We start from the raw sequence: 144179 nt of genomic DNA on the forward strand, positions 1-144179 counted from the left end.
TCGAGTTTCTCTTTGCTAGCCTTATTTCTGTGGAATCTGAGAACAGATATTTCGGATCGCTTTGAAGACTATGGGGCCAAAGGAAATATCCTCCGATAACAAAGAGAAAGAAGCTTTCTGAGAAACTTCTTCGTGTTCTGTGAAATCATCTCACAGAGTTACAGCTTTCCCCTCAGGAAGCCTTTCGCTGAGACTGTTCTTGTGGAATTGGCAAAGTGATATTAGGAAGCCCTTAGAGGGCTATGGTGAAAAAGGAAATATCCTCAGATGAAATCTGGAAAGAAGCTTTCTGAGAAACTGCTTAGTGTTCTGTTCATTCATCTCACAGAGTTATATCTGTATTTCGTGGATCTCTTTGCTAGCCTTATTTCTGTGGAATCTGAGAACAGATATTTCGGATCCCTTTTGAAGACTATAGGGCCAAAGGAAATATTCTCCGACAACAAAGAGAAAGAAGCTTTCTGAGAAACTTCTTTGTGTTCTGTGAAATCATCTCACAGAGTTACAGCTTTCCCTTCAAGAAGCCTTTCGCTAAGACAGTTCTTGTGGAATTGGCAAAGTGATATTTGGAAGCCCTTAGAGGGCTATGGTGAAAAAGGAAATATCCTCAGATGAAATCTGGAAGGAAGCTTTCTGAGAAACTGCTTAGTGTTCTGTTAATTCATCTCAGAGAGTTACATCTGTATTTCGTGGATCTCTTTGCTAGCCTTATTTCTGTGGAATCTGAGAACAGATATTTCGGATCCCTTTGAAGACTATAGGGCCAAAGGAAATATCCTCCGATAACAAAGAGAAAGAAGCTTTCTGAGAAACTTCCTTGTGTTCTGTGAAATCATCTCACAGAGTTACAGCTGTTCCCTCAAGAAGCCTTTCGCTAACACAGTTCTTGTGGAATTGGCAAAGTGATATTTGGAAGCCCATAGAGGGCTATGGTGAAAAAGGAAATATCCTCAGATGAAATCTGGAAAGAAGCTTTCTGAGAAACTGCTTAGTGTTCTGTTAATTCATCTCACACAGTTACATCTTTATTTCGTGGATCTCTTTGCTAGCCTTATTTCTGTGGAATCTGAGAACAGATATTTCGGATCCCTTTGAAGACTATAGGGCCAAAGGAAATATCCTCCGATAACAAAGAGAAAGAAGCTTTCTGAGAAACTTCTTTGTGTTCTGTGAAATCATCTCACAGAGTTACATCTTTCCCGTCAGGAAGCCTTTCGCTAAGACAGTTCTTATGGAATTGGCAAAGTGATATTTGGAAGCCCTTAAAGGGCTATGGTGAAAAAGGAAATATCCTCAGATGAAATCTGGAAAGAAGCTTTCTGAGAAACTGCTCACTGTTCTGTTAATTCATCTCACAGAGTTACATCTTTATTTCGTGGATCTCTTTGCTAGCCTTATTTCTGTTGTATCTGAGAACAGATACTTCGGATCCCTTTGAACACTATAGGGCCAAAGGAAATATCCTCCGATAACAAAGAGAAAGAAGCTTTCTGAGAAACTTCTTTGTGTTCTGTGAAATCATCTCACTGAGTTACAGCTTTCCCCTCAAGAAGCCTTTCGCTAAGACAGTTCTTGTGGAATTGGCAAAGTGATACTTGGAAGCCCATAGAGGGCTATGGTGAAAAAGGAAATATCCTCAGATGAAATCTGGAAAGAAGCTTTCTGAGAAACTGGTTAGTGTTCTGTTAATTCATCTCTCAGAGTTACAACTGTATTTCGTGGATCTCTTTGCTAGCCTTATTTCTGTGGAATCTGAGAACAGATATTTCGGATCCCTTTGAACACTATAGGGCCAAAGGAAATATCCTCCGAAAACAAAGAGAAAGAAGCTTTCTGTGAAACTGCTTTGTGTTCTGTGAAATCATCTCACAGAGGTACAGCTTTCCCCTCAAGAAGCCTTTCGCTAAGACAGTTCTTGTAGAATTGGCAAAGTGATACTTGGAAGCCCATAGAGGGCTATGGTGAAAAAGGAAATATCCTCAGATGAAATCTGGAAAGAAGCTTTCTGAGAAACTGCTCAGTGTTCTGTTAATTCATCTCACAGAGTTACATCTGTATTTCGTGGATCTCTTTGCTAGCCTTATTTCTGTGGAATCTGAGAACAGATATTTCGGATCCCTTTGAAGACTATAGGGCCAAAGGAAATATCCTCCGATAACAAAGAGAAAGAAGCTTTCTGAGAAACTTCTTTGTGTTCTGTGAAATCATCTCACAGAGTTACAGCTTTCCCCTCAAGAAGCCTTTCGCTATGACAGTTCTTGTGGAATTGGCAAAGTGATATTTGGAAGCCCATAGAGGGCTATGGTGAAAAAGGAAATATCCTCAGATGAAATCTGGAAAGAAGCTTTCTGAGAAACTGGTTAGTGTTCCATTAATTCATCTCTCAGAGTTACATCTGTATTTCGAGGATGTCTTTGCTAGCCTTATTTCTGTGTAATCTGAGAGCAGATATTTCGGATCGCTTTGAAGACTATAGGGCCAAAGGAAATATCCTCCGATAACAAAGAGAAAGAAGCTTTCTGAGAAACTTCTTTGTGTTCTGTGAAATCATCTCACAGAGTTACAGCTTTCCCCTCAGGAAGGCTTTCGCTAAGACAGTTCTTGTGCAAAAGGCAAAGTGATATTTGGAAGCCCATAGAGGGCTATGGTGAAAAAGGAAATATCCTCAGATGAAATCTGGAAAGAAGCTTTCTGAGAAACTGCTTAGTGTTCTGTTCATTCATCTCACAGAGTTACATCTGTATTTCGAGGATCTCTTTGCTAGCCTTATTTCTGTGGAATCTGAGAACAGATATTTCGGATCCCTTTGAAGACTATAGGGACAAAGGAAATATCCTCCGATAACAAAGAGAAAGAAGCTTTCTGAGAAACTTCTTTGTGTTCTGTGAAATCATCTCACAGAGTTACAGCTTTCCCCTCAGGAAGCCTTTCGCTAAGACAGTTCTTGTGCCAATGGCAAAGTGATATTTGAAAGCCCATAGAGGGGTATGGTGAAAAAGGAAATATCCTCAGATGAAATCTGGAAAGAAGCTTTTTGAGAAACTGCTTAGTGTTCTGCTAATTCATCTCACAGATTTACATCTGTATTTCGTGGATCTCTTTGCTAGCCTTATTTCTGTGGAATCTGAGAACAGATATTTCGGATCCCTTTGAAGACTATAGGGCCAAAGGAAATATCCTCCGATAACAAAGAGAAAGAAGCTTTCTGAAAACTTCTTTGTTTTCTGTGAAATCATCTCACAGAGTTACAGCTTTCCCTTCAAGAAGCCTTTCCCTAAGACAGTGCTTGTGGAATTGGCAAAGTGATATTTGGAAGCAAATAGAGGGCTATGGTGAAAAAGGAAATATCCTCAGATGAAATCTGGAAAGAAGATTTCTGAGAAACTGCTCAGTGTTCTGTTAATTCATCTCACAGAGTTACATCTGTATTTCGTGGATCTCTTTGCTAGCCTTATTTCTGTGCAATCTGAGAACAGATATTTCGGATCCCTTTGAAGACTATAGGTCCAAAGGAAATATCCTCCGATAACAAAGAGAAAGAAGCTTTCTGAGAAACTTCTTTGTGTTCTGTGAAATCATCTCACAGAGTTACAGCTTTCCCCTCAAGAAGCATTTCGCTAAGACACTTCTTGTGGAATTTGCAAAGTGATATTTGGAAGCCCATAGAGGGCTATGGGGAAAAAGGAAATATCCTCAGATGAAATCTGGAAAGAAGCTTTCTGAGAAACTGCTCAGTGTTCTTTTAATTCATCTCACAGAGTTACATCTGTACTTCGTGGATCTCTTTGCTAGCCTTATTTCTGTGGAATCTGAGAACAGATATTTCGGATCCCTTTGAAGACTAAAGGGCCAAAGGAAATATCCTCCGATAACAAAGAGAAAGAAGCTTTATGAGAAACTTCTTTGTGTTCTGTGAAATCATCTCACAGAGTTACAGCTTTCCCCTCAAGAAGCCTTTCGCTAACACAGTTCTTGTGGAATTGGCAAAGTGATATTTGGAAGCCCATAGTGGGCTATGGTGAAAAAGGAAATATCCTCAGATGAAATCTGGAAAGAAGCTTTCTGAGAAACTGCTTAGTGTTCTGTTAATTCATCTCACAGAGGTACATCTTTATTTCGAGGATCTCTTTGCTAGCCTTATTTCTGTGGAATCTGAGAACAGATATTTCGGATCCCTTTGAAGACTATAGGGCCAAGGGAAATATCCTCCGATAACAAAGAGAAAGAAGCTTTCTGAGAAACTTCTTTGTGTTCTGTGAAATCATCTCACAGAGTTACAGCTTTCCCCTCAAGAAGCCTTTCGCTAAGACAGTTCTTGTGGAATTGGAAAAGTGATATTTGGAAGCCCATAGAGGGCTATGGTGAAAAAGGAAATATCCTCAGATGAAATCTGGAAAGAAACTTTCTGAGAAACTGGTTAGTGTTTTGTTAATTCATCTCACGGAGTTACATCTGTATTTCGTGGATCTCTTTGCTAGCCTTATTTCTGTGGAATCTGAGAACGATATTTCGGATCCCTTTGAAGACTATAGGGCCAAAGGAAATATCCTCCGATAACAAAGAGAAAGAAGCTTTCTGAGAAACTTCTTTGTGTTCTGTGAAATCATCTCACAAAGTTACAGCTTTCCCTTCAAGAAGCCTTTCGCTATGACAGTTCTTGTGGAATTGGCAAAGTGATATTTGGAAGCCCATAGAGGGCTATGGTGAAAAAGGAAATATCCTCAGATGAAATCTGGAAAGAAGCTTTCTGAGAAACTGGTTAGTGTTCCGTTAATTCATCTCTCAGAGTTACATCTGTATTTCGAGGATGTCTTTGCTAGCCTTATTTCTGTGTAATCTGAGAACAGATATTTCGGATCGCTTTGAAGACTATAGGGCCAAAGGAAATATCCTCCGATAACAAAGGGAAAGAGGCTTTCTGAGAAACTTCTTTGTGTTCTGTGAAATCATCTCACAGAGTTATAGCTTTCCCCTCAGGAAGGCTTTCGCTAAGACAGTTCTTGTGCAAATGGCAAAGTGATATTTAGAAGCCCATAGAGGGCTACGGTGAAAAAGGAAATATCCTCAGATGAAATCTGGAAAGAAGCTTTCTGAGAAACTGCTTAGTGTTCTGTTCATTCATCTCACAGAGTTACATCTGTATTTCGAGGATCTCTTTGCTAGCCTTATTTCTGTGGAATCTGAGAACAGATATTTCGGATCGATTTGAAGACTATAGGGCCAAAGGAAATATCCTCCGATAACAAAGAGAAAGAAGCTTTCTGAGAAACTTCTTTGTGTTCTGTGAAATCATCTCACAGAGTTACAGCTTTCCCCTCAGGAAGCCTTTCGCTAAGACAGTTCTTGTGCAAATGGCAAAGTGATATTTGAAAGCCCATAGAGGGGTATGGAGAAAAAGGAAATATCCTCAGATGAAATCTGGAAAGAAGCTTTTTGAGAAACTGCTTAGTGTTCTGCTAATTCATCTCACGGATTTACATCTGTATTTCGTGGATCTCTTTGCTAGCCTTATTTCTGTGGAATCTGAGAATAGATATTTCGGATCCCTTTGAAGACTATAGGGCCAAAGGAAATATCCTCCGATAACAAAGAGAAAGAAGCTTTCTGAAAACTTCTTTGTGTTCTGTGAAATCATCTCACAGAGTTACAGCTTTCCCTTCAAGAAGCCTTTCGCTAAGACAGTGCTTGTGGAATTGGCAAAGTGATATTTGGAAGCAAATAGAGGGCTATGGTGAAAAAGGAAATATCCTCAGATGAAATCTGGAAAGAAGATTTCTGAGAAACTGCTCAGTGTTCTGTTAATTCATCTCACAGAGTTACATCTGTATTTCGTGGATCTCTTTGCTAGCCTTATTTCTGTGGAATCTGAGAACAGATATTTCGGATCCCTTTGAAGACTATAGGTCCAAAGGAAATATCCTCCGATAACAAAGAGAAAGAAGCTTTCTGAGAAACTTCTTTGTGTTCTGTGAAATCATCTCGCAGAGTTACAGCTTTCCCCTCAAGAAGCATTTCGCTAAGACAGTTCTTGTGGAATTTGCAAAGTGATATTTGGAAGCCCATAGTGGGCTATGGTGAAAAAGGAAATATCCTCAGATGAAATCTGGAAAGAAGCTTTCTGAGAAACTGCTCAGTGTTCTTTTAATTCATCTCACAGTGTTACATCTGTATTTCGTGGATCTCTTTGCTAGCCTTATTTCTGTGGAATCTGAGAACAGATATTTCGGATCCCTTTGAAGACTAAAGGGCCAAAGGAAATGTTCTCCGATAACAAAGAGAAAGAAGCTTTCTGAGAAACTTCTTTGTGTTCTGTGAAATCATCTCACAGAGTTACAGCTTTCCCCTCAAGAAGCCTTTTGCTAGGACAGTTCTTGTGGAATTGGCAAAGTGATATTTGGAAGCCCATAGAGGGCTATGGTGAAAAAGGAAATATCCTCAGATGAAATCTGGAAAGAAGCTTTCTGAGAAACTGCTTAGTGTTCTGTTAATTCATCTCACAGAGGTACATCTTTATTTCGAGGATCTCTTTGCTAGCCTTATTTCTCTGGAATCTGAGAACAGATATTTCGGATCCCTTTGAACACTATAGGGCCAAAGGAAATATCCTCCGATTACAAAGAGAAAGAAGCTTTCTGAGAAACTTCTTTGTGTTCTGGGAAATCATCTCACAGAGTTACAGCTTTCCCCTCAAGAAGCCTTTCGTTAACAAAGTTCTTGTGGAATTGGCAAAGTGATATTTGGAAGCCCATAGAGGGCTACGGTGAAAAAGGAAATATCCTCAGATGAAATCTGGAAAGAAGCTTTCTTAGAAACTGCTTAGTGTTCTGTTAATTCATCTCACAGAGTTACATCTTTATTTCAAGGATCTCTTTGCTAGCCTTATTTCTGTGGAATCTGAGAACAGATATTTCGGATCCCTTTGAAGACTATAGGGCCAAAGGAAATATCCTCCGATAACAAAGAGAAAGAAGCTTTCTGAGAAACTTCTTTGTGTTCTGTGAAATCATCTCACAGAGTAACAGCTTTCCCCTCAGGAAGCCTTTCGCCTAGACAATTCTTGTGGAATTGGAAAAGTGATATTTGGAAGCCCTTAAAGGGCTATGGTGAAAAAGGAAATATCCTCAGATGAAATCTGGAAAGAAGCTTTCTGAGAAACTGCTCACTGTTCTGTTAATTCATCTCACAGAGTTACATCTGTATTTCGACGATGTCTTTGCTAGCCTTATTTCTGTGTAATCTGAGAACAGATATTTCGGATCGCTTTGAAGACTATAGGGCCAAAGGAAATATCCTCCGATAACAAAGAGAAAGAAGCTTTCTGAGAAACTTCTTTGTGTTCTGTGAAATCATCTCACAGAGTTACAGCTTTCCCCTCAGGAAGCCTTTCGCCTAGACAATTCTTGTGGAATTGGCAAAGTGATATTTGGAAGCCTATAGAGGGCTATGGTGAAAAAGGAAATATCCTCAGATGAAATCTGGAAAGAAGATTTCTGAGAAACTGCTTAGTGTTCCGTTAATTCATCTCACAGAGTTACATCTGTATTTCGAGGATGTCTTTGCTAGCCTTATTTCTGTGTAATCTGAGAACAGAGATTTCGGATCGCTTTGAAGACGATAGGGCCAAAGGAAATATCCTCCGATAACAAAGAGAAAGAAGCTTTCTGAGAAACTTCTTTTTGTTCTGTGAAATCATCTCACAGAGTTACAGCTTTCCCCTCAGGAAGCCTTTAGCTAAGAAAGTTCTTGTGGAATTGGCAAAGTGATATTTGGAAGCCCATAGAGGGCTATGGTGAAAAAGGAAATATCCTCAGATGAAATCTGGAAAGAAGCTTTCTGAGAAACTGCTTAGTGTTCTGTTCATTCATCTCACAGAGTTACATCTGTATTTCGAGGATCTCTTTGCTAGCCTTATTTCTGAGGAATCTGAGAACAGATATTTCGGATCGCTTTGAAGACTATAGGGCCAAAGGAAATATCCTCTGATAACAAAGAGAAAGAAGCTTTCTGAGAAACTTCTTTGTGTTCTGTGAAATCATCTCACAGAGTTACAGCTTTCCCCTCAGGAAGCCTTTCGCTAAGACAGTTCTTTTGCAAATGGCAAAGTGATATTTGAAAGCCCATAGAGGGCTAAGGTGAAAAAGGAAATATCCTCAAATGAAATCTGGAAAGAAGCTTTTTGAGAAACTGCTTAGTGTTCTGCTAATTCATCTCACAGATTTACATCTGTATGTCGTGGATCTCTTTGCTAGCCTTATTTCTGTGGAATCTGAGAACAGATATTTCGGATCCCTTTGAAGACTATAGGGCCAAAGGAAATATCCTCCGATAACAAAGAGAAAGAAGCTTTCTGAAAACTTCTTTGTGTTCTGTGAAATCATTTCACAGAGTTACAGCTTTCCCTTCAAGAAGCCTTTCGCTAAGACAGTGCTTGTGGAATTGGCAAAGTGATATTTGGAAGCAAATAGAGGGCTATGGTGAAAAAGGAAATATCCTCAGATGAAATCTGGAAAGAAGATTTCTGAGAAACTGTTCAGTGTTCTGTTAATTCATCTCACAGAGTTACATCTGTATTTCGTGGATCTCTTTGCTAGCCTTATTTCTGTGGAATCTGAGAACAGATATTTCGGATCCCTTTGAAGACTATAGGGCCAAAGGAAATATCCTCCGATAACAAAGAGAAAGAAGCTTTCTGAGAAACTTCTTTGTGTTCTGTGAAATCATCTCACAGAGTTACAGCTTTCCCCTCAAGAAGCATTTCGCTAAGACAGTTCTTGTGGAATTTGCAAAGTGATATTTGGAAGCCCAAGGAGGGCTATGGTGAAAAAGGAAATATCCTCAGATGAAATCTGGAAAGAAGCTTTCTGAGAAACTGCTCAGTGTTCTTTTAATTCATCTCACAGAGTTACATCTGTATTTCGTGGATCTCTTTGCTAGCCTTATTTCTGTGGAATCAGAGAACAGATACTTCGGATCCCTTTGAAGACTAAAGGGCCAAAGGAAATATCCTCCGATAACAAAGAGAAAGAAGCTTTCTGAGAAACTTCTTTGTGTTCTGTGAAATCATCTCACAGAGTTACAGCTATCCCCTCAAGAAGCCTTTCGCTAACACAGTTCTTGTGGAATTGGCAAAGTGATATTTGGAAGCCCATAGATGGCTATGGTGAAAAAGGAAATATCCTCAGATGAAATCTGGAAAGAAGCTTTCTGAGAAACTGCTTAGTGTTCTGTTATTTCATCTCACAGAGGTACATCTTTATTTCGAGGATCTCTTTGCTAGCCTTATTTCTGTGGAATCTGAGAACAGATATTTCGGATCCCTTTGAAGACTATAGGGCCAAGGGAAATATCCTCCGATAACAAAGAGAAAGAAGATTTCTGAGAAACTTCTTTGTGTTCTGTGAAATCATCTCACAGAGTAACAGCTTTCCCCTCAAGAAGCCTTTCGCTAAGACAGTTCTTGTGGAATTGGAAAAGTGATATTTGGAAGCCCATTGAGGGCTATGGTGAAAAAGGAAATATCCTCAGATGAAATCTGGAAAGAAACTTTCTGAGAAACTGGTTAGTGTTTTGTTAATTCATCTCACAGAGTTACATCTGTATTTCGTGGATCTCTTTGCTAGCCTTATTTCTGTGGAATCTGAGAACGATATTTCGGATCCCTTTTGAAGACTATAGGGCCAAAGGAAATATCCTCCGATAACAAAGAGAAAGAAGGTTTCTGAGAAACTTCTTTGTGTTCTGTGAAATCATCTCACAGCGTTACAGCTTTCCCTTCAAGAAGCCTTTCGCTAAGGCAGTTCTTGTGGAATTGGCAAAGTGATATTTGGAAGCCCTTAGAGGGCTATGGTGAAAAAGGAAATATCCTCAGATGAAATCTGGAAAGAAGCTTTCTGAGAAACTGCTTAGTGTTCTGTTAATTCATCTCACAGAGTTACATCTGTATTTCGTGGATCTCATTGCTAGCCTTATTTCTGTGGAATCTGAGAACAGATATTTCGGATCCCTTTGAACACTATAGGGCCAAAGGAAATATCCTCCGATTACAAAGAGAAAGAAGCTTTCTGAGAAACTTCTTTGTGTTCAGGGAAATCATCTCACAGAGTTACAGCTTTCCCCTCAAGAAGCCTTTCGTTAACACAGTTCTTGTGGAATTGGCAAAGTGATATTTGGAAGCCCATAGAGGGCTACGGTGAAAAAGGAAATATCCTCAGATGAAATCTGGAAAGAAGCTTTCTTAGAAACTGCTTAGTGTTCTGTTAATTCATCTCACAGAGTTACATCTTTATTTCGAGGATCTCTTTGCTAGCCTTATTTCTGTGTAATCTGAGAACAGATATTTCGGATCCCTTTGAAGACTATAGGGCCAAAGGAAATATCCTCCGATAACAAAGAGAAAGAAGCTTTCTGAGAAACTTCTTTGTGTTCTGTGAAATCATCTCACAGAGTTGCAGCTTTCCCCTCAGGAAGCCTTTCGCCTAGACAATTCTTGTGGAATTGGCAAAGTGATATTTGGAAGCCCTTAAAGGGCTATGGTGAAAAAGGAAATATCCTCAGATGAAATCTGGAAAGAAGCTTTCTGAGAAACTGCTCACTGTTCTGTTAATTCATCTCACAGAGTTACATCATTATTTCGTGGATCTCTTTGCTAGCCTTACTTCTGTGGAATCTGAGAACAGATATTTCGGATCCCTTTGAACACTATAAGGCCAAAGGAAATATCCTCCGATAACAAAGAGAAAGAAGGTTTCTGAGAAACTTCTTTGTGTTCTGTGAAATCATCTCACAGAGTTGGAGCTTTCCCATCAGGAAGCCTTTCGCTGAGACGGTTCTTGTGGAATTGGCAAAGTGATATTTGGAAGCCCTTAGAGGGCTATGGTGAAAAAGGAAATATCCTCAGATGAAGTCTAGAAAGAAGCTTTCTGAGAAACTGCTCACTCTTCGGTTAATTCATCTCACAGAGTTACATCTGTATTTCGTGGATCTCTTTGCTAGCCTTATTTCTGTGGAATCTGAGAAGAGATATTTCGGATCCCTTTGAACACTATAGGGCCAAAGGAAATATTCTCCGATAACAAAGAGAAAAAGCTTTCTGAGAAACTTCTTTGTGTTCTGTGAAATCATCTCACAGAATTACAGCTTTCCCCCAAGAAGCCTTCCGCTAACACAGTTCTTGTGGAATTGGCAAAGTGATATTTGGAAGCCCATAGAGGGCTATGGTGAAAAAGGAAATGTCCTCAGATGAAATCTGGAAAGAAGCTTTCTGAGAAACTGCTTAGTGTTCTGTTAATTCATCTCACAGAGTTACAGCTGTATTTCGAGGATCTCTTTGCTGGCCTTATTTCTGTGGAAACTGAGAACAGATATTTCGGATCGCTTTGAAGACTATAGGGCCAAAGGAAATATCCTCCGATAACAAAGAGAAGGAAGCTTTCTGAAAAACTTCTTTGTGTTCTGTGAAATCATCTCACAGAGTTACAGCTTTCCCCTCAGGAAGACTTTCCCTAAGACAGTTCTTGTGGAATTGGCAAAGTGATATTTGGAAGCCCATAGAGGGTTATGGTGAAAAAGGAAATATCCTAAAATGAAATCTGGAAAGAAGCTTTCTGAGAAACTGCTTAGTGTTCTGTTAATTCATCTCACAGATTTACATCTGTGTTTCGAGGATCTCTTTGCTAGCCTTATTTCTGTGGAATCTGAGAACAGGTATTTCGGATCCCTTTGAAGACTATAGGGCCAAAGGAAACATCCTCCGATAAGAAAGAGAAAGAAGCTTTCTGAGAAACTTCTTTGTGTTCTGTGAAATCATCTCACAGAGTTACAGCTTTCCCCTCCGGAAGCCTTTCTCTAAGACAATTGTTGTGGAATTGGCAAAGTGATATTTGGAAGCCCTTAGAGGGCTTTGGTGAAAAAGGAAATATCCTCAGATGAAATCTGGAAAGAAGCTTTCTGAGAAACTGCTTAGTGTTCTGTTAATTCATCTCACAGAGGTACATCTTTATTTCGAGGATCTCTTTGCTAGCCTTATTTCTGTGGAATCTGAGAACAGATATTTCGGATCATTTTGAAGACTATATGGCCAAGGGAAATATCCTCCGATAACAAAGAGAAAGAAGCTTTCTGAGAAACTTCTTTGTGTTCTCTGAAATCATCTCACAGAGTTACAGCTTTCCCCTCAAGAAGCGTTTCGCTAACACAGTTCTTGTGGAAATGGCAAAGTGATATTTGGAAGCCCATAGAGGGCTATGGTGAAAAAGGAAATATCCTCAGATGAAATCTGGAAAGAAGCTTTCTGAGAAACTGCTTAGTGTTCTGTTAATTCATCTCACAGAGTTACATCTGTATTTAGAGGATGTCTTTTCTAGCCTTATTTCTGTGGAATCTGAGAACAGATATTTCGGATCCCTTTGAAGACTATAGGGCCAAAGGAAATATCCTCCGATAACAAAGAGAAAGAAGCTTTCTGAGAAACTTCTTTGTGTTCTGTGAAATCATCTCACAGAGTTACAGCTTTCCCCTCAGGAAGCCTTTCGCCTAGACAATTCTTGTGGAATTGGCAAAGTGATATTTGGAAGCCCATAGAGGGCTATGGTGAAAAAGGAAATATCCTCAGATGAAATCTGGAAAGAAGATTTCTGAGAAACTGCTGAGTGTTTCGTTAATTCATCTCACAGAGTTACATCTGTATTTCGAGGATGTTTTTGCTAGCCTTATTTCTGTGTAATCTGAGAACAGATATTTCGGATCGCTTTGAAGACTATAGGGCCAAAGGAAATATCCTCCGATAACAAAGAGAAAGAAGCTTTCTGAGAAACTTCTTTTTGTTGTGTGAAATCATCTCACAGAGTTACAGCTTTCCCCTCAGGAAGCCTTTAGCTAAGAAAGCTCTTGTGGAATTGAAAAGTGATATTTGGAAGCCCGTAGAGGGCTATGGTGAAAAAGGAAATATCCTCAGATGAAATCTGGAAAGATGCTTTCTGAGAAACTGCTTAGTGTTCTGTTAATTCATCTCACCGAGTTACATCTTTATTTCGAGGATCTCTTTGCTAGCCTTATTTCTGTGGAATCTGAGAACAGATATTTCGGATCAGTTTGAAGACTATAGGGCCAAAGGAAATATCCTCCGATAACAAAGAGAAAGAACCTTTCTGAGAAACTTCTTTGTGTTCTGTGAAATCATCTCACAGAGTTACAGCTTTCCCTTCAAGAAGCCTTTCGCTAAGACAGTTCTTGTGGAATTGGCAAAGTGATATTTGGAAGCCAATAGAGGGCGATGGTGAAAAAGGAAATATCCTCAGATGAAATCTGGAAAGAAGCTTTCTGAGAAAATGCTTAGTGTTCTGTTAATTCATCTCACAGAGTTACATCTGTATTTCGTGGATCTCTTTGCTAGCCTTATTTCTGTGGAATCTGAGAACAGATATTTCGGATCCCTTTGAACACTATAGGGCCAAAGGAAATATCCTCCGATTACAAAGAGAAAGAAGCTTTCTGAGAAACTTCTTTGTGTTCTGTGAAATCATCTCACAGAGTTACAGCTTTAACCTCAAGAAGCCTTTCGCTAACACAGTTCTTGTGGAATTGGCAAAGTGATATTTGGAAGCCCATAGAGGGCTATGGTGAAAAAGGAAATATCCTCAGATGAAATCTGGAAAGAAGCTTTCTGAGAAACTGCTTAGTGTTCTGTTAATTCATCTCACAGAGTTACATCTTTATTTCGAGGATCTCTTTGCTAGCCTTATTTCTGTGGAATCTGAGAACAGATATTTCGGATCCCTTTGAAGACTATGGGGCCAAAGGAAATATCCTCCCATAACAAAGAGAAAGAAGCTTTCTGAGAAACTTCTTTGTGTTCTGTGAAATCATCTCACAGAGTTGGAGCTTTCCCATCAGGAAGCCTTTCGCTGAGACAGTTCTTGTGGAATTGGCAAAGTGATATTTGGAAGCCCTTAGAGGGCTATGGTGAAAAAGGAAATATCCTCAGATGAAATCTGGAAAGAAGCTTTCTCAGAAACTGCTCACTGTTCGGTTAATTCATCTCACAGAGTTACATGTGTATTTCGTGGAACTCTTTGCCAGCCTTATTTCTGTGGAATCTGAGAAGAGATTTTTCGGATCCCTTTGAACACTATAGGGCCAAAGGAAATATCCTCCGATAACAAAGAGAAAGAAGCTTTCTGAGAAACTTCTTTGTGTTCTGGGAAATCATCTCACAGAGTTACAGCTTTCCCCTCAAGAAGCCTTTCGCTAAGACAGTTCTTGTAAAATTGGCAAAGTGATACTTGGAAGCCCATAGAGGGCTATGGTGAAAAAGGAAATATCCTCAGATGAAATCTGGAAAGAAGCTTTCTGAGAAACTGCTCTCTGTTCTGTTAATTCATCTCACAGAGTTACATCTTTATTTCGTGGATCTCTTTGCTAGCCTTACTTCTGTGGAATCTGAGAACAGATATTTCGTATCCCTTTGAACACTATAGGGCCAAAGGAAATATCCTCCGATAACAAAGAGAAAGAAGATTTCTGAGAAACTTCTTTGTGTTCTGTGAAATCATCTCACAGAGTTGGAGCTTTCCCATCAGGAAGCCTTTCGCTGAGACAGTTCTTGTGGAATTGGCAAAGTGATATTTGGAAGCCCTTAGAGGGCTATGGTGAAAAAGGAAATATCCTCAGTTGAAATTTCCGAAGAAGCTTTCTGAGAAACTGCTCACTCTTCGGTTAATTCATCTCACAGAGTTACATCTGTATTTCGTGGATCTCTTTGCCAGCCTTATTTCTGTGGAATCTGAGAAGAGATATTTCGGATCCCTTTGAGGACTAGAGGGCCAAAGGAAATATCCTCCGATAACAAAGAGAAAGAAGCTTTCTGAGAGACTTCTTTGTGTTCTGTGAAATCATCTCACAGAGTTACAGCTTTCCCCTCAAGAAGCCTTTCGCTAAGACAGTTCTTGTGGAATTGGCAAAGTGATATTTCTAATCCCATAGAGGGCTATGGTGAAAAGGGAAATATCCTCAGATGAAATCTGGAAAGAAGATTTCTGAGAAACTGCTTAGTGTTCTGTTATTTCATCTCACAGAGTTACAGCTGTATTTCGTGGATCTCTTTGCTAGCCTTATTTCTGTGGAATCTGAGAACAGATATTTCGGATCCCTTTGAAGACTACAGGGACAAAGGAAATATCCTCCGATAACAAAGAGAAAGAAGCTTTCTGAGAAACTTCTTTGTGTTCTGTGAAATCATCTCACAGAGTTACAGCTTTCCCTTCAAGAAGCATTTCGCTAAGACAGTTCTTGTGGAATTTGCAAAGTGATATTTGGAAGCCCTTAGAGGGCTATGGTGAAAAAGGAAATATCCTCAGATGAAATCTGGAAAGAAGCTTTCTTAGAAACTGCTTAGTGTTCTCTTATTTCATCTCACAGAGTTACATCTGTATTTCGTGGATCTCTTTGCTAGCCTTATTTCTGTGGAATCTGAGAACAGATATTTCGGATCCCTTTGAAGACTATATGGACAAAGGAAATATCCTCCGATAACAAAGAGAAAGAAGCTTTCTGAGAAACTTCTTTGTGTTCTGTGAAATCATCTCACAGAGAGAGTTACAGCTTTCCCCTCAAGAAGCATTTCGCTAAGACAGTTCTTGTGGAATTTGCAAAGTGATATTTGGAAGCCCTTAGAGGGCTATGGTGAAAAAGGAAATATCCTCAGATGAAATCTGGAAAGAAGCTTTCTGAGAAACTGCTTAGTGTTCTGTTAATTCATCTCACAGAGTTACATCTGTATTTCGTGGATCTCGTTGCTAGCCTTATTTCTGTGTAATCCTAGAACAGATATTTCGGATCCCTTTGAACACTATAGGGCCAAAGGAAATATCCTCCGATTACAAAGAGAAAGAAGCTTTCTGAGAAACTTCTTTGTGTTCTGGGAAATCATCTCACAGAGTTACAGCTTTCCCCTCTAGAAGACTTTCGCTAACACAGTTCTTGTGGAATTGTCAAAGTGATATTTGGAAGCCCATAGAGGGCTACGGTGAAAAAGGAAATATCCTCAGATGAAATCTGGTAAGAAGCTTTCTTAGAAACTGCTTAGTGTTCTGTTAATTCATCTCACAGAGTTACATCTGTATTTCGCGTATCTCTTTGCTAGCCTTATTTCTGTGGAATCTGAGAACAGATATTTCGGATCCCTTTGAAGACTATAGGGCCAAAGGAAATATCCTCCCATAACAAAGAGAAAGAAGCTTTCTGAGAAACTTCTTTGTGTTCTGTGAAATCATCTCACAGAGTTGGAGCTTTCCTATCAGGAAGCCTTTCGCTGAGACAGTTCTTGTGGAATTGGCAAAGTGATATTTGGAAGCGCTTAGAGGGCTATGGTGAAAAAGGAAATATCCTCAGATGAAATCTGGAAAGAAGCTTTCTCAGAAACTGCTCACTGTTCTGTTAATTCATCTCACAGAGTTACATCTGTATTTCGTGGAACTCTTTGCCAGCCTTATTTCTGTGGAATCTGAGAAGAGATTTTTCGGATCCCTTTGAACACTATAGGGCCAAAGGAAATATCCTCCGATAAGAAAGAGAAAGAAGCTTTCTGAGAAACTTCTTTGTGTTCTGGGAAATCATCTCACAGAGTTACAGCTTTCCCTTCAAGAAGCCTTTCGCTAAGACAGTTCTTGTAAAATTGGCAAAGTGATACTTGGAAGCCCATAGAGGGCTATGGTGAAAAAGGAAATATCCTCAGATGAAATCTGGAAATAAGCTTTCTGAGAAACTGCTCAGTGTTCTGTTAATTCATCTCACAGAGTTACATCTGTATTTCGTGGATCTCTTTGCTAGCCTTATTTCTGTGGAATCTGAGAACAGATATTTCGGATCCCTTTGAAGACTATAGGGCCAAAGGAAATATCCTCCGATAACAAAGAGAAAGAAGCTTTCTGAGAAACTTCTTTGTGTTCTGTGAAATCATCTCACAGAGTTACAGCTTTCCCCTCAAGAAGCCTTTCGCTATGACAGTTCTTGTGGAATTGGCAAAGCGATATTTGGAAGCCCATAGAGGGCTATGGTGAAAAAGGAAATATCCTCAGATGAAATCTGGAAAGAAGCATTCTGAGAAACTGGTTAGTGTTCCGTTAATTCATCTCTCAGAGTTACATCTGTATTTCGAGGATGTCTTTGCTAGCCTTATTTCTGTGTAATCTGACAACAGATATTTCGGATCGCTTTGAAGACTATAGGGCCAAAGGAAATATCCTCCGATAACAAAGAGAAAGAAGCTTTCTGGGAAACTTCTTTGTGTTCTGTGAAATCATCTCACAGAGTTACAGCTTTCCCCTCAGGAAGCCTTTCGCTAAGACAGTTCTTGTGCAAATGGCAAAGTGATATTTGGAAGCCCATAGAGGGCTATGGTGAAAAAGGAAATATCCTCAGTTGAAATCTGGAAAGAAGCTTTCTGAGAAACTGCTTAGTGTTCTGTTCATTCATCTCACAGAGTTACATCTGCATTTCGAGGATCTCTTTGCTAGCCTTATTTCTGTGGAATCTGAGAACAGATATTTCGGATCGCTTTGAAGACTATAGGGCCAAAGGAAATATCCTCCGATAACAAAGAGAAAGAAGCTTTCTGAGAAACTTCTTTGTGTTCTGTGAAATCATCTCACAGAGTTACAGCTCTCCCCGCAAGAAGCCTTTCGCTAAGACAGTTCTTGTGGAATTGGCAAAGTGATATTTGGAAGCCCATAGAGGGCTATGGTGAAAAAGGAAATATCCTCAGATGAAATCTGTAAAGAAGATTTCTGAGAAACTGCTTAGTGTTCCGTTACTTCATCTCACAGAGTTACATCTGTATTTCGAGGATGTCTTTGCTAGCCTTATTTCTGTGTAATGTGAGAACAGATATTTCGGATCGCTTTGAAGACTATAGGGCCAAAGGAAATATCCTCCGATAACAAAGAGAAAGAAGCTTTCTGAGAAACTTCTTTGTGTTCTGTGAAATCATCTCACAGAGTTACAGCTTTCCCCTCAGGAAGCCTTTCGCTAAGACAGTTCTTGTGCAAATGGCAAAGTGATATTTGAAAGCCCATAGAGGGCTATGGTGAAAAAGGAAATATCCTCAGATGAAATCTGGAAAGAAGCTTTCTGAGAAACTGCTTAGTGTTCTGTTAATTCATCTCACAGATTTACATCTGTATTTCGTGGATCTCTTTGCTAGCCTTATTTCTGTGGAATCTGAGAACAGATATTTCGGATCCCTTTGAAGACTATAGGGCCAAAGGAAATATCCTCCGATAACAAAGAGAAAGAAGCTTTCTGAGAAACTTCTTTGTGTTCTGTGAAATCATCTCACAGAGTTACAGCTTTCCCCTCAAGAAGCCTTTCGCTATGACAGTTCTGGTGGAATTGGCAAAGTGATATTTGGAAGCCCTTAGACTGCTATGGTGAAAAATGAAATATCCTCAGATGAAATCTGGAAAGAAGCTTTCTGAGAAACTGGTTAGTGTTCCGTTAATTCATCTCTCAGAGTTACGTCTGTATTTCGAGGATGTCTTTGCTAGCCTTATTTCTGTGTAATCTGAGAACAGATATTTCGGATCGCTTTGAAGACTATAGGGCCAAAGGAAATATCCTCCGATAACAAAGAGAAAGAAGCTTTCTGAGAAACTTCTTTGTGTTCTGTGAAATCATCTCACAGAGTTACAGCTTTCCCTTCAAGAAGCCTTTCGCTAAGACAGTGCTTGTGGAATTGGCAAAGAGATATTTGGAAGCCCTTAAAGGGCTATGATGAAAAAGGAAATATCCTCAGATGAAATCTGGAAAGAAGCTTTCTGAGAAACTGCTCTCTGTTCTGTTAATTCATCTCACAGAGTTACATCTTTATTTCGTGGATCTCTTTGCTAGCCTTACTTCTGTGGAATCTGAGAACAGATATTTCGGATCCCTTTGAACACTATAGGGCCAAAGGAAATATCCTCCGATAACAAAGAGAAAGAAGCTTTCTGAGAAACTTCTTTGTGTTCTGTGAAATCATCTCACAGAGTTGGAGCTTTCCCATCAGGAAGCCTTTCGCTGAGACAGTTCTTGTGGAATTGGCAAAGTGATATTTGGAAGCCCTTAGAGGGCTATGGTGAAAAAGGAAATATCCTCAGATGAAATCTGGAAAGAAGCTTTCTGAGAAACTGCTCACTCTTCGGTTAATTCATCTCACAGACTTACATCTGTATTTCGTGGATCTCTTTGCCAGCCTTATTTCTGTGGAATCTGAGAAGAGATATTTCGGATCCCTTTGAACACTATAGGGCCAAAGGAAATATCCTCCGATAACAAAGAGAAAGAAGCTTTCTGAGAAATTTCTTTGTGTTCTGTGAAATCATCTCACAGAATTACAGCTTTCCCCTCAAGAAGCCTTCCGCTAACACAGTTCTTGTGGAATTGGCAAAGTGATATTTGGAAGCCCTGAGAGGGCTATGGTGAAAAAGGAAATATCCTCAGATCCAATCTGGAAAGAAGGTTTCTGAGAAACTGCTTAGTGTTCTGTTAATTCATCTCACAGAGTTACATCTGTATTTCGAGGATCTCTTTGCTAGCCTTACTTCTGTGGAATCTGAGAAGAGATATTTCGGATCGCTTTGAAGACGATAGGGCCAAAGGAAATATCCTCCGATAACAAAGAGAAAGAAGCTTTCTGAGAAACTTCTTTGCGTTCTGTGAAATCATCTCACAGAGTTGGAGCTTTCCCATCAGGAAGCCTTTCGCTGAGACAGTTCTTGTGAAATTGGCAAAGTGATATTTGGAAGCCCTTAGAGGGCTATGGTGAAAAAGGAAATATCCTCGGATGAAATCTGGAAAGAAACTTTCTGAGAAACTGCTCACTGTTCGGTTAATTCATCTCACAGAGTTACATCGGTATTTCGTGGAACTCTTTGCCAGCCTTATTTCTGTGGAATCTGAGAAGAGATATTTCGGATCCCTTTGAACACTATAGGGCCAAAGGAAATATCCTCCGATAACAAAGAGAAAGAAGGTTTCTGAGAAACTTCTTTGTGCTCTGTGAAATCATCTCACAGAGTGACAGCTTTCCCCTCAAGAAGCCTTTCGCTAAGACAGTTCTTGTGGAATTGGCAAAGTGATATTTGGAAGCCCAGAGAGGGCTATGGTGAAAAAGGAAATATCCTCAGATGAAATCTGGAAAGAAGCTTTCTGAGAAACTGCTTAGTGTTCTGTTAATTCATCTCACAGAGTTACATCTGTATTTCGTGGATCTCGTTGCTAGCCTTATTTCTGTGTAATCCTAGAACAGATATTTCGGATCCCTTTGAACACTATAGGGCCAAAGGAAATATCCTCCGATTACAAAGAGAAAGAAGCTTTCTGAGAAACTTCTTTGTGTTCTGGGAAATCATCTCACAGAGTTACAGCTTTCCCCTCTAGAAGACTTTCGCTAACACAGTTCTTGTGGAATTGTCAAAGTGATATTTGGAAGCCCATAGAGGGCTACGGTGAAAAAGGAAATATCCTCAGATGAAATCTGGTAAGAAGCTTTCTTAGAAACTGCTTAGTGTTCTGTTAATTCATCTCACAGAGTTACATCTGTATTTCGCGTATCTCTTTGCTAGCCTTATTTCTGTGGAATCTGAGAACAGATATTTCGGATCCCTTTGAAGACTATAGGGCCAAAGGAAATATCCTCCCATAACAAAGAGAAAGAAGCTTTCTGAGAAACTTCTTTGTGTTCTGTGAAATCATCTCACAGAGTTGGAGCTTTCCTATCAGGAAGCCTTTCGCTGAGACAGTTCTTGTGGAATTGGCAAAGTGATATTTGGAAGCGCTTAGAGGGCTATGGTGAAAAAGGAAATATCCTCAGATGAAATCTGGAAAGAAGCTTTCTCAGAAACTGCTCACTGTTCTGTTAATTCATCTCACAGAGTTACATCTGTATTTCGTGGAACTCTTTGCCAGCCTTATTTCTGTGGAATCTGAGAAGAGATTTTTCGGATCCCTTTGAACACTATAGGGCCAAAGGAAATATCCTCCGATAAGAAAGAGAAAGAAGCTTTCTGAGAAACTTCTTTGTGTTCTGGGAAATCATCTCACAGAGTTACAGCTTTCCCTTCAAGAAGCCTTTCGCTAAGACAGTTCTTGTAAAATTGGCAAAGTGATACTTGGAAGCCCATAGAGGGCTATGGTGAAAAAGGAAATATCCTCAGATGAAATCTGGAAATAAGCTTTCTGAGAAACTGCTCAGTGTTCTGTTAATTCATCTCACAGAGTTACATCTGTATTTCGTGGATCTCTTTGCTAGCCTTATTTCTGTGGAATCTGAGAACAGATATTTCGGATCCCTTTGAAGACTATAGGGCCAAAGGAAATATCCTCCGATAACAAAGAGAAAGAAGCTTTCTGAGAAACTTCTTTGTGTTCTGGGAAATCATCTCACAGAGTTACAGCTTTCCCCTCAAGAAGCCTTTCGCTATGACAGTTCTTGTGGAATTGGCAAAGCGATATTTGGAAGCCCATAGAGGGCTATGGTGAAAAAGGAAATATCCTCAGATGAAATCTGGAAAGAAGCATTCTGAGAAACTGGTTAGTGTTCCGTTAATTCATCTCTCAGAGTTACATCTGTATTTCGAGGATGTCTTTGCTAGCCTTATTTCTGTGTAATCTGACAACAGATATTTCGGATCGCTTTGAAGACTATAGGGCCAAAGGAAATATCCTCCGATACCAAAGAGAAAGAAGCTTTCTGTGAAACTTCTTTGTGTTCTGTGAAATCATCTCACAGAGTTACAGCTTTCCCCTCAGGAAGCCTTTCGCTAAGACAGTTCTTGTGCAAATGGCAAAGTGATATTTGGAAGCCCATAGAGGGCTATGGTGAAAAAGGAAATATCCTCAGTTGAAATCTGGAAAGAAGCTTTCTGAGAAACTGCTTAGTGTTCTGTTCATTCATCTCACAGAGTTACATCTGCATTTCGAGGATCTCTTTGCTAGCCTTATTTCTGTGGAATCTGAGAACAGATATTTCGGATCGCTTTGAAGACTATAGGGCCAAAGGAAATATCCTCCGATAACAAAGAGAAAGAAGCTTTCTGAGAAACTTCTTTGTGTTCTGTGAAATCATCTCACAGAGTTACAGCTCTCCCCGCAAGAAGCCTTTCGCTAACACAGTTCTTGTGGAATTGGCAAAGTGATATTTGGAAGCCCATAGAGGGCTATGGTGAAAAAGGAAATATCCTCAGATGAAATCTGTAAAGAAGATTTCTGAGAAACTGCTTAGTGTTCCGTTACTTCATCTCACAGAGTTACATCTGTATTTCGAGGATGTCTTTGCTAGCCTTATTTCTGTGTAATGTGAGAACAGATATTTCGGATCGCTTTGAAGACTATAGGGCCAAAGGAAATATCCTCCGATAACAAAGAGAAAGAAGCTTTCTGAGAAACTTCTTTGTGTTCTGTGAAATCATCTCACAGAGTTACAGCTTTCCCCTCAGGAAGCCTTTCGCTAAGACAGTTCTTGTGCAAATGGCAAAGTGATATTTGAAAGCCCATAGAGGGCTATGGTGAAAAAGGAAATATCCTCAGATGAAATCTGGAAAGAAGCTTTCTGAGAAACTGCTTAGTGTTCTGTTAATTCATCTCACAGATTTACATCTGTATTTCGTGGATCTCTTTGCTAGCCTTATTTCTGTGGAATCTGAGAACAGATATTTCGGATCCCTTTGAAGACTATAGGGCCAAAGGAAATATCCTCCGATAACAAAGAGAAAGAAGCTTTCTGAGAAACTTCTTTGTGTTCTGTGAAATCATCTCACAGAGTTACAGCTTTCCCTTCAAGAAGCCTTTCGCTAAGACAGTGCTTGTGGAATTGGCAAAGTGATATTTGGAAGCAAATAGAGGGCTATGGTGAAAAAGGAAATATCCTCAGATGAAATCTGGAAAGAAGATTTCTGAGAAACTGCTCAGTGTTCTGTTAATTCATCTCACAGAGTTACATCTGTATTTCGTGGATCTCTTTGCTAGCCTTATTTCTGTGGATTCTGAGAACAGATATTTCGGATCCCTTTGAAGACTATAGGGCCAAAGGAAATATCCTCCGATAACAAAGAGAAAGAAGCTTTCTGAGAAACTTCTTTGTGTTCTGTGAAATCATCTCACAGAGTTACAGCTTTCCCCTCAAGAAGCCTTTCGCTATGACAGTTCTGGTGGAATTGGCAAAGTGATATTTGGAAGCCCTTAGACTGCTATGGTGAAAAATGAAATATCCTCAGATGAAATCTGGAAAGAAGCTTTCTGAGAAACTGGTTAGTGTTCCGTTAATTCATCTCTCAGAGTTACGTCTGTATTTCGAGGATGTCTTTGCTAGCCTTATTTCTGTGTAATCTGAGAACAGATATTTCGGATCGCTTTGAAGACTATAGGGCCAAAGGAAATATCCTCCGATAACAAAGAGAAAGAAGCTTTCTGAGAAACTTCTTTGTGTTCTGTGAAATCATCTCACAGAGTTACAGCTTTCCCTTCAAGAAGCCTTTCGCTAAGACAGTGCTTGTGGAATTGGCAAAGAGATATTTGGAAGCCCTTAAAGGGCTATGATGAAAAAGGAAATATCCTCAGATGAAATCTGGAAAGAAGCTTTCTGAGAAACTGCTCTCTGTTCTGTTAATTCATCTCACAGAGTTACATCTTTATTTCGTGGATCTCTTTGCTAGCCTTACTTCTGTGGAATCTGAGAACAGATATTTCGGATCCCTTTGAACACTATAGGGCCAAAGGAAATATCCTCCGATAACAAAGAGAAAGAAGCTTTCTGAGAAACTTCTTTGTGTTCTGTGAAATCATCTCACAGAGTTGGAGCTTTCCCATCAGGAAGCCTTTCGCTGAGACAGTTCTTGTGGAATTGGCAAAGTGATATTTGGAAGCCCTTAGAGGGCTATGGTGAAAAAGGAAATATCCTCAGATGAAATCTGGAAAGAAGCTTTCTGAGAAACTGCTCACTCTTCGGTTAATTCATCTCACAGAGTTACATCTGTATTTCGTGGATCTCTTTGCCAGCCTTATTTCTGTGGAATCTGAGAAGAGATATTTCGGATCCCTTTGAACACTATAGGGCCAAAGGAAATATCCTCCGATAACAAAGAGAAAGAAGCTTTCTGAGAAATTTCTTTGTGTTCTGTGAAATCATCTCACAGAATTACAGCTTTCCCCTCAAGAAGCCTTCCGCTAACACAGTTCTTGTGGAATTGGCAAAGTGATATTTGGAAGCCCTGAGAGGGCTATGGTGAAAAAGGAAATATCCTCAGATCCAATCTGGAAAGAAGGTTTCTGAGAAACTGCTTAGTGTTCTGTTAATTCATCTCACAGAGTTACATCTGTATTTCGAGGATCTCTTTGCTAGCCTTACTTCTGTGGAATCTGAGAAGAGATATTTCGGATCGCTTTGAAGACGATAGGGCCAAAGGAAATATCCTCCGATAACAAAGAGAAAGAAGCTTTCTGAGAAACTTCTTTGCGTTCTGTGAAATCATCTCACAGAGTTGGAGCTTTCCCATCAGGAAGCCTTTCGCTGAGACAGTTCTTGTGAAATTGGCAAAGTGATATTTGGAAGCCCTTAGAGGGCTATGGTGAAAAAGGAAATATCCTCGGATGAAATCTGGAAAGAAACTTTCTGAGAAACTGCTCACTGTTCGGTTAATTCATCTCACAGAGTTACATCGGTATTTCGTGGAACTCTTTGCCAGCCTTATTTCTGTGGAATCTGAGAAGAGATATTTCGGATCCCTTTGAACACTATAGGGCCAAAGGAAATATCCTCCGATAACAAAGAGAAAGAAGGTTTCTGAGAAACTTCTTTGTGCTCTGTGAAATCATCTCACAGAGTGACAGCTTTCCCCTCAAGAAGCCTTTCGCTAAGACAGTTCTTGTGGAATTGGCAAAGTGATATTTGGAAGCCCAGAGAGGGCTATGGTGAAAAAGGAAATATCCTCAGATCCAATCTGGAAAGAAGGTTTCTGAGAAACTGCTTAGTGTTCTGTTAATTCATCTCACAGAGTTACATCTGTATTTCGAGGATCTCTTTGCTAGCCTTACTTCTGTGGAATCTGAGAAGAGATATTTCGGATCGCTTTGAAGACGATAGGGCCAAAGGAAATATCCTCCGATAACAAAGAGAAAGAAGCTTTCTGAGAAACTTCTTTGTGTTCTGTGAAATCATCTCACAGAGTTACAGCTTTCCCCTCAGGAAGCCTTTCGCCTAGACAATTCTTGTGGAATTGACAAAGTGATATTTGAAAGCCCTTAAAGGGCTATAGTGAAAAAGGAAATATCCTAAGATGAAATCTGGAGAGAAGCTTTCTGAGAAACTGCTCACTGTTCTGTTAATTCATCTCACAGAGTTACATCTTTATTTCTTGGATCTCTTTGCTAGCCTTACTTCTGTGGAATCTGAGAACAGATATTTCGGATCCCTTTGAACACTATAGGGCCAAAGGAAATATCCTCCGATAACAAAGAGAAAGTAGCTTTCTGAGAAACTTCTTTGTGTTCTGTGAAATCATCTCACAGAGTTGGAGCTTTCCCATCAGGAAGCCTTTCGCTGAGACAGTTTTTGTGGAATTGGCAAAGTGATATTTGGAAGCCCTTAGAGGGCTATGGTGAAAAAGGAAATATCCTCAGATGAAATCTGGAAAGAAGCTTTCTGAGAAACTGCTCACTCTTCGGTTAATTCATCTCACAGAGTTACATCTGTATTTCGTGGATCTCTTTGCCAGCCTTATTTCTGTGGAATCTGAGAAGAGATATTTCGGATCCCTTTGAACACTATAGGGCCAAAGGAAATATCCTCCGATAACAAAGAGAAAGAAGCTTTCTGAGAAATTTCTTTGTGTTCTGTGAAATCATCTCACAGAATTACAGCTTTCCCCTCAAGAAGCCTTCCGCTAACACAGTTCTTGTGGAATTGGCAAAGTGATATTTGGAAGCCCAGAGAGGGCTATGGTGAAAAAGGAAATATCCTCAGATCCAATCTGGAAAGAAGGTTTCTGAGAAACTGCTTAGTGTTCTGTTAATTCATCTCACAGAGTTACATCTGTATTTCGAGGATCTCTTTGCTAGCCTTACTTCTGTGGAATCTGAGAAGAGATATTTCGGATCGCTTTGAAGACGATAGGGCCAAAGGAAATATCCTCCGATAACAAAGAGAAAGAAGCTTTCTGAGAAACTTCTTTGCGTTCTGTGAAATCATCTCACAGAGTTGGAGCTTTCCCATCAGGAAGCCTTTCGCTGAGACAGTTCTTGTGAAATTGGCAAAGTGATATTTGGAAGCCCTTAGAGGGCTATGGTGAAAAAGGAAATATCCTCGGATGAAATCTGGAAAGAAACTTTCTGAGAAACTGCTCACTGTTCGGTTAATTCATCTCACAGAGTTACATCGGTATTTCGTGGAACTCTTTGCCAGCCTTATTTCTGTGGAATCTGAGAAGAGATATTTCGGATCCCTTTGAACACTATAGGGCCAAAGGAAATATCCTCCGATAACAAAGAGAAAGAAGGTTTCTGAGAAACTTCTTTGTGCTCTGTGAAATCATCTCACAGAGTGACAGCTTTCCCCTCAAGAAGCCTTTCGCTAAGACAGTTCTTGTGGAATTGGCAAAGTGATATTTGGAAGCCCAGAGAGGGCTATGGTGAAAAAGGAAATATCCTCAGATCCAATCTGGAAAGAAGGTTTCTGAGAAACTGCTTAGTGTTCTGTTAATTCATCTCACAGAGTTACATCTGTATTTCGAGGATCTCTTTGCTAGCCTTACTTCTGTGGAATCTGAGAAGAGATATTTCGGATCGCTTTGAAGACGATAGGGCCAAAGGAAATATCCTCCGATAACAAAGAGAAAGAAGCTTTCAGAGAAACTTCTTTGTGTTCTGTGAAATCATCTCACAGAGTTACAGCTTTCCCCTCAGGAAGCCTTTTGCCAAGACAGTTCTTGTGGAATTGGCAAAGTGATATTTGGGAGCCCTTAGAGGGCTATGGTGAAAAAGGAAATATCCTCAGATGAAATCTGGAAAGAAGCTTTCTGGGAAACTGCTCACTGTTCTGTAAATTCATCTCACAGAGTTACATCTGTATTTCGTGGATCTCTTTGCTAGCCTTATTTCTGTGGAATCTGAGAACAGATATATCGGATCGCTATGAAGACCATAGGGCCAAAGGAAATATCCTCCGATAACAAAGAGAAAGAAGCTTTCTGAGAAATTTCTTTGTGTTCTGTGAAATCATCTCACGGAGTTACAGCTTTCCCCTCAAGAAGCCTTTCGCTAAGGCAGTTTTTGTGGAATTATCAAAGTGATATTTGGAAGCCCATAGAGGGCTACGGTGAAAAAGGAAGTATCCTCAGATGAAATCTGGAAAGAAGCTTTCTGAGAAACTGGTTAGTGTTCTGTTAATTCATCTCACAGAGTTACATCTGTATTTCGTGGATCTCTTTGCTAGCCTTATTTCTGTGGAATCTGAGAACAGATATTTCGGATCCCTTTGAAGACTATCGGGCGGAAGGAAATGTCCTCCGATACAAAAGAGAAAGAAGCTTTCTGAGAAACTTCTTTGTGTTCTCTGAAATCATCTCACAGAATTACGGCTTTCCCCTCAAGAAGCCTTTCGCTAACACAGTTCCTGTGGAATTTGCAAAGTGATATTTGGAAGCCCATAGAGGGCTATGGTGAAAAAGGAAATATCCTCAGATGAAATCTGGAAAGAAGCTTTCTGAGAAACTGCTTAGTGTTCTGTTAATTCATCTCACAGAGTTACAGCTGTATTTCGATGATCTCTTTGCTAGCCTTATTTCTGTGGAATCTGAGAACAGATATTTTGGATCGCTTTGAAGACTATAGGGCCAAAGGAAATATCCTCCGATATCAAAGAGAAAGAAGCTTTCTGAGAGACTTCTTTGTGTTCTGTGAAATCATCTCACAGAGTTACAGCTTTCCTCTCAAGAAGCCTTTCGCTAAGACAGTTTTTGTGGAATTGGCAAAGTGATATTTGGAAGCCCATAGAGGGCTATGGTGAAAAAGGAAATATCCTCAGATGAAATCTGAAAAGAAGCTTTCTGAGAAACTGCTTAGTGTTCTGTTAATTCATCTCACAGAGTTACAGCTGTATTTCGATGATCTCTTTGCTAGCCTTATTTCTGTGGAATCTGAGAACAGATATTTCTTATCCCTTTGAACACTATAGGGCCAAAGGAAATATCCTCCGATAACAAAGAGAAAGAAGCTTTCTGAGAAAATTCTTTGTGTTCTGTGAACCCATCTCATAGAGTTACAGCTTTCCCCTCAAGAAGCCTTTCGCTAAGACAGTTCTTGTGGAATTGGCATAGTGATATATGGAAGCCCATAGAGGGCTATGGTGAAAAAGGAAATATAATCAGTTGAAATTTCGAAAGAAGCTTTCTGAGAAACTGCTTAGTGTTCTGTTAATTCATCTCACAGAGTTACATCTGTATTTCGTGGATCTCTTTGCTCGCCTCATTTCTGTGGAATCTGAGAACAGATATTTCGCATCCCTTTGAAGACTATAGGGTCAAAGGAAATATCCTCCGATAACAAAGAGAAAGAAGATTTCTGTGAAACTGCGTTGTGTTCTGTGAAATCATCTCACAGAGTTACAGCTTTCCTCTCAAGAAGCCTTTCGCTAAGACAGTTCTTGTGGAATTGGCAAAGTGATATTTGGAAGTCCATAGAGGGCTATGGTGAAAAAGGAAATATCCTCAGATGAAATCTGGAAAGAAGCTTTCTGAGAAACTGCTTAGTGTTCTGTTCATTCAACTCACAGAGGTACATCTGTAATACGTGGATCTCTTTACTAGCCTTATTTCTGTGCAATCTGAGAAGAGATATTTCGGATCCCTTTGATGACAATAGGGCCATAGGAAACATCCTCCGATAACAAAGAGAAAGAAGCTTTCTGAGAAACTTCTTTGTGTTCTGTGAAATCATCTCACAGAGTTACAGCTTTCCCCTCAAGAAGCCTTTCGCTAAGACAGTTCCTGTGGAGTTGGCAAAGTGATATTTGTAAGCCCATAGAGGGCTACGGTGAAAAAGGAAATATCCTCAGATGAAATCTGGAAAGAAGCTTTCTGTGAAAATGCTCAGTGTTCTTTTAATTCATCTCTCAGAGTTACATCTGTATTTCCTGGATCTCTTTGCTAGCCTTATTTCTGTGGAATCTGAGAACAGATATTTCGGATCCCTTTGAAGACTATGGGGCGAAAGGAAGTATCCTCCTATAACAAAGAGAAAGAAGCTTTCTGTGAAACTGCTTTGTGTTCTATGAAATCATCTCACAGAGTTACAGCTTTCCCCTCAGGAAGCCTTTCGCTAAGACAGTTCTTGTGGAATTGGCAAAGTGATATTTGGAAGCCCATAGAGGGCTATGGTGAAAAAGGAAATATCCTCAGATGAAATCTGGAAGGAGGCTTTCTGAGAAACTGCTTAGTGTTCTGTTACTTCATCTCACAGAGTTACATCTGTATTTCGTGTATCTCATTGCTAGCCTTATTTCTGTGGAATCTGAGAACAGATATTTCCGATCCCTTTGAAGAGTATAGGGCCAAAGGAAATATCCTCCGATAACAAAGAGAAAGAAGCTTTCTGAGAAACTTCCTTGTGTTCTGTGAAATCATCTCACAGAGTTACAGTTTTCGCCTCAAGAAGCCTTTCGTTAACACAGTTCTTCTGGAATTGGCAGAGTGATATTTGGAAGCCCAAGGAGGGATATGGTGAAACAGGAAATATCCTCAGATGAAATCTGGAAATAGGCTTTCTGAGAAACTGCTTAGTGTTCTGTTAATTCATCTCACAGAGTTACATCTGTATTTCGTGGATCTCTTTGCTAGCCTTATTGCTGTGGAATCTGAGAACAGATATTTAGGATCGCTTTGAAGACTATATGGCCCAAGGAAATATCCTCCGATAACAAAGAGAAAGAAGCTTTCTGGGAGACTTCTTTGTGTTCTGTGAAATCATCTCACAGAGTTACACCTTTCCCCTCAAGAAGCCTTTCGCTAAGACAGTTTTTGTGGAATTGGCAGAGTGATATTTGGAAGCCCATGGAGGGCTATGGTGAAAAAGGAAATATCCTCAGATGAAATCTGGAAAGAAGCTTTCTGAGAAATTACTCAGTGTTGTTGTAATTCATCTCTCAGAGTTACATCTGTATTTCGTGGATCTCTTTGCTAGCCTTATTTCTGTTTAATCTGAGAAGAGATATTTCGGATCCCTTTGAACACTATAGGGCCAAAGGAAATATCCTCCGATAACAAAGAGAAAGAAGCTTTCTGAGAAACTTCTTTGTGTTCTGTGAAATCATCTCACAGATTTACAGCTTTCCCCTCTAGAAGCCTTTCGCTAAGAGAGTTCTTGTGGAATTGGCATAGTGATATATGGAAGCCCATAGAAGGCTATGGTGAAAAAGGAAATATCCTCAGTTGAAATTTCGAAAGAAGCTTTCTGAGAAACTGCTTAGTGTTCTGTTAATTCATCTTACAGAGTTACATATGTATTTCGTGGATCTCTTTGCTCGCCTCATTTCTGTGGAATCTGAGAACAGATATTTCGGATCCCTTTGAAGACTATAGGGCCAAAGGAAGTATCCTCCGATAACAAAGAGAAAGAAGCTTTCTGTGAAACTGCGTTTTGTTCTGTGAAATCACCTCACAGAGTTACAGCTTTCCTCTCAAGAAGCCTTTCGCTAAGACAGTTCTTGTGGAATTGGCAAAGTGATATTTGGAAGCCCATAGAGGGCTATGGTGAAAAAGGAAATATCCTCAGATGAAATCTGGAAAGAAGCTTTCTGATAAACTGCTCACTGTTCTGTTAATTCATCTCACAGAGTTACATCTGTATTTCGTGGATCTCTTTGCTAGCCTTATTTCTGTGGAATCTGAGAACAGATATTTCGGATCGCTATGAAGACTATAGGGCCAAAGGAAATATCCTCCGATAACAAAGAGAAAGAAGCTTTCTGAGAAACTTCTTTGTGTTCTGTGAAATCATCTCACGGAGTAACAGCTTTCCCCTCAAGAAGCCTTTCGCTAAGACAGTTCTTGTGGAATTATCAAAGTGATATTTGGAAGCCCATAGAGGGCTATGGTGAAAAAGGAAGTATCCTCAGATGAAATCTGGAAAGAAGCTTTCTGAGAAACTGGTTAGTGTTCTGTTAATTCATCTCACAGCGTTACATCTGTATTTCGTGGATCTCTTTGCTAGCCTTATTTCTGTGGAATCTGAGAGGAGATATTTCGGAACCCTTTGAAGACTATCGGGCCGAAGGAAATATCCTCCGATAACAAAGAGAAAGAAGCTTTCTGAGAAACTTCTTTGTGTTCTGTGAAATCATCTCACAGAATTACAGCTTTCCCCTCAAGAAGCCTTTCGCTAACACAGTTCTTGTGGAATTTGCAAAGTGATATTTGGAAGCCCATAGAGGGCTATGGTGAAAAAGGAAATATCCTCAGATGAAATCTGGAAAGAAGCTTTCTGAGAAACTGCTTAGTGTTCTGTTAACTCATCTCATTACAGCTGTATTTCGACGATCTCTTTGCTAGCCTTATTTCTGTGGAATCTGAGAACAGATATTTTGGATCGCTTTGAAGACTATAGGGCCAAAGGAAATATCCTCCGATAACAAAGAGAAAGAAGCTTTCTGAGAGACTTCTTTGTGTTCTGTGAAATCATCTCACAGAGTTACAGCTTTCCCCTCAAGAAGCCTTTCGCTAAGACAGTTTTTGTGGAATTGGCAAAGTGATATTTGGAAGCCCATAGAGGGCTATGGTAAAAAAGGAAGTATCCTCAGATGAAATCTGGAAAGAAGCTTTCTGAGAAACTGCTCAGTGTTCTTTTAATTCATCGCACAGAGTTACATCTGTATTTCGTGGATATCTTTGCTAGTTTTATTTCTGTGGAATCTGAGAACAGATATTTCGGATCCCTTTGAAGACTATAGGGCCAAAGGAAATATCCTCCGATAACAAAGAGAAAGAAGCTTTCTGAGAAACTTCTTTGTGTTCTGTGAAATCATCTCACAGAGTTACAGCTTTCCCCTTAAGAAGCCTTTCGCTAAGACAGTTTTTGTGGAATTGGCAAAGTGATATTTGGAAGCCCTTAGAGGGCTATGGTGAACAAGGATATATCTTCAGATCAAATTTAGAAAGAAGCTATCTGAGAAACTGCTTAGTGTTCCGTAAATTCATCTCACAGAGTTACATCTGTATTTCGTGGATCTCTTTGCTAGCCTTATTTCTGTCGAATCTGAGAACAGATATTACGGATCCCTTAGAAGACTATAGGGCCAAAGGAAATATCCTCCGATAACAAAGAGAAAGAAGCTTTCTGTGAAACTCCTTCGTATTCTGTGAAATCATCTCACAGAGATACAGCTTTCCCCTCAAGAAGCCTTTCGCTAAGACAGTTCTTGTAGTATTGGCAAAGTGATATTTGGAAGCCCATAGAGGGCTATGGTGAAAAAGGAAATATCCTCAGATGAAATCTGGAAAGAAGCTTTCTGAGAAACTGCTCAGTGTTCTTTTATTTCATCTCACAGAGTTACATCTGTATTTCGTGGATCTCTTTGCTAGCCTTATTTCTGTGGAATCTGAGAACAGATATTTCGGATCCCTTTGAAGACTATAGGGCCAAAGGATATATCTTCCGATAACAAAGAGAAAGAAGCTTTCTAAGAGACTTCTTTGTGTTCTGTGAAATCATCTCACAGAGTTACAGCTTTCCCCTGAAGAAGCCTTTCGCTAAGACACTTCTTGTGGAATTGGCAAAGTGATATTAGGAAGCCCATAGAGGGCTATGGTGAAAAAGGAAATATCCTCAGATGAAATCTGGAAAGAAGCTTTCTGAGAAACTGCTTAGTGTTCTGTTAATTCATCTCACAGAGTTACATCTGTATTTCGTGGATCTCTTTGCTAGCCTTATTTCTGTGGAATCTGAGAACAGATATTTCGCATCGCTTTGAAGACTATCGGGCCAAAGGAAATATCCTCCGATAACAAAGAGAAAGAAGCTTTCTGAGAAACTTCTTTGTGTTCTGTGAAATCATCTCACTGAGTTACAGCTTTCCCCTCAAGAAGCCTTTCGCTAACACAGTTCTTGTGGAATTGGCAAAGTGATATTTCGAAGCCCTTAGAGGGCTATGGTGAACAAGGATATATCTTCAGATCAAATTTCGAAAGAAGCTTTCTGAGAAACTGCTTAGTGTTCCGTAAATTCATCTCACAGAGTTACATCTGTATTTCGTGGATCTCTTTGCTAGCCTTATTTCTGTCGAATCTGAGAACAGATATTACGGATCCCTTAGAAGACTATAGGGCCAAAGGAAATATCCTCCGATAACAAAGAGAAAGAAGCTTTCTGTGAAACTCCTTCGTATTCTGTGAAATCATCTCACAGAGATACAGCTTTCCCCTCAAGAAGCCTTTCCCTAAGACAGTTCTTGTAGTATTGGCAAAGTGATATTTGGAAGCCCATAGAGGGCTATGGTGAAAAAGGAAATATCCTCAGATGAAATGTGGAAAGAAGCTTTCTGAGAAACTGCTTAGTGTTCTGTTAATTCATCTCACAGAGTTACATCTGTATTTCGAGGATCTCTTTGCTAACCCTATTTTTGTGGAATCTGAGAACAGATATTTCGGATCCCTTTGAAGACGATAGGGCCAAAGGAAATATCCTCCGATAACAAAGAGAAAGAAGCTTTCTGAGAAACTTCTTTGTGTTCTGTGAAATCATCTCACAGAGTTACAGCTTTCCCCTCAAGAAGCCTTTCGGTAATACAGTTCTTGTGGAATTGGCAAAGTGATATTTGGAAGCCTATAGAGGGTTATGGTGAAAAAGGAAATATCCTGAGTTGAAATTTCCAAAGAAGCTTTCTGAGAAACTGCTTAGTGTTCTGTTAATTCACCTCATAGAGTTACATCTGTATTTCATGGATCTCTTTGCTAGCCTTATTTCTGTGGAATCTGAGAACAGATATTTCGGATCCCTTTGAACACTATAGGGCCAAAGGAAATATCCTCCGATAACAAAGAGAAAGAAGCTTTCTGTGAAACTCCTTTGTGTTATGTCAAATCATCTCACAGAGTTACAGCTTTCCCTTCAAGAAGCCTTTCGCTAAGACAGTTCTTGTGGAATTGGCAAAGTGATAATTGGAAGCCCATAGAGGGCTATGGTGAAAAAGGAAATATCCTCAGATGAAATCTGGAAAGAAGCTTTCTGAGAAACTGCTTAGTGTTCTGTTAATTCATCTCACAGAGTTACATCTGTATTTCATCGATCTCTTTGCTAGCCTTATTTCTGTGGAATCTGAGAACAGATATTTCGGATCCCTTTGAACACTATAGGGCCAAAGGAAATATCCTCCGATAAAAAAGGGAAAGAAGCTTTCTGAGAAACTTCTTTGTGTTCTGTGAAATCATCTCACAGAGTTGGAGCTTTCCCATCAGGAAGCCTTTCGCTGAGACGGTTCTTGTGGAATTGGCAAAGTGATATTTGGAAGCCCATAGTGGGCTATGGTGAAAAAGGAAATATCCTCAGATGAAATCTGGAAAGAAGCTTTCTGAGAAACTGCTTAGTGTTCTGTTAATTCATCTCACAGAGTTACATCTGTATTTTTGGATCTCTTTGCTAGGCTTATTTCTGTGGAATCTGAAACAGATATTCCGGATCCCTTTGAAGAGTATAGGGCCAAAGGAAATATCCTCCGATAACAAAGTGAAAGAAGCTATCTGAGAGACTTCTTTGTGTTCTGTGAAATCATCTCACAAAGTTACAGCTTTCCTCTAAAGAAGCCTTTCCCTAAGAGAGTTCTTGTGGAATTCGCAAAGTGATATTTGGAAGCCCATAGAGGACTAATGCTGAAAAAGGAAATATCCTCAGTTGAAATTTCGGAAGAAGCTTTCTGAGAAACTGCTTAGTGTTTTATTAATTCATCTCACAGAGTTACATCTGTATTTCGTGGATCTCTTTGCTAGCCTTATTTCTGTGGAATCTGAGAACAGATATTTCGGATCCCTTTGAAGACTATAGGGCCAAAGGAAATATCCTCCGATAACAAAGAGAAAGAAGCTTTCTGAGAAACTTCTTTGTGTTCTGTGAAATCATCTCACAGAGTTACAGCTTTCCCCTCAAGAAGCCTTTCGCTAAGACAGTTCTTGTGGAATTGGCAAAGTGATATTTGGAAGCCTATAGAGGGCTATGGTGAAAAAGGAAATATCCTCAGATGAAATCTGGAAAGAAGCTTTCTGAGAAACTGCTTAGTGTTCTGTTAATTCATCTCACAGAGTTACATCTGTATTTCGTGGATCTCTTTGCTAGCCTTATTTCTGTGGAATCTGAGAACAGATATTTCGGATCACTTTGAAGACTATAGGGCCAAAGGAAATATCCTCCGATAACAAAGGGAAAGAAGCTTTCTGAGAAACTTCTTTGTGTTCTGTGAAATCATCTCACAGAGTTACAGCTTTCCCCTCAGGAAGCCTTTCGCTAAGACAGTTCTTGTGGAATTGGCAAAGTGATATTTGGAAGCCCATAGAGGGCTATGGTGAAAAAGGAAATATCCTCAGATGAAATCTGGAAAGAAGCTTTCTGAGAAACTGCTCGGTGTTCTTTTAATTCATCTCACAGAGTTACATCTGTATTTCGTGGATCTCTTTGCTAGCTTTATTTCTGTGGAATCTGAGAACAGATATTTCGGATCCCTATGAAGACTATAGGGCCAAAGAAAATATCCTCCGATAACAAAGAGAAAGAAGCTTTCTGAGAAACTTCTTTGTGTTCTGTGAAATCATCTCAGAGTTACAGCTTTCCCCTCAAGAAGCCTTTCGCTAAGACAGTTTTTGTGGATTTGGCAAAGTGATATTTGGAAGCCCATAGAGGGCTATGGTGAAAAAGGAAATATCCTGAGTTGAAATTTTGAAAGAAGCTTTCTGAGAAACTGCTTAGTGTTCTGTTAATTCATCTCACAGAGTTACATCTGTGTTTCGTGGATCTCTTTGCTAGCCTTATTTCTGTGGAATCTGAGAACAGATATTTCGGATCCCTTTGAACAGTATAGGGCCAAAGGAAATATCCTCCGATAACAAAGAGAAAGAAGCTTTCTGTGAAACTCCTTTGTGTTCTGTGAAATCATCTCACAGAGTTACAGCTTTCCCTTCAAGAAGCCTTTCGCTAAGACAGTTCTTGTGGAATTGGCAAAGTGATATTTTGAAGCCCATAGAGGGCTTTGTGAAAAAGGAAATATCCTCAGATGAAATCTGGAAAGAAGCTTTCTGAGAAACTGCTTAGTGTTCTGTTGATTCATCTCACAGAGTTACATCTGTATTTCGTGGATTTCTTTGCTAGTCTTATTTCTGTGGAATCTGAGAACAGATATTTCGGATCCCTTTGAAGACTATAGGGCCAAAGGAAATATCCTCCGATAACAAAGAGAAAGAAGCTTTCTGAGAAACTTCTTTGTGTTCTGTGAAATCATCTCACAGAGTTACAGCTTTCCCCTCATGAAGCCTTTCGCTAAGACAGTTCTTGTGGAATTGGCAAAGTAATATTTGGAAACCCATAGAGGGTTATGGTGAAAAAGGAAATATCCTCAGATGAAATCTGGAAAGAAGCTTTCTGAGAAACTGCTCAGTGCTCTTTTAATTCATCTCACAGAGTTACATCTTTATTTCGTGGATCTCTTTGCTAGTCTTATTTCTGTGGAATCTGAGAACAGATATTTCAGATCCCTTTGAAGACTATAGGACCAAAGGAAATATCCTCCGATAACAAAGAGAAAGAAGCTTTCTGAGAAACTTCTTTGTGTTCTGTGAAATCATCTCACAGAGTTACTGCTTTCCCTTCAAGAAGCCTTTCGCTAAGACAGTTCTTGTGGAATTGGCAAAGTGATATTTGGAAGCCCATAGAGGGCTATGGTGTGAAAGGAAATATCCTCAGATGAAATCTGGAAAGAAGCTTTCTGAGAAACTGGTTAGTGTTCTGTTAATTCATCTCACAGAGTTACATCTGTATTTCGTGGATCTCTTTGCTAGCCTTATTTCTGTGGAATCTGAGAACAGATATTTCGGATCCCTTTGAACTCTATAGCGCCAAAGGAAATCTCCTCCGATAACAAAGAGAAAGAAGCTTTCTGAGAAACTTCTTTGTGTTCTGCGAAATCATCTCACAGAGTTACAGCTTTCGCCTCAAGAAGCCTTTCGCTAACACAGTTCTTGTGGAATTGGCAAAGTGATATTTGGAAGCCCATAGAGGGCGAAGGAGAAAAAGGAAATATCCTCAGATGAAATCTGGAAAGAAGCTTTCTGAGAAACTGCTTAGTGTTCTGTTAATTCATCTCACAGAGTTACATCTGTATTTCGTGGATCTCTTTGCTAGCCTTATTTCTGTGGAATCTGAGAACAGATATTTCGGATCCCTTTGAAGACTATAGGGCCAAAGGAAATATCCTCCGATAACAAAGAGAAAGAAGTTTTCTGAGAAACTTCTTTGTGTTCTGTGAAATCACCTCACAGAGTTACAGCTTTCCCCTCAAGAAGCCTTTCGCTAAGACAGTTCTTGTGGAATTGGCAAAGTGATATTTGGAAACCCCTAGAGGGCTATGGTGAAAAAGGAAATATCCTCAGATGAAATCTGGAAAGAAGCTTTCTGAGAAACTGCTCAGTGTTCTTTTATTTCATCTCACAGAGTTACATCTGTATTTCGGGGATCTCTTTGCTAGCCTTATTTCTGTGGAATCTGAGAACAGATATTTCGGATCCCTTTGAAGACTATAGGGCCAAAGGAAATATTTTCCGATAACAAAGAGAAAGAAGCTTTCTAAGAGACTTCTTTGTGTTCTGTGAAATCATCTCACAGAGTTACAGCTTTCCCCTGAAGAAGCCTTTCGCTAAGACACTTCTTGTGGAATTGGCAAAGTGATATTAGGAAGCCCATAGAGGGCTATGGTGAAAAAGGAAATATCCTCAGATGAAATGTGGAAAGAAGCTTTCTGAGAAACTGCTTAGTGTTCTGTTAATTCATCTCACAGAGTTACATCTGTATTTCGAGTATCTCTTTGCTAGCCTTATTTCTGTGGAATCTGAGAACAGATATTTCGGATCCCTTTGAAGACTATAGGGCCAAAGGAAATATCCTCCGATAACAAAGAGAAAGAAGCTTTCTGAGAAACTTCTTTGTGTTCTGTGAAATCATCTCACTGAGTTACAGCTTTCCCCTCAAGAAGCCTTTTGCTAACACAGTTCTTGTGGAATTGGCAAAGTGATATTTGGAAGCCCATAGAGAGCTATGGTGAAAAAGGAAATATCCTCAGATGAAATCTGGAAAGAAGCTTTCTGAGAAACTGCTCAGTGTTCTTTTAATTCATCGCACAGAGTTACATCTGCATTTCGTGGATATCTTTGCTAGCCTTATTTCTGTGGAATCTGAGAACAGATATTTCGGATCCCTTTGAAGACTATAGGGCCAAAGGAAATATCCTCCGATAACAAAGAGAAAGAAGCATTCTGAGAAACTTCTTTGTGTTATGTGAAATCATCTCACAGAGTTACAGCTTTCCCGTTAAGAAGCCTTTCGCTAAGACAGTTTTTTTGGAATTGGCAAAGTGATATTTGGAAGCCCTTTGAGGGCTATGGTGAACAAGGATATATCTTCAGATCAAATTTCGAAAGAAGCTCTCTGAGAAACTGCTTAGTGTTCTGTTAATTCATCTCACAGAGTTACATCTGTATTTCGTGGATCTCTCTGCTAGCCTTATTTCTGTGGAATCTGAGAACAGATATTTCGGATCGCTTTGAAGACTATAGGGACAAAGGAAATATCCTCCGATAACAAAGAGAAAGAAGCTTTCTGAGAAACTTCTTTGTGTTATGTGAAATCATCCCACAGAGTTACAGCTTTCCCCTCAAGAAGCCTTTCGCTAAGACAGTTCTTGTGGAATTGGCAAAGTGATAATTGGACGCCCATAGTGGGCTATGGTGAAAAAGGAAATATCCTCAGATGAAATCTGGAAAGAAGCTTTCTGAGAAACTGCTTAGTGTTCTGTTAATTCATCTCACAGAGTTACGTCTGTATTTCGTGGATCTCTTTGCTAGCCTTATTTCTGTGGAATCTGAGAACAGATATTTCGGATCCCTTTGAACACTATAGGGCCAAAGGAAATATCCTCCGATAACAAAGGGAAAGAAGCTTTCTGAGAAACTTCTTTGTGTTCTGTGAAATCATCTCACAGAGTTACAGCTTTCCCCTCAGGAAGCCTTTCGATAAGACAGTTCTTGTGGATTTGACAAAGTGATATTTGGAAGCCCGTAGAGGGCTATGGTGAAAAAGGAAATATCCTCAGATGAAATCTGGAAAGAAGCTTTCCGAGAAACTGCTTAGTGTTCTGTTAATTCATCTCACAGAGTTACATCTGTATTTCGTGGATCTCTTTGCAAGCCTTATTTCTGTGGAATCTGAGAAACAGATATTTCGGATCCCTTTGAACACTATAGGGCCAAAGGAAATATCCTCCGACAACTAAGAGAAAGAAGCTTTCTGAGAAACTTCTTTGTGTTCTGTGAAATCATCTCACAGAGTTACAGCTTTCCCCTCAAGAAGCCTTTCGCTAAGACAGTTCTTGTGGAATTGGCAAAGTGATATTTGGAAGCCCATAGAGGGCTATGGTGAAAAAGGAAATATCCTCAGATGAAATCTGGAAAGAAGCTTTCAGAGAAACTGCTCAGTGTTCTTTTAATTCATCTCACAGAGTTACATCTTTATTTCGTGGATCTGTTTGCTAGCCTTATTTCTGTGGAACCTGAGAACAGATATTTCGTATCCCTTTAAAGACTATAGGGCCAAAGGAAATATCCTCCGATAACAAAGAAAAAGAAGCTTTCTGAGAAACTTCTTTGTGTTCTGTGAAATCATCTCACAGAGTTACAGCTTTCCCCTCAAGAAGCCTTTCGGTAACACAGTTCTTGTGGAATTGGCAAAGTGATATTTGGAAGCCTATAGAGGGCTATGGTGAAAAAGGAAATATCCTGAGTTGAAATTTCGAAAGAAGCTTTCTGAGAAACTGCTTAGTGTTCTGTTAATTCATCTCACAGAGTTTTCTGTATTTCGTGGATCTCTTTGCTAGCCTTATTTCTGTGGAATCTGAGAACAGATATTTCGGATCCCTTTGAACACTATAGGGCCAAAGGAAATATCCTCCGATAACAAAGAGAAAGAAGCTTTCTGTGAAACTCCTTTGTGTTCTGTGAAATCATCTCACAGAGTTACAGCTTTCCCTTCAAGAAGCCTTTCGCTAAGACAGTTCTTGTGGAATTGGCAAAGTGATAATTGGAAGCCCATAGAGGGCTATGGTGAAAAAGGAAATATCCTCAGATGAAGTCTGGAAAGAAGCTTTCTGAGAAACTGCTTAGTGTTCTGTTAATTCATCTCACAGAGTTACATCTGTATTTCGTGGATCTCTTTGCTAGCCTTATTTCTGTGGAATCTGAGAACAGATATTTCGGATCCCTTTGAAGAGTATAGGGCCAAAGGAAATATCCTCCGATAACAAAGAGAAAGAAGCTATCTGAGAGACTTCTTTGTGTTCTGTGAAATCATCTCACAAAGTTACAGCTTTCCTCTAAAGAAGCCTTTCCCTAAGACAGTTCTTGTGGAATTGGCAAAGTGATATTTGGAAGCCCATAGAGGACTAATGCTGAAAAAGGAAATATCCTCAGTTGAAATTTCGGAAGAAGCTTTCTGAGAAACTGCTTAGTTTTTTATTAATTCATCTCACAGAGTTACATCTGTATTTCGTGGATCTCTTTGCTAGCCTTATTTCTGTGGAATCTGAGAACAGATATTTCGGATCCCTTTGAACACTATAGGGCCAAAGGAAATATCCTCCGATAACAAAGAGAAAGAAGCTTTCTGAGAAACTTCCTTGTGTTCTGTGAAATCATCTCACAGAGTTACATCTTTCCCTTCTAGAAGCCTTTCGCTAAGACAGTTCTTGTGGAATTGGCAAAGTGATATTTGGAAGCCCATAGAGGGCTATGGTGAAAAAGGAATAATCCTCAGATGAAATGTGGAAAGAAGCTTTCTGAGAAACTGCTCAGTGTTCTTTTAATTCATCTCACAGAGTTACATCTGTATTTCGTGGATCTCTTTGCTAGCCTTATTTCTGTGGAATCTGAGAACAGATATTTCGTAACCCTTTGAAGACTATAGGTCCAAAGGAAATATCCTCCGATAACAAAGAGAAAGAAGCTTTCTGAGAAACTACTTTGTGTTCTGTGAAATCATCTCACAGAGTTACAGCTTTCCCCTCAAGAAGCCTTTCGCTAAGACAGTTCTTCTGGAATTGGCAAAGTGATATTTGAAAGCCCATAGAGGGCTAAGGTGAAAAAGGAAATATCCTGAGTTGAAATTTCGAAAGAAGCTTTCTGAGAAACTGCTTAGTGTTCTGTTAATTCATCTCACAGAGTTACATCTGTATTTCGTGGATCTCTTTGCTAGCCTTATTTCTGTGGAATCTGAGAACAGATATTTCGGATCCCTTTGAAGACTATATGGCGAAAGGAAATATCCTCTGATAACAAAGAGAAAGAATCTTTCTGAGAGACTTCTTTGTGTTCTGTGAAATCATCTCACAAAGTTACAGCTTTCCCCTCAATAAGCCTTTCGCTAAGACAGTTCTTGTGGAATTGGCAAAGTGATATTTGGAAGCCCATAGAGGGTTATGGTGAAAAAGGAAATATCCTCAGATGAAATCTGGAAAGAAGCTTTCTGAGAAACTGCTCAGTGTTCTTTTAATTCATCTCACAGAGTTACATCTTTATTTCGTGGATCTCTTTGCTAGCCTTATTTCTGTGGAATCTGAGAACAGATATTTCGGATCCCTTTGAAGACTATAGGACCAAAGTAAATATCCTCCGATAACAAAGAGAAAGAAGCTTTCTGAGAAACTTCTTTGTGTTCTGTGAAATCATCTCACAGAGTTACAGCTTTCCCTTCAAGAAGCCTTTCGCTAAGACAGTTCTTGTGGAATTGGCAAAGTGATATTTGGAAGCCCATAGAGGGCTATGGTGTGAAAGGAAATATCCTCAGATGAAATCTGGAAAGAAGCTTTCTGAGAAACTGGTTAGTGTTCTGTTAATTCATCTCACAGAGTTACATCTGTATTTCGTGGATCTCTTTGCTAGCCTTATTTCTGTGGAATCTGAGAACAGATATTTCGGATCCCTTTGAACTCTATAGCGCCAAAGGAAATATCCTCCGATAACAAAGAGAAAGAAGCTTTCTGAGAAACTTCTTTGTGTTCTTTGAAATCATCTCACAGAGTTACAGCTTTCGCCTCAAGAAGCCTTTCGCTAACATAGTTCTTGTGGAATTGGCAAAGTGATATTTGGAAGCCCATAGAGGGCGAAGGTGAAAAAGGAAATATCCTCAGATGAAATCTGGAAAGAAGCTTTCTGAGAAACTGCTTAGTGTTCTGTTAATTCATCTCACAGAGTTACATCTGTATTTCGTGGATCTCTTTGCTAGCCTTATTTCTGTGGAATCTGAGAACAGATATTTCGGATCCCTTTGAAGACTATAGGGCCAAAGGAAATATCCTCCGATAACAAAGAGAAAGAAGTTTTCTGAGAAACTTCTTTGTGTTCTGTGAAATCATCTCACAGAGTTACAGCTTTCCCCTCAAGAAGCCTTTCGCTAAGACAGTTCTTGTGGAATTGGCAAAGTGATATTTGGAAGCCCCTAGAGGGCTATGGTGAAAAAGGAAATATCCTCAGATGAAATCTGGAAAGAAGCTTTCTGAGAAACTGCTCAGTGTTCTTTTATTTCATCTCACAGAGTTACATCTGTATTTCGTGGATCTCTTTGCTAGCCTTATTTCTGTGGAATCTGAGAACAGATATTTCGGATCCCTTTGAAGACTATAGGGCCAAAGGAAATATTTTCCGATAACAAAGAGAAAGAAGCTTTCTAAGAGACTTCTTTGTGTTCTGTGAAATCATCTCACAGAGTTACAGCTTTCCCCTGAAGAAGCCTTTCGCTAAGACACTTCTTGTGGAATTGGCAAAGTGATATTTGGAAGCCCATAGAGGGCTATGGTGAAAAAGGAAATATCCTCAGATGAAATCTGGAAAGAAGCTTTCTGAGAAAATGCTTAGTGTTCTGTTAATTCATCTCACAGAGTTACATCTGTATTTCGAGTATCTCTTTGCTAGCCTTATTTCTGTGGAATCTGAGAACAGATATTTCGCATCGCTTTGAAGACTATCGGGCCAAAGGAAATATCCTCCGATAACAAAGAGAAAGAAGCTTTCTGAGAAATTTCTTTGTGTTCTGTGAAATCATCTCACTGAGTTACAGCTTTCCGCTCAAGAAGCCTTTCGCTAAGACAGTTCTTCTGGAATAGGAAATGTGATATTTCGAAGCCCTTAGAGTGCTATGGTGAAAAAGGAAATATCCTCAGATGAAATCTGGAAAGAATCTTTCTGAGAAACTGCTCACTGTTCTGTTAATTCATCTCACAGAGTTACATCTGTATTTCGTGGATCTCTTTGCTAGCCTTATTTCTGTGGAATCTGAGAATAGATATTTCGGATCCCTTTGAACTCTATAGCGCTAAAGGAAATATCCTCCGATAACAAAGAGAAAGAAGCTTTCTGAGAAACTTCTTTGTGTTCTTTGAAATCATCTCACAGAGTTACACCTTTCGCCTCAAGAAGCCTTTCGCTAACACAGTTCTTGTGGAATTGGCAAAGTGATATTTGGAAGCCCATAGAGGGCGAAGGTGAAAAAGGAAATATCCTCAGATGAAATCTGGAAAGAAGCTTTCTGAGAAACTGCTTAGTGTTCTGTTAATTCATCTCACAGAGTTACATCTGTATTTCGTGGATCTCTTTGCTAGCCTTATTTCTGTGGAATCTGAGAACAGATATTTCGGATCCCTTTGAAGACTATAGGGCCAAAGGAAATATCCTCCGATAACAAAGAGAAAGAAGTTTTCTGAGAAACTTCTTTGTGTTCTGTGAAATCATCTCACAGAGTTACAGCTTTCCCCTCAAGAAGCCTTTCGCTAAGACAGTTCTTGTGGAATTGGCAAAGTGATATTTGGAAGCCCCTAGAGGGCTATGGTGAAAAAGGAAATATCCTCAGATGAAATCTGGAAAGAAGCTTTCTGAGAAACTGCTCAGTGTTCTTTTATTTCATCTCACAGAGTTACATCTGTATTTCGTGGATCTCTTTGCTAGCCTTATTTCTGTGGAATCTGAGAAACAGATATTTCGGATCCCTTTGAACACTATAGGGCCAAAGGAAATATCCTCCGACAACTAAGAGAAAGAAGCTTTCTGAGAAACTTCTTTGTGTTCTGTGAAATCAACTCACAGAGTTACAGCTTTCCCCTCAAGAAGCCTTTCGCTAAGACAGTTCTTGTGGAATTGGCAAAGTGATATTTGGAAGCCCATAGAGGGCTATGGTGAAAAAGGAAATATCCTCAGATGAAATCTGGAAAGAAGCTTTCAGAGAAACTGCTCAGTGTTCTTTTAATTCATCTCACAGAGTTACATCTTTATTTCGTGGATCTGTTTGCTAGCCTTATTTCTGTGGAATCTGAGAACAGATATTTCGTATCCCTTTAAAGACTATAGGGCCAAAGGAAATATCCTCCGATAACAAAGAAAAAGAAGCTTTCTGAGAAACTTCTTTGTGTTCTGTGAAATCATCTCACAGAGTTACAGCTTTCCCCTCAAGAAGCCTTTCGGTAACACAGTTCTTGTGGAATTGGCAAAGTGATATTTGGAAGCCTATAGAGGGCTATGGTGAAAAAGGAAATATCCTGAGTTGAAATTTCGAAAGAAGCTTTCTGAGAAACTGCTTAGTGTTCTGTTAATTCATCTCACAGAGTTTTCTGTATTTCGTGGATCTCTTTGCTAGCCTTATTTCTGTGGAATCTGAGAACAGATATTTCGGATCCCTTTGAACACTATAGGGCCAAAGGAAATATCCTCCGATAACAAAGAGAAAGAAGCTTTCTGTGAAACTCCTTTGTGTTCTGTGAAATCATCTCACAGAGTTACAGCTTTCCCTTCAAGAAGCCTTTCGCTAAGACAGTTCTTGTGGAATTGGCAAAGTGATAATTGGAAGCCCATAGAGGGCTATGGTGAAAAAGGAAATATCCTCAGATGAAGTCTGGAAAGAAGCTTTCTGAGAAACTGCTTAGTGTTCTGTTAATTCATCTCACAGAGTTACATCTGTATTTCGTGGATCTCTTTGCTAGCCTTATTTCTGTGGAATCTGAAACAGATATTTCGGATCCCTTTGAAGAGTATAGGGCCAAAGGAAATATCCTCCGATAACAAAGAGAAAGAAGCTATCTGAGAGACTTCTTTGTGTTCTGTGAAATCATCTCACAAAGTTACAGCTTTCCTCTAAAGAAGCCTTTCCCTAAGACAGTTCTTGTGGAATTGGCAAAGTGATATTTGGAAGCCCATAGAGGACTAATGCTGAAAAAGGAAATATCCTCAGTTGAAATTTCGGAAGAAGCTTTCTGAGAAACTGCTTAGTTTTTTATTAATTCATCTCACAGAGTTACATCTGTATTTCGTGGATCTCTTTGCTAGCCTTATTTCTGTGGAATCTGAGAACAGATATTTCGGATCCCTTTGAACACTATAGGGCCAAAGGAAATATCCTCCGATAACAAAGAGAAAGAAGCTTTCTGAGAAACTTCCTTGTGTTCTGTGAAATCATCTCACAGAGTTACATCTTTCCCTTCTAGAAGCCTTTCGCTAAGACAGTTCTTGTGGAATTGGCAAAGTGATATTTGGAAGCCCATAGAGGGCTATGGTGAAAAAGGAATAATCCTCAGATGAAATGTGGAAAGAAGCTTTCTGAGAAACTGCTCAGTGTTCTTTTAATTCATCTCACAGAGTTACATCTGTATTTCGTGGATCTCTTTGCTAGCCTTATTTCTGTGGAATCTGAGAACAGATATTTCGTAACCCTTTGAAGACTATAGGTCCAAAGGAAATATCCTCCGATAACAAAGAGAAAGAAGCTTTCTGAGAAACTACTTTGTGTTCTGTGAAATCATCTCACAGAGTTACAGCTTTCCCCTCAAGAAGCCTTTCGCTAAGACAGTTCTTGTGGAATTGGCAAAGTGATATTTGAAAGCCCATAGAGGGCTAAGGTGAAAAAGGAAATATCCTGAGTTGAAATTTCGAAAGAAGCTTTCTGAGAAACTGCTTAGTGTTCTGTTAATTCATCTCACAGAGTTACATCTGTATTTCGTGGATCTCTTTGCTAGCCTTATTTCTGTGGAATCTGAGAACAGATATTTCGGATCCCTTTGAAGACTATATGGCGAAAGGAAATATCCTCTGATAACAAAGAGAAAGAATCTTTCTGAGAGACTTCTTTGTGTTCTGTGAAATCATCTCACAAAGTTACAGCTTTCCCCTCAATAAGCCTTTCGCTAAGACAGTTCTTGTGGAATTGGCAAAGTGATATTTGGAAGCCCATAGAGGGCTATGGTGAAAAAGGAAATATCCTCAGATGAAATCTGGAAAGAAGCTTTCTGAGAAACTGCTCGGTGTTCTTTTAATTCATCTCACAGAGTTACATCTGTATTTCGTGGATCTCTTTGCTAGCTTTATTTCTGTGGAATCTGAGAACAGATATTTCGGATGCCTATGAAGACTATAGGGCCAAAGAAAATATCCTCCGATAACAAAGAGAAAGAAGCTTTCTGAGAAACTTCTTTGTGTTCTGTGAAATCATCTCAGAGTTACAGCTTTCCCCTCAAGAAGCCTTTCGCTAAGACAGTTTTTGTGGATTTGGCAAAGTGATATTTGGAAGCCCATAGAGGACTATGGTGAAAAAGGAAATATCCTGAGTTGAAATTTTGAAAGAAGCTTTCTGAGAAACTGCTTAGTGTTCTGTTAATTCATCTCACAGAGTTACATCTGTGTTTCGTGGATCTCTTTGCTAGCCTTATTTCTGTGGAATCTGAGAACAGATATTTCGGATCCCTTTGAACAGTATAGGGCCAAAGGAAATATCCTCCGATAACAAAGAGAAAGAAGCTTTCTGTGAAACTCCTTTGTGTTCTGTGAAATCATCTCACAGAGTTACAGCTTTCCCTTCAAGAAGCCTTTCGCTAAGACAGTTCTTGTGGAATTGGCAAAGTGATATTTTGAAGCCCATAGAGGGCTATGTGAAAAAGGAAATATCCTCAGATGAAATCTGGAAAGAAGCTTTCTGAGAAACTGCTTAGTGTTCTGTTGATTCATCTCACAGAGTTACATCTGTATTTCGTGGATTTCTTTGCTAGTCTTATTTCTGTGGAATCTGAGAACAGATATTTCGGATCCCTTTGAAGACTATAGGGCCAAAGGAAATATCCTCCGATAACAAAGAGAAAGAAGCTTTCTGAGAAACTTCTTTGTGTTCTGTGAAATCATCTCACAGAGTTACAGCTTTCCCCTCATGAAGTCTTTCGCTAAGACAGTTCTTGTGGAATTGGCAAAGTGATATTTGGAAGCCCATAGAGGGTTATGGTGAAAAAGGAAATATCCTCAGATGAAATCTGGAAAGAAGCTTTCTGAGAAACTGCTCAGTGTTCTTTTAATTCATCTCACAGAGTTACATCTTTATTTCGTGGATCTCTTTGCTAGCCTTATTTCTGTGGAATCTGAGAACAGATATTTCGGATCCCTTTGAAGACTATAGGACCAAAGTAAATATCCTCCGATAACAAAGAGAAAGAAGCTTTCTGAGAAACTTCTTTGTGTTCTGTGAAATCATCTCACAGAGTTACAGCTTTCCCTTCAAGAAGCCTTTCGCTAAGACAGTTCTTGTGGAATTGGCAAAGTGATATTTGGAAGCCCATAGAGGGCTATGGTGTGAAAGGAAATATCCTCAGATGAAATCTGGAAAGAAGCTTTCTGAGAAACTGGTTAGTGTTCTGTTAATTCATCTCACAGAGTTACATCTGTATTTCGTGGATCTCTTTGCTAGCCTTATTTCTGTGGAATCTGAGAACAGATATTTCGGATCCCTTTGAACTCTATAGCGCCAAAGGAAATATCCTCCGATAACAAAGAGAAAGAAGCTTTCTGAGAAACTTCTTTGTGTTCTTTGAAATCATCTCACAGAGTTACAGCTTTCGCCTCAAGAAGCCTTTCGCTAACATAGTTCTTGTGGAATTGGCAAAGTGATATTTGGAAGCCCATAGAGGGCGAAGGTGAAAAAGGAAATATCCTCAGATGAAATCTGGAAAGAAGCTTTCTGAGAAACTGCTTAGTGTTCTGTTAATTCATCTCACAGAGTTACATCTGTATTTCGTGGATCTCTTTGCTAGCCTTATTTCTGTGGAATCTGAGAACAGATATTTCGGATCCCTTTGAAGACTATAGGGCCAAAGGAAATATCCTCCGATAACAAAGAGAAAGAAGTTTTCTGAGAAACTTCTTTGTGTTCTGTGAAATCATCTCACAGAGTTACAGCTTTCCCCTCAAGAAGCCTTTCGCTAAGACAGTTCTTGTGGAATTGGCAAAGTGATATTTGGAAGCCCCTAGAGGGCTATGGTGAAAAAGGAAATATCCTCAGATGAAATCTGGAAAGAAGCTTTCTGAGAAACTGCTCAGTGTTCTTTTATTTCATCTCACAGAGTTACATCTGTATTTCGTGGATCTCTTTGCTAGCCTTATTTCTGTGGAATCTGAGAACAGATATTTCGGATCCCTTTGAAGACTATAGGGCCAAAGGAAATATTTTCCGATAACAAAGAGAAAGAAGCTTTCTAAGAGACTTCTTTGTGTTCTGTGAAATCATCTCACAGAGTTACAGCTTTCCCCTGAAGAAGCCTTTCGCTAAGACACTTCTTGTGGAATTGGCAAAGTGATATTTGGAAGCCCATAGAGGGCTATGGTGAAAAAGGAAATATCCTCAGATGAAATCTGGAAAGAAGCTTTCTGAGAAACTGCTTAGTGTTCTGTTAATTCATCTCACAGAGTTACATCTGTATTTCGAGTATCTCTTTGCTAGCCTTATTTCTGTGGAATCTGAGAACAGATATTTCGCATCGCTTTGAAGACTATCGGGCCAAAGGAAATATCCTCTGATAACAAAGAGAAAGAAGCTTTCTGAGAAATTTCTTTGTGTTCTGTGAAATCATCTCACTGAGTTACAGCTTTCCGCTCAAGAAGCCTTTCGCTAAGACAGTTCTTCTGGAATAGGAAATGTGATATTTCGAAGCCCTTAGAGGGCTATGGTGAAAAAGGAAATATCCTCAGATGAAATCTGGAAAGAATCTTTCTGAGAAACTGCTCACTGTTCTGTTAATTCATCTCACAGAGTTACATCTGTATTTCGTGGATCTCTTTGCTAGCCTTATTTCTGTGGAATCTGAGAATAGATATTTCGGATCCCTTTGAACTCTATAGCGCTAAAGGAAATATCCTCCGATAACAAAGAGAAAGAAGCTTTCTGAGAAACTTCTTTGTGTTCTTTGAAATCATCTCACAGAGTTACACCTTTCGCCTCAAGAAGCCTTTCGCTAACACAGTTCTTGTGGAATTGGCAAAGTGATATTTGGAAGCCCATAGAGGGCGAAGGTGAAAAAGGAAATATCCTCAGATGAAATCTGGAAAGAAGCTTTCTGAGAAACTGCTTAGTGTTCTGTTAATTCATCTCACAGAGTTACATCTGTATTTCGTGGATCTCTTTGCTAGCCTTATTTCTGTGGAATCTGAGAACAGATATTTCGGATCCCTTTGAAGACTATAGGGCCAAAGGAAATATCCTCCGATAACAAAGAGAAAGAAGTTTTCTGAGAAACTTCTTTGTGTTCTGTGAAATCATCTCACAGAGTTACAGCTTTCCCCTCAAGAAGCCTTTCGCTAAGACAGTTCTTGTGGAATTGGCAAAGTGATATTTGGAAGCCCCTAGAGGGCTATGTTGAAAAAGGAAATATCCTCAGATGAAATCTGGAAAGAAGCTTTCTGAGAAACTGCTCAGTGTTCTTTTATTTCATCTCACAGAGTTACATCTGTATTTCGTGGATCTCTTTGCTAGCCTTATTTCTGTGGAATCTGAGAACAGATATTTCGGATCCCTTTGAAGACTATAGGGCCAAAGGAAATATTTTCCGATAACAAAGAGAAAGAAGCTTTCTAAGAGACTTCTTTGTGTTCTGTGAAATCATCTCACAGAGTTACAGCTTTCCCCTGAAGAAGCCTTTCGCTAAGGCACTTCTTGTGGAATTGGCAAAGTGATATTTGGAAGCCCTTAGAGGGCTATGCTGAAAAAGGAAATATCCTCAGATGAAATCAGGAAAGAAGCATTCTGAGAAACTGCTTAGTGTTCTGTTAATTCATCTCACAGAGTTACATCTGTATTTCGAGTATCTCTTTGCTAGCCTTATTTCTGTGGAATCTGAGAACAGATATTTCGCATCGCTTTGAAGACTATCGGGCCAAAGGAAATATCCTCCGATAACAAAGAGAAAGAAGCTTTCTGAGAAATTTCTTTGTGTTCTGTGAAATCATCTCACTGAGTTACAGCTTTCCGCTCAAGAAGCCTTTCGCTAAGACAGTTCTTGTGGAATTGGAAATGTGATATTTCGAAGCCCTTAGAGGGCTATGGTGAAAAAGGAAATATCCTCAGATGAAATCTGGAAAGAAGCTCTCTGAGAAACTGCTTAGTGTTCTGTTAATTCATCTCACAGAGTTACATCTGTTCGTGGATCTCTTTGCTAGCGTTATTTCTGTTGAATCTGAGAACAGATATTTCGGATCCCTTTGAAGACTATAGGGCCAAAGGAAATATCCTCCGATAACAAAGAGAAAGAAGCTTTCTGAGAAACTTCTTTGTGTTCTGTGAAATCATCTCATTGAGTTACAGCTTTCCCCTCAAGAAGCCTTTCGCTAACACAGTTCTTGTGGAATTGGCAAAGTGATATTTGGAAGCCCATAGAGAGCTATGGTGAAAAAGGAAATATCCTCAGATGAAATCTGGAAAGAAGCTTTCTGAGAAACTGCTCAGTGTTCTTTTAATTCATCGCAGAGAGTTACATCTGCATTTCGTGGATATCTTTGCTAGCCTTATTTCTGTGGAATCTGAGAACAGATATTTCGGATCCCTTTGAAGACTATAGGGCCAAAGGAAATATCCTCCGATAACAAAGAGAAAGAAGCATTCTGAGAAACTTCTTTGTGTTATGTGAAATCATCTCACAGAGTTACAGCTTTCCCGTTAAGAAGCCTTTCGCTAAGACAGTTTTTTTGGAATTGGCAAAGTGATATTTGGAAGCCCTTTGAGGGCTATGGTGAACAAGGATATATCTTCAGATCAAATTTCGAAAGAAGCTCTCTGAGAAACTGCTTAGTGTTCTGTTAATTCATCTCACAGAGTTACATCTGTATTTCGTGGATCTCTCTGCTAGCCTTATTTCTGTGGAATCTGAGAACAGATATTTCGGATCCCTTTGAAGACTATAGGGCCAAAGGAAATATCCTCCGATAACAAAGAGAAAGAAGCTTTCTGAGAAACTTCTTTGTGTTATGTGAAATCATCCCACAGAGTTACAGCTTTCCCCTCAAGAAGCCTTTCGCTAAGACAGTTCTTGTGGAATTGGCAAAGTGATAATTGGACGCCCATAGTGGGCTATGGTGAAAAAGGAAATATCCTCAGATGAAATCTGGAAAGAAGCTTTCTGAGAAACTGCTTAGTGTTCTGTTAATTCATCTCACAGAGTTACATCTGTATTTCGTGGATCTCTTTGCTAGCCTTATTTCTGTGGAATCTGAGAACAGATATTTCGGATCCCTTTGAACACTATAGGGCCAAAGGAAATATCCTCCGATAACAAAGGGAAAGAAGCTTTCTGAGAAACTTCTTTGTGTTCTGTGAAATCATCTCACAGAGTTACAGCTTTCCCCTCAGGAAGCCTTTCGATAAGACAGTTCTTGTGGATTTGACAAAGTGATATTTGGAAGCCCGTAGAGGGCTATGGTGAAAAAGGAAATATCCTCAGATGAAATCTGGAAAGAAGCTTTCCGAGAAACTGCTCAGTGTTCTGTTAATTCATCTCACAGAGTTACATCTGTATTTCGTGGATCTCTTTGCAAGCCTTATTTCTGTGGAATCTGAGAAACAGATATTTCGGATCCCTTTGAACACTATAGGGCCAAAGGAAATATCCTCCGACAACTAAGAGAAAGAAGCTTTCTGAGAAACTTCTTTGTGTTCTCTGAAATCATCTCACAGAGTTACAGCTTTCCCCTCAAGAAGCCTTTCGCTAAGACAGTTCTTGTGGAATTGGCAAAGTGATATTTGGAAGCCCATAGAGGGCTATGGTGAAAAAGGAAATATCCTCAGATGAAATCTGGAAAGAAGCTTTCAGAGAAACTGCTCAGTGTTCTTTTAATTCATCTCACAGAGTTACATCTGTATTTCGTGGATCTGTTTGCTAGCCTTATTTCTGTGAAATCTGAGAACAGATATTTCGGATCCCTTTGAAGACTATAGGGCCAAAGGAAATATCCTCCGATAACAAAGAAAAAGAAGCTTTCTGAGAAACTTCTTTGTGTTCTGTGAAATCATCTCACAGAGTTACAGCTTTCCCCTCAAAAAGCCTATCGGTAAGACAGTTCTTGTGGAATTGGCAAAGTGATATTTGGAAGCCTGTAGATGGCTATGGTGAAAAAGGAAATATCCTGAGTTGAAATTTCCAAAGAAGCTTTCTGAGAAACTGCTTAGTGTTCTGTTAATTCATCTCACAGAGTTACATCTGTATTTCTTGGATCTCTTTGCTAGCCTTATTTCTGTGGAATCTGAGAACAGATATTTCGGATCCCTTTGAACACTATAGGGCCAAAGGAAATATCCTCCGATAACAAAGAGAAAGAAGCTTTCTGTGAAACTCCTTTGTGTTCTGTGAAATCATCTCACAGAGTTACAGCTTTCCCTTCAAGAAGCCTTTCGCTAAGACAGTTCTTGTGGAATTGGCAAAGTGATAATTGGAAGCCCATAGAGGGCTATGGTGAAAAAGGAAATATCCTCAGATGAAATCTGGAAAGAAGCTTTCTGAGAAACTGCTTAGTGTTCTGTTAATTCATCTCACAGAGTTACATCTGTATTTCGTGGATCTCTTTGCTAGCCTTATTTCTGTGGAATCTGAAACAGATATTTCGGATCCCTTTGAAGACTATAGGGCCAAAGGAAATATCCTCCGATAACAAAGAGAAAGAAGCTATCTGAGAGACTTCTTTGTGTTCTGTGAAATCATCTCACAAAGTTACAGCTTTCCTATAAAGAAGCCTTTCCCTAAGACAGTTCTTGTGGAATTGGCAAAGTGATATTTGGAAGCACATAGAGGACTAATGCTGAAAAAGGAAATATCCTCAGTTGAAATTTCGGAAGAAGCTTTCTGAGGAACTGCTTAGTGTTTTGTTAATTCATCTCACAGAGTTACATCTGTATTTCGTGGATCTCTTTGCTAGCCTTATTTCTGTGGAATATGAGAACAGATATTTCGGATCCCTTTGAACACTATAGGGCCAAAGAAATTATCCTCCGATAACAAAGAGAAAGAAGCTTTCTGAGAAACTTCTTTGTGTTCTGTGAAATCATCTCACAGAGTTACAGCTTTCCCTTCTAGAAGCCTTTCACGAAGACAGTTCTTGTGGAATTGGCAAAGTGATATTTGGAAGCCCATAGAGGGCTATGGTGAAAAAGGAATTATCCTCAGATGAAATGTGGAAAGAAGCTTTCTGAGAAACTGCTCAGTGTTCTTTTAATTCATCTCACAGAGTTACATCTGTATTTCGTGGATCTCTTTGCTAGCCTTATTTCTGTGGAATCTGAGAAAAGATATTTCGTAACCCTTTGAAGACTATAGGGCCAAAGAAAACATCCTCCGATAACAAAGAGAAAGAAGCTTTCTGAGAAACTTCTTTGTGTTCTGTGAAATCATCTCAGAGTTACAGCTTTCCCCTCAGGAAGCCTTTCGCTAGGACAGTTTTTGTGGAATTGGCAAAGTGATATTTGGAAGCCCTTAGAGGGCTATGGTGAAAAAGGAAATATCCTGAGTTGAAATTTCGAAAGAAGCTTTCTGAGAAACTGCTTAGTGTTCTGTTAATTCATCTCACAGAGTTACATCTGTGTTTCGTGGATCTCTTTGCTAGCCTTATTTCTGTGGAATCTGAGAACAGATATTTCGGATCCCTTTGAACAGTATAGGGCCAAAGGAAATATCCTGCGATAACAAAGAGAAAGAAGCTTTCTGTGAAACTCCTTTGTGTTCTGTGAAATCATCTCACAGAGTTACAGCTTTCCCTTCAAGAAGCCTTTCGCTAAGACAGTTCTTGTGGAATTGGCAAAGTGATATTTTGAAGCCCATAGAGGGCTATGTGAAAAAGGAAATATCCTCAGACGAAATCTGGGAAGAAGCTTTCTGAGAAACTGCTTAGTGTTCTGTTGATTCATCTCACAGAGTTACATCTGTATTTCGTGGATCTCTTTGCTAGCCTTCTTTCTGTGGAATCTGAGACCAGATAATTCGGATCCCTTTGAACACTAAAGGGCCAAAGGAAATATCCTCCGATAACAAAGAGAAAGAAGCTTTCTGTGAAACTCCTTTGTGTTCTGTGAAATCATCTCACAGATTTACAGCTTTCCCTTCAAGAAGCCTTTCGCTAAGACAGTTCTTGTGGAATTGGCAAAGTGATATTTGGAGGCCCATAGAGGACTATGGTGAAAAAGGAAATATCCTCAGATGAAATCTGGAAAGAAGCTTTCTGAGAAACTGCTTAGTGTTCTGTTAATTCATCTCACAGAGTTACATCTGTATTTCGTGGATCTCTTTGCTAGCCTTATTTCTGTGGAATCTGAGAAGAGATATTTCGGATCCCTTTGAAGACTATAGGGCCAAAGGAAATATCCTCCGCTAACAAAGAGAAAGAAGCTTTCTGAGAAACTTCTTTGTGTTCTGTGAAATCATCTCACAGAGTTACAGATTTCTCCTCAAGAAGCCTTTCACTAAGACAGTTATTGTGGAATTGGCAAAGTGATATTTGGAAGCCCATAGAGGGCTATGGTGAAAAAGGAAATATTCTTAGATGAAATGTGGATAGAAGCTTTCTGAGAAACTGCTCTGTGATGTGTGACTTCCACTCACAGAGTTACATCTGTATTTCGTGGATCTCTTTGCTAGCCTTTTTTCTGTGGAATCTGAGAAATGATATTTCGAATCGCTTTGAACACTATAGGGCCAAAGGAAATATCCTCCGATACCAAAGAGAAAGAAGCTATCTGTGAAACTCCTTTGTGTTCTGTGAAATCATCTCACAGAGTTACAACTTTCCCCTCAAGAAGCCTTTCGCTAAGATAGTTCTTGTGGAATTGGCAGAGTGATATTTGGAAGCCCATAGAGGGCTATGGTGAAAAAGGAAATATCCTCAGATAAAATCTGGAAAGAAGCTTTCTGAGAAACTGCTTAGTGTTCTGTTAATTCATCTCACAGAGTTACATCTGTATTTGGTGGATCTCTTTGCTAGCCTTATTTCTGTGGAATCTGAGAACAGATATTTCGGATCCCTTTGAAGACTATAGGGCCAAAGGAAATATCCTCCGATAACAAAGAGAAAGAAGCTTTCTGAGAAACTTCTTTGTGTTCTGTGAAGTCATCTCATAGAGTTACATCTTTCCCCTCAGGAAGACTTTCGCTAAGACAGTTCTTGTGGAATTGGCAAAGTGATATTTGGAAGCCCATAGAGGGCTATGCTAAAAAGGAAATATCCTCAGATGAAATATGGAAAGAAGCTTTCTGAGAAACTGCCTAGTGTTCTGTTAATTCATCTCACAGAGTTACATCTGTATTTCGTGGATCTCTTTGCTAGCCTTATTTCTGTGGAATCTGAAAAGAGATATTTCGGATCTCTTTGAACCATATAGGGACAAAGGAAATATCCTCCGATAACAAAGAGAAAGAAGCTTTCTGAGAAAGTTCTTTGTGTTCTGTGAAATCATCTCACAGAGTTTCAGCGTTCCCCTCAAGAAGCCTTTCGCTAAGACACTTCTTGTGGAATTGGCAAAGTGATATTTGGAAGCCCTTAGAGGGCTATGGTGAAAAAGGAAATATCCTCAGATGAAATCTGGAAAGAAGCTTTCTGAGAAACTGCTTAGTGTTCTGTTAATTCATCTCACAGAGTTACATCTGTATTTCGTGGATCTCTTTGCTAGCCATATTTCTGTGGAATCTGAGAACAGATATTTCGGATCCCTTTGAACACTATAGGGCCAAGGGAAATATCCTCCGATAACAAAGAGAAAGAAGCTTTCTGTGAAACTCCTTTGTGTTCTGTGAAATCATCTCACAGAGTTACAGCATTCCCCTCCAGAAGCCTTTCGCTAAGACAGTTCTTGTGGAATTGGCAAAGTGATATATGGAAGCCCATAAAGGGCTATGGTGAAAAAGGAAATATCCTCAGATGAAATCTGGAAAGAAGCTTTCTGAGAAACTGCTTAGTGTTCTGTTAATTCATCTCACAGAGTTACATCTGTATTTCGTGGATCTCTTTGCTAGCCTTATTTCTGTGGAATCTGAGAACAGATATTTCGGATCCCTTGGAAGACTATAGGGCCAAAGGAAATATCCTCCGATAACAAAGAGAAAGAAGCTTTCTGAGAAACTTCTTTGTGTTCTGTGAAATCAACTCACAGAGCTACAGCTTTCCGCTCAAGAAGCCTTTCGCTAAGACACTTCTTGTGCAATTGGCAAAGTGATATTTGGAAGCCCTTAGAGGGCTATGGTGAAAAAGGAAAAAACCTCCGATAACAAAGAGAAAGAAGCTTCCTGAGAAACTGCTTAGTGTTCTGTTAATTCATCTCACAGAGTTACATCTGTATTTCGTGGATCTCTTTCCTAGCCTTATATCTGTGGAATCTGAGAACAGATATTTCGGATCCCTTTGAAGACTATAGGGCCAAAGGAAATATCCTCCGATAACAAAGAGAAAGAAGCTTTCTGAGAAACTTCTTTGTGTTCTGTGAAGTCATCTCACAGAGTTACAGCTTTCCCTTCAAGAAGCCTTTCGCTAAGACAGTTCTTGTGGTATTGGCAAAGTGATATTTGGAAGCCCATAGAGGGCTATGGTGAAAAAGGAAATATCCTCAGATGAAATCTGGAAAGAAGCTTTCTGAGAAACTGCTTAGTGTTCTGTTAATTCATCTCACAGCGTTACATCTGTATTTCGTGGATCTCTTTGCTCGCCTTATTTCTGTGGAATCTGAGAACAGATATTTCGGATCCCTTTGAAGACTATAGGGCCAAAGCAAATATCCTCCGATAACAAAGAGAAAGAAGCTTTCTGAGAAACTTCTTTGGTTCTGTGAAATCATCTCACAGAGTTACAGCTTTCCCTTCAATAAGCCTTTCGCTAAGACAGTTCTTGTGGAATTGGCAAAGTGATATTTGGAAGCCCATGGAGGGCTACGGTGAAAAAGGAAATATCCTCAGATGAAATCTGGAAAGAAGCTTTCTGAGAAACTGCTTAGTGTTCTGTTAATTCATCTCACAGAGTTACATCTGTATTTCGTGGATCTCTTTGCTAGCCTTATTTCTGTGGAATCTGAGAACAGATACTTCGGATACCTTTGAACACTATAGGGCCCAAGGAAATATCCTCCGATAAGAAAGAGAAAGAAGCTTTCTGAGAAACTTCTTTGTGTTCTGTGAAATCATCTCACAGAGTTACATCTTTCGCCTCAAGAAGCCTTTCGCTAAGACAGTTCTTGTGGAATTGGCAAAGTGATATTTGGAAGCCCAAAGAGGGCAATGGTGAAAAAGGAAATATCCTCAGATGAAATCTGGAAAGAAGCTTTCTGAGAAACTGCCTAGTGTTCTGTTAATTCATCTCACAGAGTTACATCTGTATTTCGTGGATCTCTTTGCTAGCCTTATTTCTGTGGAATCTGAGAACAGATATTTCAAATCGCTTTGAAGACTATAGGGCCAAAGGAAATATCCTCCGATAACAAAGAGAAAGACGACTTCTGAGAAACTTCTTTGTGTTCTGTGAAATCATCTCACACAGTTACAGCTTTCCCCTCAGGAAGCCTTTCGCTAAGACAGTTCTTGTGGAATTGACAAAGTGATATTTGGAAGCCCTTAGAGGGCTATGGTGAAAAAGGAAATATCCTCAAATGAAATCTGGAAAGAATCTTTCTTATAAACCACTCACTGTTCTGTTAATTCATCTCCCAGAGTTACATCGGTATTTCGTGGATCTCTTTGCTAGCCTTATTTCTGTGGAATCTGAGAACAGATATTTCGGATCGCTTTGAAGACAATAGGGCTAAAGGAAATATCCTCCGATAACAAAGAGAAAGAACCTTTCTGAGAAACTTCTTTGTGTTCTGTGAAATCATCTCAGAGAGTTACAGCTTTCCCCTCAAGAAGCCTTTCGCTAACACAGTTCTTGTGGAATTGGCAAAGTGATATTTGGAAGCCCATAGAGGGCTATGGTGAAAAAGGAAATATCCTCAGATGAAATCTGGAAAGAAGCTCTCTGAGAAACTGCTTAGTGTTCTGTTAATTCAACTCACACTGTTACATCTTTTTTTCGAGGATCTCTTTGCTAGCCTTACTTCTGTGGAATCTGAGAACAGATATTTCGGATCGCTTTGAAGACTATAGGGCCAAAGGAAATATCCTCCGATAACAAAGAGAAAGAAGCTTTCTGAGAAACTTCTTTGTGTTCTGTGAAATCATCTCACTGAGTTACAGCTTTTCCCTCAAGAAGCCTTTCGCTAAGACAGTTCTTGTGGAATTGGTAATGTGATATTAGGAAGCCCATAGAGGTCCAATGTGAAAAAGGAAATATCCTCAGATGAAATCTGGAAAGAAGCTTTCTGAGAAACTGCTTAGTGTTCTGCTAATTCATCTCACAGAGTTACATCTGTATTTCGAGGATCTCTTTGCTAGCCTTATTTCTGTGGAATCTGAGAACAGATATTTCGGATCCCTTTGAAGACTATAGGGCCAAAGGAAATATCCTCCGATAACAAAGAGAAAGAAGCTTTCTGAGAAACTTCTTTGTGTTCTGTGAAATCATCTCACAGAGTTACAGCTTTCCCCTCTAGAAGCCTTTCGCTAAGACAGTTCTTGTGGAATTGGCAAAGTGATATTTGGAAGCCCATAGGGGGGTATAGTGAAAAAGGAAATATCCTCAGATGAAATCTGGAAAGAAGGTTTCTGAGAAACTGCTTAGTGTTCTGTTAATTCATCTAACAGAGTTACATGTGTATTTCGTGGATCTCTTTGCTAGCCTTATTTCTGTGGAATCTGAGAACAGATATTTCGGATCCCTTTGAAGACTATAGGGCCAAAGGAAATATCCTCCGATAACAAAGAGAAAGAAGCTTTCTGAGAAACTTCTTTGTGTTCTGTGAAATCATCTCACAGAGTTACAGCATTCCCCTCAAGAAGCCTTTCGCTAACACAGTTCTTGTGGAATTGGCAAAGTGATATTTGGAAGCCCATAGAGGGGTATGGTGAAAAAGGAAATATCCTCAGATGAAATCTGGAAAGAAGCTTTCTGAGAAACTGCTTAGTGTTCTGTTAATTCATCTAACAGAGTTACATCTGTATTTCGTGGATCTCTTTGCTAGCCTTATTTCTGTGGAATCTCAGAACAGATATTTCGGATCCCTTTGAGGACTATAGGGCCAAAGGAAATATCCTCCGATAACAAAGAGAAAGAAGCTTTCTGAGAAACTTCTTTGTGTTCTGTGAAATCATCTCACAGAGTTACAGCGTTCCCCTCAAGAAGCCTTTCGCTAACACAGTTCTTGTGGAATTGGCAAAGTGATATTTGGAAGCCCATAGAGGGCTATGGTGAAAAAGGAAATATCCTCAGTTGAAATTTCGAAAGAAGCTTTCTGAGAAACTGCTTAGTGTTCTGTTAATTCATCTCACAGTGTTACATCTATATTTCGAGGATCTCTTTGCTAGCCTTATTTCTGTGGAATCTGAGAACAGGTATTTCGGATCGCTTTGAAGACTATAGGGCCAATGGTAATATCTTCCGATAACAAAGAGAAAGAAGCTTTCTGAGAAACTTCTTTGTGTTCTGTGAAATCATCTCACAGAGTTACAGCTTTCCCCTCAAGAAGCCTTTCGCTAACACAGTTCTTGTGGAATTGGCAAAGTGATATTTGGAAGCCCTTAGAGGGCTATGGTGAAAAAGGAAATATCCTCAGATGAAATCTGGAAAGAAGCTTTCTGAGAAACTGCTTAGTGTTCTGTTAATTCATCTGACAGAGTTACATCTGTATTTCGTTCATCTCTTTGCTAGCCTTATTTCTGTGGAATCTGAGAAGAGATGTTTCGGATCCCTTTGAAGACTATAGGGCCAAAGGAAATATCCTCCGAAAACAAAGAGAAAGAAGCTTTCTGAGAAACTTCTTTGTGTTCTGTGAAATCATCTCACAAAGTTACAGCTTTCCCCTCAAGGAGCCTTTCGCTAAGACAGTTCTTGTGGACTTGGCAAAGTGATATTTGGAAGCCCATAGAGGGCTATGCTGAAAAAGGAAATATCCTCAGATGAAATCTGGAAAGAAGCTTTCTGAGAAACTGCTTAGTGTTCTGTGAATTCATCTCACAGAGTTACATCTGTATTTCGTGGATCTCTTTGCTAGCCTTATTTCTGTGGAATCTGAGAAGAGATATTTCGGATCCCTTTGAAGACTATAGGGCCAAAGGAAATATAATCCGATAACAAAGAGAAAGAAGCTTTCTGAGAAACTTCTTTGTGTTCTGTGAAGTCATCTCATAGAGTTACATCTTTCCCCTCAGGAAGACTTTCGCTAAGACAGTTCTTGTGGAATTGGCAAAGTGATATTTGGAAGCCCATAGAGGGCTATGCTAAAAAGGAAATATCCTCAGATGAAATCTGGAAAGAAGCTTTCTGAGAAACTGCCTAGTGTTCTGTTAATTCATCTCACAGAGTTACATCTGTATTTCGTGGATCTCTTTGCTAGCCTTATTTCTGTGGAATCTGAAAAGAGATATTTCGGATCCCTTTGAACCATATAGGGACAAAGGAAATATCCTCCGATAACAAAGAGAAAGAAGCTTTCTGAGAAGCTTCTTTGTGTTCTGTGAAATCATCTCACAGAGTTTCAGCGTTCCCCTCAAGAAGCCTTTCGCTAAGACACTTCTTGTGGAATTGGCAAAGTGATATTTGGAAGCCCTTAGAGGGCTATGGTGAAAAAGGAAATATCCTCAGATGAAATCTGGAAAGAAGCTTTCTGAGAAACTGCTTAGTGTTCTGTTAATTCATCTCACAGAGTTACATCTGTATTTCGTGGATCTCTTTGCTAGCCTTATTTCTGTGGAATCTGAGAACAGATATTTCGGATCCCTTTGAAGACTATAGGGCCAAAGGAAATATCCTCCGATAACAAAGAGAAAGAAGCTTTCTGAGAAACTTCTTTGTGTTCTGTGAAATCGTCTCACAGAGTTACAGCTTTCCCTTCAAGAAGCCTTTCGCTAAGACAGTTCTTGTGGAATTGGCAAAGTGATATTTGGAAGCCCATAGAGGGCTATGGTGAAAAAGGAAATATCCTCAGATGAAATCTGGAAAGAAGCTTTCTGAGAAACTGCTTAGTGTTCTGTTAATGCGTCTCACAGAGTTACATCTGTATTTCGTGGATCTCTTTGCTAGCCTTATTTCTGTGGAATCTGAGAAGAGATATTTCGGAACCCTTTGAAGACTATAGGGCCAAAGGAAATATCCTCCGATAACAAGGAGAAAGAAGCTTTCTGAGAAACTTCTTTGTGTTCTGTGAAATCATCTCACAGAGTTACAGCTTTCCCCTCAAGAAGCCTTTAGCTAAGACACTTCTTGTGGAATTTGCAAACTGATATTTGGAAGCCCTTAGAGGGCTATGGTGAAAAAGGAAATATCCTCCGATAACAAAGAGAAAGAAGCTTTCTGAGAAACTGCTTAGTGTTCTGTTAATTCATCTCACAGAGTTACATCTGTATTTCGTGGATCTCTTTGCTAGCCTTATTTCTGTGGAATCTGAGAACAGATATTTCGGATCCCTTTGAACAATATAGGGCCAAAGTAAATATCCTCCGATAACAAAGAGAAAGAAGCTTTCTGTGAAACTCCTTTGTGTTCTGTGAAATCATGTCACAGAGTTACAGCATTCCCCTCAAGAAGCCTTTCGTTAAGACAGTTCTTGTGGAATTGGCAAAGTGATATATGGAAGCCCATAGAGGGCTATGGTGAAAAAGGAAATATCCTCAGATGAAATCTGGAAAGAAGCTTTCTGAGAAACTTCTTAGTGTTCTGTTAATTCATCTCACAGAGTTACATCTGTATTTCGTGGATCTCTTTGCTAGCCTTATTTCTGTGGAATCTGAGAACAGATATTTCGGATCAATTTGAAGACTATAGGGCCAAAGGAAATATCCTCCGATAACAAAGAGAAAGAAGCTTTCTGAGAAACCTCTTTGTGTTCTGTGAAATCATCTCACAGAGTTACAGCTTTCCCCTCAAGAAGCCTTTCGCTAAGGCAGTTCTTGTGGAATTGGCAAAGTGATATTTGGAAGCCCATAGAGGGCTGTGTTAAAAAAGGAAATATCCTCAGATGAAATCTGGAAAGAGGCTTCTGAGAAACTGCTTAGTGTTCTGTTAATTCATCTCACAGAGTTACATCTGTATTTCGTGGATCTCTTTGCTAGCCTTATTTCTGTGGAATCTGAGAACAGATATTTCGGATCCCTTTGAAGACTATAGGGCCAAAGGATATATCCTCCGATAACAAAGAGAAAGAAGCTTTCTGAGAAATTTCTTTGTGTTCTGTGAAATCATCTCACAGAGTTACAGCTTTGCTCTCAAAAAGCGTTTCGCTAAGACAGTTCTTGTGGAATTGGCAAAGTGATATTTGGAAGCCCATAGAGGGCTATGGTGAAAAAGGAAATATCCTCAGATGAAATCTGGAAAGAAGCTTTCTGAGAAACTGCTCAGTGTTCTTTTAATTCATCTCACAGCGTTACATCTGTATTTCGTGGATCTCTTTGCTAGCCTTATTTCTGTGGAATCTGATAACAGATATTTCGGATGCCTTTGAAGACTATAGGTCCAAAGGAAATATCCTCCGATAACAAAGAGAAAGAAGCTTTCTGAGAAACTTCTTTGTGTTCTGTGAAATCATCTCACAGAGTTACAGCTTTCCCCTCTAGAAGCCTTTTGCTAAGACAGTTCTTGTGGAATTGGCAAAGTGATAAATGGAAGCCCATAGAGGGCTATGGTGAAAAAGGAAATATCCTCAGATGAAATCTGGAAAGAAGATTTCTGAGAAACTGCTTAGTGTTCTGTGTATTCATCACACAGAGTTACAACTGTATTTCGTGGATCTCTTTGCTAGCCTTATTTCTGTGGAATCTGAGAACAGATATTTCAGATCCCTTTGAAGACTATATGGCGAAAGGAAATATCCTCCGATAACAAAGAGAAAGAAGCTTTCTGAGAAACTTCTTTGTGTTCTGTGAAATCATCTCACAGAGTTACAGCTTTCCCCTCAAGAAGCCTTTCGCTAAGACAGTTCTTGTGGAATTGGCAAAGTGATATTTGGAAGCCCATAGAGGGCTATGGTGAAAAAGGAAATATCCTCAGTTGAAATTTCGAAAGAAGCTTTCTGAGAAACTGCTTAGTGTTCTGTTAATTCATCTCACAGTGTTACATCTTTATTTCGAGGATCTCTTTGCTAGCCTTATTTCTGTGGAATCTGAGAACAGATATTTCGGATCGCTTTGAAGACTATAGGTCCAAAGGAAATATCCTCCGATAACAAAGAGAAAGAAGCTTTCTGAGAAACTCCTTTGTGTTCTGTGAAATCATGTCACAGAGTTACAGCTTTCCCTTCAAGAAGCCTTTCGCTAAGACACTTCTTGTGGAATTGGCAAAGTGATATTTGGAAGCCCATAGAGGGCTATGGTGAAAAAGGAAATATCCTCCGATAACAAAGAGAAAGAAGGTTTCTGAGAAACTGCTTAGTGTTCTGTTAATTCATCTCACAGAGTTACATCTGTATTTCGTGGATCTCTTTGCTAGCCTTATTTCTGTGGAATCTGAGAACATATATTTCGGATCCCTTTGAACATTATAGGGCCAAAGGAAATATCCTCCGATAACAAAGAGAAAGAAGCTTTCTGTGAAACTCCTTTGTGTTCTGTGAAATCATGTCACAGAGTTACAGCATTCCCCTCAAGAAGCCTTTCGCTAAGACTGTTCTTGTGGAATTGGCAAAGTGATATATGGAAGCCCATAGAGGGCTATGGTGAAAAAGGAAATATCCTCAGATGAAATCTGGAAAGAAGCTTTCTGAGAAACTGCTTAGTGTTCTGTTAATTCATCTCACAGCGTTACATCTGTATTTAGTGGATCTCTTTGCTAGCCTTATTTCTGTGGAATCTGAGAACAGATATTTCGGATCCCTTTGAACACTATAGGGCCAAAGGAAATATCCTCCGATAACAAAGAGAAAGAAGCTTTCTGAGAAACTTCTTTGTGTTCTGTGAAATCATCTCACAGAGTTACAGCTTTCCCCTCTAGAAGCCTTTCGCTAAGACAGTTCTTGTGGAATTGGCAAAGTGATATTTGGAAGCCCATAGAGGGCTATGGTGAAAAAGGAAATATCCTCAGATGAAATCTGGAAAGAAGCTTTCTGAGAAACTGCTTAGTGTTCTGTTTATTCATCTCACAGAGTTACATCTGTATTTCGTGGATCTCTTTGCTAGCCTTATTTCTGTGGAATCTGAGAACAGATATTTCGGATCCCTTTGAAGACTATAGGGCCAAAGGAAATATCCTCCGATAATAAAGAGAAAGAAGCTTTCTGAGAAACTTCTTTGTGTTCTGTGAAATCATCTCACAGAGTTACAGCTTTCCCTTCAAGAAGCCTTTCGCTAAGACAGTTCTTGTGGAATTGGCAAAGTGATATTTGGAAGCCCATAGAGGGCTATGGTGAAAAAGGAAATATCCTCAGATGAAATCTGGAAAGAAGCTTTCTGAGAAACTGCTTAGTGTTCTGTTAATTCATCTCACATAGTTACATCTGTATTTCGTGGATCTCTTTGCTAACCTTATTTCTGTGGAATCTGAGAAGAGATATTTCGGATCCCTTTGAACACTATAGGGCCAAAGGAAAAATCCTCCGATAACAAAGAGAAAGAAGCTTTCTGAGAAACTTCTTTGTGTTCTGTGAAATCATCTTACAGAGTTTCAGCTTTCCCCTCAAGAAGCCTTTCGCTAAGACACTTCTTGTGGAATTGGCATAGTGATATTTGGAAGCCCTTAGAGGGCTATGGTGAAAAAGGAAATATCCTCCGATAACAAAGAGAAAGAAGCTTTCTGAGAAACTGCTCACTGTTCTGTTAATTCATCTCACAGAGTTGCATCTGTAGTTCGTGGATCTCTTTGCTAGCCTTATTTCTGTGGAATCTGAGAACAGATATTTCGGATCCCTTTGAAGACTATAGGGCCAAAGGAAATATCCTCCGATAACAAAGAGAAAGAAGCTTTCTGAGAAACTTCTTTGTGTTCTGTGAAATCATCCCACAGAGTTACAGCTTTCCCTTCAAGAAGCATTTCACTAAGACAGTTCTTTTGGAATTGGCAAAGTGATATTTGGAAGCCCATAGATGGCTTGGGTGAAAAAGGAAATATCCTCAGATGAAATCTGGAAAGAAGCTTTCTGAGAAACTGCTTAGTGTTCTGTTAATTCATCTCACAGAGTTACATCTGTATTTCGTGGATCTCTTTGCTAGCCTTATTTCTGTGGAATCTGAGAACAGATATTTCGGATCCCTTTGAAGACTATAGGGCCAAAGGAAATATCCTCCGATAACAAAGAGAAAGAAGCTTTCTGAGAAACTTCTTTGTGTTCTGTGAAATCATCTCGCAGAGTTACATCTTTCTTCTCAGGAAGCCTTTCGCTAAGACAGTTCTTGTGGAATTGGCAAAGTGATATTTGGAAGCCCATAGAGGGCTATGCTGACAAGGGAAATATCCTCAGATGAAATCTGGAAAGAAGCTTTCTGAGAAACTGCCTAGTGTTCTGTTAATTCATCTCACAGAGTTACATCTGTATTTCGTGGATCTCTTTGCTAGCCTTATTTCTGTGGAATCTGAGAAGAGATATTTCGGAACCCTTTGAAGACTATAGGGCCAAAGGAAATATCCTCCGATAACAAGGAGAAAGAAGCTTTCTGAGAAACTTCTTTGTGTTCTGTGAAATCATCTCACAGAGTTACAGCTTTCCCCTCAAGAAGCCTTTCGCTAAGACACTTCTTGTGGAATTTGCAAACTGATATTTGGAAGCCCTTAGAGGGCTATGGTGAAAAAGGAAATATCCTCCGATAACAAAGAGAAAGAAGCTTTCTGAGAAACTGCTTAGTGTTCTTTTAATTCATCTCACAGAGTTACATCTGTATTTCGTGGATCTCTTTGCTAGCCTTATTTCTGTGGAATCTGAGAACAGATATTTCGGATCCCTTTGAACAATATAGGGCCAAAGTAAATATCCTCCGATAACAAAGAGAAAGAAGCTTTCTGTGAAACTCCTTTGTGTTCTGTGAAATCATGTCACAGAGTTACAGCATTCCCCTCAAGAAGCCTTTCGTTAAGACAGTTCTTGTGGAATTGGCAAAGTGATATATGGAAGCCCATAGAGGGCTATGGTGAAAAAGGAAATATCCTCAGATGAAATCTGGAAAGAAGCTTTCTGAGAAACTTCTTAGTGTTCTGTTAATTCATCTCACAGAGTTACATCTGTATTTCGTGGATCTCTTTGCTAGCCTTATTTCTGTGGAATCTGAGAACAGATATTTCGGATCCCTTTGAAGACTATAGGGCCAAAGGAAATATCCTCCGATAACAAAGAGAAAGAAGCTTTCTGAGAAACCTCTTTGTGTTCTGTGAAATCATCTCACAGAGTTACAGCTTTCCCCTCAAGAAGCCTTTCGCTAAGGCAGTTCTTGTGGAATTGGCAAAGTGATATTTGGAAGCCCATAGAGGGCTGTGTTAAAAAAGGAAATATCCTCAGATGAAATCTGGAAAGAGGCTTCTGAGAAACTGCTTAGTGTTCTGTTAATTCATCTCACAGAGTTACATCTGTATTTCGTGGATCTCTTTGCTAGCCTTATTTCTGTGGAATCTGAGAACAGATATTTCGGATCCCTTTGAAGACTATAGGGCCAAAGGATATATCCTCCGATAACAAAGAGAAAGAAGCTTTCTGAGAAATTTCTTTGTGTTCTGTGAAATCATCTCACAGAGTTACAGCTTTGCTCTCAAAAAGCGTTTCGCTATGACAGTTCTTGTGGAATTGGCAAAGTGATATTTGGAAGCCCATAGAGGGCTATGGTGAAAAAGGAAATATCCTCAGATGAAATCTGGAAAGAAGCTTTCTGAGAAACTGCTCAGTGTTCTTTTAATTCATCTCACAGCGTTACATCTGTATTTCGTGGATCTCTTTGCTAGCCTTATTTCTGTGGAATCTGATAACAGATATTTCGGATGCCTTTGAAGACTATAGGTCCAAAGGAAATATCCTCCGATAACAAAGAGAAAGAAGCGTTCTGAGAAACTTCTTTGTGTTCTGTGAAATCATCTCACAGAGTTACAGCTTTCCCCTCTAGAAGCCTTTTGCTAAGACAGTTCTTGTGGAATTGGCAAAGTGATAAATGGAAGCCCATAGAGGGCTATGGTGAAAAAGGAAATATCCTCAGATGAAATCTGGAAAGAAGATTTCTGAGAAACTGCTTAGTGTTCTGTGTATTCATCACACAGAGTTACAACTGTATTTCGTGGATCTCTTTGCTAGCCTTATTTCTGTGGAATCTGAGAACAGATATTTCAGATCCCTTTGAAGACTATATGGCGAAAGGAAATATCCTCCGATAACAAAGAGAAAGAAGCTTTCTGAGAAACTTCTTTGTGTTCTGTGAAATCATCTCACAGAGTTACAGCTTTCCCCTCAAGAAGCCTTTCGCTAAGACAGTTCTTGTGGAATTGGCAAAGTGATATTTGGAAGCCCATAGAGGGCTATGGTGAAAAAGGAAATATCCTCAGTTGAAATTTCGAAAGAAGCTTTCTGAGAAACTGCTTAGTGTTCTGTTAATTCATCTCACAGTGTTACATCTTTATTTCGAGGATCTCTTTGCTAGCCTTATTTCTGTGGAATCTGAGAACAGATATTTCGGATCGCTTTGAAGACTATAGGTCCAAAGGAAATATCCTCCGATAACAAAGAGAAAGAAGCTTTCTGAGAAACTCCTTTGTGTTCTGTGAAATCATGTCACAGAGTTACAGCTTTCCCTTCAAGAAGCCTTTCGCTAAGACACTTCTTGTGGAATTGGCAAAGTGATATTTGGAAGCCCATAGAGGGCTATGGTGAAAAAGGAAATATCCTCCGATAACAAAGAGAAAGAAGGTTTCTGAGAAACTGCTTAGTGTTCTGTTAATTCATCTCACAGAGTTACATCTGTATTTCGTGGATCTCTTTGCTAGCCTTATTTCTGTGGAATCTGAGAACATATATTTCGGATCCCTTTGAACATTATAGGGCCAAAGGAAATATCCTCCGACAACAAAGAGAAAGAAGCTTTCTGTGAAACTCCTTTGTGTTCTGTGAAATCATGTCACAGAGTTACAGCATTCCCCTCAAGAAGCCTTTCGCTAAGACTGTTCTTGTGGAATTGGCAAAGTGATATATGGAAGCCCATAGAGGGCTATGGTGAAAAAGGAAATATCCTCAGATGAAATCTGGAAAGAAGCTTTCTGAGAAACTGCTTAGTGTTCTGTTAATTCATCTCACAGCGTTACATCTGTATTTAGTGGATCTCTTTGCTAGCCTTATTTCTGTGGAATCTGAGAACAGATATTTCGGATCCCTTTGAACACTATAGGGCCAAAGGAAATATCCTCCGATAACAAAGAGAAAGAAGCTTTCTGAGAAACTTCTTTGTGTTCTGTGAAATCATCTCACAGAGTTACAGCTTTCCCCTCTAGAAGCCTTTCGCTAAGACAGTTCTTGTGGAATTGGCAAAGTGATATTTGGAAGCCCTTAGAGGGCTATGGTGAAAAAGGAAATATCCTCAGATGAAATCTGGAAAGAAGCTTTCTGAGAAACTGCTTAGTGTTCTGTTTATTCATCTCACAGAGTTACATCTGTATTTCGTGGATCTCTTTGCTAGCCTTATTTCTGTGGAATCTGAGAACAGATATTTCGGATCCCTTTGAAGACTATAGGGCCAAAGGAAATATCCTCCGATAATAAAGAGAAAGAAGCTTTCTGAGAAACTTCTTTGTGTTCTGTGAAATCATCTCACAGAGTTACAGCTGTCCCTTCAAGAAGCCTTTCGCTAAGACAGTTCTTGTGGAATTGGCAAAGTGATATTTGGAAGCCCATAGAGGGCTATGGTGAAAAAGGAAATATCCTCAGATGAAATCTGGAAAGAAGCTTTCTGAGAAACTGCTTAGTGTTCTGTTAATTCATCTCACATAGTTACATCTGTATTTCGTGGATCTCTTTGCTAACCTTATTTCTGTGGAATCTGAGAAGAGATATTTCGGATCCCTTTGAACACTATAGGGCCAAAGGAAAAATCCTCCGATAACAAAGAGAAAGAAGCTTTCTGAGAAACTTCTTTGTGTTCTGTGAAATCATCTTACAGAGTTTCAGCTTTCCCCTCAAGAAGCCTTTCGCTAAGACACTTCTTGTGGAATTGGCATAGTGATATTTGGAAGCCCTTAGAGGGCTATGGTGAAAAAGGAAATATCCTCCGATAACAAAGAGAAAGAAGCTTTCTGAGAAACTGCTCACTGTTCTGTTAATTCATCTCACAGAGTTGCATCTGTAGTTCGTGGATCTCTTTGCTAGCCTTATTTCTGTGGAATCTGAGAACAGATATTTCGGATCCCTTTGAAGACTATAGGGCCAAAGGAAATATCCTCCGATAACAAAGAGAAAGAAGCTTTCTGAGAAACTTCTTTGTGTTCTGTGAAATCATCCCACAGAGTTACAGCTTTCCCTTCAAGAAGCATTTCGCTAAGACAGTTCTTTTGGAATTGGCAAAGTGATATTTGGAAGCCCATAGATGGCTTGGGTGAAAAAGGAAATATCCTCAGATGAAATCTGGAAAGAAGCTTTCTGAGAAACTGCTTAGTGTTCTGTTAATTCATCTCACAGAGTTACATCTGTATTTCGTGGATCTCTTTGCTAGCCTTATTTCTGTGGAATCTGAGAACAGATATTTCGGATCCCTTTGAAGACTATAGGGCCAAAGGAAATATCCTCCGATAACAAAGAGAAAGAAGCTTTCTGAGAAACTTCTTTGTGTTCTGTGAAATCATCTCGCAGAGTTACATCTTTCTTCTCAGGAAGCCTTTCGCTAAGACAGTTCTTGTGGAATTGGCAAAGTGATATTTGGAAGCCCATAGAGGGCTATGCTGACAAGGGAAATATCCTCAGATGAAATCTGGAAAGAAGCTTTCTGAGAAACTGCCTAGTGTTCTGTTAATTCATCTCACAGAGTTACATCTGTATTTCGTGGATCTCTTTGCTAGCCTTATTTCTGTGGAATCTGAGAAGAGATATTTCGGAACCCTTTGAAGACTATAGGGCCAAAGGAAATATCCTCCGATAACAAGGAGAAAGAAGCTTTCTGAGAAACTTCTTTGTGTTCTGTGAAATCATCTCACAGAGTTACAGCTTTCCCCTCAAGAAGCCTTTCGCTAAGACACTTCTTGTGGAATTTGCAAACTGATATTTGGAAGCCCTTAGAGGGCTATGGTGAAAAAGGAAATATCCTCCGATAACAAAGAGAAAGAAGCTTTCTGAGAAACTGCTTAGTGTTCTGTTAATTCATCTCACAGAGTTACATCTGTATTTCGTGGATCTCTTTGCTAGCCTTATTTCTGTGGAATCTGAGAACAGATATTTCGGATCCCTTTGAACAATATAGGGCCAAAGTAAATATCCTCCGATAACAAAGAGAAAGAAGCTTTCTGTGAAACTCCTTTGTGTTCTGTGAAATCATGTCACAGAGTTACAGCATTCCCCTCAAGAAGCCTTTCGTTAAGACAGTTCTTGTGGAATTGGCAAAGTGATATATGGAAGCCCATAGAGGGCTATGGTGAAAAAGGAAATATCCTCAGATGAAATCTGGAAAGAAGCTTTCTGAGAAACTTCTTAGTGTTCTGTTAATTCATCTCACAGAGTTACATCTGTATTTCGTGGATCTCTTTGCTAGCCTTATTTCTGTGGAATCTGAGAACAGATATTTCGGATCCCTTTGAAGACTATAGGGCCAAAGGAAATATCCTCCGATAACAAAGAGAAAGAAGCTTTCTGAGAAACCTCTTTGTGTTCTGTGAAATCATCTCACAGAGTTACAGCTTTCCCCTCAAGAAGCCTTTCGCTAAGGCAGTTCTTGTGGAATTGGCAAAGTGATATTTGGAAGCCCATAGAGGGCTTTGTTAAAAAAGGAAATATCCTCAGATGAAATCTGGAAAGAGGCTTCTGAGAAACTGCTTAGTGTTCTGTTAATTCATCTCACAGAGTTACATCTGTATTTCGTGGATCTCTTTGCTAGCCTTATTTCTGTGGAATCTGAGAACAGATATTTCGGATCCCTTTGAAGACTATAGGGCCAAAGGATATATCCTCCGATAACAAAGAGAAAGAAGCTTTCTGAGAAATTTCTTTGTGTTCTGTGAAATCATCTCACAGAGTTACAGCTTTGCTCTCAAAAAGCGTTTCGCTATGACAGTTCTTGTGGAATTGGCAAAGTGATATTTGGAAGCCCATAGAGGGCTATGGTGAAAAAGGAAATATCCTCAGATGAAATCTGGAAAGAAGCTTTCTGAGAAACTGCTCAGTGTTCTTTTAATTCATCTCACAGCGTTACATCTGTATTTCGTGGATCTCTTTGCTAGCCTTATTTCTGTGGAATCTGATAACAGATATTTCGGATGCCTTTGAAGACTATAGGTCCAAAGGAAATATCCTCCGATAACAAAGAGAAAGAAGCGTTCTGAGAAACTTCTTTGTGTTCTGTGAAATCATCTCACAGAGTTACAGCTTTCCCCTCTAGAAGCCTTTTGCTAAGACAGTTCTTGTGGAATTGGCAAAGTGATAAATGGAAGCCCATAGAGGGCTATGGTGAAAAAGGAAATATCCTCAGATGAAATCTGGAAAGAAGATTTCTGAGAAACTGCTTAGTGTTCTGTGTATTCATCACACAGAGTTACAACTGTATTTCGTGGATCTCTTTGCTAGCCTTATTTCTGTGGAATCTGAGAACAGATATTTCAGATCCCTTTGAAGACTATATGGCGAAAGGAAATATCCTCCGATAACAAAGAGAAAGAAGCTTTCTGAGAAACTTCTTTGTGTTCTGTGAAATCATCTCACAGAGTTACAGCTTTCCCCTCAAGAAGCCTTTCGCTAAGACAGTTCTTGTGGAATTGGCAAAGTGATATTTGGAAGCCCATAGAGGGCTATGGTGAAAAAGGAAATATCCTCAGTTGAAATTTCGAAAGAAGCTTTCTGAGAAACTGCTTAGTGTTCTGTTAATTCATCTCACAGTGTTACATCTTTATTTCGAGGATCTCTTTGCTAGCCTTATTTCTGTGGAATCTGAGAACAGATATTTCGGATCGCTTTGAAGACTATAGGTCCAAAGGAAATATCCTCCGATAACAAAGAGAAAGAAGCTTTCTGAGAAACTCCTTTGTGTTCTGTGAAATCATGTCACAGAGTTACAGCTTTCCCTTCAAGAAGCCTTTCGCTAAGACACTTCTTGTGGAATTGGCAAAGTGATATTTGGAAGCCCATAGAGGGCTATGGTGAAAAAGGAAATATCCTCCGATAACAAAGAGAAAGAAGGTTTCTGAGAAACTGCTTAGTGTTCTGTTAATTCATCTCACAGAGTTACATCTGTATTTCGTGGATCTCTTTGCTAGCCTTATTTCTGTGGAATCTGAGAACATATATTTCGGATCCCTTTGAACATTATAGGGCCAAAGGAAATATCCTCCGACAACAAAGAGAAAGAAGCTTTCTGTGAAACTCCTTTGTGTTCTGTGAAATCATGTCACAGAGTTACAGCATTCCCCTCAAGAAGCCTTTCGCTAAGACTGTTCTTGTGGAATTGGCAAAGTGATATATGGAAGCCCATAGAGGGCTATGGTGAAAAAGGAAATATCCTCAGATGAAATCTGGAAAGAAGCTTTCTGAGAAACTGCTTAGTGTTCTGTTAATTCATCTCACAGCGTTACATCTGTATTTAGTGGATCTCTTTGCTAGCCTTATTTCTGTGGAATCTGAGAACAGATATTTCGGATCCCTTTGAACACTATAGGGCCAAAGGAAATATCCTCCGATAACAAAGAGAAAGAAGCTTTCTGAGAAACTTCTTTGTGTTCTGTGAAATCATCTCACAGAGTTACAGCTTTCCCCTCTAGAAGCCTTTCGCTAAGACAGTTCTTGTGGAATTGGCAAAGTGATATTTGGAAGCCCTTAGAGGGCTATGGTGAAAAAGGAAATATCCTCAGATGAAATCTGGAAAGAAGCTTTCTGAGAAACTGCTTAGTGTTCTGTTTATTCATCTCACAGAGTTACATCTGTATTTCGTGGATCTCTTTGCTAGCCTTATTTCTGTGGAATCTGAGAACAGATATTTCGGATCCCTTTGAAGACTATAGGGCCAAAGGAAATATCCTCCGATAATAAAGAGAAAGAAGCTTTCTGAGAAACTTCTTTGTGTTCTGTGAAATCATCTCACAGAGTTACAGCTGTCCCTTCAAGAAGCCTTTCGCTAAGACAGTTCTTGTGGAATTGGCAAAGTGATATTTGGAAGCCCATAGAGGGCTATGGTGAAAAAGGAAATATCCTCAGATGAAATCTGGAAAGAAGCTTTCTGAGAAACTGCTTAGTGTTCTGTTAATTCATCTCACATAGTTACATCTGTATTTCGTGGATCTCTTTGCTAACCTTATTTCTGTGGAATCTGAGAAGAGATATTTCGGATCCCTTTGAACACTATAGGGCCAAAGGAAAAATCCTCCGATAACAAAGAGAAAGAAGCTTTCTGAGAAACTTCTTTGTGTTCTGTGAAATCATCTTACAGAGTTTCAGCTTTCCCCTCAAGAAGCCTTTCGCTAAGACACTTCTTGTGGAATTGGCATAGTGATATTTGGAAGCCCTTAGAGGGCTATGGTGAAAAAGGAAATATCCTCCGATAACAAAGAGAAAGAAGCTTTCTGAGAAACTGCTCACTGTTCTGTTAATTCATCTCACAGAGTTGCATCTGTAGTTCGTGGATCTCTTTGCTAGCCTTATTTCTGTGGAATCTGAGAACAGATATTTCGGATCCCTTTGAAGACTATAGGGCCAAAGGAAATATCCTCCGATAACAAAGAGAAAGAAGCTTTCTGAGAAACTTCTTTGTGTTCTGTGAAATCATCCCACAGAGTTACAGCTTTCCCTTCAAGAAGCATTTCGCTAAGACAGTTCTTTTGGAATTGGCAAAGTGATATTTGGAAGCCCATAGATGGCTTGGGTGAAAAAGGAAATATCCTCAGATGAAATCTGGAAAGAAGCTTTCTGAGAAACTGCTTAGTGTTCTGTTAATTCATCTCACAGAGTTACATCTGTATTTCGTGGATCTCTTTGCTAGCCTTATTTCTGTGGAATCTGAGAACAGATATTTCGGATCCCTTTGAAGACTATAGGGCCAAAGGAAATATCCTCCGATAACAAAGAGAAAGAAGCTTTCTGAGAAACTTCTTTGTGTTCTGTGAAATCATCTCGCAGAGTTACATCTTTCTTCTCAGGAAGCCTTTCGCTAAGACAGTTCTTGTGGAATTGGCAAAGTGATATTTGGAAGCCCATAGAGGGCTATGCTGACAAGGGAAATATCCTCAGATGAAATCTGGAAAGAAGCTTTCTGAGAAACTGCCTAGTGTTCTGTTAATTCATCTCACAGAGTTACATCTGTATTTCGTGGATCTCTTTGCTAGCCTTATTTCTGTGGAATCTGAGAACAGATATTTCGGATCCCTTTGAAGACTATAGGGCCAAAGGAAATATCCTCCGATAACAAAGAGAAAGAAGCTTTCTGAGAAACTTCTTTGTGTTCTGTGAAATCATCTCACAGAGTTACAGCTTTCTGTTCAAGAAGCCTTTCGCTAAGACAGTTCTTGTGGAATTGGCAAGTGATATTTGGAACCCGTTAGAGGGCTATGTTGAAAAAGGAAATATCCTCCGATAACAAAGAGAAAGAAGCTTTCTGACAAACTGCTTAGTGTTCTGTTAATTCATCTCACAGAGTTACATCTGTATTTCGTGGATCTCTTTGCTAGCCTTATTTCTGTGGAATCTGAGAACAGACATTTCGGATCCCTTTGAACACTATAGGGCCAAAGGAAATATCCTCCGATAACAAAGAGAAAGAAGCTTTCTGTGAAACTCCTTTGTGTTCTGTGAAATCATCTCACAGAGTTACAGCATTCCCCTCAAGAAGCCTTTGCTAAGACAGTTCTTGTGGAATTGGCAAAGTGATATTTGGAAGCCCATAGAGGGCTACGGTGAAAAAGGAAATATCCTCAGATGAAATCTGGAAAGAAGCTTTCTGAGAAACTGCTCAGTGTTGTTTTAATTCATCTCACAGAGTTACATCTGTGTTTCGTGGATCTATTTGCTAGCCTTATTTCTGTGGAATCTGAGAACAGATATTTCGGATCCCTTTGAAGACTATAGGGCCAAAGGAAATATCCTCCGATAACAAAGAGAAAGAAGCTTTCTGTGAAACTCCTTTATGTTCTGTGAAATCATCTCACAGAGTTACAGCATTCCCCTCAAGAAGCCTTTCGCTAAGACATTTCTTGTGGAATTGGCAAAGTGATATTTGGAAGCCCATAGAGGGCTATGGTGAAAAAGGAAATATCCTCAGATGAATTCTGGAAAGAAGCTTTCTGAGAAACTGCTTAGTTTTCTGTTAATTCATCTCACAGCGTTACATCTGTATTTCGTGGATCTCTTTGCTAGCCTTATTTCTGTGGAATCTGAGAACAGATATTTCGGATCCCTTTGAACACTATAGGGCCAAAGGAAATATCCTCCGATAAGAAAGAGAAAGAAGCTTTCTGAGAAACTTCTTTGTGTTCTGTGAAATCATCTCACAGAGTTACAGCTTTCCCCTCAAGAAGCCTTTCGCTAAGACAGTTCTTTTGGAATTGGCAAAGTGATATTTGGAAGCCCATAGAGGGCTATGGTGAAAAAGGAAATATCCTCAGATGAAATCTGGAAAGAGGCTTTCTGAGAAACTGCTTAGTGTTCTGTTAATTCATCTCACAGAGTTACATCTGTATTTCGTGGATCTCTTTGCTAGCCTTATTTCTGTGGAATCTGAGAACAGATATTTCGGATCCTTTTGAAGACTACAGGGCCAAAGGAAATATCCTCCGATAACAAAGAGAAAGAAGCTTTCTGAGAAATTTCTTTGTGTTCTGTGAAATCATCTCACAGAGTTACAGCTTTCCCCTTCAAAAGCCTTTCGCTAAGACAGTTATTCTGGAATTGGCAAAGTGATATTTGGAAGCCCATAGAGGGCTATGGTGAAAAAGGAAATATCATCAGATGAAATCTGGAAAGAAGCTTTCTGAGAAACTGCTCAGTGTTCTTTTAATTCATCTCACAGAGTTACATCTGGATTTCGTGGATCTCTTTGCTAGCCTTATTTCTGTGGAATCTGAGAACAGATATTTCGGATCCCTTTGAACACTATAGGGCCAAAGGAAATATCCTCCGATAACAAAGAGCAAGAAGCTTTCTGAGGAACTTCTTTGTGTTCTGTGAAATCATCTCACAGAGTTACAGCTTTCCCCTCAAGAAGCCTTTCGCTAAGACAGTTCTTGTGGAATTGGCAAAGTGATATTTGGAAGCCCATAGAGGGCTATGCTGAAAAGGGAAATATCCTCAGATGAAATCTGGAAAGAAGCTTTCTGAGAAACTGCTTAGTGTTCTCTTAATTCATCTCACAGAGTTACATCTGTATTTCGAGGATCTCTTTGCTAGCCTTATTTCTGTGGAATCTGAGAACAGATATTTCGGATCGCTTTGAAGACTATAGGGCCAAAGGAAATATCCTCCGATAACAAAGAGAAAGAAACTTTCGGAGAAACTTCTTTGTGTTCTGTGAAATCATCTCACAGAGTTACAGCTTTACCCTCAAGAAACCTTTCGCTAACACAGTTCTTGTGGAATTGGCAAAGTGTTATTTGGAAGCCCTTAGAGGGCTATGGTGATAAAGGAAATATCCTCAGATGAAATCTGGAAAGAAACTTTCTGAGAAACTGCTCAGTGTTCTTTTAATTCATCTCACTGAGTTACATCTGTATTTCGTGGATCTCTTTCCTAGCCTTATTTCTGCGGAATCTGAGAACAGATATTTCGGATCCCTTTGAAGACTATAGGGCCAAAGGAAATATCCTCCGATAACAAAGAGAAAGAAGCTTTCTGAGAAATTTCTTTGTGTTCTGTGAAATCATCTCACAGAGTTAGAGCACTCCCCTCAAGAAGCCTTTCGCTAAGACAGTTCTTGTGGAATTGGCAAAGTGATATTTGGAAGCCCATAGAGGGCTATGGTGAAAAAGGAATATCCTCAGATGAAATCTGGAAAGAAGCTTTCTGAGAAACTGCTTAGTGTTCTGTTAATTTATCTCACAGAATTACATCTGTATTTCGTGGATCTCTTTGCTAGCCTTACTTCTGTGGAATCTGAGAACAGATATTTCAAATCCCTTTGAAGACTATAGGGCCAAAGGAAATATCCTCCGATAACAAAGAGAAAGAAGCCTCTGAGAAATTTCTTTGTGTTCTGTGAAATCATCTCACAGAGTTACGGCTTTCGCTTCAAGAAGGCTTTCGCTAACACAGTTCTTGTGGAATTGGCAAAGTGATATTTGGAAGCCCCTAGAGGGCATGGTGAAAAAGGAAATATCCTCAGATGAAATCTGGAAAGAAGCTTTCTGAGAAACTGCTTAGTGTTCTGTTAATTCATCTCACAGAGTTACATCTGTATTTCGTGGATCTCTTTGCTATCCTTATTTCTGTGGAATTTGAGAACAGATGTTTCGGATCCCTTTGAAGACTATAGGGCCAAAGAAAATATCTTCCGATAACAAAGAGAAAAAAGCTTTCTGAGAAACTTCTTTGTCTTCTGTGAAATCATCTCACAGAGTTACAGCTTTCCCATCAAGAAGCCTTTCGCTAAGAGAGTTCTTGTGGAATTGGCAAAGTGATATTTGGAAGCCCATAGAGGGCTCTGGTGAAAAAGGAAATATCCTCCGATAACAAAGAGAAAGAAACTTTCTGAGAAACTGCTTAGTGTTCTGTTAATTCATCTCACAGAGTTACATCTGTATTTCGTGGATCTCTTTGCTAGCCTTATTTCTGTGGAATCTGAGAACAGATATTTCGGATCCCTTTGAACACTATAGGGCCAAAGGAAATATCCTCCGATAACAAGGAGAAAGAAGCTTTCTGTGAAACTCCTTTGTGTTCTGTGAAATCATCTCACAGAGTTACAGCTTTCCCCTCAAGAATCCTTTCGCTAAGACAGTTCTTGTGGAATTGGCAAAGTGATATCTGGAAGCCCTTTGAGGGCTATGGTGAAAAAGGAAATATCCACAGATGAAATCTGGAAAGAAGCTTTCTGAGAAACTGCTTAGTGTTCTGTTAATTCATCTCACAGAGTTACATCTGTATTTCGTGGATCTCTTTGCTCGCCTTATTTCTGTGGAATCTGAGAACAGATATTTCGGATCCCTTTGAAGACTATAGGGCCAAAGCAAATATCCTCCGATAACAAAGAGAAAGAAGCTTTCTGAGAAACTTCTTTGGTTCTGTGAAATCATCTCACAGAGTTACAGCTTTCCCTTCAATAAGCCTTTCGCTAAGACAGTTCTTGTGGAATTGGCAAAGTGATATTTGGAAGCCCATGGAGGGCTACGGTGAAAAAGGAAATATCCTCAGATGAAATCTGGAAAGAAGCTTTCTGAGAAACTGCTTAGTGTTCTGTTAATTCATCTCACAGAGTTACATCTGTATTTCGTGGATCTCTTTGCTAGCCTTATTTCTGTGGAATCTGAGAACAGATACTTCGAATACCTTTGAACACTATAGGGCCCAAGGAAATATCCTCCGATAAGAAAGAGAAAGAAGCTTTCTGAGAAACTTCTTTGTGTTCTGTGAAATCATCTCACAGAGTTACATCTTTCGCCTCAAGAAGCCTTTCGCTAAGACAGTTCTTGTGGAATTGGCAAAGTGATATTTGGAAGCCCAAAAAGGGCAATGGTGAAAAAGGAAATATCCTCAGATGAAATCTGGAAAGAAGCTTTCTGAGAAACTGCTCAGTGTTCTTTTAATTCATCTCACAGCGTTACATCTGTATTTCGTGGATCTCTTTGCTAGCCTTATTTCTGTGGAATCTGATAACAGATATTTCGGATGCCTTTGAAGACTATAGGTCCAAAGGAAATATCCTCCGATAACAAAGAGAAAGAAGCGTTCTGAGAAACTTCTTTGTGTTCTGTGAAATCATCTCACAGAGTTACAGCTTTCCCCTCTAGAAGCCTTTTGCTAAGACAGTTCTTGTGGAATTGGCAAAGTGATAAATGGAAGCCCATAGAGGGCTATGGTGAAAAAGGAAATATCCTCAGATGAAATCTGGAAAGAAGATTTCTGAGAAACTGCTTAGTGTTCTGTGTATTCATCACACAGAGTTACAACTGTATTTCGTGGATCTCTTTGCTAGCCTTATTTCTGTGGAATCTGAGAACAGATATTTCAGATCCCTTTGAAGACTATATGGCGAAAGGAAATATCCTCCGATAACAAAGAGAAAGAAGCTTTCTGAGAAACTTCTTTGTGTTCTGTGAAATCATCTCACAGAGTTACAGCTTTCCCCTCAAGAAGCCTTTCGCTAAGACAGTTCTTGTGGAATTGGCAAAGTGATATTTGGAAGCCCATAGAGGGCTATGGTGAAAAAGGAAATATCCTCAGTTGAAATTTCGAAAGAAGCTTTCTGAGAAACTGCTTAGTGTTCTGTTAATTCATCTCACAGTGTTACATCTTTATTTCGAGGATCTCTTTGCTAGCCTTATTTCTGTGGAATCTGAGAACAGATATTTCGGATCGCTTTGAAGACTATAGGTCCAAAGGAAATATCCTCCGATAACAAAGAGAAAGAAGCTTTCTGAGAAACTCCTTTGTGTTCTGTGAAATCATGTCACAGAGTTACAGCTTTCCCTTCAAGAAGCCTTTCGCTAAGACACTTCTTGTGGAATTGGCAAAGTGATATTTGGAAGCCCATAGAGGGCTATGGTGAAAAAGGAAATATCCTCCGATAACAAAGAGAAAGAAGGTTTCTGAGAAACTGCTTAGTGTTCTGTTAATTCATCTCACAGAGTTACATCTGTATTTCGTGGATCTCTTTGCTAGCCTTATTTCTGTGGAATCTGAGAACATATATTTCGGATCCCTTTGAACATTATAGGGCCAAAGGAAATATCCTCCGACAACAAAGAGAAAGAAGCTTTCTGTGAAACTCCTTTGTGTTCTGTGAAATCATGTCACAGAGTTACAGCATTCCCCTCAAGAAGCCTTTCGCTAAGACTGTTCTTGTGGAATTGGCAAAGTGATATATGGAAGCCCATAGAGGGCTATGGTGAAAAAGGAAATATCCTCAGATGAAATCTGGAAAGAAGCTTTCTGAGAAACTGCTTAGTGTTCTGTTAATTCATCTCACAGCGTTACATCTGTATTTAGTGGATCTCTTTGCTAGCCTTATTTCTGTGGAATCTGAGAACAGATATTTCGGATCCCTTTGAACACTATAGGGCCAAAGGAAATATCCTCCGATAACAAAGAGAAAGAAGCTTTCTGAGAAACTTCTTTGTGTTCTGTGAAATCATCTCACAGAGTTACAGCTTTCCCCTCTAGAAGCCTTTCGCTAAGACAGTTCTTGTGGAATTGGCAAAGTGATATTTGGAAGCCCTTAGAGGGCTATGGTGAAAAAGGAAATATCCTCAGATGAAATCTGGAAAGAAGCTTTCTGAGAAACTGCTTAGTGTTCTGTTTATTCATCTCACAGAGTTACATCTGTATTTCGTGGATCTCTTTGCTAGCCTTATTTCTGTGGAATCTGAGAACAGATATTTCGGATCCCTTTGAAGACTATAGGGCCAAAGGAAATATCCTCCGATAATAAAGAGAAAGAAGCTTTCTGAGAAACTTCTTTGTGTTCTGTGAAATCATCTCACAGAGTTACAGCTGTCCCTTCAAGAAGCCTTTCGCTAAGACAGTTCTTGTGGAATTGGCAAAGTGATATTTGGAAGCCCATAGAGGGCTATGGTGAAAAAGGAAATATCCTCAGATGAAATCTGGAAAGAAGCTTTCTGAGAAACTGCTTAGTGTTCTGTTAATTCATCTCACATAGTTACATCTGTATTTCGTGGATCTCTTTGCTAACCTTATTTCTGTGGAATCTGAGAAGAGATATTTCGGATCCCTTTGAACACTATAGGGCCAAAGGAAAAATCCTCCGATAACAAAGAGAAAGAAGCTTTCTGAGAAACTTCTTTGTGTTCTGTGAAATCATCTTACAGAGTTTCAGCTTTCCCCTCAAGAAGCCTTTCGCTAAGACACTTCTTGTGGAATTGGCATAGTGATATTTGGAAGCCCTTAGAGGGCTATGGTGAAAAAGGAAATATCCTCCGATAACAAAGAGAAAGAAGCTTTCTGAGAAACTGCTCACTGTTCTGTTAATTCATCTCACAGAGTTGCATCTGTAGTTCGTGGATCTCTTTGCTAGCCTTATTTCTGTGGAATCTGAGAACAGATATTTCGGATCCCTTTGAAGACTATAGGGCCAAAGGAAATATCCTCCGATAACAAAGAGAAAGAAGCTTTCTGAGAAACTTCTTTGTGTTCTGTGAAATCATCCCACAGAGTTACAGCTTTCCCTTCAAGAAGCATTTCGCTAAGACAGTTCTTTTGGAATTGGCAAAGTGATATTTGGAAGCCCATAGATGGCTTGGGTGAAAAAGGAAATATCCTCAGATGAAATCTGGAAAGAAGCTTTCTGAGAAACTGCTTAGTGTTCTGTTAATTCATCTCACAGAGTTACATCTGTATTTCGTGGATCTCTTTGCTAGCCTTATTTCTGTGGAATCTGAGAACAGATATTTCGGATCCCTTTGAAGACTATAGGGCCAAAGGAAATATCCTCCGATAACAAAGAGAAAGAAGCTTTCTGAGAAACTTCTTTGTGTTCTGTGAAATCATCTCGCAGAGTTACATCTTTCTTCTCAGGAAGCCTTTCGCTAAGACAGTTCTTGTGGAATTGGCAAAGTGATATTTGGAAGCCCATAGAGGGCTATGCTGACAAGGGAAATATCCTCAGATGAAATCTGGAAAGAAGCTTTCTGAGAAACTGCCTAGTGTTCTGTTAATTCATCTCACAGAGTTACATCTGTATTTCGTGGATCTCTTTGCTAGCCTTATTTCTGTGGAATCTGAGAAGAGATATTTCGGAACCCTTTGAAGACTATAGGGCCAAAGGAAATATCCTCCGATAACAAGGAGAAAGAAGCTTTCTGAGAAACTTCTTTGTGTTCTGTGAAATCATCTCACAGAGTTACAGCTTTCCCCTCAAGAAGCCTTTCGCTAAGACACTTCTTGTGGAATTTGCAAACTGATATTTGGAAGCCCTTAGAGGGCTATGGTGAAAAAGGAAATATCCTCCGATAACAAAGAGAAAGAAGCTTTCTGAGAAACTGCTTAGTGTTCTGTTAATTCATCTCACAGAGTTACATCTGTATTTCGTGGATCTCTTTGCTAGCCTTATTTCTGTGGAATCTGAGAACAGATATTTCGGATCCCTTTGAACAATATAGGGCCAAAGTAAATATCCTCCGATAACAAAGAGAAAGAAGCTTTCTGTGAAACTCCTTTGTGTTCTGTGAAATCATGTCACAGAGTTACAGCATTCCCCTCAAGAAGCCTTTCGTTAAGACAGTTCTTGTGGAATTGGCAAAGTGATATATGGAAGCCCATAGAGGGCTATGGTGAAAAAGGAAATATCCTCAGATGAAATCTGGAAAGAAGCTTTCTGAGAAACTTCTTAGTGTTCTGTTAATTCATCTCACAGAGTTACATCTGTATTTCGTGGATCTCTTTGCTAGCCTTATTTCTGTGGAATCTGAGAACAGATATTTCGGATCCCTTTGAAGACTATAGGGCCAAAGGAAATATCCTCCGATAACAAAGAGAAAGAAGCTTTCTGAGAAACCTCTTTGTGTTCTGTGAAATCATCTCACAGAGTTACAGCTTTCCCCTCAAGAAGCCTTTCGCTAAGGCAGTTCTTGTGGAATTGGCAAAGTGATATTTGGAAGCCCATAGAGGGCTTTGTTAAAAAAGGAAATATCCTCAGATGAAATCTGGAAAGAGGCTTCTGAGAAACTGCTTAGTGTTCTGTTAATTCATCTCACAGAGTTACATCTGTATTTCGTGGATCTCTTTGCTAGCCTTATTTCTGTGGAATCTGAGAACAGATATTTCGGATCCCTTTGAAGACTATAGGGCCAAAGGATATATCCTCCGATAACAAAGAGAAAGAAGCTTTCTGAGAAATTTCTTTGTGTTCTGTGAAATCATCTCACAGAGTTACAGCTTTGCTCTCAAAAAGCGTTTCGTTAAGACAGTTCTTGTGGAATTGGCAAAGTGATATTTGGAAGCCCATAGAGGGCTATGGTGAAAAAGGAAATATCCTCAGATGAAATCTGGAAAGAAGCTTTCTGAGAAACTGCTCAGTGTTCTTTTAATTCATCTCACAGCGTTACATCTGTATTTCGTGGATCTCTTTGCTAGCCTTATTTCTGTGGAATCTGATAACAGATATTTCGGATGCCTTTGAAGACTATAGGTCCAAAGGAAATATCCTCCGATAACAAAGAGAAAGAAGCGTTCTGAGAAACTTCTTTGTGTTCTGTGAAATCATCTCACAGAGTTACAGCTTTCCCCTCTAGAAGCCTTTTGCTAAGACAGTTCTTGTGGAATTGGCAAAGTGATAAATGGAAGCCCATAGAGGGCTATGGTGAAAAAGGAAATATCCTCAGATGAAATCTGGAAAGAAGATTTCTGAGAAACTGCTTAGTGTTCTGTGTATTCATCACACAGAGTTACAACTGTATTTCGTGGATCTCTTTGCTAGCCTTATTTCTGTGGAATCTGAGAACAGATATTTCAGATCCCTTTGAAGACTATATGGCGAAAGGAAATATCCTCCGATAACAAAGAGAAAGAAGCTTTCTGAGAAACTTCTTTGTGTTCTGTGAAATCATCTCACAGAGTTACAGCTTTCCCCTCAAGAAGCCTTTCGCTAAGACAGTTCTTGTGGAATTGGCAAAGTGATATTTGGAAGCCCATAGAGGGCTATGGTGAAAAAGGAAATATCCTCAGTTGAAATTTCGAAAGAAGCTTTCTGAGAAACTGCTTAGTGTTCTGTTAATTCATCTCACAGTGTTACATCTTTATTTCGAGGATCTCTTTGCTAGCCTTATTTCTGTGGAATCTGAGAACAGATATTTCGGATCGCTTTGAAGACTATAGGTCCAAAGGAAATATCCTCCGATAACAAAGAGAAAGAAGCTTTCTGAGAAACTCCTTTGTGTTCTGTGAAATCATGTCACAGAGTTACAGCTTTCCCTTCAAGAAGCCTTTCGCTAAGACACTTCTTGTGGAATTGGCAAAGTGATATTTGGAAGCCCATAGAGGGCTATGGTGAAAAAGGAAATATCCTCCGATAACAAAGAGAAAGAAGGTTTCTGAGAAACTGCTTAGTGTTCTGTTAATTCATCTCACAGAGTTACATCTGTATTTCGTGGATCTCTTTGCTAGCCTTATTTCTGTGGAATCTGAGAACACATATTTCGGATCCCTTTGAACATTATAGGGCCAAAGGAAATATCCTCCGACAACAAAGAGAAAGAAGCTTTCTGTGAAACTCCTTTGTGTTCTGTGAAATCATGTCACAGAGTTACAGCATTCCCCTCAAGAAGCCTTTCGCTAAGACTGTTCTTGTGGAATTGGCAAAGTGATATATGGAAGCCCATAGAGGGCTATGGTGAAAAAGGAAATATCCTCAGATGAAATCTGGAAAGAAGCTTTCTGAGAAACTGCTTAGTGTTCTGTTAATTCATCTCACAGCGTTACATCTGTATTTAGTGGATCTCTTTGCTAGCCTTATTTCTGTGGAATCTGAGAACAGATATTTCGGATCCCTTTGAACACTATAGGGCCAAAGGAAATATCCTCCGATAACAAAGAGAAAGAAGCTTTCTGAGAAACTTCTTTGTGTTCTGTGAAATCATCTCACAGAGTTACAGCTTTCCCCTCTAGAAGCCTTTCGCTAAGACAGTTCTTGTGGAATTGGCAAAGTGATATTTGGAAGCCCTTAGAGGGCTATGGTGAAAAAGGAAATATCCTCAGATGAAATCTGGAAAGAAGCTTTCTGAGAAACTGCTTAGTGTTCTGTTTATTCATCTCACAGAGTTACATCTGTATTTCGTGGATCTCTTTGCTAGCCTTATTTCTGTGGAATCTGAGAACAGATATTTCGGATCCCTTTGAAGACTATAGGGCCAAAGGAAATATCCTCCGATAATAAAGAGAAAGAAGCTTTCTGAGAAACTTCTTTGTGTTCTGTGAAATCATCTCACAGAGTTACAGCTGTCCCTTCAAGAAGCCTTTCGCTAAGACAGTTCTTGTGGAATTGGCAAAGTGATATTTGGAAGCCCATAGAGGGCTATGGTGAAAAAGGAAATATCCTCAGATGAAATCTGGAAAGAAGCTTTCTGAGAAACTGCTTAGTGTTCTGTTAATTCATCTCACATAGTTACATCTGTATTTCGTGGATCTCTTTGCTAACCTTATTTCTGTGGAATCTGAGAAGAGATATTTCGGATCCCTTTGAACACTATAGGGCCAAAGGAAAAATCCTCCGATAACAAAGAGAAAGAAGCTTTCTGAGAAACTTCTTTGTGTTCTGTGAAATCATCTTACAGAGTTTCAGCTTTCCCCTCAAGAAGCCTTTCGCTAAGACACTTCTTGTGGAATTGGCATAGTGATATTTGGAAGCCCTTAGAGGGCTATGGTGAAAAAGGAAATATCCTCCGATAACAAAGAGAAAGAAGCTTTCTGAGAAACTGCTCACTGTTCTGTTAATTCATCTCACAGAGTTGCATCTGTAGTTCGTGGATCTCTTTGCTAGCCTTATTTCTGTGGAATCTGAGAACAGATATTTCGGATCCCTTTGAAGACTATAGGGCCAAAGGAAATATCCTCCGATAACAAAGAGAAAGAAGCTTTCTGAGAAACTTCTTTGTGTTCTGTGAAATCATCCCACAGAGTTACAGCTTTCCCTTCAAGAAGCATTTCGCTAAGACAGTTCTTTTGGAATTGGCAAAGTGATATTTGGAAGCCCATAGATGGCTTGGGTGAAAAAGGAAATATCCTCAGATGAAATCTGGAAAGAAGCTTTCTGAGAAACTGCTTAGTGTTCTGTTAATTCATCTCACAGAGTTACATCTGTATTTCGTGGATCTCTTTGCTAGCCTTATTTCTGTGGAATCTGAGAACAGATATTTCGGATCCCTTTGAAGACTATAGGGCCAAAGGAAATATCCTCCGATAACAAAGAGAAAGAAGCTTTCTGAGAAACTTCTTTGTGTTCTGTGAAATCATCTCGCAGAGTTACATCTTTCTTCTCAGGAAGCCTTTCGCTAAGACAGTTCTTGTGGAATTGGCAAAGTGATATTTGGAAGCCCATAGAGGGCTATGCTGACAAGGGAAATATCCTCAGATGAAATCTGGAAAGAAGCTTTCTGAGAAACTGCCTAGTGTTCTGTTAATTCATCTCACAGAGTTACATCTGTATTTCGTGGATCTCTTTGCTAGCCTTATTTCTGTGGAATCTGAGAACAGATATTTCGGATCCCTTTGAAGACTATAGGGCCAAAGGAAATATCCTCCGATAACAAAGAGAAAGAAGCTTTCTGAGAAACTTCTTTGTGTTCTGTGAAATCATCTCACAGAGTTACAGCTTTCTGTTCAAGAAGCCTTTCGCTAAGACAGTTCTTGTGGAATTGGCAAGTGATATTTGGAACCCGTTAGAGGGCTATGTTGAAAAAGGAAATATCCTCCGATAACAAAGAGAAAGAAGCTTTCTGACAAACTGCTTAGTGTTCTGTTAATTCATCTCACAGAGTTACATCTGTATTTCGTGGATCTCTTTGCTAGCCTTATTTCTGTGGAATCTGAGAACAGACATTTCGGATCCCTTTGAACACTATAGGGCCAAAGGAAATATCCTCCGATAACAAAGAGAAAGAAGCTTTCTGTGAAACTCCTTTGTGTTCTGTGAAATCATCTCACAGAGTTACAGCATTCCCCTCAAGAAGCCTTTGCTAAGACAGTTCTTGTGGAATTGGCAAAGTGATATTTGGAAGCCCATAGAGGGCTACGGTGAAAAAGGAAATATCCTCAGATGAAATCTGGAAAGAAGCTTTCTGAGAAACTGCTCAGTGTTGTTTTAATTCATCTCACAGAGTTACATCTGTGTTTCGTGGATCTATTTGCTAGCCTTATTTCTGTGGAATCTGAGAACAGATATTTCGGATCCCTTTGAAGACTATAGGGCCAAAGGAAATATCCTCCGATAACAAAGAGAAAGAAGCTTTCTGTGAAACTCCTTTATGTTCTGTGAAATCATCTCACAGAGTTACAGCATTCCCCTCAAGAAGCCTTTCGCTAAGACATTTCTTGTGGAATTGGCAAAGTGATATTTGGAAGCCCATAGAGGGCTATGGTGAAAAAGGAAATATCCTCAGATGAATTCTGGAAAGAAGCTTTCTGAGAAACTGCTTAGTTTTCTGTTAATTCATCTCACAGCGTTACATCTGTATTTCGTGGATCTCTTTGCTAGCCTTATTTCTGTGGAATCTGAGAACAGATATTTCGGATCCCTTTGAACACTATAGGGCCAAAGGAAATATCCTCCGATAAGAAAGAGAAAGAAGCTTTCTGAGAAACTTCTTTGTGTTCTGTGAAATCATCTCACAGAGTTACAGCTTTCCCCTCAAGAAGCCTTTCGCTAAGACAGTTCTTTTGGAATTGGCAAAGTGATATTTGGAAGCCCATAGAGGGCTATGGTGAAAAAGGAAATATCCTCAGATGAAATCTGGAAAGAGGCTTTCTGAGAAACTGCTTAGTGTTCTGTTAATTCATCTCACAGAGTTACATCTGTATTTCGTGGATCTCTTTGCTAGCCTTATTTCTGTGGAATCTGAGAACAGATATTTCGGATCCTTTTGAAGACTACAGGGCCAAAGGAAATATCCTCCGATAACAAAGAGAAAGAAGCTTTCTGAGAAATTTCTTTGTGTTCTGTGAAATCATCTCACAGAGTTACAGCTTTCCCCTTCAAAAGCCTTTCGCTAAGACAGTTATTCTGGAATTGGCAAAGTGATATTTGGAAGCCCATAGAGGGCTATGGTGAAAAAGGAAATATCATCAGATGAAATCTGGAAAGAAGCTTTCTGAGAAACTGCTCAGTGTTCTTTTAATTCATCTCACAGAGTTACATCTGGATTTCGTGGATCTCTTTGCTAGCCTTATTTCTGTGGAATCTGAGAACAGATATTTCGGATCCCTTTGAACACTATAGGGCCAAAGGAAATATCCTCCGATAACAAAGAGCAAGAAGCTTTCTGAGGAACTTCTTTGTGTTCTGTGAAATCATCTCACAGAGTTACAGCTTTCCCCTCAAGAAGCCTTTCGCTAAGACAGTTCTTGTGGAATTGGCAAAGTGATATTTGGAAGCCCATAGAGGGCTATGCTGAAAAGGGAAATATCCTCAGATGAAATCTGGAAAGAAGCTTTCTGAGAAACTGCTTAGTGTTCTCTTAATTCATCTCACAGAGTTACATCTGTATTTCGAGGATCTCTTTGCTAGCCTTATTTCTGTGGAATCTGAGAACAGATATTTCGGATCGCTTTGAAGACTATAGGGCCAAAGGAAATATCCTCCGATAACAAAGAGAAAGAAACTTTCGGAGAAACTTCTTTGTGTTCTGTGAAATCATCTCACAGAGTTACAGCTTTACCCTCAAGAAACCTTTCGCTAACACAGTTCTTGTGGAATTGGCAAAGTGTTATTTGGAAGCCCTTAGAGGGCTATGGTGATAAAGGAAATATCCTCAGATGAAATCTGGAAAGAAACTTTCTGAGAAACTGCTCAGTGTTCTTTTAATTCATCTCACTGAGTTACATCTGTATTTCGTGGATCTCTTTCCTAGCCTTATTTCTGCGGAATCTGAGAACAGATATTTCGGATCCCTTTGAAGACTATAGGGCCAAAGGAAATATCCTCCGATAACAAAGAGAAAGAAGCTTTCTGAGAAATTTCTTTGTGTTCTGTGAAATCATCTCACAGAGTTAGAGCACTCCCCTCAAGAAGCCTTTCGCTAAGACAGTTCTTGTGGAATTGGCAAAGTGATATTTGGAAGCCCATAGAGGGCTATGGTGAAAAAGGAATATCCTCAGATGAAATCTGGAAAGAAGCTTTCTGAGAAACTGCTTAGTGTTCTGTTAATTTATCTCACAGAATTACATCTGTATTTCGTGGATCTCTTTGCTAGCCTTACTTCTGTGGAATCTGAGAACAGATATTTCAAATCCCTTTGAAGACTATAGGGCCAAAGGAAATATCCTCCGATAACAAAGAGAAAGAAGCCTCTGAGAAATTTCTTTGTGTTCTGTGAAATCATCTCACAGAGTTACGGCTTTCGCTTCAAGAAGGCTTTCGCTAACACAGTTCTTGTGGAATTGGCAAAGTGATATTTGGAAGCCCCTAGAGGGCATGGTGAAAAAGGAAATATCCTCAGATGAAATCTGGAAAGAAGCTTTCTGAGAAACTGCTTAGTGTTCTGTTAATTCATCTCACAGAGTTACATCTGTATTTCGTGGATCTCTTTGCTATCCTTATTTCTGTGGAATTTGAGAACAGATGTTTCGGATCCCTTTGAAGACTATAGGGCCAAAGAAAATATCTTCCGATAACAAAGAGAAAAAAGCTTTCTGAGAAACTTCTTTGTCTTCTGTGAAATCATCTCACAGAGTTACAGCTTTCCCATCAAGAAGCCTTTCGCTAAGAGAGTTCTTGTGGAATTGGCAAAGTGATATTTGGAAGCCCATAGAGGGCTCTGGTGAAAAAGGAAATATCCTCCGATAACAAAGAGAAAGAAACTTTCTGAGAAACTGCTTAGTGTTCTGTTAATTCATCTCACAGAGTTACATCTGTATTTCGTGGATCTCTTTGCTAGCCTTATTTCTGTGGAATCTGAGAACAGATATTTCGGATCCCTTTGAACACTATAGGGCCAAAGGAAATATCCTCCGATAACAAGGAGAAAGAAGCTTTCTGTGAAACTCCTTTGTGTTCTGTGAAATCATCTCACAGAGTTACAGCTTTCCCCTCAAGAATCCTTTCGCTAAGACAGTTCTTGTGGAATTGGCAAAGTGATATCTGGAAGCCCTTTGAGGGCTATGGTGAAAAAGGAAATATCCACAGATGAAATCTGGAAAGAAGCTTTCTGAGAAACTGCTTAGTGTTCTGTTAATTCATCTCACAGAGTTACATCTGTATTTCGTGGATCTCTTTGCTCGCCTTATTTCTGTGGAATCTGAGAACAGATATTTCGGATCCCTTTGAAGACTATAGGGCCAAAGCAAATATCCTCCGATAACAAAGAGAAAGAAGCTTTCTGAGAAACTTCTTTGGTTCTGTGAAATCATCTCACAGAGTTACAGCTTTCCCTTCAATAAGCCTTTCGCTAAGACAGTTCTTGTGGAATTGGCAAAGTGATATTTGGAAGCCCATGGAGGGCTACGGTGAAAAAGGAAATATCCTCAGATGAAATCTGGAAAGAAGCTTTCTGAGAAACTGCTTAGTGTTCTGTTAATTCATCTCACAGAGTTACATCTGTATTTCGTGGATCTCTTTGCTAGCCTTATTTCTGTGGAATCTGAGAACAGATACTTCGAATACCTTTGAACACTATAGGGCCCAAGGAAATATCCTCCGATAAGAAAGAGAAAGAAGCTTTCTGAGAAACTTCTTTGTGTTCTGTGAAATCATCTCACAGAGTTACATCTTTCGCCTCAAGAAGCCTTTCGCTAAGACAGTTCTTGTGGAATTGGCAAAGTGATATTTGGAAGCCCAAAGAGGGCAATGGTGAAAAAGGAAATATCCTCAGATGAAATCTGGAAAGAAGCTTTCTGAGAAACTGCCTAGTGTTCTGTTAATTCATCTCACAGAGTTACATCTGTATTTCGTGGATCTCTTTGCTAGCCTTATTTCTGTGGAATCTGAGAACAGATATTTCAAATCGCTTTGAAGACTATAGGGCCAAAGGAAATATCCTCCGATAACAAAGAGAAAGACGACTTCTGAGAAACTTCTTTGTGTTCTGTGAAATCATCTCACACAGTTACAGCTTTCCCCTCAGGAAGCCTTTCGCTAAGACAGTTCTTGTGGAATTGACAAAGTGATATTTGGAAGCCCTTAGAGGGCTATGGTGAAAAAGGAAATATCCTCAAATGAAATCTGGAAAGAATCTTTCTTATAAACCACTCACTGTTCTGTTAATTCATCTCCCAGAGTTACATCGGTATTTCGTGGATCTCTTTGCTAGCATTATTTCTGTGGAATCTGAAAACAGATATTTCGGATCGCTTTGAAGGCAATAGGGCTAAAGGAAATATCCTCCGATAACAAAGAGAAAGAACCTTTCTGAGAAACTTCTTTGTGTTCTGTGAAATCATCTCAGAGAGTTACAGCTTTCCCCTCAAGAAGCCTTTCGCTAACACAGTTCTTGTGGAATTGGCAAAGTGATATTTGGAAGCCCATAGAGGGCTATGGTGAAAAAGGAAATATCCTCAGATGAAATCTGGAAAGAAGCTCTCTGAGAAACTGCTTAGTGTTCTGTTAATTCAACTCACACTGTTACATCTTTTTTTCGAGGATCTCTTTGCTAGCCTTACTTCTGTGGAATCTGAGAACAGATATTTCGGATCGCTTTGAAGACTATAGGGCCAAAGGAAATATCCTCCGATAACAAAGAGAAAGAAGCTTTCTGAGAAACTTCTTTGTGTTCTGTGAAATCATCTCACTGATTTACAGCTTTTCCCTCAAGAAGCCTTTCGCTAAGACAGTTCTTGTGGAATTGGTAATGTGATATTAGGAAGCCCATAGAGGTCCAATGTGAAAAAGGAAATATCCTCAGATGAAATCTGGAAAGAAGCTTTCTGAGAAACTGCTTAGTGTTCTGCTAATTCATCTCACAGAGTTACATCTGTATTTCGAGGATCTCTTTGCTAGCCTTATTTCTGTGGAATCTGAGAACAGATATTTCGGATCCCTTTGAAGACTATAGGGCCACAGGAAATATCCTCCGATAACAAAGAGAAAGAAGCTTTCTGAGAAACTTCTTTGTGTTCTGTGAAATCATCTCACAGAGTTACAGCTTTCCCCTCTAGAAGCCTTTCGCTAAGACAGTTCTTGTGGAATTGGCAAAGTGATATTTGGAAGCCCATAGGGGGGTATGGTGAAAAAGGAAATATCCTCAGATGAAATCTGGAAAGAAGGTTTCTGAGAAACTGCTTAGTGTTCTGTTAATTCATCTAACAGAGTTACATCTGTATTTCGTGGATCTCTTTGCTAGCCTTATTTCTGTGGAATCTCAGAACAGATATTTCGGATCCCTTTGAAGACTATAGGGCCAAAGGAAATATCCTCCGATAACAAAGAGAAAGAAGCTTTCTGAGAAACTTCTTTGTGTTCTGTGAAATCATCTCACAGAGTTACAGCTTTCCCCTCAAGAAGCCTTTCGCTAACACAGTTCTTGTGGAATTGGCAAAGTGATATTTGGAAGCCCATAGAGGGGTATGGTGAAAAAGGAAATATCCTCAGATGAAATCTGGAAAGAAGCTTTCTGAGAAACTGCTTAGTGTTCTGTTAATTCATCTCACAGAGTTACATCTGTATTTCGTGGATCTCTTTGCTAGCCTTATTTCTGTGGAATCTCAGAACAGATATTTCGGATCCCTTTGAGGACTATAGGGCCAAAGGAAATATCCTCCGATAACAAAGAGAAAGAAGCTTTCTGAGAAACTTCTTTGTGTTCTGTGAAATCATCTCACAGAGTTACAGCTTTCCCCTCAAGAAGCCTTTCGCTAACACAGTTCTTGTGGAATTGGCAAAGTGATATTTGGAAGCCCATAGAGGGCTATGGTGAAAAAGGAAATATCCTCAGTTGAAATTTCGAAAGAAGCTTTCTGAGAAACTGCTTAGTGTTCTGTTAATTCATCTCACAGTGTTACATCTATATTTCGAGGATCTCTTTGCTAGCCTTATTTCTGTGGAATCTGAGAACAGGTGTTTCGGATCGCTTTGAAGACTATAGGGCCAATGGTAATATCTTCCGATAACAAAGAGAAAGAAGCTTTCTGAGAAACTTCTTTGTGTTCTGTGAAATCATCTCACAGAGTTACAGCTTTCCCCTCAAGAAGCCTTTCGCTAACACAGTTCTTGTGGAATTGGCAAAGTGATATTTGGAAGCCCTTAGAGGGCTATGGTGAAAAAGGAAATATCCTCAGATGAAATCTGGAAAGAAGCTTTCTGAGAAACTGCTTAGTGTTCTGTTAATTCATCTGACAGAGTTACATCTGTATTTCGTGGATCTCTTTGCTAGCCTTATTTCTGTGGAATCTGAGAAGAGATGTTTCGGATCCCTTTGAAGACTATAGGGCCAAAGGAAATATCCTCCGATAACAAAGAGAAAGAAGCTTTCTGAGAAACTTCTTTGTGTTCTGTGAAATCATCTCACAAAGTTACAGCTTTCCCCTCAAGGAGCCTTTCGCTAAGACAGTTCTTGTGGACTTGGCAAAGTGATATTTGGAAGCCCATAGAGGGCTATGCTGAAAAAGGAAATATCCTCAGATGAAATCTGGAAAGAAGCTTTCTGAGAAACTGCTTAGTGTTCTGTGAATTCATCTCACAGAGTTACATCTGTATTTCGTGGATCTCTTTGCTAGCCTTATTTCTGTGGAATCTGAGAAGAGATATTTCGGATCCCTTTGAAGACTATAGGGCCAAAGGAAATATAATCCGATAACAAAGAGAAAGAAGCTTTCTGAGAAACTTCTTTGTGTTCTGTGAAGTCACCTCATAGAGTTACATCTTTCCCCTCAGGAAGACTTTCGCTAAGACAGTTCTTGTGGAATTGGCAAAGTGATATTTGGAAGCCCATAGAGGGCTATGCTAAAAAGGAAATATCCTCAGATGAAATCTGGAAAGAAGCTTTCTGAGAAACTGCCTAGTGTTCTGTTAATTCATCTCACAGAGTTACATCTGTATTTCGTGGATCTCTTTGCTAGCCTTATTTCTGTGGAATCTGAAAAGAGATATTTCGGATCCCTTTGAACCATATAGGGACAAAGGAAATATCCTCCGATAACAAAGAGAAAGAAGCTTTCTGAGAAGCTTCTTTGTGTTCTGTGAAATCATCTCACAGAGTTTCAGCGTTCCCCTCAAGAAGCCTTTCGCTAAGACACTTCTTGTGGAATTGGCAAAGTGATATTTGGAAGCCCTTAGAGGGCTATGGTGAAAAAGGAAATATCCTCAGATGAAATCTGGAAAGAAGCTTTCTGAGAAACTGCTTAGTGTTCTGTTAATTTATCTCACAGAGTTACATCTGTATTTCGTGGATCTCTTTGCTAGCCTTATTTCTGTGGAATCTGAGAACAGATATTTCGGATCCCTTTGAAGACTATAGGGCCAAAGGAAATATCCTCCGATAACAAAGAGAAAGAAGCTTTCTGAGAAACTTCTTTGTGTTCTGTGAAATCGTCTCACAGAGTTACAGCTTTCCCTTCAAGAAGCCTTTCGCTAAGACAGTTCTTGTGGAATTGGCAAAGTGATATTTGGAAGCCCATAGAGGGCTATGGTGAAAAAGGAAATATCCTCAGATGAAATCTGGAAAGAAGCTTTCTGAGAAACTGCTTAGTGTTCTGTTAATGCGTCTCACAGAGTTACATCTGTATTTCGTGGATCTCTTTGCTAGCCTTATTTCTGTGGAATCTGAGAAGAGATATTTCGGATCCCTTTGAAGACTATAGGGCCAAAGGAAATATCCTCCGATAACAAGGAGAAAGAAGCTTTCTGAGAAACTTCTTTGTGTTCTGTGAAATCATCTCACAGAGTTACAGCTTTCCCCTCAAGAAGCCTTTCGCTAAGACACTTCTTGTGGAATTTGCAAACTGATATTTGGAAGCCCTTAGAGGGCTATGGTGAAAAAGGAAATATCCTCCGATAACAAAGAGAAAGAAGCTTTCTGAGAAACTGCTTAGTGTTCTGTTAATTCATCTCACAGAGTTACATCTGTATTTCGTGGATCTCTTTGCTAGCCTTATTTCTGTGGAATCTGAGAACAGATATTTCGGATCCCTTTGAACAATATAGGGCCAAAGTAAATATCCTCCGATAACAAAGAGAAAGAAGCTTTCTGTGAAACTCCTTTGTGTTCTGTGAAATCATGTCACAGAGTTACAGCATTCCCCTCAAGAAGCCTTTCGTTAAGACAGTTCTTGTGGAATTGGCAAAGTGATATATGGAAGCCCATAGAGGGCTATGGTGAAAAAGGAAATATCCTCAGATGAAATCTGGAAAGAAGCTTTCTGAGAAACTTCTTAGTGTTCTGTTAATTCATCTCACAGAGTTACATCTGTATTTCGTGGATCTCTTTGCTAGCCTTATTTCTGTGGAATCTGAGAACAGATATTTCGGATCCCTTTGAAGACTATAGGGCCAAAGGAAATATCCTCCGATAACAAAGAGAAAGAAGCTTTCTGAGAAACCTCTTTGTGTTCTGTGAAATCATCTCACAGAGTTACAGCTTTCCCCTCAAGAAGCCTTTCGCTAAGGCAGTTCTTGTGGAATTGGCAAAGTGATATTTGGAAGCCCATAGAGGGCTATGTTAAAAAAGGAAATATCCTCAGATGAAATCTGGAAAGAGGCTTCTGAGAAACTGCTTAGTGTTCTGTTAATTCATCTCACAGAGTTACATCTGTATTTCGTGGATCTCTTTGCTAGCCTTATTTCTGTGGAATCTGAGAACAGATATTTCGGATCCCTTTGAAGACTATAGGGCCAAAGGATATATCCTCCGATAACAAAGAGAAAGAAGCTTTCTGAGAAATTTCTTTGTGTTCTGTGAAATCATCTCACAGAGTTACAGCTTTGCTCTCAAAAAGCGTTTCGCTAAGACAGTTCTTGTGGAATTGGCAAAGTGATATTTGGAAGCCCATAGAGGGCTATGGTGAAAAAGGAAATATCCTCAGATGAAATCTGGAAAGAAGCTTTCTGAGAAACTGCTCAGTGTTCTTTTAATTCATCTCACAGCGTTACATCTGTATTTCGTGGATCTCTTTGCTAGCCTTATTTCTGTGGAATCTGAGAACAGATATTTCGGATGCCTTTGAAGACTATAGGTCCAAAGGAAATATCCTCCGATAACAAAGAGAAAGAAGCGTTCTGAGAAACTTCTTTGTGTTCTGTGAAATCATCTCACAGAGTTACAGCTTTCCCCTCTAGAAGCCTTTTGCTAAGACAGTTCTTGTGGAATTGGCAAAGTGATAAATGGAAGCCCATAGAGGGCTATGGTGGAAAAGGAAATATCCTCAGATGAAATATGGAAAGAAGCTTTCTGAGAAACTGCTTAGTGTTCTGTGTATTCATCACACAGAGTTACAACTGTATTTCGTGGATCTCTTTGCTAGCCTTATTTCTGTGGAATCTGAGAACAGATATTTCAGATCCCTTTGAAGACTATATGGCGAAAGGAAATATCCTCCGATAACAAAGAGAAAGAAGCTTTCTGAGAAACTTCTTTGTGTTCTGTGAAATCATCTCACAGAGTTACAGCTTTCCCCTCAAGAAGCCTTTCGATAAGACAGTTCTTGTGGAATTGGCAAAGTGATATTTGGAAGCCCATAGAGGGCTATGGTGAAAAAGGAAATATCCTCAGTTGAAATTTCGAAAGAAGCTTTCTGAGAAACTGCTTAGTGTTCTGTTAATTCATCTCACAGTGTTACATCTTTATTTCGAGGATCTCTTTGCTAGCCTTATTTCTGTGGAATCTGAGAACAGATATTTCGGATCGCTTTGAAGACTATAGGTCCAAAGGAAATATCCTCCGATAACAAAGAGAAAGAAGCTTTCTGAGAAACTCCTTTGTGTTCTGTGAAATCATGTCACAGAGTTACAGCTTTCCCTTCAAGAAGCCTTTCGCTAAGACACTTCTTGTGGAATTGGCAAAGTGATATTTGGAAGCCCATAGAGGGCTATGGTGAAAAAGGAAATATCCTCCGATAACAAAGAGAAAGAAGGTTTCTGAGAAACTGCTTAGTGTTCTGTTAATTCATCTCACAGAGTTACATCTGTATTTCGTGGATCTCTTTGCTAGCCTTATTTCTGTGGAATCTGAGAACATATATTTCGGATCCCTTTGAACATTATAGGGCCAAAGGAAATATCCTCCGATAACAAAGAGAAAGAAGCTTTCTGTGAAACTCCTTTGTGTTCTGTGAAATCATGTCACAGAGTTACAGCATTCCCCTCAAGAAGCCTTTCGCTAAGACTGTTCTTGTGGAATTGGCAAAGTGATATATGGAAGCCCATAGAGGGCTATGGTGAAAAAGGAAATATCCTCAGATGAAATCTGGAAAGAAGCTTTCTGAGAAACTGCTTAGTGTTCTGTTAATTCATCTCACAGCGTTACATCTGTATTTAGTGGATCTCTTTGCTAGCCTTATTTCTGTGGAATCTGAGAACAGATATTTCGGATCCCTTTGAACACTATAGGGCCAAAGGAAATATCCTCCGATAACAAAGAGAAAGAAGCTTTCTGAGAAACTTCTTTGTGTTCTGTGAAATCATCCCACAGAGTTACAGCTTTCCCTTCAAGAAGCATTTCGCTAAGACAGTTCTTTTGGAATTGGCAAAGTGATATTTGGAAGCCCATAGAGGGCTTGGGTGAAAAAGGAAATATCCTCAGATGAAATCTGGAAAGAAGCTTTCTGAGAAACTGCTTAGTGTTCTGTTAATTCATCTCACAGAGTTACATCTGTATTTCGTGGATCTCTTTGCTAGCCTTATTTCTGTGGAATCTGAGAACAGATATTTCGGATCCCTTTGAAGACTATAGGGCCAAAGGAAATATCCTCCGATAACAAAGAGAAAGAAGCTTTCTGAGAAACTTCTTTGTGTTCTGTGAAATCATCTCGCAGAGTTACATCTTTCTTCTCAGGAAGCCTTTCGCTAAGACAGTTCTTGTGGAATTGGCAAAGTGATATTTGGAAGCCCATAGAGGGCTATGCTGAAAAGGGAAATATCCTCAGATGAAATCTGGAAAGAAGCTTTCTGAGAAACTGCCTAGTGTTCTGTTAATTCATCTCACAGAGTTACATCTGTATTTCGTGGATCTCTTTGCTAGCCTTATTTCTGTGGAATCTGAGAACAGATATTTCGGATCCCTTTGAAGACTATAGGGCCAAAGGAAATATCCTCCGATAACAAAGAGAAAGAAGCTTTCTGAGAAACTTCTTTGTGTTCTGTGAAATCATCTCACAGAGTTACAGCTTTCTCTTCAAGAAGCCTTTCGCTAAGACAGTTCTTGTGGAATTGGCAAGTGATATTTGGAACCCGTTAGAGGGCTATGTTGAAAAAGGAAATATCCTCCGATAACAAAGAGAAAGAAGCTTTCTGACAAACTGCTTAGTGTTCTGTTAATTCATCTCACAGAGTTACATCTGTATTTCGTGGATCTCTTTGCTAGCCTTATTTCTGTGGAATCTGAGAACAGACATTTCGGATCCCTTTGAACACTATAGGGCCAAAGGAAATATCCTCCGATAACAAAGAGAAACAAGCTTTCTGTGAAACTCCTTTGTGTTCTGTGAAATCATCTCACAGAGTTACAGCATTCCCCTCAAGAAGCCTTTGCTAAGACAGTTCTTGTGGAATTGGCAAAGTGATATTTGGAAGCCCATAGAGGGCTACGGTGAAAAAGGAAATATCCTCAGATGAAATCTGGAAAGAAGCTTTCTGAGAAACTGCTTAGTGTTGTTTTAATTCATCTCACAGAGTTACATCTGTATTTCGTGGATCTCTTTGCTAGCCTTATTTCTGTGGAATCTGAGAACAGATATTTCGGATCCCTTTGAAGACTATAGGGCCAAAGGAAATATCCTCCCATAACAAAGAGAAAGAAGCTTTCTGTGAAACTCCTTTATGTTCTGTGAAATCATCTCACAGAGTTACAGCATTCCCCTCAAGAAGCCTTTCGCTAAGACATTTCTTGTGGAATTGGCAAAGTGATATTTGGAAGCCCATAGAGGGCTATGGTGAAAAAGGAAATATCCTCAGATGAATTCTGGAAAGAAGCTTTCTGAGAAACTGCTTAGTTTTCTGTTAATTCATCTCACAGCGTTACATCTGTATTTCGTGGATCTCTTTGCTAGCCTTATTTCTGTGGAATCTGAGAACAGATATTTCGGATCCCTTTGAAGACTATAGGGCCAAAGGAAATATCCTCCGATAAGAAAGAGAAAGAAGCTTTCTGAGAAACTTCTTTGTGTTCTGTGAAATCATCTCACAGAGTTACAGCTTTCCCCTCAAGAAGCCTTTCGCTAAGACAGTTCTTTTGGAATTGGCAAAGTGATATTTGGAAGCCCATAGAGGGCTATGGTGAAAAAGGAAATATCCTCAGATGAAATCTGGAAAGAGGCTTTCTGAGAAACTGCTTAGTGTTCTGTTAATTCATCTCACAGAGTTACATCTGTATTTCGTGGATCTCTTTGCTAGCCTTATTTCTGTGGAATCTGAGAACAGATATTTCGGATCCTTTTGAAGACTACAGGGCCAAAGGAAATATCCTCCGATAACAAAGAGAAAGAAGCTTTCTGAGAAATTTCTTTGTGTTCTGTGAAATCATCTCAAAGAGTTACAGCTTTCCCCTTCAAAAGCCTTTCACTAAGACAGTTCTTCTGGAATTGGCAAAGTGATATTTGGAAGCCCATAGAGGGCTATGGTGAAAAAGGAAATATCCACAGATGAAATCTGGAAAGAAGCTTTCTGAGAAACTGCTTAGTGTTCTTTTAATTCATCTCACAGAGTTACATCTGGATTTCGTGGATCTCTTTGCTAGCCTTATTTCTGTGGAATCTGAGAACAGATATTTCGGATCCCTTTGAACACTATAGGGCCAAAGGAAATATCCTCCGATAACAAAGAGCAAGAAGCTTTCTGAGAAACTTCTTTGTGTTCTGTGAAATCATCTCACAGAGTTACAGCTTTCCCCTCAAGAAGCCTTTCGCTAAGACAGTTCTTGTGGAATTGGCAAAGTGATATTTGGAAGCCCATAGAGGTCTATGCTGAAAAGGGAAATATCCTCAGATGAAATCTGGAAAGAAGCTTTCTGAGAAACTGCTTAGTGTTCTGTTAATTCATCTCACAGAGTTACATCTGTATTTCGTGGATCTCTTTGCTATCCTTATTTCTGTGGAATTTGAGAACAGATATTTCGGATCCCTTTGAAGACTATAGGGCCAAAGAAAATATCTTCCGATAACAAAGAGAAAAAAGCTTTCTGAGAAACTTCTTTGTCTTCTGTGAAATCATCTCACAGAGTTACAGCTTTCCCATCAAGAAGCCTTTCGCTAAGAGAGTTCTTGTGGAATTGGCAAAGTGATATTTGGAAGCCCATAGAGGGCTCTGGTGAAAAAGGAAATATCCTCCGATAACAAAGAGAAAGAAACTTTCTGAGAAACTGCTTAGTGTTCTGTTAATTCATCTCACAGAGTTACATCTGTATTTCGTGGATCTCTTTGCTAGCCTTATTTCTGTGGAATCTGAGAACAGATATTTCGGATCCCTTTGAACACTATAGGGCCAAAGGAAATATCCTACGATAACAAGGAGAAAGAAGCTTTCTGTGAAACTCCTTTGTGTTCTGTGAAATCATCTCACAGAGTTACAGCTTTCCCCTCAAGAATCCTTTCGCTAAGACAGTTCTTGTGGAATTGGCAAAGTGATATCTGGAAGCCCTTTGAGGGCTATGGTGAAAAAGGAAATATCCACAGATGAAATCTGGAAAGAAGCTTTCTGAGAAACTGCTTAGTGTTCTGTTAATTCATCTCACAGAGTTACATCTGTATGTCGTGGATCTCTTTGCTAGCCTTATTTCTGTGGAATCTGAGAACAGATATTTCGGATCCCTTTGAACACTATAGGGACAAAGGAAATATCCTCCGATAACAAAGAGAAAGAAGCTTTCTGTGAAACTCCTTTGTGTTCTGTGAAATCATCTCACAGAGTTACAGCTTTCCCCTCAAGAAGCCTTTCGCTAAGACAGTTCTTGTGGAATTGGCAAAGTGATATTTGGAAGCCCATAGAGGGCTACGCTGAAAAAGGAAATATCCACAGATGAAATCTGGAAAGAAGCTTTCTGAGAAACTGCTTAGTGTTCTGTTAATGCGTCTCACAGAGTTACATCTGTATTTCGTGGATCTCTTTGCTAGCCTTATTTCTGTGGAATCTGAGAAGAGATATTTCGGATCCCTTTGAAGACTATAGGGCCAAAGGAAATATCCTCCGATAACAAGGAGAAAGAAGCTTTCTGAGAAACTTCTTTGTGTTCTGTGAAATCATCTCACAGAGGTACAGCTTTCCCCTCCAGAAGCCTTTCGCTAAGACACTTCTTGTGGAATTTGCAAACTGATATTTGGAAGCCCTTAGAGGGCTATGGTGAAAAAGGAAATATCCTCCGATAACAAAGAGAAAGAAGCTTTCTGAGAAACTGCTTAGTGTTCTGTTAATTCATCTCACAGAGTTACATCTGTATTTCGTGGATCTCTTTGCTAGCCTTATTTCTGTGGAATCTGAGAACAGATATTTCGGATCCCTTTGAACATTATAGGGCGAAAGTAAATATCCTCCGATAACAAAGAGAAAGAAGCTTTCTGTGAAACTCCTTTGTGTTCTGTGAAATCATGTCACAGAGTTACAGCATTCCCCTCAAGAAGCCTTTCGTTAAGACAGTTCTTGTGGAATTGGCAAAGTGATATATGGAAGCCCTTAGAGGGCTATGGTGAAAAAGGAAATATCCTCAGATGAAATCTGGAAAGAAGCTTTCTGAGAAACTGCTTAATGTTCTGTGTATTCATCACACAGAGTTACAACTGTATTTCGTGGATCTCTTTGCTAGCCTTATTTCTGTGGAATCTGAGAACAGATATTTCAGATCCCTTTGAAGACTATATGGCGAAAGGAAATATCCTCCGATAACAAAGAGAAAGAAGCTTTCTGAGAAACTTCTTTGTGTTCTGTGAAATCATCTCACAGAGTTACAGCTTTCCCCTCAAGAAGCCTTTCGCTAAGACAGTTCTTGTGCAATTGGCAAAGTGATATTTGGAAGCCCTTAGAGGGCTATGGTGAAAAAGGAAATATCCTCAGTTGAAATTTCGAAAGAAGCTTTCTGAGAAACTGCTTAGTGTTCTGTTAATTCATCTCACAGTGTTACATCTTTATTTCGAGGATCTCTTTGCTACCCTTATTTCTGTGGAATCTGAGAACAGATATTTCGGATCGCTTTGAAGACTATAGGTCCAAAGGAAATATCCTCCGATAACAAAGAGAAAGAAGCTTTCTGAGAAACTCCTTTGTGTTCTGTGAAATCATGTCACAGAGTTACAGCTTTCCCTTCAAGAAGCCTTTCGCTAAGACACTTCTTGTGGAATTGGCAAAGTGATATTTGGAAGCCCATAGAGGGCTATGGTGAAAAAGGAAATATCCTCCGATAACAAAGAGAAAGAAGGTTTCTGAGAAACTGCTTAGTGTTCTGTTAATTCATCTCACAGAGTTACATCTGTATTTCGTGGATCTCTTTGCTAGCCTTATTTCTGTGGAATCTGAGAACAGATATTTCGGATCCCTTTGAACATTATAGGGCCAAAGGAAATATCCTCCGATAACAAAGAGAAAGAAGCTTTCTGTGAAACTCCTTGGTGTTCTGTGAAATCATGTCACAGAGTTACAGCATTCCCCTCAAGAAGCCTTTCGCTAAGACTGTTCTTGTGGAATTGGCAAAGTGATATGTGGAAGCCCATAGAGGGCTATGGTGAAAAAGGAAATATCCTCAGATGAAATCTGGAAAGAAGCTTTCTGAGAAACTGCTTAGTGTTCTGTTTATTCATCTCACAGAGTTGCATCTGTAGTTCGTGGATCTCTTTGCTAGCCTTATTTCTGTGGAATCTGAGAAGAGATATTTCGGATCCCTTTGAACACTATAGGGCCAAAGGAAATATCCTCCGATAACAAAGAGAAAGAAGCTTTCTGAGAAACTTCTTTGTGTTCTGTGAAATCATCTCACAGAGTTACAGCTTTCCCCTCAAGAAGCCTTTCGCTAAGACACTTCTTGTGGAATTGGCAAAGTGATATTTGGAAGCCCTTAGAGGGCTATGGTGAAAAAGGAAATATCCTCCGATAACAAAGAGAAAGAAGCTTTCTGAGAAACTGCTCACTGTTCTGTTAATTCATCTCACAGAGTTGCATCTGTAGTTCGTGGATCTCTTTGCTAGCCTTATTTCTGTGGAATCTGAGAACAGATATTTCGGATCCCTTTGAAGACTATAGGGCCAAAGGAAATATCCTCCGATAACAAAGAGAAAGAAGCTTTCTGAGAAACTTCTTTGTGTTCTGTGAAATCATCTCACAGAGTTACAGCTTTCCCTTCAGGAAGCCTTTCGCTACGACATTTCTTGTGGAATTGGCAAAGTGATATTTGGAAGCCCATAGAGGGCTATGGTGAAAAAGGAAATATCCTCAGATGAATTCTGGAAAGAAGCTTTCTGAGAAACTGCTTAGTTTTCTGTTAATTCATCTCACAGCGTTACATCTGTATTTCGTGGATCTCTTTGCTAGCCTTATTTCTGTGGAATCTGAGAACAGATATTTCGGATCCCTTTGAACACTATAGGGCCAAAGGAAATATCCTCCGATAAGAAAGAGAAAGAAGCTTTCTGAGAAACTTCTTTGTGTTCTGTGAAATCATCTCACAGAGTTACAGCTTTCCCCTCAAGAAGCCTTTCGCTAAGACAGTTCTTTTGGAATTGGCAAAGTGATATTTGGAAGCCCATAGAGGGCTATGGTGAAAAAGGAAATATCCTCAGATGAAATCTGGAAAGAGGCTTTCTGAGAAACTGCTTAGTGTTCTGTTAATTCATCTCACAGAGTTACATCTGTATTTCGTGGATCTCTTTGCTAGCCTTATTTCTGTGGAATCTGAGAACAGATATTTCGGATCCTTTTGAAGACTACAGGGCCAAAGGAAATATCCTCCGATAACAAAGAGAAAGAAGCTTTCTGAGAAATTTCTTTGTGTTCTGTGAAATCATCTCACAGAGTTACAGCTTTCCCCTTCAAAAGCCTTTCGCTAAGACAGTTCTTCTGGAATTGGCAAAGTGATATTTGGAAGCCCATAGAGGGCTATGGTGAAAAAGGAAATATCATCAGATGAAATCTGGAAAGAAGCTTTCTGAGAAACTGCTCAGTGTTCTTTTAATTCATCTCACAGAGTTACATCTGGATTTCGTGGATCTCTTTGCTAGCCTTATTTCTGTGGAATCTGAGAACAGATATTTCGGATCCCTTTGAACACTATAGGGCCAAAGGAAATATCCTCCGATAACAAAGAGCAAGAAGCTTTCTGAGAAACTTCTTTGTGTTCTGTGAAATCATCTCACAGAGTTACAGCTTTCCCCTCAAGAAGCCTTTCGCTAAGACAGTTCTTGTGGAATTGGCAAAGTGATATTTGGAAGCCCATAGAGGTCTATGCTGAAAAGGGAAATATCCTCAGATGAAATCTGGAAAGAAGCTTTCTGAGAAACTGCTTAGTGTTCTGTTAATTCATCTCACAGAGTTACATCTGTATTTCGAGGATCTCTTTGCTAGCCTTATTTCTGTGGAATCTGAGAACAGATATTTCGGATCGCTTTGAAGACTATAGGGCCAAAGGAAATATCCTCCGATAACAAAGAGAAAGAAACTTTCGGAGAAACTTCTTTGTGTTCTGTGAAATCATCTCACAGAGTTACAGCTTTACCCTCAAGAAACCTTTCGCTAACACAGTTCTTGTGGAATTGGCAAAGTGTTATTTGGAAGCCCTTAGAGGGCTATGGTGATAAAGGAAATATCCTCAGATGAAATCTGGAAAGAAACTTTCTGAGAAACTGCTCAGTGTTCTTTTAATTCATCTCACTGAGTTACATCTGTATTTCGTGGATCTCTTTCCTAGTCTTATTTCTGCGGAATCTGAGAACAGATATTTCGGATCCCTTTGAAGACTATAGGGCCAAAGGAAATATCCTCCGATAACAAAGAGAAAGAAGCTTTCTGAGAAATTTCTTTGTGTTCTGTGAAATCATCTCACAGAGTTAGAGCACTCCCCTCAAGAAGCCTTTCGCTAAGACAGTTCTTGTGGAATTGGCAAAGTGATATTTGGAAGCCCATAGAGGGCTATGGTGAAAAAGGAATATCCTCAGATGAAATCTGGAAAGAAGCTTTCTGAGAAACTGCTTAGTGTTCTGTTAATTTATCTCACAGAATTACATCTGTATTTCGTGGATCACTTTGCTAGCCTTACTTCTGTGGAATCTGAGAACAGATATTTCAAATCCCTTTGAAGACTATAGGGCCAAAGGAAATATCCTCCGATAACAAAGAGAAAGAAGCCTCTGAGAAATTTCTTTGTGTTCTGTGAAATCATCTCACAGAGTTACGGCTTTCGCTTCAAGAAGGCTTTCGCTAACACAGTTCTTGTGGAATTGGCAAAGTGATATTTGGAAGCCCCTAGAGGGCATGGTGAAAAAGGAAATATCCTCAGATGAAATCTGGAAAGAAGCTTTCTGAGAAACTGCTTAGTGTTCTGTTAATACATCTCACAGAGTTACATCTGTATTTCGTGGATCTCTTTGCTATCCTTATTTCTGTGGAATTTGAGAACAGATATTTCGGATCCCTTTGAAGACTATAGGGCCAAAGAAAATATCTTCCGATAACAAAGAGAAAAAAGCTTTCTGAGAAACTTCTTTGTCTTCTGTGAAATCATATCACAGAGTTACAGCTTTCCCATCAAGAAGCCTTTCGCTAAGAGAGTTCTTGTGGAATTGGCAAAGTGATATTTGGAAGCCCATAGAGGGCTCTGGTGAAAAAGGAAATATCCTCCGATAACAAAGAGAAAGAAACTTTCTGAGAAACTGCTTAGTGTTCTGTTAATTCATCTCACAGAGTTACATCTGTATTTCGTGGATCTCTTTGCTAGCCTTATTTCTGTGGAATCTGAGAACAGATATTTCGGATCCCTTTGAACACTATAGGGCCAAAGGAAATATCCTCCGATAACAAGGAGAAAGAAGCTTTCTGTGAAACTCCTATGTGTTCTGTGAAATCATCTCACAGAGTTACAGCTTTCCCCTCAAGAATCCTTTCGCTAAGACAGTTCTTGTGGAATTGGCAAAGTGATATCTGGAAGCCCTTTGAGGGCTATGGTGAAAAAGGAAATATCCACAGATGAAATCTGGAAAGAAGCTTTCTGAGAAACTGCTTAGTGTTCTCTTAATTCATCTCACAGAGTTACATCTGTTTGTCGTGGATCTCTTTGCTAGCCTTATTTCTGTGGAATCTGAGAACAGATATTTCGGATCCCTTTGAACACTATAGGGACAAAGGAAATATCCTCCGATAACAAAGAGAAAGAAGCTTTCTGTGAAACTCCTTTGTGTTCTGTGAAATCATCTCACAGAGTTACAGCTTTCCCCTCAAGAAGCCTTTCGCTAAGACAGTTCTTGTGGAATTGGCAAAGTGATATTTGGAAGCCCATAGAGGGCTACGCTGAAAAAGGAAATATCCACAGATGAAATCTGGAAAGAAGCTTTCTGAGAAACTGCTTAGTGTTCTGTTAATGCGTCTCACAGAGTTACATCTGTATTTCGTGGATCTCTTTGCTAGCCTTATTTCTGTGGAATCTGAGAAGAGATATTTCGGATCCCTTTGAAGACTATAGGGCCAAAGGAAATATCCTCCGATAACAAGGAGAAAGAAGCTTTCTGAGAAACTTCTTTGTGTTCTGTGAAATCATCTCACAGAGGTACAGCTTTCCCCTCAAGAAGCCTTTCGCTAAGACACTTCTTGTGGAATTTGCAAACTGATATTTGGAAGCCCTTAGAGGGCTATGGTGAAAAAGGAAATATCCTCCGATAACAAAGAGAAAGAAGCTTTCTGAGAAACTGCTTAGTGTTCTGTTAATTCATCTCACAGAGTTACATCTGTATTTCGTGGATCTCTTTGCTAGCCTTATTTCTGTGGAATCTGAGAACAGATATTTCGGATCCCTTTGAACATTATAGGGCCAAAGTAAATATCCTCCGATAACAAAGAGAAAGAAGCTTTCTGTGAAACTCCTTTGTGTTCTGTGAAATCATGTCACAGAGTTACAGCATTCCCCTCAAGAAGCCTTTCGTTAAGACAGTTCTTGTGGAATTGGCAAAGTGATATATGGAAGCCCTTAGAGGGCTATGGTGAAAAAGGAAATATCCTCAGATGAAATCTGGAAAGAAGCTTTCTGAGAAACTGCTTAATGTTCTGTGTATTCATCACACAGAGTTACAACTGTATTTCGTGGATCTCTTTGCTAGCCTTATTTCTGTGGAATCTGAGAACAGATATTTCAGATCCCTTTGAAGACTATATGGCGAAAGGAAATATCCTCCGATAACAAAGAGAAAGAAGCTTTCTGAGAAACTTCTTTGTGTTCTGTGAAATCATCTCACAGAGTTACAGCTTTCCCCTCAAGAAGCCTTTCGCTAAGACAGTTCTTGTGCAATTGGCAAAGTGATATTTGGAAGCCCTTAGAGGGCTATGGTGAAAAGGAAATATCCTCAGTTGAAATTTCGAAAGAAGCTTTCTGAGAAACTGCTTAGTGTTCTGTTAATTCATCTCACAGTGTTACATCTTTATTTCGAGGATCTCTTTGCTAGCCTTATTTCTGTGGAATCTGAGAACAGATATTTCGGATCGCTTTGAAGACTATAGGTCCAAAGGAAATATCCTCCGATAACAAAGAGAAAGAAGCTTTCTGAGAAACTCCTTTGTGTTCTGTGAAATCATGTCACAGAGTTACAGCTTTCCCTTCAAGAAGCCTTTCGCTAAGACACTTCTTGTGGAATTGGCAAAGTGATATTTGGAAGCCCATAGAGGGCTATGGTGAAAAAGGAAATATCCTCCGTTAACAAAGAGAAAGAAGGTTTCTGAGAAACTGCTTAGTGTTCTGTTAATTCATCTCACAGAGTTACATCTGTATTTCGTGGATCTCTTTGCTAGCCTTATTTCTGTGGAATCTGAGAACAGATATTTCGGATCCCTTTGAACATTATAGGGCCAAAGGAAATATCCTCCGATAACAAAGAGAAAGAAGCTTTCTGTGAAACTCCTTGGTGTTCTGTGAAATCATGTCACAGAGTTACAGCATTCCCCTCAAGAAGCCTTTCGCTAAGACTGTTCTTGTGGAATTGGCAAAGTGATATGTGGAAGCCCATAGAGGGCTATGGTGAAAAAGGAAATATCCTCAGATGAAATCTGGAAAGAAGCTTTCTGAGAAACTGCTTAGTGTTCTGTTTATTCATCTCACAGAGTTGCATCTGTAGTTCGTGGATCTCTTTGCTAGCCTTATTTCTGTGGAATCTGAGAAGAGATATTTCGGATCCCTTTGAACACTATAGGGCCAAAGGAAATATCCTCCGATAACAAAGAGAAAGAAGCTTTCTGAGAAACTTCTTCGTGTTCTGTGAAATCATCTCACAGAGTTACAGCTTTCCCCTCAAGAAGCCTTTCGCTAAGACACTTCTTGTGGAATTGCCAAAGTGATATTTGGAAGCCCTTAGAGGGCTATGGTGAAAAAGGAAATATCCTCCGATAACAAAGAGAAAGAAGCTTTCTGAGAAACTGCTCACTGTTCTGTTAATTCATCTCACAGAGTTGCATCTGTAGTTCGTGGATCTCTTTGCTAGCCTTATTTCTGTGGAATCTGAGAACAGATATTTCGGATCCCTTTGAAGACTATAGGGCCAAAGGAAATATCCTCCGATAACAAAGAGAAAGAAGCTTTCTGAGAAACTTCTTTGTGTTCTGTGAAATCATCTCACAGAGTTACAGCTTTCCCTTCAGGAAGCCTTGCGCTAAGACAGTTCTTTTGGAATTGGCAAAGTGATATTTGGAAGCCCATAGAGGGCTATGGTGAAAAAGGAAATATCCTCAGATGAAATCTGGAAAGAAGCTTTCTGAGAAACTGCTTAGTGTTCTGTTAATTCATCTCACAGAGTTACATCTGTATTTCGTGGATCTCTTTGCTAGCCTTATTTCTGTGGAATCAGAGAACAGATATTTCGGATCCCTTTGAAGACTATAGGGCCAAAGGAAAAATCCTCCGATAACAAAGAGAAAGAAGCTTTCTGAGAAACTTCTTTGTGTTCTGTGAAATCATCTCACAGAGTTACAGCTTTCCCCTCAAGAAGCCTTTCGCTAAGACAGTTCTTGTGGAATTGGCAAAGTGATATTTGGAACCCGTTAGAGGGCTATGGTGAAAAAGGAAATATCCTCCGATAACAAAGAGAAAGAAGCTTTCTGAGAAACTGCTTAGTGTTCTGTTAATTCATCTCACAGAGTTACATCTGTATTTCGTGGATCTCTTTGCTAGCCTTATTTCTGTGGAATCTGAGAACAGACATTTCGGATCCCTTTGAACACTATAGGGCCAAAGGAAATATCCTCCGATAACAAAGAGAAAGAAGCTTTCTGTGAAACTCCTTTGTGTTCTGTGAAATCATCTCACAGAGTTACAGCATTCCCCTCAAGAAGCCTTTGCTAAGACAGTTCTTGTGGAATTGGCAAAGTGATATTTGGAAGCCCATAGAGGGCTACGGTGAAAAAGGAAATATCCTCAGATGAAATCTGGAAAGAAGCTTTCTGAGAAACTACTCAGTTTTGTTTTAATTCATCTCACAGAGTTACATCTGTATTTCGTGGATCTCTTTGCTAGCCTTATTTCTGTGGAATCTGAGAACAGATATTTCGGATCCCTTTGAAGACTATAGGGCCAAAGGAAATATCCTCCGATAACAAAGAGAAAGAAGCTTTCTGTGAAACTCCTTTATGTTCTGTGAAATCATCTCACAGAGTTACAGCATTCCCCTCAAGAAGCCTTTCGCTAAGACAGTTCTTGTGGAATTGGCAAAGTGATATTTGGAAGCCCATGGAGGGCTATGGTGAAAAAGGAAATATCCTCAGATGAAATCTGGAAAGAAGCTTTCTGAGAAACTGCCTAGTGTTCTGTTAATTCATCTCACAGAGTTACATCTGTATTTCGTGGATCTCTTTGCTAGCCTTATTTCTGTGGAATCTGAGAACAGATATTTCGGATCCCTTTGAACACTGTAGGGCCAAAGGAAATATTCTCCGATAACAAAGAGAAAGAAGCTTTCTGAGAAACTTCTTTGTGTTCTGTGAAATTATCTCACAGAGTTACAGCTTTCCCTTCAAGAAGCCTTTCGCTAAGACAGTTCTTGTGGAATTGGCAAAGTGATATTTGGAAGCCCATAGAGGGCTATGGTGAAAAAGGAAATATCCTCAGATGAAATCTGGAAAGAAGCTTTCTGAGAAACTGCTTAGTGTTCTGTTAATTCATCTCACAGAGTTACATCTGTATTTCGTGGATCTCTTTGCTAGCCTTATTTCCGTGGAATCTGAGAAGAGATATTTCGGATCCCTTTGAAGACTCTAGGGCCAAAGGAAATATCCTCCGATAACAAAGAGAAAGAAGCTTTCTGAGAAACTTCTTTGTGTTCTGTGAAACCATCTCACAGAGTTACAGCTTTCCTCTCAAGAAGCCTTTCGCTAAGACACTTCTTGTGGAATTGGCAAAGTGATATTTGGAACCCCTTAGAGGGCTATGGTGAAACAGGAAATATCCTCCGATAACAAAGAGAAAGAAGCTTTCTGAGAAACTGCTTAGTGTTCTGTTAATTCATCTCAAAGAGTTACATCTGTATTTCGTGGATCTCTTTGCTAGCCTTATTTCTGTGTTATCTGAGAACAGATATTTCGGATCCCTTTGAACACTATAGGGACAAAGGAAATATCCTCCGATAACAAAGAGAAAGAAGCTTTCTGAGAAACTTCTTTGTGTTCTGTGAAATCATCTCACAGAGTTACAGCTTTCCCCTCTAGAAGCCTTTCGCTAAGACAGTTCTTGTGGAATTGGCAAAGTGATATTTGGAAGCCCATAGAGGGCTATGGTGAAAAAGGAAATATCCTCAGATGAAATCTGGAAAGAAGCTTTCTGAGAAACTGCTCAGTGTTCATTTAATTCATCTCACAGAGTTACATCTGTATTTCGTGGATCTCTTTGCTAGCCTTATTTCTGTGGAATCTGAGAACAGATATTTCGGATCCCTTTCAAGACTATAGGGCCAAAGGAAATATCCTCCGATAACAAAGAGAAAGAAGTTTTCTGTGAAACTCCTTTATGTTCTGTGAAATCATCTCACAGAGTTACAGCTTTCCCCTCAAGAAGCCTTTCGCTAAGACAGTTCTTGTGGAATTGGCAAAGTGATATTTCGAAGCCCATAGAGGGCTACGGTGAAAAAGGAAATATCCTCCGATGAAATCTGGAAAGAGGCTTTCTGAGAAACCGCTTAGTGTTCTGTTAATTCATCTCATAGAGTTACATCTGTATTTCGAGGATCTCTTTGCTAGCCTTATTTCTGTGGAATCTGATAACAGATATTTCGGATCGCTTTGAAGAGTATCGGACCAAAGGAAATATCCTCCGATAACAAAGAGAAAGAAGCTTTCTGTGAAACTCCTTTGTGTTCTGTGAAATCATCTCACAGAGTTACAGCTTTCCCCTCCAGAAGCCTTTCGCTAAGACAGTTCTTGTGGAATTGGCAAAGTGATATCTGGAAGCCCTTTGAGGGCTATGGTGAAAAAGGAAATATCCACAGATGAAATCTGGAAAGAAGCTTTCTGAGAAACTGTTTGTGTTCTGTTAATTCATCTCACAGAGTTACATCTGTATTTCGTGGATCTCTTTGCTAGCCTTATTTCTGTGGAATCTGAGAACAGATATTTCGGATCCCTTTGAAAACTATAGGGACAAAGGAAATATCCTCCGATAACAAAGAGAAAGAAGCTTTCTGTGAAACTCCTTTGTGTTCTTTGAAATCATCTCACAGAGTTACAGCTTTCCCCTCAAGAAGCCTTTCGCTAAGACAGTTCGTGTGGAATTGGCAAAGTGATATTTGGAAGCCCATAGAGGGCTACGCTGAAAAAGGAAATATCCACAGATGAAATCTGGAAAGAAGCTTTCTGAGAAACTGCTTAGTGTTCTGTTAATTCATCTCACAGAGTTACATCTGTATTTCGTGGATCTCTTTGCTAGCCTTATTTCTGTGGAATCTGAGAACAGACATTTCGGATCCCTTTGAGGACTATAGGGCCAAAGGAAATATCCTCCGATAACAAAGAGAAAGAAGCTTTCTGAGAAACTTCTTTGTGTTCTGTGAAATCATCTCACAAAGTTACAGCTTTCCCTTCAAAAAGCCTTTCGCTAAGACTGTTCTTGTGGAATTGGCAGAGTGATATTTGGAAGCCCATAGAGGGCTCTGGTGAAAAAGGAAATATCCTCCGATAACAAAGAAAAAGAAGCTTTCTGAGAAACTGCTTAGTGTTCTGTTAATTCATCTCAAAGAGTTACATCTGTATTTCGTGGATCTCTTTGCTAGCCTTATTTCTGTGGAATCTGAGAACAGATATTTCGGATCCCTTTGAAGACTATTGGGCCAAAGGAAATATCCTCCGATGACAAAGAGAAAGAAGCTTTCTGAGAAACTTCTTTGTGTTCTGTGAAATCATCTCACAGAGTTACATCTTTCCCCTCAGGAAGCTTTTCGCTAAGACAGTTCTTGTGGAATTGGCAAAGTGATATTTGGAAGCCCATAGAGGGCTATGCTGAAAAAGGAAATATCCTCAGATGAAATCTGGAAAGAAGCTTTCTGAGAAACTGCCTAGTGTTCTGTTAATTCATCTCACTGAGTTACATCTGTATTTCGTGGATCTCTTTGCTAGCCTTATTTCTGTGGAATCTGAGAACAGATATTTCGGATCCCTTTGAAGACTCTAGGGCCAAAGGAAATATCCTCCGATAACAAAGAGAAAGAAGCTTTCTGAGAAACTTCTTTGTGTTCTGTGATATCATCTCACAGAGTTACAGCTTTCCCTTCAAGAAGCCTTTCGCTAAGACAGTTCTTGTGGAATTGGCAAAGTGATATTTGGAAGCCCATAGAGGGCTATGGTGAAAAAGGAAATATCCTCAGATGAAATCTGGAAAGAAGCTTTCTGAGAAACTGCTTAGTGTTCTGTTAATTCATCTCACAGAGTTACATCTGTATTTCGTGGATCTCTTTGCTAGCCTTATTTCTGTGGAATCTGAGAAGAGATATTTCGGATCCCTTTGAAGACTCTAGGGCCAAAGGAAATATCCTCCGATAACAAAGAGAAAGAAGCTTTCTGAGAAACTTCTTTGTGTTCTGTGAAATCATCTCACAGAGTTACAGCTTTCCTCTCAAGAAGCCTTTCGCTAAGACACTTCTTGTGGAATTGGCTAAGTGATATTTGGAACCCCTTAGAGGGCTATGGTGAAAAAGGAAATATCCTCCGATAACAAAGAGAAAGAAGCTTTCTGAGAAACTGCTTAGTGTTCTGTTAATTCATCTCAAAGAGTTACATCTGTATATCGTGGATCTCTTTGCTAGCCTTATTTCTGTGGAATCTGAGAACAGATATTTCGGATCCCTTTGAAGACTATAGGGCCAAAGGAAATATCCTCCGATGACAAAGAGAAAGAAGCTTTCTGAGAAACTTCTTTGTGTTCTGTGAAATCATCTCACAGAGTTACATCTTTCCCCTCAGGAAGCTTTTCGCTAAGACAGTTCTTGTGGAATTGGCAAAGTGATATCTGGAAGCCCTTTGAGGGCTGTGGTGAAAAAGGAAATATCCACAGATGAAATCTGGAAAGAAGCTTTCTGAGAAACTGCTTCGTGTTCTGTTAATTCATCTCACAGAGTTACATCTGTATTTCGTGGATCTCTTTGCTAGCCTTATTTCTGTGGAATCAGAGAACAGATATTTCGGATCCCTTTGAACACTATAGGGACAAAGGAAATATCTTCCGATAACAAAGAGAAAGAAGCTTTCTGTGAAACTCCTTTGTGTTCTGTGAAATCATCTCACAGAGTTACAGCTTTCCCCTCAAGACGCCTTTCGCTAAGACAGTTCTTGTGGAATTGGCAAAGTGATATCTGGAAGCCCTTTGAGGGCTATGGTGAAAAAGGAAATATCCACAGATGAAATCTGGAAAGAAGCTTTCTGAGAAACTGCTTAGTGTTCTGTTTATTCATCTCACAGAGTTACATCTGTATTTCGTGGATCTCTTTGCTAGCCTTATTTCTGTGGAATCTGAGAACAGATATTTCGGATCCCTTTGAACACTATAGGGCCAAAGGAAATATCCTCCGATAACAAAGAGAAAGAAGCTTTCTGTGAAACTCCTTTGTGTTCTGTGAAATCATCTCACAGAGTTACAGCATTCCCCTCAAGAAGCCTTTCGCTAAGACAGTTCTTGTGGAATTGGCAAAGTGATATTTGGAAGCCCATAGAGGGCTATGGTGAAAAAGGAAATATCCTCAGATGAAATCTGGAAAGAAGCTTTCTGAGAAACTGCTCAGTGTTCATTTAATTCATCTCACAGAGTTACATCTGTATTTCGTGGATCTCTTTGCTAGCCTTATTTCTGTGGAATCTGAGAACAGATATTTCGGATCCCTTTGAAGACTATAGGGCCAAAGGAAATATCCTCCGATAACAAAGAGAAAGAAGTTTTCTGTGAAACTCCTTTATGTTCTGTGAAATCATCTCACAGAGTTACAGCTTTCCCCTCAAGAAGCCTTTCGCTAAGACAGTTCTTCTGGAATTGGCAAAGTGATATTTGGAAGCCCATAGAGGGCTACGGTGAAAAAGGAAATATCCTCCGATGAAATCTGGAAAGAGGCTTTCTGAGAAACTGCTTAGTGTTCTGTTAATTCATCTCATAGAGTTACATCTGTATTTCGAGGATCTCTTTGCTAGCCTTATTTCTGTGGAATCTGATAACAGATATTTCGGATCGCTTTGAAGACTATCGGGCCAAAGGAAATATCCTCCGATAACAAAGAGAAAGAAGCTTTCTGTGAAACTCCTTTGTGTTCTGTGAAATCATCTCACAGAGTTACAGCTTTCCCCTCAAGAAGCCTTTCGCTAAGACAGTTCTTGTGGAATTGGCAAAGTGATATCTGGAAGCCCTTTGAGGGCTGTGGTGAAAAAGGAAATATCCACAGATGAAATCTGGAAAGAAGCTTTCTGAGAAACTGCTTAGTGTTCTGTTAATTCATCTCACAGAGTTACATCTGTATTTCGTGGATCTCTTTGCTAGCCTTATTTCTGTGGAATCTGAGAACAGATATTTCGGATCCCTTTGAAAACTATAGGGACAAAGGAAATATCCTCCGATAACAAAGAGAAAGAAGCTTTCTGTGAAACTCCTTTCTGTTCTTTGAAATCATCTCACAGAGTTACAGCTTTCCCCTCAAGAAGCCTTTCGCTAAGACAGTTCGTGTGGAATTGGCAAAGTGATATTTGGAAGCCCATAGAGGGCTACGCTGAAAAAGGAAATATCCACAGATGAAATCTGGAAAGAAGCTTTCTGAGAAACTGCTTAGTGTTCTGTTAATTCATCTCACAGAGTTACATCTGTATTTCGTGGATCTCTTTGCTAGCCTTATTTCTGTGGAATCTGAGAACAGACATTTCGGATCCCTTTGAAGACTATAGGGCCAAAGGAAATATCCTCCGATAACAAAGAGAAAGAAGCTTTCTGAGAGACTTCTTTGTGTTCTGTGAAATCATCTCACAAAGTTACAGCTTTCCCTTCAAAAAGCCTTTCGCTAAGACTGTTCTTGTGGAATTGGCAGAGTGATATTTGGAAGCCCATAGAGGGCTCTGGTGAAAAAGGAAATATCCTCCGATAACAAAGAGAAAGAAGCTTTCTGAGAAACTGCTTAGTGTTCTGTTAATTCATCTCAAAGAGTTACATCTGTATTTCGTGGATCTCTTTGCTAGCCTTATTTCTGTGGAATCTGAGAACAGATATTTCGGATCCCTTTGAAGACTATTGGGCCAAAGGAAATATCCTCCGATGACAAAGAGAAAGAAGCTTTCTGCGAAACTTCTTTGTGTTCTGTGAAATCATCTCACAGAGTTACATCTTTCCCCTCAGGAAGCTTTTCGCTAAGACAGTTCTTGTGGAATTGGCAAAGTGATATTTGGAAGCCCATAGAGGGCTATGCTGAAAAAGGAAATATCCTCAGATGAAATCTGGAAAGAAGCTTTCTGAGAAACTGCCTAGTGTTCTGTTAATTCATCTCACTGAGTTACATCTGTATTTCGTGGATCTCTTTGCTAGCCTTGTTTCTGTGGAATCTGAGAACAGATATTTCGGATCCCTTTGAAGACTATAGGGCCAAAGGAAATATCCTCCGATAACAAAGAGAAAGAAGCTTTCTGAGAAACTTCTTTGTGTTCTGTGATATCATCTCACAGAGTTACAGCTTTCCCTTCAAGAAGCCTTTCGCTAAGACAGTTCTTGTGGAATTGGCAAAGTGATATTTGGAAGCCCATAGAGGGCTATGGTGAAAAAGGAAATATCCTCAGATGAAATCTGGAAAGAAGCTTTCTGAGAAACTGCTTAGTGTTCTGTTAATTCATCTCACAGAGTTACATCTGTATTTCGTGGATCTCTTTGCTAGCCTTATTTCTGTGGAATCTGAGAAGAGATATTTCGGATCCCTTTGAAGACTCTAGGGCCAAAGGAAATATCCTCCGATAACAAAGAGAAAGAAGCTTTCTGAGAAACTTCTTTGTGTTCTGTGAAATCATCTCACAGAGTTACAGCTTTCCTCTCAAGAAGCCTTTCGCTAAGACACTTCTTGTGGAATTGGCTAAGTGATATTTGGAACCCCTTAGAGGGCTATGGTGAAAAAGGAAATATCCTCCGATAACAAAGAGAAAGAAGCTTTCTGAGAAACTGCTTAGTGTTCTGTTAATTCATCTCAAAGAGTTACATCTGTATTTCGTGGATCTCTTTGCTAGCCTTATTTCTGTGGAATCTGAGAACAGATATTTCGGATCCCTTTGAAGACTATAGGGCCAAAGGAAATATCCTCCGATGACAAAGAGAAAGAAGCTTTCTGAGAAACTTCTTTGTGTTCTGTGAAATCATCTCACAGAGTTACATCTTTCCCCTCAGGAAGCTTTTCGCTAAGACAGTTCTTGTGGAATTGGCAAAGTGATATCTGGAAGCCCTTTGAGGGCTGTGGTGAAAAAGGAAATATCCACAGATGAAATCTGGAAAGAAGCTTTCTGAGAAACTGCTTCGTGTTCTGTTAATTCATCTCACAGAGTTACATCTGTATTTCGTGGATCTCTTTGCTAGCCTTATTTCTGTGGAATCTGAGAACAGATATTTCGGATCCCTTTGAACACTATAGGGACAAAGGAAATATCTTCCGATAACAAAGAGAAAGAAGCTTTCTGTGAAACTCCTTTGTGTTCTGTGAAATCATCTCACAGAGTTACAGCTTTCCCCTCAAGACGCCATTCGCTAAGACAGTTCTTGTGGAATTGGCAAAGTGATATCTGGAAGCCCTTTGAGGGCTATGGTGAAAAAGGAAATATCCACAGATGAAATCTGGAAAGAAGCTTTCTGAGAAACTGCTTAGTGTTCTGTTTATTCATCTCACAGAGTTACATCTGTATTTCGTGGATCTCTTTGCTAGCCTTATTTCTGTGGAATCTGAGAACAGATATTTCGGATCCCTTTGAACACTATAGGGCCAAAGGAAATATCCTCCGATAACAAAGAGAAAGAAGCTTTCTGTGAAACTCCTTTGTGTTCTGTGAAATCATCTCACAGAGTTACAGCATTCCCCTCAAGAAGCCTTTCGCTAAGACAGTTCTTGTGGAATTGGCAAAGTGATATTTGGAAGCCCATAGAGGGCTATGGTGAAAAAGGAAATATCCTCAGATGAAATCTGGAAAGAAGCTTTCTGAGAAACTGCTCAGTGTTCATTTAATTCATCTCACAGAGTTACATCTGTATTTCGTGGATCTCTTTGCTAGCCTTATTTCTGTGGAATCTGAGAACAGATATTTCGGATCCCTTTGAAGACTATAGGGCCAAAGGAAATATCCTCCGATAACAAAGAGAAAGAAGTTTTCTGTGAAACTCCTTTATGTTCTGTGAAATCATCTCACAGAGTTACAGCTTTCCCCTCAAGAAGCCTTTCGCTAAGACAGTTCTTCTGGAATTGGCAAAGTGATATTTGGAAGCCCATAGAGGGCTACGGTGAAAAAGGAAATATCCTCCGATGAAATCTGGAAAGAGGCTTTCTGAGAAACTGCTTAGTGTTCTGTTAATTCATCTCATAGAGTTACATCTGTATTTCGAGGATCTCTTTGCTAGCCTTATTTCTGTGGAATCTGATAACAGATATTTCGGATCGCTTTGAAGACTATCGGGCCAAAGGAAATATCCTCCGATAACAAAGAGAAAGAAGCTTTCTGTGAAACTCCTTTGTGTTCTGTGAAATCATCTCACAGAGTTACAGCTTTCCCCTCAAGAAGCCTTTCGCTAAGACAGTTCTTGTGGAATTGGCAAAGTGATATCTGGAAGCCCTTTGAGGGCTATGGTGAAAAAGGAAATATCCACAGATGAAATCTGGAAAGAAGCTTTCTGAGAAACTGCTTAGTGTTCTGTAAATTCATCTCACAGAGTTACATCTGTATTTCGTGGATCTCTTTGCTAGCCTTATTTCTGTGGAATCTGAGAACAGATATTTCGGATCCCTTTGAAAACTATAGGGACAAAGGAAATATCCTCCGATAACAAAGAGAAAGAAGCTTTCTGTGAAACTCCTTTGTGTTCTTTGAAATCATCTCACAGAGTTACAGCTTTCCCCTCAAGAAGCCTTTCGCTAAGACAGTTCGTGTGGAATTGGCAAAGTGATATTTGGAAGCCCATAGAGGGCTACGCTGAAAAAGGAAATATCCACAGATGAAATCTGGAAAGAAGCTTTCTGAGAAACTGCTTAGTGTTCTGTTAATTCATCTCACAGAGTTACATCTGTATTTCGTGGATCTCTTTGCTAGCCTTATTTCTGTGGAATCTGAGAACAGACATTTCGGATCCCTTTGAAGACTATAGGGCCAAAGGAAATATCCTCCGATAACAAAGAGAAAGAAGCTTTCTGAGAGACTTCTTTGTGTTCTGTGAAATCATCTCACAAAGTTACAGCTTTCCCTTCAAAAAGCCTTTCGCTAAGACTGTTCTTGTGGAAATGGCAGAGTGATATTTGGAAGCCCATAGAGGGCTCTGGTGAAAAAGGAAATATCCTCCGATAACAAAGAGAAAGAAGCTTTCTGAGAAACTGCTTAGAGTTCTGTTAATTCATCTCAAAGAGTTACATCTGTATTTCGTGGATCTCTTTGCTAGCCTTATTTCTGTGGAATCTGAGAACAGATATTTCGGATCCCTTTGAAGACTATAGGGCCAAAGGAAATATCCTCCGATGACAAAGAGAAAGAAGCTTTCTGAGAAACTTCTTTGTGTTCTGTGAAATCATCTCACAGAGTTACATCTTTCCCCTCAGGAAGCTTTTCGCTAAGACAGTTCTTGTGGAATTGGCAAAGTGATATTTGGAAGCCCATAGAGGGCTATGCTGAAAAAGGAAATATCCTCAGATGAAATCTGGAAAGAAGCTTTCTGAGAAACTGCCTAGTGTTCTGTTAATTCATCTCACAGAGTTACATCTGTATTTCGTGGATCTCTTTGCTAGCCTTATTTCTGTGGAATCTGAGAACAGATATTTCGGATCCCTTTGAAGACTCTAGGGCCAAAGGAAATATCCTCCGATAACAAAGAGAAAGAAGCTTTCTGAGAAACTTCTTTGTGTTCTGTGATATCATCTCACAGAGTTACAGCTTTCCCTTCAAGAAGCCTTTCGCTAAGACAGTTCTTGTGGAATTGGCAAAGTGATATTTGGAAGCCCATAGAGGGCTATGGTGAAAAAGGAAATATACTCAGATGAAATCTGGAAAGAAGCTTTCTGAGAAACTGCTTAGTGTTCTGTTAATTCATCTCACAAAGTTACATCTGTATTTCGTGGATCTCTTTGCTAGCCTTATTTCTGTGGAATCTGAGAAGAGATATTTCGGATCCCTTTGAAGACTCTAGGGCCAAAGGAAATATCCTCCGATAACAAAGAGAAAGAAGCTTTCTGAGAAACTTCTTTGTGTTCTGTGAAATCATCTCACAGAGTTACAGCTTTCCTCTCAAGAAGCCTTTCGCTAAGACACTTCTTGTGGAATTGGCAAAGTGATATTTGGAACCCCTTAGAGGGCTATGGTGAAAAAGGAAATATCCTCCGATAACAAAGAGAAAGAAGCTTTCTGAGAAACTGCTTAGTGTTCTGTTAATTCATCTCACAGAGTTACATCTGGATTTCGTGGATCTCTTTGCTAGCCTTATTTCTGTGGAATCTGAGAACAGATATTTCGGATCCCTTTGAAGACTATAGGGCCAAAGGAAATATCCTCCGATGACAAAGAGAAAGAAGCTTTCTGAGAAACTTCTTTGTGTTCTGTGAAATCATCTCACAGAGTTACATCTTTCCCCTCAGGAAGCTTTTCGCTAAGACAGTTCTTGTGGAATTGGCAAAGTGATATCTGGAAGCCCTTTGAGGGCTATGGTGAAAAAGGAAATATCCACAGATGAAATCTGGAAAGAAGCTTTCTGAGAAACTGCTTAGTGTTCTGTTTATTCATCTCACAGAGTTACATCTGTATTTCGTGGATCTCTTTGCTAGCCTTATTTCTGTGGAATCTGAGAACAGATATTTCGGATCCCTTTGAACACTATAGGGCCAAAGGAAATGTCCTCCGATACCAAAGAGAAAGAAGCTTTCTGTGAAACTCCTTTGTGTTCTGTGAAATCATCTCACAGAGTTACAGCATTCCCCTCAAGAAGCCTTTCGCTAAGACAGTTCTTGTGGAATTGGCAAGGTGATATTTGGAAGCCATTAGAGGGCTATGGTGAAAAAGGAAATATCCTCAGATGAAATCTGGAAAGAAGCTTTCTGAGAAACTGCTCAGTATTGTTTTAATTCATCTCACAGAGTTACATCTGTATTTCGTGGATCTCTTTGCTAGCCTTATTTCTGTGGAATCTGAGAACAGATATTTCGGATCCCTTTGAAGACTATAGGGCCAAAGGAAATATCCTCCGATAACAAAGAGAAAGAAGCTTTCTGTGAAACTCCTTTATGTTCTGTGAAATCATCTCACAGAGTTACAGCATTCACCTCAAGAAGCCTTTCGCTAAGACATTTCTTGTGGAATTGGCAAGGTGATATTTGGAAGCCCATAGAGGGCTATGGTGAAAAAGGAAATATCCTCAGATGAATTCTGGAAAGAAGCTTTCTGAGAAACTGCTTAGTTTTCTGTTAATTCATCTCACAGCGTTACATCTGTATTTCGTGGATCTCTTTGCTAGCCTTATTTCTGTGGAATCTGAGAACAGATATTTCGAATCCCTTTGATCAGTACAGGGCCAAAGGAAATATCCTCCGATTACAAAGAGAAAGAAGCTTTCTGAGAAACCTCTTTGTGTTCTGTGAAATCATCTCACAGAGTTACAGCTTTCCCCTCAAGAAGCCTTTCCCTAAGACAGTTCTTGTGGAATTGGCAAAGTGATATTTGGAAGCCCATAGAGGGCTACGGTGAAAAAGGAAATATCCTCCGATGAAATCTGGAAAGAGGCTTTCTGAGAAACTGCTTAGTGTTCTGTTAATTCATCTCACAGAGTTACATCTGTATTTCGTGGATCTCTTTGCTAGCCTTATTTCTGTGGAATCTGAGAACAGATATTTCGGATCGCTTTGAGGACTATCGGGCCAAAGGAAATATCCTCCGATAACAAAGAGAAAGAAGCTTTCTGAGAAACTTCTTTGTGTTCTGTGAAATCATCTCACAGAGTTACAGCTTTACCCTCAAGAAACCTTTCGCTATCACAGTTCTTGTGGAATTGGCAAAGTGATATTTGGAAGCCCATAGAGGGCTATGGTGAAAAAGGAAATATCCTCAGATGAAATCTGGAAAGAAGTTTTCTGAGAAACTGCTCAGTGTTCTTTTAATTCATCTCACAGAGTTACATCTGTTTTTCGTGGATCTCTTTGCTAGCCTTATTTCTGTGGAATCTGAGAACAGATATTTCGGATCCCTTTGAAGAGTATAGGGCCAAAGGAAATATCTTCCGATAACAAAGAGAAAAAAGCTTTCTGAGAAACTTCTTTGTGTTCTGCGAAATCATCTCACACAGTTACAGCTTTCCCATCAAGAAGCCTTTCGCTAAGAGAGTTCTTGTGGGATTGGCAAAGTGATATTTGGAAGCCCATAGAGGGCTCTGGTGAAAAAGGAAATATCCTCCGATAACAAAGAGAAAGAAGCTTTCTGAGAAACTGCTTAGTGTTCTGTTAATTCATCTCAAAGAGTTACATCTGTATTTCGTGGATCTCTTTGCTAGCCTTATTTCTGTGGAATCTGAGAACAGATATTTCGGATCCCTTTGAACACTATAGGGACAAAGGAAATATCCTCCGATAACAAAGAGAAAGAAGCTTTCTGTGTAACTCCTTTGTGTTCTGTGAAATCATCTCACAGAGTTACAGCTTTCCCCTCAAGAAGCCATTCGCTAACACAGTTCGTGTGGAATTGGCAAAGTGATTTTGGAAGCCCATAGAGGGCTACGGTGAAAAAGGAAATATCCACAGATGAAATCTGGAAAGAAGCTTTCTGACAAACTGCTTAGTGTTCTGTTAATTCATCTCACAGAGTTACATCTGTATTTCGTGGATCTCTTTGCTAGCCTTATTTCTGTGGAATCTGAGAACAGATATTTCAGATCCCTTTGAAGACTATAGGGCCAAAGGAAATATCCTCCGATAAAAAAGAGAAAGAAGCTTTCTGAGAGACTTCTTTGTGTTCTGTGAAATCATCTCACAAAGTTACAGCTTTCCCCTCAAAAAGCCTTTCGCTAAGACTGTTCTTGTGGAATTGGCAGAGTGATATTTGGAAGCCCATAGAGGGCTATGGTGAAAAATTAAATATCCTCAGATGAAATCTGGAAAGAAGTTTTCTGAGAAACTGCTCAGTGTTCTTTTAATTCATCTCACAGAGTTACATCTGTTTTTCGTGGATCTCTTTGCTAGCCTTATTTCTGTGGAATCTGAGAACAGATATTTCGGATCCCTTTGAAGACTACAGGGCCAAAGGAAATATCTTCCGATAACAAAGAGAAAAAAGCTTTCTGAGAAACTTCTTTGTGTTCTGCGAAATCATCTCACACAGTTACAGCTTTCCCATCAAGAAGCCTTTCGCTAAGAGAGTTCTTGTGGAATTGGCAAAGTGATATTTGGAAGCCCATAGAGGGCTACGGTAAAAAAGGAAATATCCTCCGATAACAAAGAGAAAGAAGCTTTCTGAGAAACTGCTTAGTGTTCTGTTAATTCATCTCACAGAGTTACATCTGAATTTCGTGGATCTCTTTGCTAGACTTATTTCTGTGGAATCTGAGAACAGATATTTCGGATGGCTTTGAAGACTAAAGGGCCAAAGGAAATATCCTCGGATAACAAAGAAAAAGAAGCTTTCTGAGAAACTTCTTTGTGTTCTGTGAAATCATCTCACAGAGTTACAGCTTTCCCCTCAAGAAGCCTTTCGCTAAGACAGTTCTTGTGGAATTGGCAAAGTGATATTTGGAAGCCCATAGAGGGCTATGGTGAAAAAGGAAATATCCTCAGATGAAATCTGGAAAGAAGCTTTCTGAGAAACTGCTCAGTGTTCTTTTAATTCATCTCACTGAATTACATCTGTATTTCGTGGATCTCTTTGCTAGCCTTATTTCTGTGGAATCTGAGAACAGATATTTCGGATCCCTTTGAACACTATAGGGCCAAAGGAAATATCCTCCGATAACAAAGAGAAAGAATCTTTCTGTGAAACTGCTTTGTGTTCTGTGAAATCATCTCACAGAGTTACAGCTTTCCCCTCAAGAAGCCTTTCGCTAAGACAGTTCTTGTGGAATTGGCAAAGTGATATTTGGAAGCCCTTAGAGGGCTACAGTGAAAAAGGAAATATCCTCAGATGAAATCTGGAAAGAAGCTTTCTGAGAAACTGCTTAGTGTTCTGTTAATTCATCTCACAGAGTTACATCTGTATTTCGTGGATCTCTTTGCTAGCCTTATTTCTGTGGAATCTGAGAACAGATATTTCGGATCCCTTTGAAGACTATAGGGCCAAAGGAAATATCCTCCGGTAACAAAGAGAAAGAAGCTTTCTGAGAAACTTCTTTGTGTTCTGTGAAATCATCTCACAGAGTTGAAGCTTTCCCCTGAAGAAGCCTTTCGCTAAGGCAGTTCTTGTGGAATTGGCAAGGTGATATTTGGAAGCCCATAGAGGGCTATGGTGAAAAAGGAAATATCCTCAGATGAAATCTGGAAAGAAGCTTTCTGAGAAACTGCTTAGTGTTCTGTTAATTCATCTCACAGTGTTACATCTGTATTTCGTGGATCTCTTTGCTAGTCTTATTTCTGTGGAATCTGAGAACGGATATTTCGGATCCCTTTGAAGACTATAGGGCCAAAGGAAATATCCTCCGATAACAAAGAGAAAGAATCTTTCTGTGAAACTGCTTTGTGTTCTGTGAAATCATCTCACAGAGTTACAGCTTTCCCCTCAAGAAGCCTTTCGCTAAGACAGTTTTTGTGGAATTGGCAAAGTGATATTTGGAAGCCCTTAGAGGGCTACAGTGAAAAAGGAAATATCCTCAGATGAAATCTGGAAAGAAGCTTTCTGAGAAACTGCTTAGTGTTCTGTTAATTCATCTCACAGAGTTACATCTGTATTTCGTGGATATCTTTGCTAGCCTTATTTCTGTGGAATCTGAGAACAGATAATTCGGATCCCTTTGAAGACTATAGGGCCAAAGGAAATATCCTCAGATAACAAAGAGAAAGAAGCTTTCTGAGCAACTTCTTTGTGTTCTGTGAAATCATCTCACAGAGTTACAGCTTTCCCCTCAAGAAGCCTTTCGCTAAGAGAGTTCTTGTGGAATTGGCAAAGTGATATTTGGAAGCCCATAGAGGGCTATGGTGAAAAAGGAAATATCCTCCAATAACAAAGAGAAAGAAGCTTTCTGAGAAACTGCTTAGTGTTCTGTTAATTCATCTCACAGAGTTACATCTGTATTTCGTGGATCTCTTTGCTAGCCTTATTTCTGTGGAATCTGAGAACAGATATTTCAGATCCCTTTGAAGACTATAGGGCCAAAGGAAATATCCTCCGATAACAAAGAGAAAGAAGCTTTCTGAGAAACTTCTTTGTGTTCTGTGAAATCATCTCACAGAGTTACAGCTTTCCCCTCAAGAAGCCTTTCGCTAAGACAGTTCGTGTGGAATTGGCAAAGTGATATTTGGAAGCCCATAGAGGGCTACGGTGAAAAAGGAAATATCCACAGATGAAATCTGGAAAGAAGCTTTCTGAGAAACTGCTTAGTGTTCTGTTAATTCATCTCACAGAGTTACATCTGAATTTCGTGGATCTCTTTGCTAGACTTATTTCTGTGGAATCTGAGAACAGATATTTCGGATGGCTTTGAAGACTATAGGGCCAAAGGAAATATCCTCCGATAACAAAGAAAAAGAAGCTTTCTGAGAAACTTCTTTGTGTTCTGTGAAATCATCTCACAGAGTTACAGCTTTCCCTTCAAGAAGCCTTTCGCTAAGACAGTTCTTGTGGAATTGGCAAAGTGATATTTGGAAGCCCATAGAGGGCTATGGTGAAAAAGGAAATATCCTCAGATGAAATCTGGAAAGAAGCTTTCTGAGAAACTGCTCAGTGTTCTTTTAATTCATCTCACTGAGTTACATCTGTATTTCGTGGATCTCTTTGCTAGCCTTATTTCTGCGGAATCTGAGAACAGATATTTCGGATCCCTTTGAAGACTATAGGGCCAAAGGAAATATCCTCCGATAACAAAGAGAAAGAATCTTTCTGAGTAACTTCTTTGTGTTCTCTGAAATCATCTCACAGAGTTACAGCTTTCCCTTCAAGAAGCCTTTCGCTAAGACAGTTTTGTGGAATTGGCAAAGTGATATTTGGAAGCCCATAGAGGGCTATGGTGAAAAAGGAAATATTCTGAGATGAAATCTGGAAAGAAGCTTTCTGAGAAACTGCTTAGTGTTCTGTTAATTCATCTCACAGAGTTACATCTGTATTTCGTGGATCTCTTTGCTAGCCTTATTTCTGGGGAATCTGAGAACAGATATTTTGGATCCCTTTGAACACTATAGGGCCAAAGGAAATATCCTCCGATAACAAAGAGAAAGAAGCTTTCTGAGAAACTTCTTTGTGTTCTGTGAAATCATCTCACAGAGTTACAGCTTTCGCCTCAAGAAGGCTTTCGCTAACACAGTTCTTGTGGAATTGGCAAAGTGATATTTGGAAGCCCATAGAAGGCTATGGTGAAAAAGGAAATATCCTCAGATGAAATCTGGAAAGAAGCTTTCTGAGAAACTGCTTAGTGTTCTGTTAATTCATCTCACAGAGTTACATCTGTATTTCGTGGATCTCTTTGCTAGCCTTATTTCTGTGGAATCTGAGAACAGATATTTCGGATCCCTTTGAAGACTATAGGGCCAAAGGAAATATCCTCTGATAACAAAGAGAAAGAAGCTTTCTGAGAGACTTCTTTGTGTTCTGTGAAATCATCTCACAAAGTTACAGCTTTCCCCTCAAGAAGCCTTTCGCTAAGACAGTTCTTGTGGAATTGGCAGAGTGATATTTGGAAGCCCATAGAGGGCTATGGTGAAAAAGGAAATATCCTCAGATGAAATCTGGAAAGAAGCTTTCTGAGAAACTGCTCAGTGTTCTTTTAATTCATCTCACAGAGTTACATCTGTATTTCGTGGATCTCTTTGCTAGCCTTATTTCTGTGGAATCTGAGAACAGATATTTCGGATCCCTTTGAAGACTATAGGGCCAAAGGAAATATCTTCCGATAATAAAGAGAAAAAAGCTTTCTGAGAAACTTCTTTGTGTTCTGTGAAATCATCTCACAGAGTTACAGTTTTCCCTTCAAGAAGCCTTTTGCTAAGAGAGTTCTTGGGGAATTGGCAAAGTGATATTTGGAATCCCATAGAGGGCTCTGGTGAAAAAGGAAATATCCTCAGATGAAATCTGGAAAGAAGCTTTCTGAGAAACTGCTTAGTGTTCTGTTAATTCATCTCACAGAGTTACATCTGTATTTCGTGGATCTCTTTGCTAGCCTTATTTCTGTGGAATCTGAGAACAGATATTTCGGATGGCTTTGAAGACTATCGGGCCAAAGGAAATATCCTCCGATAACAAAGAGAAAGAAACTTTCTGAGAAACTTCTTTGTGTTCTGTGAAATCATCTCACAGAGTTACAGCTTTCCCCTCAAGAAGCCTTTCGCTAAGACAGTTTTTGTGGAATTGGCAAAGTGATATTTGAAAGCCCTTAGAGGGCTACAGTGAAAAAGGAAATATCCTCAGATGAAATCTGGAAAGAAGCTTTCTGAGAAACTGCTTAGTGTTCTGTTAATTCATCTCACAGAGTTACATCTGTATTTCGTGGATATCTTTGCTAGCCTTATTTCTGTGGAATCTGAGAACAGATATTTCGGATCCCTTTGAAGACTATAGGGCCAAAGGAAATATCCTCAGATAACAAAGAGAAAGAAGCTTTCTGAGCAACTTCTTTGTGTTCTGTGAAATCATCTCACAGAGTTACAGCTTTCCCCTCAAGAAGCCTTTCGCTAAGAGAGTTCTTGTGGAATTGGCAAGGTGATATTTGGAAGCCCATAGAGGGCTATGGTGAAAAAGGAAATATCCTCCAATAACAAAGAGAAAGAAGCTTTCTGAGAAACTGCTTAGTGTTCTGTTAATTCATCTCACAGACTTACATCTGTATTTCGTGGATATCTTTGCTAGCCTTATTTCTGTGGAATCTGAGAACAGATATTTCAGATCCCTTTGAAGACTATAGGGCCAAAGGAAATATCCTCCGATAACAAAGAGAAAGAAGCTTTCTGAGAAACTTCTTTGTGTTCTGTGAAATCATCTCACAGAGTTACAGCTTTCCCCTCAAGAAGCCTTTCGCTAAGACAGTTCGTGTGGAATTGGCAAAGTGATATTTGGAAGCCCATAGAGGGCTACGGTGAAAAAGTAAATATCCACAGATGAAATCTGGAAAGAAGCTTTCTGAGAAACTGCTTAGTGTTCTGTTAATTCATCTCACAGAGTTACATCTGAATTTCGTGGATCTCTTTGCTAGACTTATTTCTGTGGAATCTGAGAACAGATATTTCGGATGGCTTTGAAGACTATAGGGCCAAAGGAAATATCCTCGGATAACAAAGAAAAAGAAGCTTTCTGAGAAACTTCTTTGTGTTCTGTGAAATCATCTCACAGAGTTACAGCTTTCCCTTCAAGAAGCCTTTCGCTAAGACAGTTCTTGTGGAATTGGCAAAGTGATATTTGGAAGCCCATAGAGGGCTATGGTGAAAAAGGAAATATCCTCAGATGAAATCTGGAAAAAGCTTTCTGAGAAACTGCTCAGTGTTCTTTTAATTCATCTCACTGAGTTACATCTGTATTTCGTGGATCTCTTTGCTAGCCTTATTTCTGCGGAATCTGAGAACAGATATTTCGGATCCCTTTGAAGACTATAGGGCCAAAGGAAATATCCTCCGATAACAAAGAGAAAGAATCTTTCTGAGTAACTTCTTTGTGTTCTCTGAAATCATCTCACAGAGTTCCACTTTCCCTTCAAGAAGCCTTTCGCTAAGACAGTTTTGTGGAATTGGCAAAGTGATATTTGGAAGCCCATAGAGGGCTATGGTGAAAAAGGAAATATTCTGAGATGAAATCTGGAAAGAAGCTTTCTGAGAAACTGCTTAGTGTTCTGTTAATTCATCTCACAGAGTTACATCTGTATTTCGTGGATCTCTTTGCTAGCCTTATTTCTGGGGAATCTGAGAACAGATATTTTGGATCCCTTTGAACACTATAGGGCCAAAGGAAATATCCTCCGATAACAAAGAGAAAGAAGCTTTCTGAGAAACTTCTTTGTGTTCTGTGAAATCATCTCACAGAGTTACAGCTTTCGCCTCAAGAAGGCTTTCGCTAACACAGTTCTTGTGGAATTGGCAAAGTGATATTTGGAAGCCCATAGAAGGCTATGGTGAAAAAGGAAATATCCTCAGATGAAATCTGGAAAGAAGCTTTCTGAGAAACTGCTTAGTGTTCTGTTAATTCATCTCACAGAGTTACATCTGTATTTCGTGGATCTCTTTGCTAGCCTTATTTCTGTGGAATCTGAGAACAGATATTTCGGATCCCTTTGAAGATTATAGGGCCAAAGGAAATATCCTCTGATAAGAAAGAGAAAGAAGCTTTCTGAGAGACTTCTTTGTGTTCTGTGAAATCATCTCACAAAGTTACAGCTTTCCCCTCAAGAAGCCTTTCGCTAAGACAGTTCTTGTGGAATTGGCAGAGTGATATTTGGAAGCCCATAGAGGGCTATGGTGAAAAAGGAAATATCCTCAGATGAAATCTGGAAAGAAGCTTTCTGAGAAACTGCTCGGTGTTCTTTTAATTCATCTCACAGAGTTACATCTGCATTTCGTGGATCTCTTTGCTAGCCTTATTTCTGTGGAATCTGAGAACAGATATTTCGGATCCCTTTGAAGACTATAGGGCCAAAGGAAATATCTTCCGATAATAAAGAGAAAAAAGCTTTCTGAGAAACTTCTTTGTGTTCTGTGAAATCATCTCACAGAGTTACAGTTTTCCCTTCAAGAAGCCTTTTGCTAAGAGAGTTCTTGGGGAATTGGCAAAGTGATATTTGGAAGCCCATAGAGGGCTCTGGTGAAAAAGGAAATATCCTCAGATGAAATCTGGAAAGAAGCTTTCTGAGAAACTGCTTAGTGTTCTGTTAATTCATCTCACAGAGTTACATCTGTATTTCGTGGATCTCTTTGCTAGCCTTATTTCTGTGGAATCTGAGAACAGATATTTCGGATGGCTTTGAAGACTATCGGGCCAAAGGAAATATCCTCCGATAACAAAGAGAAAGAAACTTTCTGAGAAACTTCTTTGTGTTCTGTGAAATCATCTCACAGAGTTACAGCTTTCCCCTCAAGAAGCCTTTCGCTAAGACAGTTTTTGTGGAATTGGCAAAGTGATATTTGGAAGCCCTTAGAGGGCTACAGTGAAAAAGGAAATATCCTCAGATGAAATCTGGAAAGAAGCTTTCTGAGAAACTGCTTAGTGTTCTGTTAATTCATCTCACAGAGTTACATCTGTATTTCGTGGATATCTTTGCTAGCCTTATTTCTGTGGAATCTGAGAACAGATATTTCGGATCCCTTTGAAGACTATAGGGCCAAAGGAAATATCCTCAGATAACAAAGAGAAAGAAGCTTTCTGAGCAACTTCTTTGTGTTCTGTGAAATCATCTCACAGAGTTACAGCTTTCCCCTCAAGAAGCCTTTCGCTAAGAGAGTTCTTGTGGAATTGGCAAAGTGATATTTGGAAGCCCATAGAGGGCTATGGTGAAAAAGGAAATATCCTCCAATAACAAAGAGAAAGAAGCTTTCTGAGAAACTGCTTAGTGTTCTGTTAATTCATCTCACAGACTTACATCTGTATTTCGTGGATATCTTTGCTAGCCTTATTTCTGTGGAATCTGAGAACAGATATTTCAGATCCCTTTGAAGACTATAGGGCCAAAGGAAATATCCTCCGATAACAAAGAGAAAGAAGCTTTCTGAGAAACTTCTTTGTGTTCTGTGAAATCATCTCACAGAGTTACAGCTTTCCCCTCAAGAAGCCTTTCGCTAAGACAGTTCGTGTGGAATTGGCAAAGTGATATTTGGAAGCCCATAGAGGGCTACGGTGAAAAAGGAAATATCCACAGATGAAATCTGGAAAGAAGCTTTCTGAGAAACTGCTTAGTGTTCTGTTAATTCATCTCACAGAGTTACATCTGAATTTCGTGGATCTCTTTGCTAGACTTATTTCTGTGGAATCTGAGAACAGATATTTCGGATGGCTTTGAAGACTATAGGGCCAAAGGAAATATCCTCGGATAACAAAGAAAAAGAAGCTTTCTGAGAAACTTCTTTGTGTTCTGTGAAATCATCTCACAGAGTTACAGCTTTCCCTTTAAGAAGCCTTTCGCTAAGACAGTTCTTGTGGAATTGGCAAAGTGATATTTGGAAGCCCATAGAGGGCTATGGTGAAAAAGGAAATATCCTCAGATGAAATCTGGAAAGAAGCTTTCTGAGAAACTGCTCAGTGTTCTTTTAATTCATCTCACTGAGTTACATCTGTATTTCGTGGATCTCTTTGCTAGCCTTATTTCTGCGGAATCTGAGAACAGATATTTCGGATCCCTTTGAAGACTATAGGGCCAAAGGAAATATCCTCCGATAACAAAGAGAAAGAATCTTTCTGAGTAACTTCTTTGTGTTCTCTGAAATCATCTCACAGGGTTACAGCTTTCCCTTCAAGAAGCCTTTCGCTAAGACAGTTTTGTGGAATTGCCAAAGTGATATTTGGAAGCCCATAGAGGGCTATGGTGAAAAAGGAAATATTCTGAGATGAAATCTGGAAAGAAGCTTTCTGAGAAACTGCTTAGTGTTCTGTTAATTCATCTCACAGAGTTACATCTGTATTTCGTGGATCTCTTTGCTAGCCTTATTTCTGTGGAATCTGAGAACAGATATTTCGGATCCCTTTGAAGACTATAGGGCCAAAGGAAATATCCTCTGATAACAAAGAGAAAGAAGCTTTCTGAGAGACTTCTTTGTGTTCTGTGAAATCATCTCACAAAGTTACAGCTTTCCCCTCAAGAAGCCTTTCGCTAAGACAGTTCTTGTGGAATTGGCAGAGTGATATTTGGAAGCCCATAGAGGGCTATGGTGAAAAAGGAAATATCCTCAGATGAAATCTGGAAAGAAGCTTTCTGAGAAACTGCTCAGTGTTCTTTTAATTCATCTCACAGAGTTACATCTGTATTTCGTGGATCTCTTTGCTAGCCTTATTTCTGTGGAATCTGAGAACAGATATTTCGGATCCCTTTGAAGACTATAGGGCCAAAGGAAATATCTTCCGATAATAAAGAGAAAAAAGCTTTCTGAGAAACTTCTTTGTGTTCTGTGAAATCATCTCACAGAGTTACAGTTTTCCCTTCAAGAAGCCTTTTGCTAAGAGAGTTCTTGGGGAATTGGCAAAGTGATATTTGGAAGCCCATAGAGGGCTCTGGTGAAAAAGGAAATATCCTCAGATGAAATCTGGAAAGAAGCTTTCTGAGAAACTGCTTAGTGTTCTGTTAATTCATCTCACAGTGTTACATCTGTATTTCGTGGATCTCTTTGCTAGCCCTATTTCTGTGGAAATTGAGAACAGATATTTCGGATCCCTTTGAAGACTATAGGGCCAAAGGAAATATCCTCTGATAACAAAGAGAAAGAAGCTTTCTGAGAGACTTCTTTGTGTTCTGTGAAATCATCTCACAAAGTTACAGCTTTCCTCTCAAGAAGCCTTTCGCTAAGACTGTTCTTGTGGAATTGGCAGAGTGATATTTGGAAGCCCATGGAGGGCTATGGTGAAAAAGGAAATATCCTCATATGAAATCTGGAAAGAAGTTTTCTGAGAAACTGCTCAGTGTTCTTTTAATTCATCTCACAGAGTTACATCTGTTTTTCGTGGATCTCTTTGCTAGCCTTATTTCAGTGGAATCTGAGAACAGATATATCGGATCCCTTTGAAGACTATAGGTCCAAAGGAAATATCTTCCGATAACAAAGAGAAAAAAGCTTTCTGAGAAACTTCTTTGTGTTCTGCGAAATCATCTCACACAGTACAGCTTTCCCATCAAGAAGCCTTTCGCTAAGAGAGTTCTTGTGGAATTGGCAAAGTGATATTTGGAAGCCCATAGAGTGCTCTAGTGAAAAAGGAAATATCCTCCAATAACAAAGAGAAAGAAGCTTTCTGAGAAACTGCTTAGTGTTCTGTTAATTCATCTCACAGAGTTACATCTGTATTTCGTGGATCTCTTTGCTAGCCTTATTTCTGTGGAATCTGAGAACAGATAATTCAGATCCCTTTGAAGACTATAGGGCCAAAGGAAATATCCTCCGATAACAAAGAGAAAGAAGCTTTCTGAGAAACTTCTTTGTGTTCTGTGAAATCATCTCACAGAGTTACAGCTTTCCCCTCAAGAAGCCTTTCGCTAAGACAGTTCTTGTGGAATTGGAAAAGTGATATTTGGAAGCCCATAGAGGGCTATGTTGAAAAAGGAAATATCCTCACATGAAATCTGGAAAGAGGCTTTCTGAGAAACTGCTTAGTGTTCTGTTAATTCATCTCACAGAGTTACATCTGTATTTCGTGGATCTCTTTGCTAGACTTATTTCTGTGGAATCTGAGAACAGATATTTCGGATCCCTTTGAACACTATAGGACCAAAGGAAATATCCTCCGATAACAAAGAGAAAGAAGCTTTCTGAGAAACTTCTTTGTGTTCTTTGAAATCATCTCACAGAGTTACAGCTTTAACTTCAAGAAGCCTTTCGCTAAGACAGTTCTTGTGGAATTGGCAAAGTGATATTTGGAAGCCCATAGAGGGCTATGGTGAAAAAGGAAATATCCTCAGATGAAATCTGGAAAGAAGCTTTCTGAGAAACTGCTCAGTGTTGTTTTAATTCATCTCACAGAGTTACATCTGTATTTCGTGGATCTCTTTGCTAGCCTTATTCCTGTGGAATCTGAGAACAGATATTTCGGATCCCTTTGAACACTATAGGGCCAAAGGAAATATCCTCCGATAACAAAGAGAAAGAAGCTTCCTGAGAAACTTCCTTGTGTTCTGTGATATCCTCTCACAGAGTTACAGCTTTCCCCTCAAGAAGCCTTTCGCTAAGACAGTTCTTCTGGAATTGACAAAGTGATATTTGGAAGCCCATAGAGGGCTATGGTGAAAAAGGAAATATCCTCAGATGAAATCTGGAAAGAAGCTTTCTGAGAAACTGCTTAGTGTTCTGTTAATTCATCTCACAGAGTTACATGTCTATTTCGTGGATCTCTTTGCTAGCCTTATTTCTGTGGAATCTGAGAACAGATATTTCGGATGGCTTTGAAGACTATCGGGCCAAAGGAAATATCCTCCGATAACAAAGAGAAAGAAGCTTTCTGAGAAACTTCTTTGTGTTCTGTGAAATCAACTCACAGAGTTACAGCTTTCCCTCAAGAAGTCTTTCGCTAAGACAGTTCTTGTGGAACTGACAAATTGATATTTGGAAGCCCATAGAGGGCTATGTTGAAAAAGGAAATATCCTCACATGAAATTTGGAAAGAGGCTTTCTGAGAAACTGCTTAGTGTTCTGTTAATTCATCTCACAGAGTTACTTCTGTATTTCGTGGATCTCTTCGCTAGCCTTATTTCTGTGGAATCTGAGAAGAGACATTTCGGATCCCTTTGAAGACTCTAGGGCCAAAGGAAATATCCTCCGATAACAAAGAGAAAGAAGCTTTCTGAGAAACTTCCTTGTTTTCTGTGAAATCATCTCACAGAGGTACAGGTTTCCCCTCAAGAAGCCTTTCGCTAAGACAGTTCTAGTGGAATTGGCAAAGTGATATTTGGAAGCCCATAGAGGGCTATGGTGAAAAAGGAAATATCCTCAGATGAAATCTGGAAAGAAGCTTTCTGAGAAACTGCTCAGTGTTCTTTTAATTCATCTCACCGAGTTACATGTGTGTTTCGTGGAACTCTTTGCTAGCCTTATTTCTGTGGAATCTGAGAACAGATATTTCGGATCCCTTTGAACACTATAGGGCCAAAGGAAATATCCTCCGATAACAAAGAGAAAGAAGCTTTCTGAGTAACTTCTTTGTGTTCTTTGAAATCATCTCCCAGAGTTACAGCTTTCCCTTCTAGAAGCCTTTCGCTAAGACAGTTCTTGTGGAATTGGCAAAGTGATATTTGGAAGCCCATAGAGGGCTATGGTGAAAAAGGAAATATCCTCAGATCAAATCTGGAAAGAAGCTTTCTGAGAAACTGCTCAGTGTTGTTTTAATTCATCTCACAGAGTTACATCTGTATTTCGTGGATCTCTTTGCTAGCCTTATTTATGTGGAATCTGAGAACAGATATTTCGGATCCCTTTGAACTCCATAGGACCAAAGGAAATATCCTCCGATAACAAAGAGAAAGAAGCTTTCCGAGAAACTTCTTTGTGTTCTGTGAAATCATCTCACAGAGTTACAGCTTTCCCCTCCAGAAGCCTTTCGCTAAGAGAGTTCTTGTGGAATTGGCAAAGTGATATTTGGAAGCCCATAGAGGGCTATGGTGAAAAAGGAAATATCCTCAGTTGAAATTTCGAAAGAAGCTTTCTAAGAAACTGCTTAGTGTTCTGTTAATTCATCTCACAGAGTTACATCTGTATTTCGTGGATCTCTTCGCTAGCCTTATTTCTGTGGATTCTGAGAACAGATATTTCGAATCCCTTTGAAGACTATAGGGCCAAAGGAAATATCCTCCGATAACAAAGAGAAAGAAGCTTTCTGAGAAACTTCTTTGTGTTCTGTGAAATCATCTCACAGAGTTACAGCTTTCCCCTCAAGTAGCCTTTCGCTAAGACAGTTCTTGTGGAATAGGCATAGTGATATTTGGAAGCCCATAGAGGGCTATTTTGAAAAAGGAAATATCCTCAGTTGAAATTTCGAAAGAAGCTTTCTGAGAAACTGCTTAGTGTTCTGTTAATTCATCTCACAGAGTTACATCTGTATTTCGAGGATCTCTTTGCTAGCCTTATTTCTGTGGAATCTGAGAACAGATATTTCGGATCGCTTTGAAGACTATAGGGCCAAAGGAAATATCCTCCGATAACAAAGAGAAAGAAGCTTTCTGAGAAACTTCTTTGTGTTCTGTGAAATCATCTCACAGAGTTACAGCTTTCCCCTCAAGAAGCCTTTCGCTAACACAGTTCTTGTGGAATTGGCAAAGTGATATTTGGAAGCCCTTAGAGGGCTATGGTGAAAAAGGAAATATCCTCAGATGAAATCTGGAAAGAAGCTTTCTGAGAAACTGCTCAGTGTTCTTTTAATTTATCTCACAGAGTTACATGTGTGTTTCTTGGTCTCTTTGCTAGCCTTATTTCTGTGGAATCTGAGAACAGATATTTCGGATCCCTTTGAACACTATAGGGCCAAAGGAAATATCCTCCGATAACAAAGAGAAAGAAGCTTTCTGAGAAACTTCTTTGTGTTCTTTGAAATCATCTCACAGAGTTACAGCTTTCCCTTCTAGAAGCCTTTCGCTAAGACAGTTCTTGTGGAATAGGCAAAGTGATATTTGGAAGAACATAGAGGGCTATGGTGAAAAAGGAAATATCTTCAGATGAAATCTGGAAAGAAGCTTTCTGAGAAACTGCTCAGTGTTGTTTTAATTCATCTCACAGAGTTACATCTGTATTACGTGGATCTCTTGGCTAGCCTTATTTCTGTGGAATCTGAGAACAGATATTTCGGATCCCTTTGAACACCATAGGACCAAAGGAAATATCCTCCGATAACAAAGAGAAAGAAGCTTTCTGAAAAACTTCTTTGTGTTCTGTGAAATCATCTCACAGAGTTACAGCTTTCCCCTCAAGAAGCCTTTCGCTAAGAGAGTTCTTGTGGAATTGGCAAAGTGATATTTGGAAGCCCATAGAGGGCTATGGTGAAAAAGGAAATATCCTCAGTTGAAATTTCGAAAGAAGCTTTCTAAGAAACTGCTTACTGTTCTGTTAATTCATCTCAAAGAGTTACATCTGTATTTCGTGGATATCTTTCCTAGCCTTATTTCTGTGGAATCTCAGAACCGATATTTCGGATCCCTTTGAAGACTACAGGGCCAAAAGAAATATCCTCCGATAACAAAGAGAAAGAAGCTTTCTGAGAAACTTCTTTGTATTCTGTGAAATCATCTCACAGAGTTACAGCTTTCCCCTCAAAATGCCATTCGCTAAGACAGTTCTTGTGGAATTGGCAAAGTGATATTTGGAAGCCCATAGAGGGCTATCGTGAAAAAGGAAATATCCTCAGATGAAATCTGGAAAGAAGCTTTCTGAGAAACTGCTCAGTGTTCTTTTAATTCAACTCACAGAGTTACATCTGTATTTCGTGGATCTCTTTGCTAGCCTTATTTCTGTGGAATCTGAGAACAGATATTTCGGATCCCTTTGAACACTATAGGGCCAAAGGAAATATCCTCCGATAACAAAGAGAAAGAAGCTTTCTGAGAAACTTCTTTGTGTTCTGTGAAATCATCTAACAGAGTTACAGCTTTCCCCTCAAGAAGACTTTCGCTAAGACAGTTCTTGTGGAATTAGCAAAGTGATATTTGGAAGCCCATTGAGGGCTATGGTGAAAAAGGAAATATCCTCAGATGAAATCTGGAAAGAAGCTTTCTGAGAAACTGCTTAGTGTTCTGTTAATTCATCTCACAGAGTTACATCTGTATTTCGTGGATCTCTTCGCTAGCCTCATTTCTGTGGAATCTGAGAACAGATATTTCGGATCCCTTTGAAGACTATAGGGCCAAAGGAAATATCCTCCGATAACAAAGAGAAAGAAGCTTTCTGAGAAACTTCTTTGTGTTCTGTGAAATCATCTCACAGAGTTACAGCTTTCCCCTCAAGTAGCCTTTCGCTAAGACAGTTCTTGTGGAATAGGCATAGTGATATTTGGAAGCCCATAGAGGGCTATTTTGAAAAAGGAAATATCCTCAGTTGAAATTTCGAAAGAAGCTTTCTGAGAAACTGCTTAGTGTTCTGTTAATTCATCTCACAGAGTTACATCTGTATTTCGAGGATCTCTTTGCTAGCCTTATTTCTGTGGAATCTGAGAACAGATATTTCGGATCGCTTTGAAGAATATAGGGCCAAAGGAAATATCCTCCGATAACAAAGAGAAAGAAGCTTTCTGAGAAACTTCTTTGTGTTCTGTGAAATCATCTCACAGAGTTACAGCTTTCCCCTCAAGAAGCCTTTCGCTAACACTGTTCTTGTGGAATTGGCTAAGTGATATTTGGAATCCCTTAGAGGGCTATGGTGAAAAAGGAAATATCCTCAGATGAAATCAGGGAAGAAGCTTTCTGAGAAACTGCTCAGTGTTCTTTTAATTCATCTCACAGAGTTACATCTGTATTTCGTGGATCTCTTTGCTAGCCTTATTTCTGTGGAATCTGAGAACAGATATTTCGGATCCCTTTGAACACTATAGGGCCAAAGGAAATATCCTCCGATAACAAAGAGAAAGATGCTTTCTGAGATACTTCTTCGTGTTCTGTGAAATCATCACACAGAGTTACAGCTTTCCCCTCAAGAAGCCTTTCGCTAAGACAGTTCATGTGGAATTGGCAAAGTGATATTTGGAAGCCCAAAGAGGGCTATGGTTTAAAAGGAAATATCCTCAGATGGAATCTGGAAAGAAGCTTTCTGAGAAACTGCTTAGTGTTCTGTTAATTCATCTCACAGAGTTACATCTTAATTTCGTGGGTCTCTTTGCTTGCCTTATTTCTGTGGAATCTGGGAACAGATATTTCGGATGGCTCTGAAGACTATCGGGCCAAAGGAAATGTCCTCCGATAACAAAGAGAAAGAAGCTTTCTGAGAAACTTCTTTGTGTTCTGTGAAATCATCTCACAGAGTTACAGCTTTCCCCTCAAGAAGCCTTTCGCTCAGACAGTTCTTGTGAAATAGGCAAAGTGATATGTGGAAGCCCATAGAGGGCTATGGTGAAAAAGGAAATATCCTCAGATGAAATCTGGAAAGAAGAATTCTGAGAAACTGCTCAGTGTTGTTTTAATTCATCTCACAGAGTTACATCTGTATTTCGTGGATCTCTTTGCTAGCCTTATTTCTGTGGAATCTGAGAACAGATATTTCGTATCCCTTTGAACACTATAGGACCAAAGGAAATATCCTCCGATAACAAAGAGAAAGAAGCTTTCTGAGAAACTTCTTTGTGTTCTGTGAAATCATCTCACAGAGTTACAGCTTTCCCCTCAAGAATTCTTTCACTAAGAGAGTTCTTGTGGAATTGGCAAAGTGATATTTGGAAGCCCATAGAGGGCTATGGTGAAAAAGGAATTATCCTCAGTTGAAATTTCGAAAGAAGTTTTCTGAGAAACTGCTTAGTGTTCTGTTAATTCATCTCACAGAGTTACATCTGTATTTCGAGGATCTCTTTGCTAGCCTTATTTCTGTGGAATCTGAGAACAGATATTTCGGATCGCTTTGAAGACTATAGGGCCAAAGGAAATATCCTCCGATAACAAAGAGAAAGAAGCTTTCTGAGAAACTTCTTTGTGTTCTGTGAAATCATCTCACAGAGTTACAGCTTTCCCCTCAAGAAGCCTTTCGCTAACACAGTTCTTGTGGAATTGGCAAAGTGATATTTGGAAGCCCTTAGAGGGCTATGGTGAAAAAGGAAATATCCTCAGATGAAATCTGGAAAGAAGCTTTCTGAGAAACTGCTCAGTGTTCTTTTAATTCATCTCACAGAGTTACATGTGTATTTCGTGGATCTCTTTGCTAGCCTTATTTCTGTGGAATCTGAGAACAGATATTTCGGATCCCTTTGAACACTATAGGGCCAAAGGAAATATCCTCCGATAAAAAAGAGAAAGAAGCTTTCTGAGAAACTTCTTTGTGTTCTGTGAAATCATCTCACAGAGTTACAGCTTTCCTTCAAGAAGCCTTTCGCTAAGACAGTTCATGTGGAATTGGCAAAGTGATATTTGGAAGCCCATAGAGGGCTATGGTGAAAAAGGAAATATCCTCAGATGGAATCTGGAAAGAAGTTTTCTGAGAAACTGCTTAGTGTTCTGTTAATTCATCTCACAGAGTTACATCTGTATTTCGTGGATCTCTTTGCTAGCCTTATTTTCGTGGAATCTGAGAACAGATATTTCGGATCGCTTTGAAGACTATCGGGCCAAAGGAAATATCCTCCGATAACAAATAGAAAGAAGCTTTCTGAGAAACTTCTTTGTGTTCTGTGAAATCATCTCACAGAGTTACAGCTTTCCTCTCAAGAAGCCTTTCGCTAAGACAGTTCTTGTGAAATTGGCAAAGTGATATTTGGAAGCCCATAGAGGGCTATGTTGAAAAAGGAAATATCCTCACAAGAAATCTGGAAAGAGGTCTTCTGAGAATCTGCTTTGTGTTCTGTTAATTCATCACACAGAGTTACATCTGTATTTCGTGGATCTCTTTGCTAGCCTTATTTCTGTGGAATCTGAGAACAGATATTTCGGATCCCTTTGAAGACTATAGGGCCAAAGGAAATATCCTCCGATAACAAAGAGAAAGAAGCTTTCTGAGAAAATTCTTTGTGTTCTGTGAAATCATCTCACAGAGTTTCAGCTTTCCCCTCAAGAAGCCTTTCGCTCACACTGTTCTTGTGGAATTGGCAAAGTGATATTTGGAAGCCCATAGAGGGCTATGGTGAAAAAGGAAATATCCTCAGTTGAAATTTCGAAACAAGCTTTCTGAGAAACTGCTTAGTGTTCTGTTAATTCATCTCACAGAGTTACATCTGTATTTCGTGGATCTCTTTGCTAGCCTTATTTCTGTGGAATCTGAGAACAGATATTTCGGATGGCTTTGAAGACTATCGGGCCAAAGGAAATATCCTCCGATAACAAAGAGAAAGAAGCTTTCTGAGAAACTTCTTTGTTTTCTGTGAAATCATCTCACAGAGTTACAGCTTTCCCCTCAAGAAGCCTTTCGCTAAGACAGTTCTTGTGGAATTGGCAAAGTGATATTTGGAAGCGCATAGAGGGCTATGGTGAAAAAGGAAATATCCTCAGATGAAATCTGGAAAGAAGCTTTCTGAGAAACTGCTCAGTGTTCTTTTAATTCATCTCACAGAGTTACATATGTGTTTCGTGGATCTCTTTGCTAGCCTTATTACTGTGGAATCTGAGAACAGATATTTCGGATCCCTTTGAACACTATAGGGCCAAAGGAAATATCTTCCGATAACAAAGAGAAAGAAGCTTTCTGAGAAACTTCTTTGTGTTCTTTCAAGTCATCTCACAGAGTTATAGCTTTCCCTTCAAGAAGCCTTTCGCTAAGACAGTTCTTGTGGAATTGGGAAAGTGATATTTGGAAGCCCATAGAGGGCTATGGTGAAAAAGGAAATACCCTCAGATGAAATCTGGAAAGAAGATTTCTGAGAAACTGCTCAGTGTTCTTTTAATTCATCTCACAGGGTTACATCTGTATTTCGTGGATCTCTTTGCTAGCCTTATTTCTGTGGAATCTGAGAACAGATATTTCGGATCCCTTTGAACACTATAGGGCCAAAGGAAATATCCTCCGATAACAAAGAGAAAGAAGCTTTCTGAGATACTTCTTTGTGTTCTGTGAAATCACCTCACAGAGTTACAGCTTTCCCTTCTAGAAGCCTTTCGCTAAGACAGTTCTTGTGGAATTGGCAAAGTGATATTTGGAAGCCCATAGAGGGCTATGGTGAAAAAGGAAATATCCTCAGATGAAATCTGGAAAGAAGCTTTCTGAGAAACTGCTCAGTGTTGTTTTAATTCATCTCACAGAGTTACATCTGTATTTCGTGGATCTCTTTGCTAGCCTTATTTCTGTGGAATCTGAGAACAGATATTCCGGATCCCTTTGAACTCCATAGGACCAAAGGAAATATCCTCCGATAACAAAGAGAAAGAAGCTTTCCGAGAAACTTCTTTGTGTTCTGTGAAATCACCTCACAGAGTTACAGCTTTCCCTTCTAGAAGCCTTTCGCTAAGACAGTTCTTGTGGAATAGGCATAGTGATATTTGGAAGCCCATAGAGGGCTATTTTGAAAAAGGAAATATCCTCAGTTGAAATTTCGAAAGAAGCTTTCTGAGAAACTGCTTAGTGTTCTGTTAATTCATCTCACAGAGTTACATCTGTATTTCGAGGATCTCTTTGCTAGCCTTATTTCTGTGGAATCTGAGAACAGATATTTCGGATCGCTTTGAAGACTATAGGGCCAAAGGAAATATCCTCCGATAACAAAGAGAAAGAAGCTTTCTGAGAAACTTCTTTGTGTTCTGTGAAATCATCTCACAGAGTTACAGCTTTCCCCTCAAGAAGCCTTTCGCTAACACAGTTCTTGTGGAATTGGCAAAGTGATATTTGGAAGCCCTTAGAGGGCTATGGTGAAAAAGGAAATATCCTCAGATGAAATCTGGAAAGAAGCTTTCTGAGAAACTGCTCAGTGTTCTTTTAATTCATCTCACAGAGTTACATGTGTGTTTCTTGGTCTCTTTGCTAGCCTTATTTGTGTGGAATCTGAGAACAGATATTTCGGATCCCTTTGAACACTATAGGGCCAAAGGAAATATCCTCCGATAACAAAGAGAAAGAAGCTTTCTGAGAAACTTCTTTGTGTTCTTTGAAATCATCTCACAGAGTTACAGCTTTCCCTTCTAGAAGCCTTTCGCTAAGACAGTTCTTGTGGAATTGGCAAAGTGATATTTGGAAGAACATAGAGGGCTATGGTGAAAAAGGAAATATCTTCAGATGAAATCTGGAAAGAAGCTTTCTGAGAAACTGCTCAGTGTTGTTTTAATTCATCTCACAGAGTTACATCTGTATTACGTGGATCTTTTGGCTAGCCTTATTTCTGTGGAATCTGAGAACAGATATTTCGGATCCCTTTGAACACCATAGGACCAAAGGAAATATCCTCCGATAACAAAGAGAAAGAAGCTTTCTGAGAAACTTCTTTGTGTTCTGTGAAATCATCTCACAGAGTTACAGCTTTCCCCTCAAGAAGCCTTTCGCTAAGAGAGTTCTTGTGGAATTGGCAAAGTGATATTTGGAAGCCCATAGAGGGCTATGGTGAAAAAGGAAATATCCTCAGTTGAAATTTCGAAAGAAGCTTTCTAAGAAACTGCTTACTGTTCTGTTAATTCATCTCAAATAGTTACATCTGTATTTCGTGGATATCTTTCCTAGCCTTATTTCTGTGGAATCTCAGAACCGATATTTCGGATCCCTTTGAAGACTACAGGGCCAAAAGAAATATCCTCCGATAACAAAGAGAAAGAAGCTTTCTGAGAAACTTCTTTGTATTCTGTGAAATCATCTCACATAGTTACAGCTTTCCCCTCAAAAAGCCATTCGCTAAGACAGTTCTTGTGGAATTGGCAAAGTGATATTTGGAAGCCCATCGAGGGCTATCGTGAAAAAGGAAATATCCTCAGATGAAATCTGGAAAGAAGCTTTCTGAGAAACTGCTCAGTGTTCTTTTAATTCATCTCACAGAGTTACATCTGTATTTCGTGGATCTCTTTGCTAGCCTTATTTCTGTGGAATCTGAGAACAGATATTTCGGATCCCTTTGAACACTATAGGGCCAAAGGAAATATCCTCCGATAACAAAGAGAAAGAAGCTTTCTGAGAAACTTCTTTGTGTTCTGTGAAATCATCTCACAGAGTTACAGCTTTCCCCTCAAGTA

Source organism: Macaca mulatta, chromosome 3, assembly GCF_049350105.2.
Source record: "Macaca mulatta isolate MMU2019108-1 chromosome 3, T2T-MMU8v2.0, whole genome shotgun sequence".
NCBI lineage: Eukaryota > Metazoa > Chordata > Mammalia > Primates > Cercopithecidae > Macaca > Macaca mulatta.